The sequence below is a fragment of the Hordeum vulgare genome, chromosome 6H (assembly GCF_904849725.1).
Source record: "Hordeum vulgare subsp. vulgare chromosome 6H, MorexV3_pseudomolecules_assembly, whole genome shotgun sequence".
In the NCBI taxonomy this organism is placed as follows: domain Eukaryota; kingdom Viridiplantae; phylum Streptophyta; class Magnoliopsida; order Poales; family Poaceae; genus Hordeum; species Hordeum vulgare.
In genome coordinates, this window is record NC_058523.1 from 416,855,875 (window position 1) to 417,000,053 (window position 144,179).

Genomic DNA, 144,179 nt, shown 5'->3' on the forward strand with positions numbered 1-144,179 from the left:
AATAAATATTAAGCAAACATGAGTACAAGAGTACTCAGCAAGACTTTAGGATAACTATCTACTCATGCAATGTATCAATAAGGAATTGTGGGGTTTCATGCGGAAAGCCAACATTTGACTCGTGGCAAGACAACTTGCATTTTAAAATAATTTTTGACAACTTGATTTCTCGCACACGAGTCCACTAACACCACAACAATACTCCATCGTGGAATCATTCCGTCTCCATACGGAAATGCCGTCCACGACACTCACGCTTATCTTGACAATTTTATGAGCAGCCATTAAGTTATCTATGAACAACATATGTCTCCAAGTAGTCCATATCCGCGGACGCGGCTATTCGAATAGATCATAACCCTACAGGGGTGTACTTCTTCACACACGCTCTTGCCACTTATCGCCATGTGCACGTCATGCACCTCGGCAACCTTCAAGCGGAAGCCCAGCGAGGGAGTCGGCCACGACCATTAACCACGCTAATACTTAGTCCAGGTCTATCGCCTATCTGAGGGTAACCCGCACAGAAGTCCGGCCGAGGTTTCTGCCACGGCACCAAACAATGTGCGCAGGGTTCCCAAGCCCACCATCCGAGTGCCACTTGGTACACCATGCCACTGCCTACCGCATCACAGCCCACCGCTCAGGTCAGCGCTATGCACGGCCTCCAGCATGACTATAAACACCAGAAACTACTTGCAACTCCTGGACCGAGTACTAAGCGATTAATAAGTCGAGAGGGTCAATTAAGTATCCCAACGTGTGGTAGTATCTAGTCTTGGATTCCATACACGAAACTCAGTTCCTAAGGACGGTTTCATTGAAACAACCCGCCATGTACTCCTACATAGCCTTTCACCGGTACCTTTACCAAATCAGGTTCAACACACAACCTTTACTTACTGAACACATTCTCACAATTCTGTTCATCTCCCAGATGACAGACCATACACAACTCTAAGCATAGCATGCATAGCAGGATAACGCACATCATGGCTCAAGCATCTACCAGGTATGCTAGGTTGCTAGGTTCAGCTATTTACTGTGACAAAGACAGGTCATGCAAAGGAAGTGGGTTCAACTAACATGGCAAAAGCATTTGAAGCATTTGATCCTAATGCAATAAGTAAGTGCAGGAGCGAGAACATGAGATTTCTCGGGATGATCAAAATGGTTGCTTGCCTTGTTGCTTAGAACATGGACAATATCCGTCAGTCGGATATTCGGTGGAATCCGGAGGAGCGGAGCCTACCGATAGAAATGACATCAATCAATAACAATCATATGCAACAAAATGATGCATGAGCATGTCATGAAGATGCAAGGTGGTATGCTAATGTAGCTATCATTTATTAAGTATGAAGTTGATTTGAATCAGATTCAAATATCACTTCAAACGAGGTATTCTCGAATACCATTTTAATTGATTCGACCTGATGCTCAGATCAACTTATTTTTAACATGGATGGAATGATATGTTAAATTGCTGTTTGTGATAGAACAATGTTTGATCATAGCATTTGAAGTGGAATTCAAATGATTTTCAAATTCCAACTCCAAAGCATTTATTAAATTTAACCTATTCATTATTCTACATGTTTGGTCGAGTAACATTTTCAAACATGTTTGAAAATGACATATTCAGATTCCTTGGATTTTTCTGATACTTTTTCATATATAAATTATTTTCATTGGAGTTACAGATTAATTTCTATGATTTTTAGAAGTTTTGGGCATTTTCGGGAATTCTTTTAAATCAGAAAAACTAATTATTGGGTCAGGCCCACGTCAGCATGGCGTTAGCCGTCGGCTGACCTGGTCAGGTCAAACCCGACAGGGGGGACCCACTAGTCAGCCTCATAGGGATAATCCCGCGCTGACCAGCCCCTGATTGCATTTGACTGGCGACTTTGGCCCACTGGTTAGTGACTGCTTAGCGTTTTAAACGTGGATCATCGAGGCCAGGTCATCCCCTGCCGGAGACTGACCGTCGGCGACCAGATCCGCGGCGGATCTTTGCTGGAGAGTCGCCAGAGATGGCTGTGGTGCTCGGGATCGAGGGCCGAGAGCACTGGAAGGATCCCCAGGCTCGGCCTCATCCAGTACTGGCCTCAGGGAGGACTGGGGAGGACCGGAGGTCACCGGCGACGAGCTGAGGCAACGGCCGAAACTCAGGCTCGTCAGTTTAGTGGTAGGGTGCACGAAACCGAGGGGAAGAAGAGGGGAAACGAGCGCAAGATCATGGGGAGTGCAGTGGAGGGCTTAGACGGCTCGGGGAGGCGCTGTGGACGACGAATCCAACGAAGATCGCCGGCGGCCGAAGGTTGAAGACGACGGTGCCGTGGGCGTTGCAGGGCTCAGGGGACCTTCTTCTTGGGCAGGGATGACCATCTTGTCGAGGCGGAGTGAATGGAGCACTCGGGGAAATGAACCTGTGTCCAGAGGCTCGAGCAGCTCGAGCTCGAGCTCGTGTCAATGGCGGCAGTGGGGAACGAAGCAACCGAGAGGAGAGGGGAGAATGGATCGCGAGGATGGATAGGGTCGTGCTCGGGGAGGTTATCCCCGCCTTGCCAGCACACCGGGACGTCCAGGCAGGTAGGGAGCTGCGTGGAGGCACCGGGCGTCGCGGCGGCCACCTCTTGCTGCCTACTCGCGAGGAGGAAGACGACACACGGGAGCTGGGCTTGGGCCAGGTAAGCGACAGGTAAGTGTTTTGCTATTTTTTCTTGTTTTGTTTTCTGGTTTGCTAATTATTTTGATTTGCTATTTATTTCAGCTCCAAAATAGTTTATAAAAATATTTTGAACACACCAGAATAATAGTTGGAATATTTCCAACCATTCCTGAAGTTTTCAATATTTTTGAAAACTTAAAGTTTTTGAATTCAAATTTAAACTTGAATTCAGTGGCTTTTTGCATTTAAATAAAAGGCCAAATGTGTTTTGAAAATAGTTTTCTTCACTGGTTATTTATTTTCATGAATTATCAGAAAATTTGAACTTTTCTTGAGGCCATTTTGGGTTCATTGATTTCAAAAAGTTTGGAATTTCCTTTAAATTGAGAAGTGGCTAGTGTTTTTGAGTTTTGCTTCACCACTTGCTTTGATGTTGTTGCAATTTTCTTGGATGCAATGCAAAGAAGCTATGAGCACACTGCTATACTTTGGAATGGGTTCCAGGGATGTGACAACTCACCCCCACTCAAAAGAATCTCGTCCCGAGATTTAGAAGTCGTGGGGAATAACGCGGGATACTCAAGTCGGAGACGATCCTCTCTTTCCCATGTTGCCTCCTTTTCAGAATGATTTGACCATTGAACTTTAAGAAACTTGAGGTTTTGACGTCGAGTGGTACGCTCAGCTTGATCAAGAATACGCACAGGGTATTCTCGGTATGAAAGGTTATCTTGGAGATGAAGCGTTTCATGGTGCACTTCACGGATAGGATCCGAAAAGCAACGCCTGAGTTGCGAGACGTGGAAGACATCATGAACCTTGGAAAGATGCGGAGGAAGTTCCAACTGGTAGGCAACTTCTCCTCGTTTGGCAAGAATGCGAAAAGGACCAATGTAACGAGGAGCCAACTTGCCCTTGATACCGAATCGATGGGTACCCTTCAAAGGTGTAACCCGAAGGTAAGCCTTCTCGTCAACTTCCAAGGTCACAGCCTTATGATGACGATCATATTGGCTCTTTTGACGAGACTGGGCTGTTTTCAACTTTTCATGAATTATGCGAACCTGCTCTTCTGCATCCTGGATCATATCCGGGCCAAAGAGTTGCCTCTCTCCGGTTTCTGACCAATTAAGACGTGTTCGACATCTTCGTCCATAGAGAACTTCAAAAGGGGCTTTGCCCAAGCTTGATTGATAACTATTGTTATAAGCAAATTCGGCGAATGGAAGGCACTTCTCCCAATTCATACCGAATGATATAACACAAGCTCGGAGCATATCTTCTAGGACTTGATTCACTCTTTCTACTTGACCACTTGATTGAGGATGGAAAGCAGTGCTAAAAGATAAGTGAGTCCCCATAGCATTCTGAAAACTTTCCCAGAAGCGATAAGTAAAGATACTTCCATGGTCTGAGTTAATCTCCAAGGGAACACCATGAAGAGACACTATTCGAGAGACATATAACTCTGCTAGCTGGCTAGCTGTTATACTCTCACGAACTGGAAGAAAATGAGCTACTTTGGAGAGACGGTCAATGGCCACAAAGATAGCATTATTTCCTTTCTTGGTCTTGGGAAATCCGGTAATGAAATCCATACTGACTTTATCCCATTTCCATTCAGGAATAGCTAACGGTCGAAGGGTGCCAGCAGGCCTTTCATGTTCTGCCTTAACTCGACGACAAACGTCGCAGTTAGCAACGAACTCAGCAACTTCTCTCTTCATCCTAGTCCACCAAAACCTCTGGCGTAGGTCCCGATACATCTTAGTACTACCAGGATGAATGGTGAGAGGAGAATCATGAGCCTCCTTAAGGATCAATTGCCGCAGACGTTTGCTCTTAGGAACCACTAAACGGTTCTGAAAGAACACAACACCTTTCTCATTGATGGAGAAATCCCTAGCGTTTCCGCTAGCAACATTCTCCTTGATCCGGGATATACCCTTATCATAAGCCTGCACGGCTATGATTTGATCCCTAAGAGTAGGCTTCGCCACCAGGGTAGAAAGAAATCCTTGAGGAACAATATGAAGATTTAACTTCCGAAATTCCTCATAGAGATGTGCTTGACCTCATTGTAGCATCAAGTTGTTACAATAAGACTTACGACTTAGTGCATCAACCATAACATTGGCCTTCCCCGGGGTGTAAGTTATCCCTAAGTCATAATCCGTGATCAACTCAACCCACCGTCTTTGCCTGAGATTCAAATCCGGCTCCGTGAAGATATATTTCAGACTTTGGTGATCGGTGAATATTTCGCAACGATTACCAAGAAGGTAATGTCGCCAGGTTTTAAGTGCATGGACTACAGATGCAAGCTCAAGATCATGTGTGGGATAATTATCCTCATGTGGACACAACTGTCGAGATGCGTATGCAATCACATGACAATCTTGCATGAGAATGCAACCTAATCCTTGTCGCGAGGCGCCGCAATAGATAACAATTTACCTTAGAAAAATCTGGTGGTAGCAACACATGTGCGGAAGTCAGGCGTCTTTTCAGTTCCTGAAAACTATGCTCACACTGTGCTTTCCACTCGAACTTTTTATCCTTCTTGAGGAGTTCAGTTAGAGGCTTTTCAACCTTGGAGAAGTTCTCGACAAAGTGGCGACAATAGCTCGCTAGACCAAGAAAACTCCTAACTTGCTTAACCGATTCAGGTTGAGTCCAATCAAGGATAGCTCGAACTCTCTCGAGATTGACAGCAATACCCTTACCAGAGATTACGTGACCTAGATAGGTCACTTCTGGTAACCAAAATCCACATTTTGAAAACTTGGCATAAAGGCGATGCTCTCGAAGTTTCATCAATACCAGCCTTAGATGCTCAGTATGTTCTTGTTCGTTCTTCGAGTAGATGATAATATCATCGAGGTATACCACGACAAATTTATCCAAATACTCCATGAAGATTGAATTCATCAAGCGAGAGAAGGTGGCTAGGGCATTGGTTAAACCGAAGGACATGATGGTGTACTCGTATTGGCCACAACGAGTAACAAAAGCCGTTTTTGGAATGTCCATGTTCTCGATCTTGATTTGATGGTATCCCAACCTCAAATCCATTTTTGAGAAGACTGAGGATCCACCGAGCTGATCATACAGATCGTTGATCCTGGGGAGCGGATACTTGTTCTTTATGGTGACTAGATTAACTAGTCGGTAATCTACAACCATCCGATCCGTTCCGTCTTTCTTCTTGACGAAGAGGACGGGACAAGCCCAGGGAGAAGAGCTAGGACAAATGAAACCTTTATTCAAGGCCTCATCTAGTTGCTTCTTAACTTCGGCTAGCTCCAGGGGTGCCATCTTATATGGTCTTCTGGCTATTGGAACAGTTCCCAGAACAAGATCTATCACAAACTCTACATCTCTGTCAGGTGGAATTCCTAGCAGTTCCTGTGGGAAAACAACCGGAAAGTCACGAACTACTGGAATGTCTTCAAGTTCCAGAAGAGGGTTGGCATTGAGGGAATAGAGTTAGCATTTGGCAACTCGAGTAGAGACATTGACTATCTCACCCGAGGGATGGGTAAGCTGAACATTTCTAGAATGAGTATCAATCTTGGCATAGTGAGCTGACATCCAATCCATACCCAAGATTATATTAATATCCGAAGATTTCAGGGCTATCAAAGAGGCTAGAAAAACTAGCCTGTCTACTAGAATTTCATTGTCATAGGTTATCCTAGAGGTTTGCCACTTACTACCAGGAGTTTGGACAACCAATGGAATTGGCATATCACAGAAAGACATGTTATGCAACTGTGCATAACTTTCTGAAATGAAGGAATGAGAAGACCCAGTGTCAAAAACAACCGACGCTGGGTGATGATTAACAAGGAGCGTACCCAGTATGACGTCGGGATCCTCTGCAGCTTCTTCTGCTGAGACATAGTTCACACGGCCACGTGCAGGCGTTGGCTTCACATAGTAAGCTTTGCCCGACTTGCCTTGCCCGACGGACTTTCCGGGTTGCTTGGCACCCACATTCTGAGGACACTCACGGGAATAGTGCCCTGGTTCTCCACACTTGTAACATATCACTTGGTTGGCACGTGGTGCAGCATTACTAGCTGGACCACCATAGGTTTTTGCTGGAGGGTTGGTCTGATTCATCTGAGGCGCCACATAGGATGGCCTCGGAGTGTATCTTGGCAGCAAAGAACTGTTTGGAACCCACAGCCTGCATTTTGGAAACGCGGAACCGGATGACGAGCCAAAATCACGGGAGTGCTTCTTTGTGGCTTCGTAGTCGGTATGACCAGTCTCGGCACTGATCGCCTTGTTGACTAGGGCTTGGAAGCTTGTACATTCGTGGAGGCGCAAATCACGACGAAGCTCAGGGCTCACACCCTTACGGAATCTTGCTTGGTTCTTAGCATCAGTAGACACCTCCTCTGTTGCATCGCGGGCGAGGTTACCGAACTCGCGGCTATAGGCATCCACGGTCAACTTTCCCTGAGTGAATACACATAACTCTTCTCTCTTTCTGTCCATCAGGCCCTTTGGAATATGGTGCAGACGGAAGGCCGCACTAAAGTCTGCCCATGTGGCTGCTGGTTCAGCAGGACGCATAGCTTCAAAGTTCTCCCACCACAGATTGGCGGGTCCTTCCAGAAAATACGCCGCAAAGGTCACCTTGTCGGCCTCAGAAACATTCGCAGAGCGAATCTTACGTGAAATATTGCACAACCAATCATCAGCGTCGAGGGGATCGACGGAGTGATGGAGCTTTGGAGGGTTCAGCTTCAGAAAGTCATTGAGGGACACTACAACATTCCTAGGCTGACAAGCCCTATTTTGCTCAATACGCTCTAACAGTCGGTTGGTCTCCCTTTTGTTTCTCTCTGCCTCAAGCATAACTTCCGCCAGAGGGTGAGGCAGTTCTTCCTGCGACGCTTGACTACCCTCGCCTTGCTCATGAGCAGGGGCACGGTTCAACCTGGTGAACACCATCCTGACGAACAAACTCACAGCTGAGACCAATATCATCATCAATGCTAGCTATGGCTTAAGAATGCACTGAACACATAGAATGCGGAAATGAATATCCGAACAGCATGGTAACAAGCAACTGCTATATATACACCATGGTTCATACACACCATTACATAGTTTAGTACAACCTTAACCGAAGAACAAACTACTCAAAACATGAAACTACTCATCAGAGGCTTACAAGCTTCCTATACATTATTTATCTATGCCTCCGAAATTCATTTCAAGACACAAGCATACTTCACAAGTCACACAGGACTGTGAAAGTACAGCTACTACCAAACTATCCTTCCACTCACGGTTCAGGAATCCACATAGAACATCTCATAAAGATTGCCCCCATGGCCTGGAAGCTCAACCTGCGGATCAGGAAATACTCTGGCCTGAGATCCCTGGGATCCGTAAGGACACAGATGTGGCCTTGGTCCCCTGACTGGTGGTAGTAGGGGTCCCCGAAGAGGGGTGACTCCTCCTATAGCGGGCTGGTCAACATGAGCCAGAAGATGGGTTCTAACAGGGTTCAGCATCTCCATATCTCCGTACCCCATCTGGACTACCGGTGCCAGCTGTGTCAAAGCCGTCCATAGACGGGCACGTGTAGCATAAAGCTCCATGCAGAGGGCACGAGCATCCGTGTCTCTATTCTCTAGCATCTCAGCAGTGGACTGCAGCAGCGGATCCTCCATAGAGGAATCAAAATAGACCCCCCTGAGGTATCCCTCTTCACCTGGCTGAGAGGCAGGAACATAGCACAACTCTGAATTCTGCAGCAGTGCATGTCTAGCCCTCATAATGGTCAGCATTGAATAGGCAGCATCTTGTACTGCCATGTCAATAGTGACTCCCAATCCATAAGACCAATGGATTGGCTCCTCAGCTCCAGGGTAATCTGGAAATACCCTAACAGTGCAGATATACTGGCTCTGGTTGAAGTCTCGGTACTGTTCCTCCACTGTGTACTCTGGGTACCAGCGGTAACCACACACCGACATCACCCTGACTAGCATGGCCGCATGACCCGGCACATCAATGCACCTAGTCAGACAAACCACCTGACGAGAAGGACGGCCAGACATCTAAAAATAGAGAGTAATGCAAAAGCAATAGAGCTCTAAATGCAAAATTGGGCAGCATAACGACTGTAAATGCTCAAAAGGAATTTTGAGACAACCCATAAAATGGAATAGCGTAACCACTCAACTATCAAGTTCAATTTTCTGATCATCAAACTTACTTCCTTTTGCTAGGGATTAAAGGAACCCCAAGATGACTCTCGACCCGTTGACCAATAATCTACCGATCAGAAACACGAGCCTAAAAGAAGATGAGTAACCTAGTCCTTAATCCCCGCTGAAAAGACGAGGATGACCAGGATAGTATAACTTGAGAAGAGAACAAGAGTCTTACGTTCCCTTCCACAAACAATTCGTTTATATATAACGAAAAGCAGTTCTAGACTCAACTTCGACCAGTTTGGCTTAGTAGTCCTACAATCAGTCAGGCTCTGATACCAACGCTGTCGGGACCCCGATCCTAAGTCATAGGAATCCAACCTGTAACACATCGCATATCTTTGCGGTCTCACACACGGTTATCCCCACGGCTACAGCCTTACCTTAGCCGGGACCATTTGCGCCTATTGACTCGCGTATGCAATTGTGTCGCTAGCAATCCAGTGACATAGAACCCGGATCGACATGTCTAGTCATAAACCAAAGCGGCAGTTCCGCACAGGGACAAGAATACATGACCCAACAAAGCAGGTGTCGGTCACCAGCGAATGTAGACAAGTCGTACCAAGCTACAGGTACTCCATTACATCGCATGACATTTCCCCAAAGGGACAGACACAACAGCTAAGAAGGATACATGCCGGTCAACCAATGTGTCCGGAGCAGTAGCGAACTACCATGGCTCATTGGATCACAAAGGGGCATTTCCTTGTAAGGAATGCTACTAAAGCCTACTGCTAGGTAAATGAACCCCATACATATCAAGTACGACACACGTAGGAATGGCATACCGATATGTATAAATACATCGATGGCATCACAACATAACCATAAACATACAAGCTTTATTTAAAAAGGCTCGGAAGAGCCTCACACATAATATTACACAGTAGGGGTCTCACGACCCATCATAACAGTCATTCAAGTTACAAGCCAGCGGAAGTAGATAAACTGTCTGAGTATAGACAGATGAAACTAGAAGGCACATGGCCTGACTATACTACAGACCCAACCTAGGGCCAGATCGAAGCAGGGATACCAGCTACTCGTCATCGTCGATGTCTAGGAAGAACCCTCCATTAGGGTCATTAACAACCTCTGCAATAAATATTAAGCAAACATGAGTACAAGAGTACTCAGCAAGACTTTAGGATAACTATCTACTCATGCAATGTATCAATAAGGAATTGTGGGGTTTCATGCGGAAAGCCAGCATTTGACTCGTGGCTAGACAACTTGCTTTTAAAATAATTCTTGACAACTTGATTTCTCGCACACGATTTCACTAACACCACAACAATACTCCATCGTGGAATCACGCTTATCTTGACAATTTTATGAGTAGCCATTAAAGTTATCTATGAACAACATATGTCTCCAAGTAGTCCATATCCGCGGACGCGGCTATTCAAATAGATCATAACCCTGCAGGTGTGTACTTCTTCACACACGCTCTCGCCACTTATCGCCATGTGCACGTCATGAACCTCGGCAACCTTCAAGCGGAAGCCCAGCGAGGGAGTCGGCTACGACCGTTAACCACGCTAATACTTAGTCCAGGTCTATCGCCTATCTAAGGGTAACCCGCACGGATGTCCGGCCGAGGTTTCTGCCACGGCCCCAAACGATGTGCGCAGGGTTCCCAAGCCCACCATCCAGGTGCCACTTGGTACACCGTGCCACTGCCTACCTCATCACAGCCCACCTCTCAGGTCAGCGCTATGCACGACCTCTAGCATGACTATAAACACGAGAAACAACTTGCCACTCTGGGACCGAGTACTAAGCGATTAATAAGTCGAGAGGGTCAATTAAGTATCCCAACGTGTGGTAGTATCTAGTCTTGGATTCCATACACGAAACTCAGTTCCTAAGGACGGTTCCAATGAAACAACCCGCCATGTACTCCTACATAGCCTTTCACCGGTACCTTTACCAAATCAGGTTCAACACACAACCTTTACTTACTGAACACATTCTCACAATTCTGTTCATCTCCCAGATGACAGACCATACACAACTCTAAGCATAGCATGCATAGAAGGATAAGGCACATCATGGCTCAAGCATCTACCAGGTATGCTAGGTTGCAAGGTTCAGCTATTTACTGTGACAAAGACATGTCATGCAAAGGAAGTGGGTTCAACTAACGTGGCAAAAGCATTTGAAGCATTTGATCCTAATGCAATAAGTAAGTGCAGGAGCGAGAACATGGGATTTATCGGGATGATCAAAATGGTTGCTTGTCTCGTTGCTTAGAAGAGGGACAATATCCGTCAGTCGGATATTCGGTGGAATCCGGAGGAGTGGAGCCTACCGATAGAAATGACATCAATCAATAACAATCATATGCAACAAAATGATGCATGAGCATGGCATGAAGATGCAAGGTGGTATGCTAATGTAGCTATCATTTATTAAGTTTGAAGTTGATTTGAATCAGATTCAAATATCACTTCAAACGAGGTATTCTCGAATACCATTTTAATTGATTCGACCTGATGCTCAGATCAACTTATTTTTAACATGCATGGGAATGATATGTTAAATTGATGGTTGTGATTGAACAATGTTTGATCATAGCATTTGAAGTGGAATTCAAATGATTTTCAAATTCCAACTCCAAAGCATTTATTGAATTTATCCTATTCATTATTCTACATGTTTGGTCCAGTAATATTTTCAAAAATGTTTGAAAATGACATATTAAGATTCCTTGGATTTTTCTGATAGTTTTTCATATATAAATTATTTTCATTGGAGTTATAGATTAATTTCTATGATTTTTAGAAATTTTGGGCATTATCTGGAATTCTTTTAAATCGGAAAACTAATTATTGCGTCAGGCCCACGTCAGCATGGTGTCAGCCGTTGGCTGACCTGGTCAGGTCAAACCGGACAGGGGGGACCCACTAGTCAGCCTCACAGGGATAATCCCGCGCTGACCAGCCCCTGATTGCGTTTGACTCGCGACTGTGGCCCACTCGTGAGTGACTGCTTAGCGTTTTAAACGTGGATCAGCAAGGCCAGGTCATCCCCAGCCGGAGAATGACCGGCGGTGACCAGATCCACGGCGGATCTTTGCCGAAGAGTCGTCGGAGATGGCTGTGGTGCTCGGGATCGAGGGCCGAGAGCACTGGAAGGATCCCCAGGCTCGGCCTCATCCAGTACTGGCCTCAGGGAGGACTTGGGAGGGCCGGAGGTCACCGGCGACGAGCTGAGGCGACGACCGAAACTCGGGCTTGTCGGTTTAGTGGCTAGGGTGCACAAGACCGAGGGGAAGAAGAGGGGAAACGAGCGCAAGCTCACGGGGTGTGCAGTGGAGGGCTTAGACGGCTCGGGGAGGTGCTGTGGACGACGAATCCAACGAAGATCGCCGGCGGCCGAAGGTTGAAGATGACGGTACCGTGGGTGTTGCATGGCTCGGGGGACCTTCTTCTTGGGCAGGGATGACTAGCTTGTCGAGGCGAAGCGAATGGAGCACTCGGGCAAAAGAACATGTGGCCAAAGGCTCGGGCAGCTCGAGTTCGAGCTCCTGTCAATGGCGACAGTGGGGAACGAAGCAACCGAGAGGAGAGGGGAGGAATGGATCGCGGGGATGGATAGGATCATGCTCGGGGAGGTTATCCCCGCCTTGCCAGCACACCGGGACGTCCAGGCAGGTAGGGAGCTGCGTGGAGGCGCCGGGCGTCGCGGCGGCCACCTCCTGCTGCCCACTGGCGAGGAGGAAGACGACACATGGGAGCTGGGCCTGGGCCAGGTAAGCGACAGGTAAGTGTTTTGCTATTTTTTTTCTCGTTTTGTTTTCTGATTTGCTAACTATTTTGATTTTCTATTTATTTCAGCTCCAAAATAGTTTATAAAAATATTTTGAACACACCAGAATAATAGTTGGAATATTTCCAACCATTCCTAAAGTTTTCAACATTTTTGAAAACTTAAAGTTTTTGAATTCAAATTTAAACTTGAATTCAGTGGCTTTTTGCATTTAAATAAAATGCCAAATGTGTTTTGAAAGTAGTTTTCTTCACTCGTTATTTGTTTTCATGAATTATCAGAAAAGTTGAACTTTTCTTGAGGCCATTTTGGGTTCATTGATTTTAACAAGTTTGGAATTTCCTTTAAATTGAGAAGTGGCTAGTGTTTTTGAGTTTTGCTTCACCACTTGCTTTGATCTTGTTGCAATTTTCTTGGATGCAATGCAAAGAAGATATGAGCACAATGCTATACTTTGGTTAGGGTTCCAGGGATGTGATATTTCTTTTAATAGAGCAAGATCTCGGCTCCTAAATCACATAAAACAATTTTAACATAATTTCTTTTAATAGAGCAAGGTATTGTGGGTATACCGGATCTCCCAACTTCTTATGTATTCCACCATTAAAAGAGTAGTTAGCAAGCTTAGTAGCAATTTCAGTTTTGAGCATCTTTCGTTTCTTGGAAATAATATACTTGATGTACTTAGCATACACAAGCATTTCCAATATATCAGTCAAGCGAGCACACAAAATGATGGGTCTAATCATTTCAGCAAAGCGTACAAAATCGTCATAGTCCCTACTTTTGGAATGGTTTTCAGGGAATGGCATGGGTTTTTTAACCCATGGTTCTCTTTCCCTTCCATGTTTTCTAACAACAAAGTCTCTCTTACCATAACATTTATTTTTAGGAGGTGGGTTCTCAAGACTCTGAGGAGGTTCTATCTCGACATCATTATTAGGTTCCTTATTACTACATGGTGGATCTTATTCATCAACATGGTTATTATTGTTATCATTATCATTAAGTTCATGTTCACTACCTGATTGTGCCTCCGCATCGAAAATAGAAACATCATATGATTCTCAGCAGGTTTTTCGCGATATCATGTTCACTAGGGGCATGCAAAGTCCTATCATTTTTTTCTTTTTATTCTTAGTGGGACTAGGTGTATTATCATTAATTTTCTGAGAATCTTGTTCTATCCTTTTAGGGTGACCTTCAGGGTAAAGAGGTTCCCGACTCATTCTACCGCCTCTGGTCATGACTCTAAGAACATGATAATTAATATTATCCATTTCACCTAGCAACTCATTTTGTGACTTAGCTACTTGATATAGTTGGGTGTGAACCATAGAGGCATGTTTACCTAGACCTTGCACATCATTAGCACTTGTAAACATCAAGTCACTTAAGTGATTTATCATCATGGCATTAATTTTCAACTGATTATTAACATAGTTATTGAAGTGCTCTTGCTTAACAATGTAACTATCAAATTCATCCATGCATTGATCGGGAGTCTTAGGATAAGGTAAATCATTTTTGGTGAAGGAACGGAGAGAGTTTACCTCTACTACCTGGGTCGAGGTATCAAGTCCATGTATTTCTTCAATCAATGGCAATTTCGTAACAACCTCAATTTTGATACCTTTCTCTTTCATAGATCTTTTTGCCTCTTGCATATCTTCAGGGCTAAGGAATAAAATACCTCTCTTCTGTTGAATAGGTTCCGGTGGTGGTTCAGGGAGTGTCCAATCATCAACATTTTGCAATATATTATTTAACAATTCTTCTGCTTATACAACGGTTCTTTCCCTGAAAACACAACCAGCATACCTATGGAGGAAATCCCTAGAAGCATCTGTTAGTCCATTATAAAAGATATCAAGAATTTCATTCTTCTCAAGAGGAAAATCAAGCAAAGCTCTTAGTAGCTTGAGAAGCCTCCCCCAATCATGAGGGAGATTCTCTTCTTTAATTTATACAAAGTTAAATATTTCCTGTAAAGCAAGTTGTTTCTTATGAGGAGAAAAATATTTTTACAGAAGTAATAAAACATATCTTGGGGACTCTGCATACAACCAGGAGCAAGAGAAAGGAACCATTCCTTAGCCTCGCCTTTTAGAAAGAAAGGAATAATGCTTAAGGATATAATAGCAGCGTATCTTTTCATCACTGGTAAAAAGGCAACAATATCATTCAGTTTCATAAGGTGTTCAACCAAAGTTTCATTTTCATAGCCATGGAAACGATCAGACTCTACTATAGGAATTAGTTCAGGGTCTATAGCAATTCATAGTCTTTATCTATGAAAAATATAGGAGAAGTGGCAAATTTAGGATCTTGTTTCATTTTCTCCCTCATAGATTTTTCTTTTAGTTTGCATAGTAATCTCTTCACATCATCTCTATTTTCACAAGCAAGAAAACCCCTAGCTACCTCACCATCCATAAGATAACCTTCAGGTACATAAGCCAATTCATATCTATTAGGAGGATCAGGTGTAATATGTGATTCAAAGTTTTCATCAGTTTCAGCATTTTCAAGTTTGCTAGCTCTAGCAATATGAGCATCAAGTAATTCCGTTAGTGGCATAATTCCAGTTTCAACATGTGTAGAACTAGTATCATTATTAATTTTAGAAGTAGCATCATCAAGTTCATGTGGCATATGAGGATGATCAACATGTGGTGGCGTAACAAGTTGATTCAAAACAGTATATGAATCAAAAGCAGAGCTAGATGGTAGTTCCTTACCTCCTCTCGTGCGGGAGGGGACGATCTTAGTTTGAATATATTTCAAGTTACTCATAGTGGCAGTTGGATATCCTCAAGTCAACACAATAAATAGAGCTATGATGCTAGGAAACGGCGTCAGAAAAAGATCTTGATAACCCACAAGTATAGGGGATGGCGACAGTCTTCAGTGGTAGTATTTCACCCTAATTTATTGATTTGACACAAGGGGAGCCCAATAATATTTATTTTTCTTGATAGTTAAGTTGTCAATTCAACCGCACTTGGGACATAATTGTGGAGCAATTATTTAGTAGCACGACAAATGGTAGTAGTAACAATAACAATGATAGCAGCAAATTTGGTAACAATAGTAATAGTAGCAATTGAGAAGCACGTGTGTGAGTAGCAGCAACATTAGGAGCTTAGCAAGATTCAGTATATGTAGAGCGTAGGCATGTGGATCGGTGATGGATAATGATTTAGATGATATTGATCATGTAAGAGTTACACACTAGGGCGACATAGAACTAGCTCCAATTCATCAACATAATGTAGGCATGTATTCTGTAGATAGTCATACGTGCTTGCGATAAGAACTTGCAGAACATCTTTTGTCCTACCCTCCTGTGGAAATGGGGTCCTATTGGAAACTAAGTTATATTAAGGCCTACTTTTAATAGAGAACCAGAACAAAGCATTAACACATGGTGAATACATGAACGCCTGAAACTACGGTAATCACTGGAAAGAATCCCAATTATTATCAACTTGGGGTATGCGGATCAAGACACGTAATAGGTAACTACAACTTGCAAGATATGATCCAAATGACTCTTATATTGATGAAAAGATAATAGTTTTGGATATGAAATCATGGAACTTGGGTCCTAGTGACAAGCATTAAGCATAGAAAAGTCATAGTAACATCAATCTCAGAACATAGTGGATGCTAGGGATCAAACCCTATCAAACTTAACTCTATTACATGATCTATCTCATCCAATCCCACCACCGTCCAGCAGACTTGCAAGGGGTGAAGGGTTCGTGATGACGATGGCGACGAATACCACTCTACGGAATCCCAAATGGGCTCCAGATCAGCCCTCCAGAGGAAGAACAAGAGGTGGCGGCAGCTCCGTCTCATGAAATGCGATGAAAACTTATCTCTGATTTTTTCTCCGAAGATGTGATTTTATAGGACTGGAATTAGGGTCGGAGGATCCACGTGAACCCCATAAGTTATGATGGCGCGACCTCGGGGGCGCTTCCTATTGTCTTGTACCCCCCTGGTAGCATTTCTTTGGCAGCTCTTTGCTCCATAATTCATCATAAATCCCAGAAATAATTGACAAAAAGTTTTGTTTGATTCTAAGAACTTTTATTTCTACAGAAAAATAACACCAAGGTAGTTCTACTAAAAACAACGTATCTACTAAATACAGTCCGGGTTAGTTTCATTCAAAACATGCAAATTAGAGGTCAAAATGAGAGCAAAAGTGATCGGAAAGGAGATACGTTGGAGACGTATCAACTTGCTAGAAAAATCTATGTGAGTCACGTATATCTTTTGAGCTTAGTGCTTAGTCTCGCTGATGCATTGGTTTCCCTCCAAGCTTAAAGGGTGATGTAGCACATCGATGGAAAGTATTTCCCTTAGTTAAGAAACCAAGTTATCAATCCAGTAGAAAGATCGACAAGACTATGTAAGAACCACCTGCACACAAATAGCAAATCCTCGCAACCCAACGCGTGGAGGGGTGATACATCTCCGTTGTATCTACTTTTCTGAACTCTTTTGCCCTTGTTTTGGACTCTAACTTGCATGATTTGAATGGAACTAACCCGGACTAACGCTGTTTTCAGCAGAATTGCCATGGTGTTGTTTTTGTGCAGAAATAAAAGTTCACGAAATGACCTGAAAATTTACGGAGAATTTTTCTGGAATTAATGAAAAATACGTTCGCAAAGATCCACTGGAGGAGGTGAGCCAGTGGGCCACAAGTCTAGGGCCACGTCGTGAGGGCTTGAGGGGCCCACGAGTCTCCACCGCCTCCAAACTCAGATCTATATATTCCGTTTCGCCCGGAAAAAAATCAGGGAGAAGGATTCATCGCGTTTTACGATACGCAGGCGGCGCCACCTCCTGTTCTTCATCTGGAGGGCAGATCTGGAGTCCCTTCTGTGCTCCGGAGAGGGGAATCGTCGCCATCGTCATCATCAACCTTCCTCCATCGCCAATTCCATGATGCTCTTCACCGTTCGTGAGTAATTTCATCGTAGGCTTGCTAGACGGTGATGAGTTGGATGAGATCTATCATGTAATCGAGTTAGTTTTGACGGGGATTGATCCCTAGTATCCACTATGTTCTGAGATTAATGTTGCTAATACTTTGCCTTGCTTAATTCTTGTCACTAGGGCCGAGTGCCATGATTTCAGATCTGAACCTATTATGTTGTCACCAATATATGTGTGTTTTAGATCCTATCTTGCAAGTTGTAGTCATCTACTATGTGTTATGACCCGGCAACCCCGGAGTGACAATAGCCGGAACCACTCCCGGAGATGACCGTAGTATGAGGAGTTCATGTATTCACCACGTGTTAATGCTTTGGTCCAGTTCTTTATTAAAAGGAGAACCTTAATATCCCGTAGTTTCCATTAGGACCCCGCTGCCACGGGAGGGATCGACAATAGATGTCATGCAAGTTCTTTTCCCTAAGCATGTATGACTACATACGGAATACATGCCTACATTAGATTGACGAACGGGAGCTAGTTACATATCTCTCCATGTTATAGTTGTTACATGATGAATTACATCATGCATAATCATCCCTCACCGATCCAATGCCTTCGAGTGTTTTACTTCTGGTCCTTGCTACTGCTGTAACTCTGCTACTACTGTTGTTACTTGCTGCTGCTGTCACTACTACTATTCCTTTCTACTGCTGTCACTACTGCTGTTACTTGTTACTTTGGTGTTACCTGCTGCAAGATTTTTCTGGCGCCATTGATACAACAAGTCAGGGATAGTCTGCCGTCAACAGACCCTTTTCTGGCACCATTGCTATCATACCACTTTGCTACTGATACTTTGCTTGCAGACACTAATCTTTCAGGTGTGGTTGAATTGACAACTCAGCTGCTAATACTTGAGAATATTCTTTAGTTTCCCCTTGAGTCGAATCAATATATTTGGGTTGAATAGTCTACCCTCAAAAACTGTTGCGATCCCCTACACTTGTGGGTTAGCAAGACTATTTTCTAGCGCCGTTAGCGGGAAGGCACAACTATATTCTCTAAGTCACTTGGGATTGACGTCTGCTGATCACTATGAGGAATCCGAAAGATCCAAGAATTGAAATCTTGCCCTCAACTACGAGGACAGGTAAGGAACTGCCATCTAGCTCTGCACTTGATTCACCTTCAGTTTTGAGTAAGTTTGCGACACCGCCTCCTACTAGAAATCTTGATATGTCGCCTGTGTTTGATGATGCTACTTCTGCTGCCCATGATGCTTATGATGATGCTATGCTTGATACTGCTTTGCCTGATGATGCTATGCTTGATACTACTTTGCCTGATGATGCTATGCTTGATACTGCTTTGCCTGATGATGCTATGCTTGATATTGCTTCCTCACTAGGTGCATTCCTTGATGCACAAATTGCTAGAGTTGCTACTAGATGTGATGATAATTCTGAAACTGCTGATAATATTGGAGTAGAACCTGCTACTATGCCTGAATTGCCTGTTATGCCTGAGCGTTATGTTATGGAGGGAGAGATAGCTGAGGATTTTCTTGCGTGTAAGGATAGCTATGATGTTGAGAAATTACTGCTCAAGTGGAAAGAAAAATCTGTGAATGCTAGGATGGAATACGACCTGAAGTTTGCTACTTCGCCTATCTTTGTGACCGATAAGGATTATGAACTCTCTGTCGACCCTGAGTTAATCACTCTGGTTGAATTTGATCCTTTTCACGGTTATGAGTCTGAAATGGTCATAGCCCATCTTACCAAATTGCACGATATAGCCACCCTATTCACTAGTGAGGAAAAGATCCGCCACTACTCTAACCTGAAGCTGTTTCCTTTCTCGCTAAAGGATGATGCTAAGAGTTGGTTCATTTCTCTTGCTCCTGGTTGTGTGCGTAGCCCCCAGGATATGGTCTACTACTTCTTTGAAAAATATTTCCCTGCCCATAAGAAGCAAGCTGCCTTGTAGGAAATATACAACTTTGCTCAAGCTGAAGAAGAGAGTCTCCGACAAGCTTGGGGGATGCTCATCCAGCTACTGAATGCTTTGCCTGATCACCCTCTTGAGAAGAATGAAAAACTTGATATCTTCTATAATGGACTTACCGATGCTTCTAGAGACCACCTAGATAGTTGTGCTGCTTGTGTTTTTAGGGAACGAACTGTAGAACAAGCTGAGATTCTATTGAATAACATCTTGTGCAATGAGAACGCTTGGACTATTCCCGAACCACCTCCTAAGCCAACTCCGAAGAAAATAGGTATTCTGTTCCTCAGTCCTAAAGATATGCAAGAAGCCAAGAAATCTATGCAAGAGAAAGGCATTAAATCTGAAGATGTCAAAAATCTACCACCTATCGAAGCGATCCATGATCTCGATAACCCGATACAGGTAGTAGAAGTAAATTCTTTGTGTATGTTTGAAGAGAGTGATATTCCTTTTGATAAACCTGCTAGCTTATGCCTGGATGAATTTGATAACTTTGTTGCCAAACAACAGAGTTTCAATGATTATGTTAGCAGACAATTGGAAGAGAATGCTCGTATGCTTAGTCATTTAAGTGCTTGTGTGGACAGAAATGTCAACGATCTTAAGGTCTTGAGTAAACATGCCTCTATGGTTACTACTCAGGTAGAACAAGTACTTAAAGCTTAGAATGACTTGCTCAATGAGTTGAATGACAATTCCGTTAGATTCGTTACTAGAGGCGGTAGAATGACCCATGAACCTTTGTATCATGAGGGTCGTCCGAAGAGAATTGAACAAGATTCTCAAGGAGTTAGCACTGATGCACCTGGTCATCCTAGAAAGAAGATGAAAGATGATAGGGATGTGCACGCTAGCAACCCTGTTGCTGCTACACCTGAGAGTTCAAATGATGCCTCTGTTTCTGATGCTGAAACACAATCTGGCGATGAACATGAGCCTAATGATAATATCAATAGTGATGTTCATGTTGATGCTCAACCTAGCAATGAAAAGGATGTGGAGATTGAACCTGTTGATCTTGATAACCCACAAACTAACACTAGGAGATGTGATAAGAATGACTTCACTTCTAGGAAGCATGGTAAAGAAAGGGAACCATCGGTTCAGAGACCTATGCCCTTTCCTCCCAAACCATCCAAGAAAAAGGATGATGAGGATTTTGAGCGATTTTTTGAAATGATCAGACCTGTCTTTCTGCAAATGCGTTTGACAGCTATGCTCAAAATGTCTCCGTATGCTAAGTACATGAAGGATATTGTGACTAATAAGAGGAGGATACCTGAGGTTGAGATTTCCACCATGCTTGCTAATTATACCTTCAAGGGTGGAACTCCTAAGAAACTAGGTGATCCCGGTGTGCCCACTATACCTTGCTGCATTAAAGGTAACTACGTTAGAACTGCTTCATGCGACCTTGCAGCCGGTGTTAGTGTTATGCCTCTCTCTCTTTATCGTAGACTTGAACGGGATAAGTTGACACCTACTGAAATCTCTCTGCAAATGGCCGACAAATCAACTGCTTTCCCTATCGGCATTTGCAAGGATGTGCATGTTGTGGTTGCCAATGTCACTATCTTAACAGACTTTGTTATCTTGGATATTCCTAAGGACGTTGCCATGGCGGTCATCCTTGGAAGACCCTTTTTAAACATTGCAGGGGCTGTTATGGATTGCAACAAAGGCAATGTCACTTTCCATGTCAACGGTAATGAGCATACGGTGCACTTTCCGAAGAAACAATATCGAGTACATTGCATCAATGCTATCAAAAAAAATTCATCGATACTTATTGGGATCTTTGAATGCCCTATACCTCGTGTCAAGATGAAGTATGATTTTCTTGTTGGGGAGATACATATCCCCATTTAGGTGACCTAGTGACTATTCGAAAAATTCTCCGTTCTTTTTTGCGATTCGAAAAGTTTTGTCAAGGAGGCTTGATCAACCTCACTGACGGATTTCTTTCGATGACCATGAGATGGATGAATCGAGGAGTCACAAACCTGTGTTCCAATCTTTCACCTTCGGTTGCTTAGAAGAAAAATGATAGATTTATATTAGTTTTCCCTGTTTTCTGTTTTACCGTTCGGTAGAAAAGTACGCCGAAAATAAAAGTTCTCCGAACGTCCTGAAAATCAAGTATGATTTTTTCTGGAATTTTTGAAAAATTGTGAGACAAAAAGCTTGTCTGGGGCTGCAAAAGTGGGCCACAAGCCCTTGGGGCGCGGGCACCCCTGGCCATGCCACCCAGGCTTGTGGGGCCCACGTGCAACCCCTCCACTCATTCTTGCTCTCATCTGGTTCTCCTACCTCCAGGAAAAATCGTTTCGCAGCTCAAACCCGTGTTCTTGCTCCTCTTGCTGGGATTTTCGATCTCTTTGCTCAAATCACCATTCCCCGAACTGTTTTGGGGAAATTGCTCCTTGGTAAGTGACTCCTCCATTGGTCCAATTAGTTTTTTCTCTAGTTCCTTATACTCCACGTATTTTTGCTGCCTTGGTGACCATGTTCTTGAGCTTTGCATGCTGATTTTAGCTGGTCCCAAGTAGTTTTGATGCGTAATATGGCCTCTAGGCACTTGTGGGAGTAGTTGCTATGAGTTTTGTTGAGCCTTGTTCACCTTTCCTTAGAATCACTAAAAATTTCAGAAATTTTCAGAGATAGAAAAGGGAAAAGATGAGGAGTTTCTTAAGAGGATCTTCAAGCCGTGACCCCAAGGATGATGGGAGTGAGAAGAAGCCCAAGTATCTGGTCCGTCGAGTCGCGGATGTTCGAGCGTGTGAGTGGCCAAGCGACGTCTTCTTACGCGCATCTGGAATTTATGAGGACTTTTATCACTTGGTGGAAAAGCAGGCCTTACCGCCTTCGTTGAAGATAAGTGTCCGTAATACCTTCTCCTCACAAATATCTTCGTACAAAGCTTTAACTTCTATCCGAGGAATAATCCTCCTATGGTTGAGTTCAAACTTTATGATATCCCCTTGCGCATGTCACTCCAAGATTTTTGCAATGTTTGCAAATTACCTCACGTTGGGGATATTCATGAACCTCGTCCACGGGACTTGGAAGCTTTCATCGATACAATTGCTGTAGGAGAGGAGAGAGGAGTGTCTTGCGCTAGAGCTGCTAGCATTCATTTTCCCGTGCTTCGGTAGTTCTCACTTTTTGTGGGAAAATGTTTGATTGGCCATGGGAAAGCTGGGTCACTTAGTTCCCCAGATATTGGGGTCTTGCTAGAAGCCCTTTATAATGATAAAACTTATAGCTTGGGCACCATAGTAGCTCAACGGTTGAACACGAACCGTTCTAAGGGCATTGTCTATGGAGGTATCTATGCTACTCGTTTTGCTAGACACTTTGAGATACCTATTAGACTGGAGGAGGAAGAAGAGATTCTTCTTCCCGAGAGATATCTAGATTACGATAGCATGGTTCGCCATGACTTTCTTGATAGAGATATAAATAGAAGGATGATTTATAACCTGGTATTTACTCAGGGTACTCGTGAGACTATTACTTTGCCTGCTCCTTCTTTGTTCAATCTTCATGTAGGCAGGAACATTATTATGCCCTCGGACATCTACGCATATTGGGGCCTAGCCCAATCACATGTGCCCGTGCCCGAGCCACTAGTCGAGTACCAGACGCCAGTTTACCAGTGGGAGCCAGAGGAGCTCACACAGCAATGTCATCCTCAGTCCACTCCGGAGTATCCCGGAGCTGGTTATTTCCATCCTCGGGAGTAGACCAACTTAGGCCAAAATCCTAAGCTTGCGGGAGTACGTGTTTCTCACCGACTCTATATTCTTGCTTATGCTTTCACTTTGTTTGTCGGTGTTCACACTTTGCCAATGTATCATCCATGCTAGTTTATTTTTGTTTTTCTCGTTCTTCCTTTCGTGTGTCTGTCTAGTTTGAGAAAACCCAAAAAGATTTTCTTTTTCTTCTTTTGCTTGTTGGGAGCTTTCCATGTAAATAGTTTTCTTTTTCTTTGGGTCAAGGTAGAAGATATTGGTTACACTGTTTAGTGGATCTCGCATGCATACCTGTTTAGCTGTCAAAGAGCCATATTACTTTGTCTTCTCCTTTGTGTTTACCTGCAGAATCCAGCTTTAGTCCAATGCGCGAGCACGCCTATTATTGTTCACATCGTTCGGTCGTGCAAGTGAAAGGCAATAATGACGATATATGATGAAATGACTAAGCCTGGAAAAGCTCGTATGAACTCGATCTATTTTGTTTTTGTAAATATGACTAGCTTATCGTGCCTGATTCAGCTTTATTGTGAGAGAAACATGTTTGCAATGACAACTTAGAGATCATAGTTGCTTATGCCATGCTTATTTATCTAGGAGCTTATAATGGTTTGTCTTGGATGCCCACATGAATTTTGAGATGACTGTCTAGTAGTATGATAGGATTGTATCCTCCTTTGAATGATTCAAGTGGCTTGACTTGGCGCATGTTCACGCATGTAGTTGAAACAAAATCAACAGAGCCTCTATGATATTGATGTTCATGGTGATTTATATGCTACTCGTGCTTGCACTGAATGTTAGTTAATCTCAATGCATTTTGATGACTGTTGTCACTCTCTAGTTGGTCGCTTCCCAGTATTTTGCCAGCCTTCACTTGTACTAAGCTAGAATACTGCTTGTGCATCCACCCCCATAAACCCAAAGTTGTTCCATATGAGTCCACCATACCTACCTATATGCGGTATCTACCTGCCGTTCCAAGTAAATTTGCATGTGCCACTCTCTAAACCTTCAAGAAATAATCTGTTTTGCATGCCCGAACCGCTCATGTGGTGACAGGGGGCTAACAGTATTTTCCATGATAGGCGTGTTATCCTCGATATGTGTTTATTCACTATCATTCACGAGAAAGGGGCCAGTAATTGGAATTCCCAGTTCCATGCTCAAATCGAAAAGATAATTGCAAACAAAACTCCCCCAGGAATGATGTTGGTATGGACGGTACCCGATGATTCGGCTAGCCGTGGAGTGTGATTGATTGGTGGTGCGGGAGTCAAAACTTTACTTTTCTATTTGGGAACCGCCTATAGCATGTGTAGCATGGAAGATGTTGAGAACTCTTAGTCATTGCGTTCACAATGAGAGCAAGCCACCCAAAATTATTATCTCTGTTTTAAAAGCTTGAGCTCTGGCACCTCTGCAAGTAAATGCTTCCCTCTGCGAAGGGCCTGTCTATTTATGTTCCTGTTGAGTCATCCTCCTCTTATAAAAGCACCAATTAGAGAGCACCTCTGTCGTTTTTATGCTTTGCTTTTAACTGTGTTGAGTATGATTGTGACTGGATCTTCTTTGCCATGAATTACAATGTTTAGTCAGCCCTTGGTCTTTGAAGGTGCTCTGCATTTATGTTTTGCGGTCTCAGAAAGAGCTAGTGATATACCACCTGTTCGTACTGCTTCATGTTGTTTTGATTGAAGTGTTGACGTTTGAGACTTATTATTATTTTCTCGCTAGTTGATTATGTCATTGATATGAGTTTACTGTGAGACCTAGATGTCATTTGCTTATGTGGTTTTCTTGTGATCTTGCTGAAATTCTGGTTGTGAGTTAGACATAGTTGTAACAACAAGATCAAAGAGAGTTCGTCAAAGTTTTTCTTTTGTCTCTTTCAGTTTGTCAACTGAATTGCTTGAGGACAATCAAGGCTTTAAGCTTGGGGGAGTTGATACGTCTCCATTGTATCTACTTTTCCGAACTCTTTAGCCCTTGTTTTGGACTCTAAATTGCATGATTTGAATGGAACTAACCCGGACTAACTCTGTTTTCAGCAGAATTGCCATGGTGTTTTTTTTGTGCAGAAATAAAAGTTCTCGGAATGACCTGAAAATTTATGGAGAAGTTTTATGGAATTAATGAAAAATACATGCGCAAAGATCCACCAGAGGAGGTGAGCGAGTGGGCTAAAAGCGCAGGGGCCGCGGCCACCCCCCTGGTCGTGCCGTGAGGGCTTGTGGGGCCGACGAGGCTCCACCGCCTCCAAACTCAGCTCTATATATCCCGTTTCGCTCGGAAATAATCAGGGAGAAGGATTCATCGCATTTTACGATATGGAGGCGCCGCCACCTCTTGTTCTTCATATGAAGGGAAATCGTCGCCATCGTCATCATGAACCTTCCTCCATCGCCAATTCCATGATGCTCTTCACCGTTCGTGAGTAATCTCATCATAGACTTGCTGGATGGTGATGAGTTGGATGAGATCTATCATGTAATCGAGTTAGTTTTGACGGGGATTGATCCCTAGTATCCACTATGTTCTAAGATTGATGTTGCTACTACTTTGCCATGCTTAATGCTTGTCACTAGGGCCCGAGTGCCATGATTTCAGATCTGAACCTATTATGTTGTCGCCAATATATGTGTGTTTTAGATCCTATCTTGCAAGTTGTAGTCACCTACTATGTGTTATGACCCGGCAACCCCGGAGTGACAATAGCCGGAACCACTCCCGGAGATGACCATAGTATGAGGAGTTCATGTATTCACCATGTGTTAATGCGTTGGTTCGGTTCTTTATTAAAAGGAGAACCTTAATATGCCGTAGTTTCCATTAGGACCCCACTCCCACGGGAGGGATGGACAATAGATGTCATGCAAGTTGTTTTCCCTAAGCACGTATGACTACGTACGGAATACATGCCTACATTAGATTGACGAACGGGAGCTAGTTACATATCTCTCCGTGTTATAGCTGTTACATGATGAATTGCATCCGGCATAATCATCCATCACCGATGCTATGCCTACGAGTCTTTTACTACTGGTCCTTGCTACTGATGTTACTCTGCTGCTACTGCTTTTACTTGCTGCTGCTGTCACTACTACTGTTCCTTGCTACTGTTGTCACTACTGCTGTTACTTGTTACTTTGTTGTTACCTGCTGCAAGATTTTTCTGGTCTGCCGTCAACAGACCCTTTTCTGGCACCATTTCTATCATACCACTTTGCTACTTATACTTTGCTTGCAGACACTAATCTTTCACGTGTGGTTGAATTGACAACTCAGCTGCTAATAATTGAGAATATTCTTTCACTTCCCCTTGAGTCGAATCAATAAATTTGGGTTGAATACTCTACCCTTGAAAACTGTTGCGATCCCCTACACTTGTGGGTTATCAAGGGGTTGTCAATCCCTCGTGGGTAAAGTAAAGATAGATTGAAAGATGCAAATAAAACTAATAGCAAATAGCATGCAACAAGGTATGTTTGGGTTTCTGATAATATAGATTTGAAAACAAAAGAGCAAATAAACTAGAAACGCAAACAACAAAGTGGAGATTGCAAATAGATGACGTGATAGACAAATTACTGTTGGGTAATTGATAGAAGAGCAAATAATTATGATGATATTCAAGAGAATGATCATGTATATATGCATCATGTCCAACACAAGTAGACTGACTCTGCCCGCATCTACTTCTATTACTCCACCCATCGATCGCTATCCAGCATGCATCTAGTGTATTGAGTTCATGGAAAACGGAGTAATGCCTTAAGAACGATGGCATTAGACAAGATCTATTCTTGTAGGAATAGAGCCCATCCTTTTATCCTTGATAAGAACGGTACATGCGTGTCATGTCTCTTTCTATCAGTGAGATTGAGAACCGCAAGATCGAACCCATCACAAAGCACCTCTTCCCATTGCAAGATAAATGATCAAGTTGGCCACACAAAAACAAAATATCACAGAAGAAATACGAGTCTATAATAATCAAGCATGAATATGTTTTCATAGATCTTATCATAAACTCACAATTCATCAGATCCAAACAACACACCACAAAAGAAAGAGTTACATCATATGGATTTCCAAGAGACCATTCTATTAAGAAGAAAATGAGAGAGAAATCCATCTAGCTACTGCCTACAGACCCGTAGGTCTAATATGAACTACGCACACCTCATCGGAGGGGCGCCAATGAGGATGGTGAACCCCACCATGATTGTATTCCTCTGTGGAACATGCTCTAGATTGGATTTCATGGTTGTGGAACTTTGTGACATCCCTGGATTAGGCTACAGTAACCCCTTTGATCAAGCTATAGTAAACATATGCAAATGGTGTCACGTCACCGGGATTACTATTGGTAATCTCACGTAGCTTCAAACCGATTCAAATTCAAATTTAAAATAAAATCAAAACAAGAAAAGTTTTCGAATCTTAAAATAAAAATGTCGGAGGAGTTATACAAATTCCCTAATAAATTATAAAAGTGAATCGAGCATTTGTGAAATTATTTAAAACACTTATATAATTAAAACAGAAACTATAAAAAATAAGTAACTAATAAAAAACCAAAGTCCTCGCCCAACTAGGCCAAAGTGGCCCAGCCGGACACACCCCCATTCGGCCCACCCACCTAGGGGTATAAGACCCCCAGGGGGGAACCCTAGCGCCGGCCTTCCTCCTAGTTCCGTGTCGCGCCGCCAAGCAACGAGGGGAACGATTCCCCTCGTCACCCCCACCTACCCACGTCGCCGACCAACTCTCGTCGTGTTCCCCTCCCCTCGCGACACACCCCCTGCTCCTCACACGAGTGCCACAGCCCCCCAAATCCCTTCGGCCCTGACTTCCACCCCAGCCGACCGAGCCTCACCAGATCGCCCCTGGACCGTGGTACTCCTCCCTGCCTCCCACAACGCCGCCCACACCGTGCCACATCGCTGCACCCCACCGCCTCGGGCTCCCGTCGACGACCGAACCTCCGGCGGTTCCCCTCCGGCCACCTCGCCGGCTCCCTTCTCCACCTCGACACCGACACCGCCCCACGCCACCAAAACCGTCTGCCCCCTCGTCATCTTCTCCACCAGAGTCCCCGTCCTCCTCCTCAATGGCTCCATCGAGCCTCGCCAACCCCCCTACAACGTGGGTGAGAACACCGCCTCTCCCTCTCCTTCACCCTCCGGTTCCGTTCCGATGCTCATCGCCTCGTTCTGGCATTGTTGATCTCCTGTTAGGAGGGGAGGTGGAGGTTGTGTGTGTCTGTGTGTTGAAACAGAGAGGAACAAAGAGATGAGCAGAGAGTTAACACAGAGGAATAAAAGAAAAGATAGAAAATGGATATATTAGATGTATGTATGTATGTATGTATGTATGTATGTATGTATGTATGTATGCAGGTATGTAGAAGAAAAAAATACATTATGCATATGTATAGGTATATGTGTGAATGATGTGTGTTGTGTATGTGTGTGCGTTAGACCGTTGGGTCACTCCCATGTGGGGCCAACCCCCCCACTCCCACTGATAGGGAGGCCCCACACGACCCACTCTTAAAAATAAAAAATAAAAAAATAAAATAAATATAGATATATGTTTTTATTAAATAAATAAATAAATAGATATATTATATAATTAATAAGTTAATTAAGTAAATAGATTAATTAGTAATCTGTTACTTAGATAATTGAATTATCCTATTAGAGTATGACACGTGGGTCCCCCACTAAATTAATTTGATTAATTAATATTTAACCTTAATTAATAAACTGTTTTAATGACACGTAGGACCCACTGGTCAGTTTGACGAGTCAACTGCTCATGTCAGCATGACATCATGGTGATGTCATAATAGCATTTAATAATTAATTAAATCTGTTTTTAATTCCTAAAAATTAATAAACCTTTAAAAATTAATATTAAATAAACCATAAGTCACATCAAAATATTTTCAACATGAAAGTTGATCAGCAATACGAGACGAACCAGGATACGCGGTCCATTCGTCTCTCAAGCGTCCCTAGCATAGCAAACATGGAACTTTTCCATCGTTTTTCATCTGTCTGGTAGTAGCCAGAGACTCGGGAAATATCATCTGATATTTTCCCGACCCGTCTATGACGGATGTTGCTGCGTTAGCTCATGCCTAGCCTGCATATTGCCTTGTCATGCTTAGTGTTGCACCTGTCACTGTTATTTATTTTTCCTCCCTCCTCTTCTTACCGGTAGACCCCGAGACTGACGCTGCTGTCGGGCACATGTACCCTCCCGACGACCAGCCCTTTGTCGTAGAGAAACAAGGCAAGCAAACCCCCCTTGATCATCCCTATATCGCCTATTCTTTCTTCCTCATGCTTGCATTAGAATTTTGCTACTGTTGTAGTTAGCTCCTATATCTGATGCATAGCCTAATTTTGATGAACTGCTACTTTCAGTACTGTACCTTTAAACTGTTTAGTATAGGAGGGGCAGTCATCCCGTCTGACCCCATAGTCCAGTTGCCCCGCTTTGTCTTCAAGTCTCGATCCCTGATCGACGAGCCAGACCTTGTACAGCACTTACACCCCCTTAGTTGTGCGATGCTACATAGATACTATCGGGTACCGAGGGTGACACGTCGCGAAGTACTCGTGATGATATCTCTATAGTACAGCTAGTCGGTCCTGGTTATTGAGGGTGATTCCTCTTTCACCATTCCCGACGATGCCTCTGTTGTGCAATCCCTCAAGTGTGGGACCCGCGAGGGTGATTCCTCTAGGTCCACCTTGACGGATACATCGTTCGGAATCCAACGACGGTGATACCTCGGATTTCCCCTAATGTTTCTACCACACAGTTACTTGACCATGTTACTGGGATCTTTGACGAATAGATGTTAGGCGGGTGGACTCCAGCGTGTTTGTGTCGATGGCTTAATTAAAATGATAATGGATTTGGGTATTTGATCTGGGTTGGTCGGAGACCTTTTCACACTAACCGGCTACGCGGGAAGAATTATGGGTACTCGACATCGCGGTATCAGCCGAAGCTCTTCAGATGTCAGCGATGGAGCGGCACGCGCCCGAGTGGTCCCGAGGTGCATTGCTCTTGTATTAAGGGGTGCTAGGACTTACATCGGCCCCGCCCACGCATCGTGCAGGAGCGCGGAGGGCAAGTGGGCCCACGACCCCTTTGTGCTTAGGAGTTAGATCGGCGGGCTGGCCTCTCTGTTGAGCTTAGGTGGGGCTGGGACGTGTCGCAATTCCGAGGCGGGCATGACCCAGAAAAGTGTGTCCCGCCAAAGTGTTATCGAGCGTGACGGGAAACTTGCTGCACCCCTGCAGGGATGAAAATTAACTATTCGGATAGCCGTGTCCACGATTACAGGACGACTTGGAGTTGTGCCCTGATCTTATACAACTACAATTGTTACTTAACTGGAATTCGTTGCTCCGGGATTGCTTCCTCGCAGGAGTCTAGAGAGGATCTCTGGGCGTGACCTCATATTAATATTGTTGCAACAATATGACTTTTAATTGTGTTGCCTTGTTCTACTCTCGTCTATTGCTGCAAGACCCTTGAAGATGCTAGTCTTCGATAGGACTAGGCCTTCTCTCTCTCTATTCTCGCATTGCTGTATCAGTCCACATTTAAACCCCTTCTTTGATACTGATGCAAACTTAGCATAGTTCTGATATAAGTCTTGCGAGTACATAGGATGAGTACTCACCGTTACTTTGCTCCCCCTTGCCCCCTTGATCCGTTGCTGCCACCAGGTGATGGAGCCCAGGAGATGGAGTATCCTGCCGACGACTAATGCTACCCCGACGGTGCCTACTACTATGTGGAGGTCGCTGAAGACCAGGAGAAGTTAGGAGGTTCCCTGTCAGGACGACTAGCCTCATTCGATTGTTGTATCTTTTGTGCTAGCCTTCTCTAAGGCACCCTATGTTTATGTCTGTACTCAGATATTGTTGCTTCCGCTGACTCGTGTGTTTATCGAGCTTCGGATTCTACCCCTTGAGCCCCCTGGCTTGTAATATGAAGCTTGTATTGTTTTATTTGTGTCTAGAGTTGTGTTGTGATATCTTCCCGTGAGTCCTTGAGTTTGATCGTACGTATTTGCGTGTATGATTAGCGTACGATTAAATCGAGGGCGCCACAAACTTTCGGCGGCCGAAACAATTTTTTGTCGACTCCCTAGGGTTTTCTAAATATTGGGGTGTTTATAGAGCTCAAAGGCGATGGAGGAGGTGCTTGAGGGCCCCATTTGACACGAGGCCGCACCAAGGGCCTCTCGCGTGCCCTGGTGTCTAGTACCCCCTAGGCCTCATTTGCTGCTCATTCTTGGCTCCCAAGTTTCCTTCCGGTCCTAAAAAATCTCCACAAAGTTTCATGACAATTGGACCTCATCTGATATTGATTTTATGCGAAGGAAAAAACAGCAAAAAAACAGCAACTAGCACTAGGCACCATGTCAATGGGTTAGTCCTAAAAAATGATATAAAGTTGCTATAAAATGATCATAAAACATCCAAGAATGACAATATAACTGCATGGAACAATCAAAAACTATATATAGGTTGGGGACGTATCAGCATCCCCAAGCTTAATTCATGCTCGTCCTCGAGTAGGTAAATGATGAAAAAGGAATTTTCGATGTGGAATGTTGCCTCACATATTCATCATATTCTTTTTATGTTCGGCATGGTCATATGGACTTGTAGATGATGCAAAGTAATAGTCTATAATTTGACATGCAAATTTCAATACTCAAGCATATCAACAAGTAACCAAGTCTTTCAAAATATCAACACCAAAGAACGTTATCCCTAGCCCATCATGCTCTATCATTGATCCATTCATGCAACACACTCAAATATTAACTACATCCAGTTCTCAAGTATGATAATGGTGTTCCTTAGTTGGTCCTTTATAAGAGGAGATGGACACTCAAATTCAAAATAAAAATTGTATAAAGTAAATAGATAGGCCCTTCGCAAAGGGAAGCAGGGATTTGTAGAGGTGCGAGAGCTCAAAGCAAAAAACTTAGAGATATTTTTTTAGGGTGGCATGCTTTTCCTGTCAATGAGAATGAATAATATTTTCCAATATCCTCCATGCTAAACAAATTATAGGCGGTTCCCAAACTGAAAATAATTTTATTCCTTTTCCCACCATTATTTCACATTCCACGGCTAGTCATATCCACAGGTACCGTCCATACCATCACTCCCAAGGAATTTATTATTTGACAACATATTTTTTTGGGACTGGGCATCCCTATTATCACCATACTCTCATGCAATGATAAGTGAATAAACATTCATATTGAGAATAACATATTTAACATGGAAGATACCGGCCACCCCTCGTCACTTCATGAGCGATACACGTAGACAAAACAAAATTTTATTTTGAACATTAGAGTTGGAACTTGAAAATTTACTTGGAACAACGCTGAAATACCACATATAAGTAGGTATGGTGGACTCATTTGGTCCAACTTTGGATTTAGTACTTGGATGCACAAGCAGTATTCCCGCTTAATACAAGTGAAGGCTAGCAAATAGTTTGAGAAGCGCCCAACCAAGGAACAAAAATCATCATAAGTGAACAATAAACATAACTAACACTGAATAATGCAACACAAGTAGGATGTAATTTGATAGCATAATTGTTGACTTCATGTGCATGCATAGGGAATTACAAACTTTAACACCAATATTCTTACTAGAGCATAATTAATCATAAGCATAACTCACATATTACTATCTTCATATCGCAAAACTATTGCAAAGAATCAAGCTTAATACCCAATGATCTTCATGAAAGTTTTTATTATATCTTTCCTGGACATTCATTTAAATAAATTGCAAGAGCAAATAACAAGCTCTCAAACAAATATAAGTGAAGAATGAGAGCATATGTTTCTTTAAAATTTTCAACTCTCAAAATTATATAATTGAAGCAAGAGAGGATTTTTTCAAAATTTCAGCAACTCTAAGAATAATCTAAGTGAAGCATGAGAGAAAATTTCTTCAAAATAACAGCACCACCATGCTCAAAAATATATAAGTGAAGTACTTGAGAAATTCCATGGCTCAGAAAATTGAAGTGCAGCACAAAGAGCAATTCTAACAAATCATAGTATAATTTAGCTCTCTCAAATGGGTGTGTTCAGCAAGGTTTATTATGAAAAACTAACTAGCAAAGAAATCAAAGACACAAATGATACAAGATGATCCAAGCAAAAATCATCATATGTGACGAATAAAAATATAGCTCCAAGTAAGACTACCGATGGTATTTAGAAGAAAGAGGGGATGCCTTCCGGGGCATCCCCAAGCTTAGCTGCTTGGTACTCCTTAGATATTGCCTTGGAGTGCCATGGGGAATCCCCAAGCTTAAGATTTTATCACTCCTTATTCCTTCATCCATCGTGATCTCACTCAAATATTGAAAACTTTAATCACACAAAACTCAACAAATTTTTCGTGAGATCCGTTAGTATAAGAAAACCAAACTTTACTATAGGTACGGTTTAAAACCTATTCTATTTTTTTTGCATTATACCTACTATATTATAACTTTACCATGGCTTATTCCCCCCGATACAAGGCATAGAATCATCAAAAGAAGCACATAACGCAAAGAAAACAGAATCTGTTAAAAACATGACAGTTTGTAAAGATTCGAATTTTACTCATACTTCTATAACTCCAAAAATTATGAAAAATTAGGACAACGTAGGGAATTTGTATATCAATATTCTGTAAAAATCTAGAGACATTTTACGTTTCTATGAGTTTTAGGAATTGTTTCTACTGGATGCAAAAGTTTCTGTTTTTGAGCAGGATTAAAGCAATTAACACCCCACATGATCCCAAAGGCTTTACTTGCCACAAACACTAAATAAAACACATAAAACACAAGTATAATAGTATAATAATTGTGAAAACACTCAAGAATAGAAATAAAAAGTGAAAATAAATTTTATTCATTGGGTTGCCTCCCAACAAGCTCTTTTTTATAGCCATTAAGATAGGCTTGACATTTTATTGATGCTCACATGAAAGAGAGTAGTTGAAACACAAAGAGAGCATCATGTAGCATAATACAAACACATTTAAGTCTAACATAGTTCCCATTCATAGTCATCTCATAATCAAACAAATTATAAAGGCAAGAAATATCTAATATATGCATGGAAGAGAAAAGAAACAATAACAATCTGAGCTTGAAGAGAGATAATTTAGTAACATGAATATTTCTATAACCATATTTTCCTCTCTTATAATAATTACATGTAGGATCATATTCTAATTCAACAATATACCTATCACATAAAATATTCTCTTCATGATCCACATGCATAAAAGTCTTATAATCTTCCAAGGTAGTGGGATTAACATTAACTAAAACCATTACCTCTCCAAACCCACTTTTATTGAAAAATTCACGGGATAGACAATTCTCCAAAATAGTGGGATCATTATTACCTAAAGTTGACACTATTCCAAACCCACTTTCAATACTATTGCAAACGTTATTATCAATATCATATTCAACATGAGGATTAAATAAATTTTCAGGGTAATAAGAAGCATCATGCCAGTCATGATCATTAGAATGAGTAGTGGAGATGACAAAGTTGACATACCTGATCTTGTAGTTTGCATATTATTAGCACAATTTACATTAACAAAATTTATGATAACATCATTGCAATCATGATTTTCATTCAAGGAGATAACATGAATCACTTTATAAATTTTTTGTTTTAACACTTCATCACAATTTTCAGATTCATGATTTTGAAGAAAAACTTCACATAAATAAATAAGAGCAGTTGAGTCACTGGCAATTGGTTCAACATAATTAGATCTTTTGAAACTATTAGCAAGTGGATGATGATCCATATGTCTATACTTTTACTGTTTATTTTTCTGTTTTTGAGTGTTGTCATGAAGGAAATGGAATCAAGCAATCAAGAAGAAGGCAAAGGAAAGAAGGCAGATAAAAAGGCAAATTTTTGTGAAGTGGGGGAGAGGAAAACAAGAGGCAAATAGATGAGAGTTGTGTGTTGGAACCTGATAGATCTTGACTTAATCTTCCCCTGCAACAGCGCCAGAAATCTTGCTTAGTCTCTCTGATGCGTTGGTTTCCCTCCAAGCTTAAGGTGTGACGTAGCAAAGCGACGAAAAGTATTTCCCTCAGTTAAGGAACCAAGCTATCGATCCAGTAGGAAGATCCACAATACTATGTAAGAAACACTTGCACACAAATGGAAAATCCTTGCAACCCAATGCGTGGAGGGGTTGTCAATGCCTCATGGGTAAACTAAGGATAGATTGATCGATGCAAATAAGAGTGTACAAGGCACCAAGGTATTTTTGGGTTTTTTGATAATATAGATATGAAAACAAAAGAGAAAATAAACTAAAATCTCAAATAGAAAAATACAGATTGCAAATAGATGATGTGAACTAGACCCGGGGGGCGTAGGTTTCACTAGTGGCTTCTCTCGAGAAAATAGAAAAAGGTGGGTAGACAAATTACTGTTGGGAAATTGATAGAACAACAAATAATTACGACAATATTCAAGACAATGATCATGTATATACGCATCATGTCCAAGACAAGTACACCAAATTCTGCCTGCATCCACTTCTATTACTTCACACATCCACCGCTATCTACCATGCATCTAGTGTATTGATTTCATGGAGACACGGAGTAATGCCTTAAGAACGATGACATGATGTAGACAAGATCTACTCATGTAGGAATAGACCCCATCGTTTTATTCTTGATAGCAATGATACATGCATGTCATGTCTCTTTCTGTCATTCAGACTGAGCACCGCAAGATCGAACCCATCACAATCATGAAGAAGACAAAAACCAAATACCGGAAAAGAAATACGAGGATATAATAATCAAGCATGAATATGTTTTCATCGATCTGTTCATAAACTCATAATTCATCGAAACCCAACAAGCACACGGCAAAATAAATACTTACATCATATGGGTCTCAAAGAGACCATTGTATTGAGAAACAAAACGAGAGAGAAATGCATCTAGCTACTGCCTACGGACCCGTAGGTGTGATATGAACTACTCACGCATCATCGGAGGAGAACTAATGAGGATGGTGAACCCCTCCATGATTGTGTCCCTCTCCGGAATGGGCTCTAGATTGGATTTCGTGGTTTTGGAACTTGCGGCGGCTCAAACAATTTTTCGTTGACTCCCATAGGGTTTTGTGAATATTGCGGTATTTATAGATCTCAGAGGTGGTGGAGGAGTTGCCCGAGGGCCCCACTAGACACCAAGTCGCTAGGGGCCTCTCGCGCGCCCTGCTGTCTAGTGGCCCCCATGGGCCTCATCTGCTGCTCATTGTTGGCACCCAAGTTTCCTTATGGTCCAAACAAATCTCCGTAAAGTTTCGTGGCAATCGGACCTCATCTGATATGGATTTTCTGCGATGAAAAGATAGCAAAAAACAACAAATGGCACTAGGCACTATGTCAATAGGTTAGTCCCAAAAAGTGATATAAAGTTGCTTTAAAATGATCATGAAACATCCAATAATGATAATATAATAGCATGGAACAATCGAAAATTATAGATACGTTGGAGATGTATCACTTAGAAGCTACATCACTTATATATTTTTGAGCATGGTGGCATATAGTTTTTATACAAATATTTGAACTCTCATTCTTCACTTATATTGGTTTAAGAGTTAATGAATAGTAACAATAATTTGCATGGGTCATAAGACTAGTCCAAAAATAATAGGTATTCAATGAGTGATAATCAAAACCATAATTTAGCACACAAAGAGAAATTATGGGTTAATGATATTGATGTGTTAATATGAAAAAGGTGTGAGTGCATCATTGTTGATTTGTAGAAGTATCGGTATTAAGAGGTGTTAATTTCTTGTTTGTGTGTATATTAAAAAGTCAAGGTGGGGATGTGTGAGCATTTCTATTCCTTGTTAAAATCCTAGTATTGTTTCGGGTCGGAGGCCCGGGATGCTAGACTCCTCCCAGCCTCCTCCCTCGGGGCATGTGAGTAGTGATTTGATTTGTGTTAAACTAATAAAACATTGCAATAAGTATATGAGTTCTTCATGACTAATTTGAAACCATGGACATACGCAATCTCACCTCCTCATATTTTGCTAGCCTCTTCGGTACCGTGCATTGTCCATTCGCAACTCGAGGATTGGTGCAAACTTTGTTGGCGCGGCCAAACACCATGGCATGATACACTCTGTCACACATAAGATTTCTGATATCTTCCTCAAAAAAGCCGCCATACCTACCTATTGTGGCATTTCCATAGCCATTCTGAGATATATTGCCATGCAAATTCCACCATTACATCATATGACTAGTTCGTTCATCATCATATTGATTTGCATGATCATATAGAATTGACACAGTATTTGTGGAAAGCCACCATTCTTCATATTTCTAATACATGTCATGCTAGATCATTGCACATCATGTTAGACTACCACAGACATTCATATTGAGTGATATTGCTTCATAGTTCTTCATATCGAGTTTTCATTGAGATGTAAGTAAATAAAAGTGTGATGATCATCATTATTAGAACATTGTCCTAGTAAGGAAATAAAAATGGGGGAGGCGAAATGAGCCCATCATAATAAAAACAAATGAGATAAAAAGAGAGAAGGGACTTTGCTACTATCCTTTACCACACTTGTGCCTCAAAGTGGCACCTTGTTCTTCATATAGAGAGTCTCATGTTTTGTCCCTTTATATGATAGTGGGAATCACTTTTTCGTTATTATAAACTTGGCTTGTATATTCCTATGATGGGATTCCTCAAATGCTCGAGTTCTTCATCAGAAAGCAAGTTGGATGCACACCCTACTTAGCTTCAGTTGAGATTTCATACACTTATAGCTCTAGTGCATCAATTGCATGTCAATCCCTACTCCTTGCATTGACATCTACCGATCGGCATCTCCAGAGCCAATCGATATGCCTAGTTGATGTGATAATATCTTATGCATGTTTTACCCATTTAATATCTACCAGTGTATTCTATTCCACCTTTATGATATGTCCATGGTTAATTCTCATGTATTGCATGAAGAATAAAAAGTTGATGAACATTGAAAAGGTTCGATCCAATTTCCTGACTTGGACACTGTGGTGCTTGAATTTGTACTAATGTGGTGAATATGGAGTCGTGCCTTGCTAATATGATATGATGAATAGGGGTCAACATTATTTCAGGGTTGTATAGTTTGAAAGATTGATTATTTTGTTGCTTGTGCTTATAAATATTACTATGTTGATGTTTGTTGGGATTATTCATGCAAATTATTTGAGTAACCTCTGATTGTTATGATTCTTAATTGCATGATCATCATAGCTTCATAAATCTCTCCAATCTATTGAATTGCTTTGGCCAAGTAGATTGATAGTTCTTAAGTGAGAGGGGTGTGATGTAGTGGGTTCAACCTGACGGGTTTCTATTTCCTAGTGACAGAAGAGGACAAGAGACGTTTATGACCCACAAGTATCGGGGGTCAATCGTAGTCTTTTATATAAGTTAGAGTGTCAAACCTAACAAGAGCGGAAGGAAACTAATAGCGGTTTTTAGCAAGGTAATTTCTGCAAGCACTCAAATAGTGATAACAAGTTGTTTGATAGCAAGGTAACTGTAACAAGTGACAAGTGGCAGTAGTAAAAATTGGTGCAACAAGGTAGCCCAATACTTTTGCGGCAAAGGACAAGCCAAAACAGGTTCTTATAATATGCCAAGCATTCTTGATGGCACACAGGAATTTCATTTAGTCACTTTCATCATGTTGGGTTAATTCGTGTTCGGTATTTTTATAATTTGATATGTGGGTGGACCGGTGCTTAGGTGATCTTCTTACTTGAACAAAACTCCTACTTATGATTAACCCTCCTGCAAGCATCCGCAACTACAAGAAAAGTATGAAGAATAAGTTCTAACCATAGCATTAAACATAGGGATCCAAATCAGCCCCTTACGAAGTAGTGCATAGACTGGGGTTTAAGTTTCTGCCAGTCTCGCAACCCACCCTCTAATTACTAATCCACAATGCATTAACTTAGGCCTAATGTCACATCCCTGACACCTTAATCAAGTTAGTTTTGTGCTCATGTTTTCTTTGCATTGCATCTAGAAAACTTTCAACAAGAACAAAGCAAGTGGTGAAGGAAAATTCTAAAACCCTAGCCACTTCTCAAAATAAAGGAAAATTCAAACTAGTTAAAATCAATGAACCCAAAATGGCCTCAAGAAAAGTTCAATCTTTCTGATAATTCTTGGAAACAAATAAGCAATAAAGGAAACAATTTATTTTATACTCTTGGCATTTTAAATAAATGCAAAAGCTACTGGTTTCAAGTTTTAAATTTGAAATCAGAAACTTTAAGCTTTCAAAAATGTTGAAAACTTTAGGAATGGTTGGAAATATTCCAACCAATATTCTGGGGTGTTCAACATAGTTTTTACAAACTATTTGGGAGCTGAAATAAATAGTAAATCAATGAAATAGCAAAACAGAAACAAAACAGAAAAAAAGAGAAAAGAACTACGTGTCGCTCACCTCAGCCCAGCCCAGTAGCGCTGTCGTCTTCCTCCTCGCCAGTAGGAGCAGGAGGTGGCCGCCGCGTCGCCGCGCGCCTCCACGCAGCTCCGTGCCTGCCTGGCCGCCGCTTCACGCTGGCAAGCACGGGGATAACCTCCCCGAGCTCGTAGCTATCCATTCCCGTGCTCATTCTTCCCCCTCTCTTCTCGGTTCTCCCGATCCCCTCTGCCGCCATTGACAGGAGCTCGAGCTCTAGCTGGCCGTGCCCCTAGCCATAGGATCTTCCTTCTGAGTGTGCCGTTAGCTCCGCCTCGACGAACTGGTCCTCCCTGAAGAAGCCGAAGCCTCCCCGAGCCCTACAATGCCCACGGCACCGTCGTCTTCGACCTTGGGCCGCCGGCGAGCTCTGCTCGATTCGTCGCCCTCAGTGCTTCCCTGAGCCGTCTAAGCCCTCCTATGCACTCCTCGTGAGCTTGCGCATCTTTCCCCTAAGATTTCCCCGTCAATCCCATCCTCTAGGCCTAGTTCCATCGGAGCCCGACGAGGACCGCCGCTGCAGCTCGTCCCCGGTAGCCCTTCGGTGAAGAGTTGGTCCGTCTGAGGCCACCAGCAGCCTCAGGACAACACGTAGATGCTTTAGGAGCCCAGCCCCGCGCGTTTTGACCCTGTAATCGATGGCTTCGACGATGGCCGAACTTGGTCACCGCCAAGCTCATCGCCGGCGTTGATTCCGGCCACCCCAGCCCCTGGGGTTTGTCCCATCGTGCGCGCCGTCGAGTGGCCGTTCTCCCCGTGGTCTCTGCCGTGAGTTTGGTCGTCGGAGGCGAGTTTCCGATGCCTTCCACCGTACTAGTGGTCGCCGGAGGCTCCCCGCCGGCGAGGACGACCTCGCCGCCGGTGGATCTCAGCTGGCCCGAGCCACTGACGTGTGGGGCCAGCCTCCGGATAATCTGGAATAGTAAAATTAAAACCAAATAATTTAATAAGTCACTGACATGTGGGTCCAGTGAGATTAATTAGCTAATTAAGATTAATTCCAATCTAAAACTAACCAGAGACACTAACCAGTGGGTAACACTGGTCAGGTTTGACCTGAACAGGTCAGTTGACCTGCTGATGTCAGGCTGACGCAATAAAAGGGTTTTTCAGTATAAAAATAGTTCCGGAAATATTTCAAACTTCTAGAATTCATAGAAATTAATCTGTAGCTCCAATGAAAATAATTTATATATGAAAAAGTATCAGAAAAATTCAAGGAATCTGAATATGTCATTTTCAAACATGTTTGAAAATGTTACAGAACCCAAACATGTAGATTAATGAATAAGTTAATTCTTATAAATACTTTATAAACAGAATTTGGAAAATATTTAAATTTCACTATAAATGACATGATCAAACACTGTCCTAATTACGAACCAGCAACCTAACATGTCATCCCATGCATGTTAAAAGCAAGTTGCTCTGAGCATCAGGTCGAATCAATTAAAATGGTATCCGAGAATACCTCGTTTGAAGTGGTATTTGAATTTGATTCAAATCAACTTCAAACCTAATACATGTTATCTATAATAGTTTACCATCTTGCATTCTCATGCCATGCTCATGCATCATCTTGATTGCATATGTTTGATATTGGTTGTTGTCATTCCTTTCGGTAGGCTCCGCCCCCCGGATTCCACCGAATATCCGTCTGACGGATATTGTCACTCCTCTGAGCAACAAGGCAAGCAACCATTTTGATCATCCCGATAAATCCCATGTTCTTGCTCCTGCACTTACTTATTGCATTAGGATCAAATGCTTTGCCACGTTAGTTGAACCCACTTCCTTTACATGACCTATCCTTGGCACAGTAAATAGCTAAACCTTGCAACCTAGCATACCTGGTAGTTTGCTTGAGCCATGATGTGCCGTATCCTGCTATGCACGCTATGCTTAGAGTTGTGTATGGTCTGTCATCTGGGAGATGAACAGAATTGAGAGAATGTGTTCGGAAAGCAAAGGTTGCGTGTTGAACCTGATTTGGTAAAGGTACCTGTGAAAGGCTGTGTAGGAGTACATGGCGGGTTGTTTCATTGGAACCGTACTTAGGAACCGAGTTCCGTGTATGTAATCCAAGACCAGATACTACCACACGTTGGGATACTTAATTGACCCTCTCGACTTATTAATCGCTTAGTATTCGGTCCAGGAGTTGCAAGTAGTTTCTCGTGTTTATAGTCATGCTGGAGGCCGTGCATAGCGCTGACCTGAGAGGTGGGCTGTGATGCGGTAGGCAGTGGCACGGTGTACCAAGTGGCACCCGGATGGTGGGCTTGGGAACCCTGCGCACATCGTGAGGCCGTGGCGGAAACTTTGGCTAAACTTTCATACGGGTTACTCTCAGATAGGCGATAAACCTGGACTAGGTACTAGTGTGGTTAACGGTCGTGGCCGACTCCCTCGCTGGGCTTCCGCTTGAAGGTCGCCGAGGTGCATGATGTGCACATGGAGATAAGTGGCGAGAGCGTGTGTGACGAAGTACACCCCTGCAGGGTTATGATCTATTCGAATAGCCGCGTCCGCGGATATGGACTACTTGGAGACATATGTTGTTCATAGATAACTTAAATGGCTACTCATAAAATTGTCAAGATAAGCGTGAGTGTCGTGGACGGCATTTCTGTATGGAGACGGAATGATTCCACGATGGTGTATTGTTGTGGTGTTAGTGGACTCGTGTGCGAGAAATCAAGTTGTCAAAATTATTTAATAATGCAAGTTGTCGAGCCACAAGTCATATGCTGGCTTTCCGCATGAAACCCCACCATACCTTGTTGATACATTGCATGAGTAGTTAGTTATCCTAAAGTCTTGCTGAGTACCTCCGTGCTCATGTTTGTATAATAAATGTTGCAGAGGTTGCTAATGACCCTAATGGTGGGTTCTTCATAGACATCGACGACGACGAGTAGCTGGTATCCCAACTACGATCTGGCCCTAGGTTGGGTCTATAGTATAGTCAGGCCATGTGCCTTCTAGTTGCACCTGTCTGTACTCAGACAGTTTTAAACACTTCCGCTGGCTTGTAACTGAATGACTGCTATTATGGGTCGTGAGACCCTTACTGTGTAATATTATGTGTGTGGCTCTTCCGAGCCTCTTAAATAAAGCTTGTATGTTTATGGTTATGTTTTGATGCCATCGATGTATCTATACATATCGGTATGCCATGCATACGTGTGTCATACTTGATATGTATGGGGTTCGATTACCTAGCCGTGAACTTTAGTAGCACTCCTTACAGGGAAATGCCCCTTTGTGATCCAACGAGCCATGGTAGCTCGCTACTGCTCCGGACACATTGGTTGACCGGCATGTGTCCTTCTTAGCTGCTGTGTCTGTTCCCTTTGGGGAAATGTCACGTGATGTAATGGAGTCCTTGTAGCTTGCTACGACTCGTCTACATTTGCTGGTGACCGACACCTGCTTTGTTGGGTCATGTATGCCTGTCCCTGTGTGGTACTGCCACTTTGGTTTATGACTAGACTTGTCGATCCGGGTTCTTTGACATTGGAATGCTAGCGACACAATTGCATACGTGAGTCAAAAGACGCAAATGGTCCCGGCTAAGGTAAGGCTGCAGCCGTGGGGTTAACCGTGCGTGAGACCGCAAAGGGATGGGATGTGTTACAGGCTGGATTCCTATGGCTTAGGATCGGGGTCCCGACAGCGTTGGTATCAGAGCCTGACTGACTGTGGGATTACTAAGCCAAACTGGTCGAAGTTGAGTCTAGAATTGCTTTATTTATATATAAGGGAATTGTTTGTGGAAGGGAACGTAAGACTCTTGTTCTCTCCTCAAGTTATTCTATTCCGGTCATCCTCGTCTTATCTGCGGGAATTAAGGACCAGGTTACTCATCTTCTTCTAGGATCGTGTTTCTGATCGGTAGATTATAGGACTACGGGTCAAGAGATATTTGGGTTTCTTTAATTCCTAGGAAAAAGGAAGTAAGCTTGATGATTAGAGAATTGAACTTGATAGCTGAGTGGTTACACTATTCTATTTTGGGTTGTCTCAAAATTTGTTTTTGAGCATTTACAGCCGTTATGCTGCCCAATTTTGCATTCGGAGCTCTAATGCTTTTGCATTACTCTCTATTTACAGATGCCTGGCCGTCCTTCTCGTCAGGTGGTATGTCTGACCAGGTGCATTGATGTGCCGGGTCATACGGCCATGTTGGTCAGGGTGATGTCGGTGTGCGGTTACCGCTGGTACCCCGAGTACACAGTGGAGGAACAGTACCGAGACTTCAACCAGAGCCAGTACATCTGCACTGTTAGGGTATTTCCAGACTACCCTGGAGCTGAGGAGCCAATCCATTGGTCCTATGGGTTGGGAGTCACTGTTGACATGGCAGTACAAGATGCTGCCTATTCAATGCTGACCATTATGAGGGCGAGTCATGCACTGCTGCAGAATTCAGAATTCTGCTATGTTCCGGCCTCTCAGCCTGGTGAAGAGGGATATCTCAGCGGAGTCTATTTTGATTCTTCTATGGAGGATCCACTACTGCAGTCCACTATTGAGATGCTAGAGAACAGAGACAGGGATGCTCGTGCTCTCCGCATGGAGCTTTATGCTACCCGTGCCCGTCTATGGACGGCTTTGATGCAGCTGGCACCGGTAGTCCAGACAGGGTACGGAGATATGGATATGATGAACCCTGTTAGGACCCATCTTCCGGCCCACGTTGACTGGCCAGCTATAGGAGGAGTCACCCCTCTTCGGGGACCCCTATTACCACCAGTCAGGGGACCAAGGCCACATCCGTGTCCTTATGGATCCCAGGGATCTCAGGCCAGAGTGTTTCCTGATCCGCAGGTTGAGCTTCCAGGTCATGGAGGTAATCTCTATGAGATGTTCTATGCGGATGCCTGAGCTGTGAGCGGAAGGATAGTATGGTAGTAGCCGTACGTTCACAGTCCTGCGTGACTTGTGAAGTATGCCTGTGATGTGAAATGAATTCAGGAGGCCTATTTAATAATGTATAGGAAGCTTGTAAGCCTCTGATGAGTTGTTTCATAATTTCAGTAGTTTGCTCTTCGGTTAAGGTTGTACTGAACTATGTAAGGGTGTGTATGAACCATGGTGTATATATAGCAGTTGCTTGTTACCATGTTGTTCGGATATTCATTTCCGCATTCCGTGTGTTCAGTACATTCTTAATCCATAGCTAGTATTGATATGATATTGGTCTAAGCTGTGAGTTTGTTTGTCAGGATGGTGTTCACCAGGTTGAACCGTGCCCATGCTCATGAGCAAGGCGAGGGTAGTCAAGCATCGCAGGAACACCTTCCTCACCCGCCCTCTCTGGCGGAAGTTATGCTAGAGGCAGAGAGAAACAAAAGAGAGACCAACCGACTGTTAGAGCGTATTGAGTAGAATACGGCTCGTCAGCCTAGGAATGTTGCCGTGTCCCTCAACGACTTTGTGAAGTTGAACCCTCCAAAGTTTCATCACTCCGTCGATCCTCTCGACGCTGATGACTGGCTGTGCAGCATGTCACGCAAGATTCGCTCTGTGAATGTTTCTGAGGCCGACAAGGTGACCTTTGCGGCGTATTTCCTGGAAGGACCCGCCAATCTGTGGTGGGAGAACTTTGAAGCTATGCGTCCTGCTGAACCAGCAGCCACATGGGCAGACTTCAGTGCAGCCTTTCGTCTGCACCATATTCTAGAGAGCCTGATGGACAGAAAGAGAGAGGAGTTTTGTACTTTCACTCAGGGCAAGTTGACCGTGGATGCCTATAGCCGCGAGTTCAGTAACCTCGCCCGCTATGCAACAGAAGAGGTGTCTACTGACGCCAAGAAGCAAGCAAGATTCCGTAAGGGTCTGAGCCCTGAGCTTCGTCGTGATCTGCGCCTCCACGAGTGTGCAAGCTTTCAAGCCCTGGTCAACAAGGCAATCAGTGCCGAGACTGGTCATACTGACTTTGAAGCCACAAGGAAGCACTCCCATAACTTTGGCGCGTCTTCTGGTTCCGCGTCTCCCAAACGCAGGCTGTGGGTTCCGAACAGTTCTCTTCCGCCAAGATACACTCCGAGGCCATCCTACGTGGCGCCTCAGACGAATCAGACCAACCCTCCAGCAAAGACTTATGGTGGTCCAGGTAGCAATGCTGCACCACGTGCCAACCAAGTGATATGCTACAAGTGTGGAGAACCAGGGAACTACTCCCGTGAGTGTCCTCAAAATGTGGGTGCCAAGCAACCCGGAAAGTCCGTCGGGCAAGGCAAGTCGGGCAAAGCTTACTATGTGAAGCCAACTCCTGCACGTGGCCGTGTGAACTATGTGTCAGCAAAAGAAGCTGCAGAGGATCCCGACGTCATACTGGGTACGCTTCTTGTTAATCATCACCCAACGTCTGTTCTCTTTGACACTGGGTCTTCTCATTCCTTCATTTCAGAAAGTTATGCACAGTTGCATAACATGTATTTTTGTGATATGCCAATTCCATTGGTTGTCCAAACTCCTGGTAGTAAATGGCAAACCTCTAGGATAACCTATGACAATGAAATTCTAGTAGACATGCTAGTTTTTCTAGCCTCATTGATAGCCTTGAAATATTCGGATATTAATATAATCTTGGGTATGGACTGGATGTCAGCTCACTATGCCAAGATTGATACTTATTCTAGAAAGGTACAGCTTACCCATCCCTCGGGTGAGATAGTAACTGTCTCCACTCGAGTTGACAAATGCCAACTCTATTCCTTAAATGCCAACCCTCTTCCGGAACTTGAAGACATTCCGGTAGTTCGTGACTTCCCAGATGTTTTTCCGGAGGAACTGCCAGGAATTCCACCTGACAGAGATGTAGAGTTTGTGATAGATCTTGTTCCGGGAACTGTTCCAATAGCCAGAAGACCATATAAGATGGCACCCCTGGAGCTAGCCGAACTTAAGAAGCAACTAGATGAGGCCTTGAATAAAGGTTTCATTCGTCCTAGCTCCTCTCCTTGGGCTTGCCCCGTCCTCTTCGTCAAGAAGAAAGACGGAACGGATCAGATGGTTGTAGATTACCGACCAGTTAATCTGGTCACCATAAAGAACAAGTATCCGCTCCCCAGGATCAACGATCTGTATGATCAGCTCGCTAGATCCTCAGTCTTCTCCAAAATGGATTTGAGGTTGGGATACCATCAAATCAAGATCAAGAACGGGGACATTCCAAAAACGGCTTTTGTTACTCGTTATGGCCAATACGAGGACACCGTCATGTCCTTCGGTTTAACCAATGCCCCAGTCACCTTCTCTCGTCTGATGAATTCAATCTTCATGGAGTATTTGGATAAATTCGTCGTGGTATACCTCGATGATATTCTCATCTACTCGAAGAACGAACAAGAACATGCCGAGCATCTAAGGCTGGTATTGATGAAACTTCGAGAGCATCGCCTTTATGCCAAGTTTACAAAATGTGAATTTTGGTTACCAGAAGTGACCTATCTAGGTCACGTAATCTCTGGTAAGGGTATTGCTATCAATCCTGAGAGAGTTCAAGCTGTCCTTGATTGGACTCAACCTGAATCGGTTAAGCAAGTTAGGAGTTTTCTTGGTCTAGCGAGCTATTGTCGCCGCTTTGTCGAGAATTTCTCCAAGGTTGCAAAGCCTCTAACTGAACTCCTCAAGAAGGATAAAAAGTTCGAGTGGACACCACAGTGAGAGCATAGTTTTCAGGAACTGAAAAGACGCCTGACTTCCGCACCTGTGTTGCTACCACCAGATTTTTCTAAGGACTTTGTTATCTATTGCGACGCCTCGCGACAAGGATTAGGTTGCATTCTCATGCAAGATCGTCATGTGATTACGTCTTAGGGATAACTTACACCCCGGAGAAGGCCAATGTTATGGCCGATGCACTAAGTCCTAAATCTTATTGTAACAATTTGATGCTACAACAAGGTCAACCACATCTCTATGAGGACTTTCGGAAGTTGAATCTTCATATTGGTCCTCAAGGATTCCTTTCTACCATGTTGGCGAAGCCTACTCTTAGGGATCAAATCATAGCTGTGCAGGCTTATGATAAGGGTATATCCCGGATCAAGGAGAATATTGCTAGCGGCAACGCTAGGGATTTCTCTATCAATGAGAAAGGTGTTGTGTTCTTTGAGAACTGTTTAGTGGTTCCTAAGAGCAAACGTCTGCGGCAATTGATCCTTAAGGAGGCTCATGACTCTCCTCTCACCATTCATCCCGGTAGTACTAAGATGTATCCGGACCTACGCCAGAGGTTCTGGTGGACTAGGATGAAGAGACAAATTGCTGAGTTCGTTGCTAACTGCTACGTTTGTCGTCGAGTTAAGACAGAACATCAAAGGCCTGCTGGCACCCTTCAACCCCTAGCTATTCCTGAATGGAAATGGGATGAAGTTAGTATGGATTTCATTACCGGATTTCCCAAGACCAAGAAAGGAAATAATGCTATCTTTGTGGTCATTGACCGTCTTTCCAAAGTGGCTCATTTTCTTCCCGTTCGTGAGAGTATCACAGCTAGCCAGCTAGCAGAGTTATATATCTCTCGAATAGTGTCTCTTCATGGTGTTCCCCTGGAGATTAACTCGGACCGTGGGAGTATCTTTACTTCCCGCTTCTGGGAAAGTTTTCAGAATGCCATGGGGACTCACCTATCTTTTAGCACTGCTTTCCATCCACAATCAAGTGGTCAAGTAGAAAGAGTGAATCAAATCCTAGAAGATATGCTCCGAGCTTGTGTTATATCGTTCGATATGAATTGGGAGAAGTGCCTTCCATTCGCCGAATTCGCTTATAACAATAGTTATCAATCAAGCTTGGGCAAAGCTCCTTTTGAAGTTCTCTATGGACGAAGATGTCGAACACCTCTTAATTGGCCAGAAACCGGAGAGAGGCAACTCTTTGGCCCGGATATGATCCAGGATGCAGAAGAGCAGGTTCGCATTATTCGTGAAAAGTTGAAAACAGGCCAGTCTCGTCAAAAGAGCCAATATGATCGTCATCATAAGGCTGTGACCTTTGAAGTTGACGAGAAGGCTTACCTTTGGGTTACACCTTTGAAGGGTACCCATCGATTCGGTATCAAGGGCAAGTTGGCTCCTCGTTACATTGGTCCTTTTCGCATTCTTGCCAACCGAGGAGAAGTTGCCTACCAGTTGGAACTTCCTCCGCATATTTCCAAGGTTCATGATGTCTTCCACGTCTCGCAACTCAGGCGTTGCTTTTCGGATCCTATCCGTGAAGTGGACCATGAAACGCTTGATCTCCAAGATAACCTTTCATACCAAGAATACCCCGTGCGTATTCTTGATCAAGCTGAGCGTACCACTCGACGTCGAAACCTTAAGTTTCTTAAAGTTCAATGGTCAAATCATTCTGAAAAGGAGGCAACTTGGGAAAGAGAGGATTGTCTCCGACTTGAGTATCCTGCGTTATTTCCGACGACTTCTGAATCTCGGGACAAGATTCTTTTGAGTGGGAGTGAGTTGTCACATCCCTGACACCTTAATCAAGTTAGCTTTGTGCTCATGTTTTCTTTGCATTGCATCTAGAAGATTGTCAACAAGAACAAAGCAAGTGGTGAAGGAAAATTCTAAAACCCTAGCCACTTCTCAAAATAAAGGAAAATTCAAACTAGTTAAAATCAATGAACCCAAAATGGCCTCAAGAAAAGTTCAATCTTTCTGATTCTTGGAAAAAAATAAGCAATAAAGGAAACCATTTATTTTATACTCTTGGCATTTTAAATAAATGCAAAAGCTACTGGTTTCAAGTTTTAAATTTGAAATCAGAAACTTTAAGCTTTCAAAAATGTTGAAAACTTTAGCAATGGTTGGAAATATTCCAACCAATATTCTGGGGTGTTCAACATAGTTTTTACAAACTATTTGGGAGCTGATATAAATAGTAAGTCCATGAAATAGCAAAATAGAAAAAAAGAGAAAAGAACTACCTGTCGCTCACCTGAGCCCGGCCCAGTAGCGCTGCCGTCTTCCTCCTCGCCAGTAGGAGCAGGAGGTGGCCGCCGCGTCGCCGCGCGCCTCCACGCAGCTCCCTGCCTGCCTGGCCGCCGCTTCGCGCTGGCAAGCACGGGGATAACCTCCCCGAGCCCGTAGCTATCCATTCCCGTGCTCATTCTTCCCCCTCTCCTCTCGGTTCTCCCGATCCCCTCTGCCGCCATTGACAGGAGCACGAGCTCGAGCCGCCCGTGCCCTAGCCATAGGATCTTCCTTCTCAGTGTGCCGTTAGCTCCGCCTCGACGAACTGGTCCTCCTTGCAGAAGCCGAAGCCTCCCCGAGCCCTACAACGCCCACGGCATCGTCGTCTTCAACCTTCGGCCGCCGGCGAGTTCTGCTCGATTCGTCGCCCTCAGTGCTTCCCCGAGCCGTCTAAGCCCTCCTCTGCACTCCTCGTGAGCTTGCGCATCTTTCCCCTAAGATTTCCCCGTCAATCCCCTCCTCTAGGCCTAGTTCCATCGGAGCCCGACGAGGACCGCCGCTGCAGCTCGTCGCCGGTGGCCCTCTGGTGAAGAGTTGGTCCGTCTGAGGCCACCAGCAGCCTCAGGACAACACGTAGATGCTTTAGGAGCCCAGCCCCGCGCGTTTTGACCCTGTAATCGATGGCTTCGACGATGGCCGAACTTGGTCGCCGCCAAGCTCGTCGCCGGCGTTGATTCCGGCCACCCCAGCCCCTGGGGTTTGTCCCATCGTGCGCGCCGTCGAGTGGCCGTTCTCCCAGTGGTCTCTGCCGTGAGTTTGGTCGTCGGAGGCGAGTTTCCGATGCCTTCCACCGTACTAGTGGTCGCCGGAGGCTCCCCGCCGGCGAGGACGACCTCGCCATCGGTGGATCTCAACTGGCCTGAGCCACTAACGTGTGGGGCCAGCCTCTGGATAATCTCGAATAGTAAAAATAAAACCAAATAATTTAATAAGTCACTGACATGTGGGTCCAGTGAGATTAATTAGCTAATTAAGATTGATTCTAATCTAAAACTGACCACAGACACTGACCAGTGGGTCCAACTGGTCAGGTTTGACCTGAACAGGTCAGTTGACCTGCTGATGTCAGGCTGACGCAATAAAAAGGTTTTCCAGTATAAAAACAATTCTAGAAATGTTTAAAACTTCTAAAATTCATAGAAATTAATCTGTAACTCCAATGAAAATAATTTCTATATGAAAAAGTATCAGAAAAATTCAAGGAATCTGAATATGTCATTTTCAAACATGTTTGAAAATGTTACAGAACCCAAACATGTAGATTAATGAATAAGTTAATTCTTATAAATACTTTATAAACAGAATTTGGAAAATATTTAAATTTCACTATGAATGACATGATCAAACACTGTCCTAATTACAAACCAGCAACCTAACATGTCATCCCATGCATGTTAAAAGCAAGTTGATCTAAGCATCAGGTCGAATCAATTAAAATGGTATCCGAGAATACCTCGTTTGAAGTGGTATTTGAATTTGATTCAAATCAACTTCAAACCTAATACATGTTGTCTATAATAGTTTACCATCTTGCATTCTCATGCCATGCTCATGCATCATCTTGATTGCATATGTTTGATATTGGTTGTTGTCATTCCTTTCGGTAGGCTCCGCTCCCCCGGATTCCACCGAATATCCGTCTGACGGATATTGTCACTCCTCTGAGCAACAAGGCAAGCAACCATTTTGATCATCCCGATAAATCCCATGTTCTTGCTCCTGCACTTACTTATTGCATTAGGATCAAATGCTTCAAATGCTTTGCCACGTTAGTTGAACCCACTTCCTTTGCATGACCTATCCTTGTCACAGTAAATAGCTAAACCTTGCAACCTAGCATACCTGGTAGTTTGCTTGAGCCATGATGTGCCGTATCCTGCTATGCATGCTATGCTTAGAGTTGTGTATGGTCTGTCATCTGGGAGATGAACAGAATTGAGAGAATGTGTTCGGAAAGCAAAGGTTGCGTGTTGAACCTGATTTGGTAAAGGTACAGGTGAAAGGCTGTGTAGGAGTACATGGCGGGTTGTTTCATTGGAACCGTCCTTAGGAACTGAGTTACGTGTATGTAATCCAAGACCAGATACTACCACACGTTGGGAAACTTAATTGACCCTCTCGACTTATTAATCGCTTAGTATTCGGTCTAGGAGTTGCAAGTTGTTTCTGGTGTTTATAGTCATGCTGGAGGCCGTGCATAGCGCTGACCTGAGAGGTGGGCTGTGATGCGGTAGGCAGTGGCACGGTGTACCAAGTGGCACCCGGATGGTGGGCTTGGGAACCCTGCGCACATCGTTTGAGGCCGTGGCGGAAACCTCGGCCGGACTTCCGTACAGGTTACTCTCAGATAGGCGATAAACCTGGACTAGGTACTAGTGTGGTTAACGGTCGTGGCCGACTCCCTCGCTGGGCTTCCGCTTGAAGGTTGCCGAGGTGCATGACGTGCACATGGCGATAAGTGGCGAGAGCGTGTGTGACGAAGTACACCCCTGCAGGGTTATGATCTATTCGCATAGCTGCGTCCACGGATATGGACTACTTGGAGACATATGTTGTTCATAGATAACTTAAATGGCTACTCATAAAATTGTCAAGATAAGCGTGAGTGTCGTGGAGGGCATTTCCGTATGGAGACGGAATGATTCCACGATGGTGTATTGTTGTGGTGTTAGTGGACTCGTGTGCGAGAAATCAAGTTGTCAAAATTATTTAAAAATGCAAGTTGTCTAGCCACGTGTCAAATGCTGGCTTTCCGCATGAAACCCCACCATACCTTGTTGATACATTGCATGAGTTGTTAGTTATCCTAAAGTCTTGCTGAGTACCTCCGTACTCATGTTTTTATAATAAATGTTGCAGAGGTTGCTAATGACCCTAATGGTGGGTTCTTCATAGACATCGACGACGACGAGTAGCTGGTGTCCCAGCTACGATCTGGCCCTAGGTTTGGTCTGTAGTATAGTCAGGCCATGTGCCTTCTAGTTGCACCTGTCTGTACTCATACAGTTTTAAACACTTACGCTGGCTTGTAACTGAATGACTGCTATTATGGGTCGTGAGACCCTTACTGTGTAATATTATGTGTGTGGCTCTTCCGAGCCTCTTAAATAAAGCTTGTATGTTTATGGTTATGTTGTGATGCCATCGATGTATCTATACATATCGGTATGCCATGCGTACGTGTGTCATACTTGATATGGATGGGGTTCGATTACCTAGCCGTGAACTTTAGTAGCACTCCTTACAGGGAAATGCCCCTTTGTGATCCGACGAGCCATGGTAGCTCGCTACTGCTCCGGACACATTGGTTGACCGGCATGTGTCCTTCTTAGCTGTTGTGTCTGTCCCCTTTGGGGAAATGTCACGCGATGTAATGGAGTCCTTGTAGCTTGCTACGACTTGTCTACATTCGCTGGTGACCGACACCTGCTTTGTTGGGTCATGTATGCCTGTTCCTGTGCGGTACTGCCACTTTGGTTTATGACTAGACTTGTCGATCCGGGTTCTTTGACATTGGAATGCTAGCGACACAATTGCATACGTGAGTCAAAAGACGCAAACGGTCCCGGCTAAGGTAAGGCTGCAGCCGTGGGGTTAACCGTGTGTGAGACCGCAAAGGGATGGGATGTGTTACGAGCTGGATTCCTATGGCTTAGGATCGGGGTCCCGACACCTAAAGTATGGTGCAGTGTTATGTAGTCGACATTTACATAACACCACTAAGGAAGTCACAATATTCATATCATCAAAATATCGAACGAATATCAACTTCACATGACTACATGCAACATGATTTCTCCCTTGGCCTCAAGAACAAGAGTAACTACTCACAAGTGATAAACATGTCCATAATCAAAGAGGTATTGTATATCATAATGAATCTGAACATATAATCTTCCACAAAATACACCATAAAGCATCAACTACAATATGTAATTAACACTACTAGACACACCCCAGGTACCAATCCGAGGTTCCAGTACAAGATTGAGTACAAGACATGAACTAGGGTTTTGATAGAAGATGGTGTTGGTGAATATATTGATGGAGATTGGCCTCACCAAGATGAGAGGGTTGTTCTCCTTAAATTTTTAGAGCGAAGGAGAATTTATACCAGAAGATGAGCGCCAATGGTGGGCCAGGTGAACCACTAGACATCAGGATGCACCAGGGGTGCCTGGCGCACCCTGGTGTCTAGTGGGCGCATGGTGCCCCCCTACGGTACTTATTTGCTCCAGTATTTTTTATTTATTATAAAATAAATCTTCATAAATTTTCAGCCAAATTGGAGATGTGCAGAATAGGTATCTCTAACGTAGCTTTTTCCCGTCCAGAATTCCATCTTCTAGTATTCCCCCACTTGATGTCAACCTTGCATATTATGAGAGAAATGGTATTAGAATTACTCCACCAAGTGGAAAAATGCATAAAAACACTATAAACAATAGTAAGAAAACATGATGCAAAATGGATGTATCAACTCCCCCAAGCTTAGACCTTGCTTGTTCTCAAGCAAAAGCCGATAACGGACATCATGACCACGTGCTTTGAGAGAGAGAGAGAGGTGTCGATAAAAACAAAATATGGTCATAGAACCATCATGCTCATTATTATAACAGCAAGTAAAACTTTATAAAATACTTTATCTCAGCATTTTCATCATATAACTTTTATCATAAAGGCTTCTCATAAACAAGTAGCAATTCATCACAAGATTGAAGTATGCAACATGAACTTTATAGAAAACTAATAAACTATGTTCTCACTCAACTTTGCAACACATTTCATCATATTTTCAGGAAGGGTCACATATCAGAGCTTTTAAGAAAGTCTACATACTCAACAATCATTTAGTCTTCTATGATTGCTACCACTCACCGCATACATATAAGCTAAAGATTTCGACCGAACACATAGAAAGACAGTGGCTTATAGTATTGCCGCCCAAAGTATCACCTCAAGGGTGATGTCAACAATAATAACTCATGGACACCCACATTCAGCTGAAAGTATATGTTTAGATGTTTGCCCACTAAATGATGCTTGCGAAAGAGAATATAAAGTAAGTAGAGGAAAATACTTGGACTCTTGCATAAAAGTAAATACATAAAGGTAAAGGATAGGCCCTTCGTACAGGGAAGGATATGTTGTCATGCACTTTTTGGTTGTATGCTAAATCTCTTATTGCAAAGGAACGTTATGTTATATTGCTCCTTTTGATGGCAACGCTTATTATGTAGTTCATCGCTTTTATTATCGACATCACAAGTTTGTACAATGCTTAATTTTCCTTACCCAGAATGATCAAACATGTTTAGAAGCAATTTTTATTGCTTTATGCACCTATGACAACTTACTTGAAGGATCTTACTCAATCCATAGGTACGTATGGTGGACTCCTGAAACATGGGTTTGGGTTTAAGGTTTTGGATGCACAAGTAGTATCTCTACTTAATGTGGAGTTTTGGCTAGCAAAGGTATTGGGCAGGCATCACATGTGGGAGGATCAATAACAATATAACTTCTATGTGAATGTGAACAAGCATAAATCACTATGTTCTCTTGCTAGTCGAATCTCAACAATTTTGGCATATTATAATTAATGGGGGCTCACAATCACAAAATATGTCAAGAATAGTGTATTTGCATGTAAATATTATCTTCCCTTATTAATTCTTTCAAGTGTTGCATCACCGACCAATGCTATGTTTGTCAACCTTCAACAAATTTTACCACTTATAATTTTCCTTATGTGATGTCACTACTTACTATAAGATTGGCATATGACCATTTTCATTGTTTTCCTTTATTTTGACTGCAGCAAGAAAGTAGAGAAGAAAAACTCAAGCTAAACTTTATTATATAACTCCCACTCGATTACATAGATAGATAGATAGATCACGAAACTAGCACTCAAAAGAAAAAGGATCGAACTAAACTTTTATTTGACTAGATCAAAAATTAACTAAATATCAAACTAGGATGGATAAAGATAAATAAGAGTGATGGTGATACGATACCGGGGCGCCTCCCCCAAGCTTGGCACAAGCGAAGGGCAGTACCCATACCCGTGTACTCAAGTCTCCTTTGGCGGTGAAGATGGATGTGGTGGTGTAGATGATGAGGTAGCATGAAACTTTTCCTCCGGCTCCCATGGCAGTGGCTCACCATTATAAGAAGAGCCATGAGTCTCCGGAGTCCTCTAACTGGCAACTAAACACATACCTTTAACCTTTCTTCATACTCAAAGATTTGGTTTTGATGATTGAAGACTTGGCCTTGGAGAAGACTAATTTAATTGTTGAGTGTGAAGACGATATCCTCCAAGGGCGTGCCATCCACCTTTAGATCATGGGTGCATTCCGTGATCATGGTGTGGTTTGCACCGAGTCCACCCTCCAGCATGACTTGACACCTGAAGACCTCCTGCTCCACCGCCTTGAGCCTAGATTCCATGGTTCCCATCTTCTTCAGCCCTTGAACATCCCAAATGTGGAGCATCCCATCACGCATATCAATGGTTTGAGGGTGCTTCATCACCTCTAGTAAGTACGGTTGATGACCTTCTCGAAGAACTTTGTGACAGCCCGAGACCGATGGTCCAGAAGATTCCCCCTTTTATTGTGTTGCTGACGTGTGATTATTTTTATTTGTCACATCATCATCGCATCATGTGCACCATCCGCATTGCATCAGCACTCCGTTGTTGACCGTTTTTAAAAAAATGGATCCGTTATTAGCTACCGGTTCTCGTCGATGCCTGTTTTGAGCCCGACCACACTCGCACGCGCCCGCGACATCATCAAAACCTTGATTTTAAAAGTTTGTATAAAATATTCTCGGATTGAGTCGAAATTTGGCGTGCGGTCTTATTTTAATATAGGTAGGCGCCTGACAATTTTCGTCGCAATCGGAGTTCGTATGCTACCCAAACGATCGACTCAAGCGGCACCGCATTCAGTTTATCGTCGGACATTTTTCCGTGTTTTTAAAAAAATCACGTTGCCGGGTGCCCGTTTTCCCTGTCACCTCCGCCTAGCCACTCTACACAGCCGACCTAGCCACACTCCGAGACCGAAGCCATCCGATTACGATAGTGCGGTCGAAATCGGCCCTACAAACCCTAAACATAGCTCTTCCCATCTATAAATGGACACCCCACGTCTAGAAATGGCCTTCTCCCACCTTTGCCTCTAAAATTGTGCCCCCAAAACCCTAGCTGCCACCTCCCACCTCCCTCTAGCGCCTCAGCCGTCACCAGGGCCCGCCGAACCCAGATCTGGCTCGCCCGGGCCCGATCCGGGCCAACACCAGCCACCACTGGCTCCTCCTGAGCACGCCCTGCTCCCGAGCGCCGCGCCTGCGTGCCTCGCCGCCGCAGCAACCTTGCCTTGCCGCCTCTGTGACCCCGAGCCCCGTCCCGGCGAACCCCCCTTGCCCGAGCACCGTGCGACCTGCCTCCCTCCTCCTCCCGAAGCAGCCGCCGGGCTCTGCCAAAGCTGCCCTGCCCTACCTCAGCCGCCGCCTCGCCAGTCCCGCTCCGGCGCCAGATCCGGCTACCGCCACCCTCGCCTCCGCCGGATCCAGCCTCTCTGCATCGTCCTAGCTTCGCCTCGCCACCGGCCTCCCTCGTCTGCGCCGCTGTGGTCTCCGCTCGGGAGGGAGACGAGGTCGGGCGTGTGCTTCGCCTCGCCCGGGTGGGCCGCGCCCCGCGTTGGGCTGTGCCTTCGCCTTGTCCCGCGTTGGGCTACGCCTTCGCCTCGCCCCGGCCTAGCAGGAGCAGCAGCCGCCTGGCCCAGGCCTCGCCTCGGCCTCCTCTCCATGTCCATCCCAGCTCTAGATCCGGCCCGAGGCCGCGAGGTGAGCACCAGCCTCTAAACCCCGCCCTTTGCACAATATAGCTGCATTGTGCATGGTTATTTCGGCCTGTGTAGTTTATTCAGGTTTTTGCGAATTATATTTCAGGAAAATAGCTGATTTTTCAAATGCCCGTAGATAATTAACCGTGCGTCGGATCGCGATGATTTAAATATGTAACTTGATCAGTTTTTCGCGTAGAACATTATTTTGTAACTTGCATGCATATTTGAAGTGGTTTGACCTGCCGTTTGACTATATTTGCATGCTGTCCTAATAGGTAATGGTTGCGTAGATATTTTTGTGCGCGTCCGGATTGTTCGAATCCCATAGATAAACTTTTCATGTTGTTGCAACCCCTTTGCCATGTATTTTAGAGTAGTTATTTGCATTTTTGCATGTAGGAGCTGTCAATAGTTTGCTATGTCGTGTTTAGGACATATTCTTGCATATATGTGTGTGGTTAGTTTAGTTTTGCAACCCCACATTTATATATCTTTTCGGGGTAGAAAATCCATATAATTTAACTATGCATTTAGTTTTTCCATCTGAGGAAGTTAGCATGCATGATATTTTGCCATGTTGCCCTCTTGTTTATTTTATGGAATTTATACCGCGCGTGATATGCATGAGTTGTGAACTAGAGATATTCTCTTCGATATGTAGGCTAGCCTCTGGTAATTTTTGTTGCAATAGAAATCCATGTGTAGGTGTCGTTTGCTTGTTGCCAACATGCTAGAAAATAGTGCTGATTTGGAGATGCTGATATATTTCTAAGTGTGAAATATGTTATATTTTGTTTCTGTCTTTCCATGAGTTTTGCTAGTGATCTACAACTCCTTTGGGGTTGGTGCAATGGTGTTATTTGTAGTCCTTAAAATTCTCCAGCATGCTGTAATTTTTCATGACATTCGATGCCCTTTAGCATATAGTTTTGTTGCTGTCAATATGCCTTCAGATCAAAAACTGCACTGTCAATAGTGTTATTTTCACTAAGTCTGAAACTATGTGCGAGATGCCATTTTGTGAATACTTTTCCTAGTGATCTGTGCTGCCATGCTAGATTTTATTAGTAGTATGTTTTTGTGCATATTGCCTCTACTTCCTAATGTTTTGTTCGATCATTTTAGAACTATGTAGCTTGTTGTTTTAGGGTGTAGAAAATGCCATGTTGCTGTTTTGGGCAGATTGTAGATATTTCTTATTTAGCTTGTATGTGTTGAACCGTTGCTCCGTTTTGTTCGTGTCCTATATGAAACTTGCTTTGAATCTCGTGTAGGTTCATATTATGTTGCTTCTCGTATGTTTTGGGATGCTTGTGACTGTCACTGCATACATATTGCAATCATGCCATCATATCTTGCGGTGATCGTATCTTTTGAACCGTGGCTCCGTTTGCAATGATCTCTATATGTAAATGACTAGTTCGACGAGTAGAATCACCTGAACCACTTTTTTGCCGTTTAACAAACATAAAATTTGATTAGGACAAATCTGGACATATTTAGATTTTAACGTGTGGGGTCATTTCGGAGATGCTATACGTCATTTCCGGCCTCATTTAAAATGCATAGTTAGGTACACTAATTACGCTTCACGTCTTTCCATGTTTAACCAACATTTAATATTGCCATGTACCTAATCGGGATAGAACTAAATAATTCGTATGTGGAGTTTCGTCGATATGCAACTCGTTGCATATTGAACTTCACTTAATGTGTAGTGTTTGATTGTGTGAATTGCCATGTCATACCGTGCATAAATGAAACCTCTCATGCATCATTTGTGTTGTGCATCGCATGGTGAATATCATGGGTTGATTCTTGTTTCCGGTTTGCTTCGTCTTGATATATTTCCGCAAGCGTGTCGGAATGTGAGGACCCATTCGACTACATCGGTTCGCCTGCTTCACGGAGTCATTCTTCTTCCAACCGGGATCTCAGGAAAGATGAACATTTCCCTAGATACCATTACTATCATTGCCATGCTAGTTGTTTCATTTCTATCACTATGTCTCGCTGCCTACCACCTATTAAATATCAGCCTCTCCACATTGCCATGAAACCCTTCAACCTGTTCACAACCTAGCAAACCACTGATTGACTATGTTACCGCTTGCTTAACCATGTGTAAGCGTTGCTAGTTGCAGGTGTAGTTGCTTCCATGTGATAACATGGGTTCCTTGTTATATCACCCTATTAATTGCGATTCATTTTAACGCACCTATATACTTGGTAAAAGGCGGAAGGCTCGGCCTTTCTAGCCTGGTGTTTTATTCCACCTTTGCCGCCTTAGTTTTGGCTACCGGTGTTATGTTCCATAAATGAGCGCTCCTAACATGCTTGGGGTTGTTATGGGGATCCCCTAGATTCTTGTTTTGGGATAAAGCTCGTCTGGCAAGGCCCAACATTGGTACTATATTGGCCCATAATAATAATTCAGTTAATACTTAAAAACATAGGGAGTTAGCGCTACCCGAGGAGTAATTTAACATAATACAGGGAGGGGCACTGCTGATGGTGTTGGTCCAAAATAGAGCCACTTGCGGGGCCACCCGAGGTAACTCGGGGGATGTCTATCTGGCCACCGTACGTAGTGCTCATCTGTCGTGTCCTGAGAACGAGATACGTGGCTCCTATCGGGATCGTCGACACGCCGGGCGGCCTTGTTGGACTTGTTTTACCTTTATCGAGAGTCTTGTGCGAGGAATTCCTAGGATGCTTTGAGCTAACTCGAGGTTGAGGTTTTCCAATAGGAACCGGAGAAGATCACGGGTTTCCCTGATCGAGGTCATTCTATCGCAGCGTGAGGTAGTTTGTGATGGACTAGTTGGAGCACCCCTGCAGGATTAAATCTTTCGGAAAGTCATCCCGCCGTTATGTGGCAACGTGGACACTTTGTTTAACATACGGTTCTAGATAACTTGAAGTAATCTTAATTAAAATATGTCAACTGAGTGCGTAACCATGGCTGTCTCTTTCGTGAGCTCCTTCTCCGATGAAGGACACAATGGGGTTATGTCCATCGTAAATAGGGTTATGCTTAGCTCACCCCTTCTTATTCTTGTACTCGTAAGTTAGCCACCTCATATAAATGCTTAGTCGCTTGCTGCAGCCTCACCACTTAACCATACCTCACCCATTAAGCTTTGCTAGTCTTGATACCTTTGGAAATGAGATTGTTGAATCCCCTGTGGCTCACAGATTACTACAACACTAGTTGAAGGTACATGTAAAGCGAGATTAAGACGTGAGTGCGATGATTGTTCATTTGAAGTTTCTTCTTCTTCTTCTTCTTCTTTGATCTAAGATTAAGACGTGAGTGCGATGATCGTGGATAGCAAGGATGGTCGTCATTCTTTTATTGTTTGTTTTCGTCTGTAGTCGGACCCTGCTCTTCTACATGATGTTTATGTATTGTACTGATGTGACTCTGATGTAGCATGTGGTGAGTGTGAGCCAATTCCATATATCTCTTCATTTTCAGTACATGTACTTGTAAAGAAATCCATTCTTGCGAAACGACGAGATGTGTGTCTATCTCTGTCGATGCCCTCGTGCCAAAATAAGGATAGGGTCGCATCTTGGGCGTTACAAACTTGTCCTTGGAGGAGCTTGATGAGGCCATGGTAATCTAGATCTGTCAGAAAAACAACACGAAACAAGAGCAGAGGATTTCTCCGTGGTACTGAGGTGAAATCATCGGGAGATATATATCAGAACTTTAATACAAGGAAATATGTGTTCCACAAGAAAATGGAGCGAGGAAGGTGCACGAGGGGCCCACTAGACATCTGGCCGCGCCAGGTTGCTGACGTGCCCTGGTGTCTAGTGGACACCCGGGTTTCCTTCCCACGTGTTTCTTAGTGTCCTAATTTTTCTAGTATCCGAAACTGCCAGAAAATATTTTTGCGGATTTTTTTGAGTCCATTTACTTACCGTATCACATACCTCTTCCTTTTAAGGGTTTTGAAGTGTTTTGGAAGGTCTCCCTAATGTGCTCCTCCGATGTCATGGTTTGGATAATATATGTTTCAACATTATTTGGGGTACGTAAAATATAATGCTTTATTCTTTGTCCATTGACCACCTTCGAGTTAGTGCCTTTGGGATTATTGATGTTAATAGCTCCAGGCAGATAAAATTCTTCGATGATATGTTGCCCTTCCCATTTGGATAGAATTTTTCCTACGAAGAATCTAAGACGAGAATTGTATAATAGAACATATTCACCAACTTTGAATTCTCGTTTTTGGATTCTTTTGTCATGACATCTTTTAAACTTTTCTTCGAATAGTTTGGCATTTTCGTAAGATTGGGTTCTCCATTCATCTAATGAGCTAATATCAAATAACCTATTTTCACCAGCAAGCTTGAAATTATAGTTGATTTCTTTAATTGCCCAATAAGTTGTATGTTCTAACACAAGAGGTAAATGACATGCTTTTCCATAAACCATTTAATAAGAAGACATACCCATTGGATTTTTACAAGTTGTTTTATAGGACTACAATGCATCATCTAATTTATTAGACCAATTCTTTCGGGACCTATTGACAGTCTTTTGCAATATCAGTTTTATTTCTCTATTGCTTAATTCTACTTGACCACTAGACTGAGGATGATAGGGAAATGCAATTATATGGTTAACATCATATCTAGCAAGCAACTTACAAAAAGCACCATGAATAAAGTGTGAACCACCATCAGTCATTAAGTATCTAGGGACTCCAAAACATGGGAAATAACTTACTTGGGCATCTTAACAGAGGTGTTATGATCAGCTGAAAGCACAATTCCTCCCTAATGTGGTTTTGACAATTGACCACAACATATGCATCATTGGACTAATATGTTTATCCAAGTATATTGAAGAAAAGTTCAATAGATGCATTGGAGAAAGGCTTATGTGGAGATTCCCCTTGATACAAGAAAGGAATAAGATTGGCCCAGGCTTCAAGCTAGAAGACTCTTCATTTTATATTTGTGAGAAATCACTTTTGGGTCCATAGGAAAGCCAATACTATTAAAAGGGGTGAGGTATTAAAACGAACTGGTTGCTCAAGTGCTTAGAGATAGCCACCAAAAATACTTTGTCATTTTCCCACAATCATTCTGTCCAAAGCCACATACAAAAAACAGTGCCACCAATATTCTCAATTCGGCCCTACCGATTTTCATCCCACACAAACCCCTAGCCAAAGCCACCAAATCAGTGCAACCGAAACTGTGTCGGTGCTACCGAGTTTAGGTGACCGACTTTTTGTTGCCTCGATACACAAAATCGGAATTTTCGAGTTTAGATATCAGTGTCACCGAGTTGTTTTATGTGAACGTTAGCCACCTTTTCGATGTCACCGAGTTGTGTATATTGGTTACACCGAGATTCAAAAGTTGCTGCCTTTAGTGCAACTCGTTACCACCGAGTTCATGACTTCGGTGTCACCGAGTTGGTCACTACCTATATATACCCCTCCACCCATCTCTCATTCGTGAGAAAAGCACTCAGAACACACACTTCATAGCCAGATCCATTTTTCTGAGGGAGAGCCACCTACTCATGTGTTGAGATTAAGATATTCCAATCCAATCATTTGAAACTTGATCTATAGCCTGGCCAAGTTGCTTTGCGCCAAATCAACCTCTCCTACCCATGCCTACTCTGTGAGGGAGTGATAGTGTGTTGATGATACTATCTTTAGAAGCACAAGAGCAAGGAGTTCATCGTTCTACCACATCTATTACCTTTTGGAGGGTGGTGCCTCCTAGATTGGTTAGGTGTCGCATGGGAGCCTCCTACTTCGTGTTGTGGAGTTGAACCAAGATGTTTGTAAGAGCAAGAAGATCGCCTACTTCGTGAAGATATACCCTGAGTGAGGCTAGTCCTGTGTGGACAGAAGTCGTGGTGGAATAGACAAGGCCGCTTCTTCGTGGACCCCTTGTGGGTGGAGCCCTCCGTGGACTCTCATAGCTGTTACCCTCCGTGGCTTCAAGTCTCGACTAACATGGATGTAGGATAGTGCCACCAATTGGAACCATGCCAAAAATCGCCGTGTCAACCTCATATGTTTGATCTCCCTGCCTTACTCCTTTACTTTACACTTGCATCTTTTACTTTTCGGTGCTATACTCTTATAACTGCATATGCAGGGTGTACTTGACTTGCCATGATTGCTAAAACTGGGACACAACTAAAATTGGGAAAAGGCTAAGTTTTTTTCTTGTCAACTTGTGTAATCACTGCCCCTCTAGACATACTTTCAATCCTACAAGTGGTATCAGAGCTTTGGTCTCCATTGCATTGGTTTCACAACCTAGGAGAGTATGGCGTCTAGTGAGGTAAGTTATCACCGTAGAGGTCCGTACTTCGATGCCAATAATTTTGCTAGTTGGAAGCATAAGATGAAAATGCATATTCTTGGTTTTAGTCCTTCCGCATGGGATATTATTTGTGTTGGTGTGCAAGGTGATTTATTCGGAGAAGGGCGTGAACCGGATCGTGATGCGACAGCGGATGAAGTAAAGATGTTGCAATTCAACGCACAAGCTTGTGACATCACCTTCAACTGTCTATGCCCTAAAGAATTCAACAAAATCAGCCGCCTTGAGAATGCAAAAGAAATTTGGGATACTTTGATCGATATGCATGAAGGTACTGATTCTGTCACAGAATCCAAGTTGGATGTGCTCCAAAGTTAGCTTGACAAGTTCAAGATGAAGGATTGTGAAGGAGTCGCCGGACTGTACTCTAGGCTAGCTCTCATCACAAATGAGATTGTCGGCTTAAGAAGCGAAGAGATGACCGACAAATTCATCATCAAGAAAATACTTAGAGATGTTGATGGAAAGTATGACACCGTGTGCACATTGATCCAAATGATGCCAAACTACAAAGATCTCAAGCCAACTGAAGTCATTGGTAGGATTGTTGCTCATGAGATGTCACTCAAGGACAAAGATGAGGTGCACAACAAGTCAAGCGGTGCTTACAAAGCTTCAAGTGATGCTCCCTCTACTTCAAAGGACAATCTTGTCACTAATGAAGAGATAAGCCTCATGGTCAGAAAATTCAACAAGTTCTACAAGAGTAGACACAAAGAGATAAGCTCAAGCTCAAGACATGATGAGAAGCATTCGCCCAGTCGTGACCGAAACTGCTACAACTGTGGGAAGCCCGGACACTACTCCAATGAGCGCTCGGCTCCCTACAAACGAAGAGAAGAGTCACCTCGAAGATGAACCTCAAGGGATGAGTCACCTCGCAGAGAGAGAAGGATTAGAGAAGATCATTACGAATGGAGACACTCACGAAGAGGCAGTGAATCAGAGAGGAAGGACAAATACACCAATAGCAGCTCTACAAGAATACATCAAGCTCATGTTGGTGAATAGGTTTCTGGCTCCGACTGTGATAACCAATTCGAGAGAAGCTACCACTCCGACTCTGGCTATAGTCAAGCTGAAGTTGTTGCAGGCATTGCACTCGTTTCCTCCAACTCCTACGACATATTTGATTCACCAAATGAGGGGTTCAAAAATTGCTTCATGGCAAAAGGCCCCAAGGTATCACACGCCGAATATCTTGATTTTGATAGTGATGACGATGACTTGTCAGGTAAAGATGACTTGCTCTTTGATAAAACTAGTGATTGCACTAAAAAGGAACTTGCTAATTATCATGCTAGTCAAGAGAAGTCGAATGACGATGATAAGAAAGAAATTGAACGACTAACTAAAGAAATAAATACTCTTAAGTTAGCTCATGAAACTACTATAGAAGATCATATAGAGCTTGCAAGAACTCATGAGATGCTACGCTTCGAGAAGCTCAACTTGGAGCAAGAGCATGAGTTCCTAAAACCAATCAATGATTATCTTCCAAATACGAGTTATTCTTATCTAGCCAAATGACTACTCTTGTCTAATTTTGTTCCACGAGTTAAACCTAACAACACTAGTAACAAAGGCTAGAAAGTTTCACCATCTGCTAACAACAACATTAAAGATAAATCTAATGACGTTGTTGCTAGTAGCTCTCTTAATTCCACTAATGATTCTCTTAGCCGAGTTACACTTAGTGGCGACGTGTTTTTCGGAAAATAATTTCCATAAAACATGTCTCTGTGTTTACCAGTCCCAGGATTTGCTATTAGCTGGTAGACACTTACTTGATACACAATATCCAAGCAAAATATACAAAATCTGGGTTACAAGACCATGAAGGTCTACTGGGTTGAACAATAGTCTGAGGTTGACGGCGGAAGCGGCTCGAGGAATCTCCAATGCCCATGGGACTCCATTCCCACAGGAACAACTGACCTGGATAAATTCCTATCTCACAAGGGTGCTATCCTTGACTCCTAGGTTCCGGGGTTGACGGCATCGTGCTCCTCTCCGAAGGCAATCTAGCCAAGGCAATAGCCAAGGACAAGCCACTGAGTACTTTGAATGTACTCGCAAACATCAAGAAAACAATTAAGTTAAGCTGGTGAGATGCATTCAATTTCCACTAACAATTAAATCATGCCATTAGAGTTGAATACATGAATGTATTTATGAATATATGCTATGTTTCCACCAATGTTTTATAAACCAGCAAGGATGGTAATACAGAATAAGTAATAATGTGCGTGCCGCAGTCGGGCGTCTGAGTGACACCACATAAAGGGCTTATAAGAAATAATAAGCATGCCACAGTCGGGCGTCTGAGCGACACCACATAAAGGACTTATAAGAAGTAATAAGCATGCCACAGTCGGGCGTCTGAGCGACACCACATAAAGGGCTTATAAGAAATAATAAGCATGCAATAATCAGGCGTTTGAGCGACACCACATAAAGGTCTTATAAGAAATAATAAGCATGACACAGTCGGGCGTCTGAGCGACACCACATAAAGGGCTTATAAGAAATAATAATTAATATTGAATATCTAGGAGGTAGAACTGTCCCATGGATATCCAACAACATAATCATAGGGGTTAGTCTAGAGTAATAATCATAATATGATCCTCTCCCACATCATCATATGATATTCCACATCCATTATTATTATCACCGTTTATACTCCAAAGACCGACTCTAGGACCGACACTTGACTCGTCAAACAACGTCCTTGACTGGGGACACGGTTACTCGGATTGTTTTGACTCTATAGAGGGTGTACTCTTTACCCACAGCTCACGGTTTCTGATAGTCGACAAGACTAATCCCGCGTACGGCATTTTAGAAGCGGACACCCAGAATCAGCACAGACCGATTTTCCTCCACGAAGCCCGCCTTCACCCGGACGACGCTGCCGAGGCAAAACCATAAGACGGGGAGGCTCCGACCTCGACTAGCATGGAATCAAAAATTTATACCACGCGCTCACTGGGAAGGGCCATTCCCTCCCGGTCCCAGACCGGGAACACCCATGCCCCCTAACCAGATGACTGGATTTAGTCCATGGCCATGGGTACCTTGATACCGGCCCGTCTACTTGCTTTGTGACTGATAATAGGTCTACAACTGACTTTACCGAATTCATTATCCAGGAAACTGTGGTAGCACATTATAGAAGTATGACACGGACAAGACTCGATCTAGGTCGATACTGGAGTTAACCAAGTTTTACTGGCACCATCGTGCACATGTCATGACCAGGCCATAATCTATCACGTTCCGTGTGACTAGGTTATTCCACGACCTTTCATAACTAGCACATGCCATCATCATGTTTCACCATTGTTATAATGTGAGTAGCACGTAGGAAGAATGCAATGTATTATTTCATGCAAGATTATTATCAACATAACCTCAATTCACGCAATACAATCATCACACAACTTACGCAAAATTGGGATTCAAGATGCTTGCCTGAGGGGTTTGAGGAGGGTGGTTGTGTACCCCACATCTTGGAGTAGATATCCTCTCTTCAAATCCAATTTTGACAAATATTTGAATTAACACACATATTCAAATAAGAACACAAAAGTTCTTTGAATGATTTTGAAAAAAAATCTTAAAATAAAATAGATGAAATTCTAAACAAGTAGGAAAAACAATCAATTGATTTGGAGTTTCCTATAAAAAGTTAGAGCTATTCTAAGATTCTCTTTAAATCTGTTTTTTAAAATCAAAACAAAAGAAAACATTTCGGGCTATATACACTTTCTAACCGAGGAAGCGTAATCACTGAGACAACTACGAGGAAAATACGCTTTACTAACAGGAAGACGCACGAGGGGGTTTGCGCCTCTCAAGGCTATGGCTCACTCACCGACAGGCGGGGACCGCCTGTCGGGTTCTTCTCCCACCTCCTGCGCGTGCGTGGCTAAACAGAGGCGATCTTCCGGCGAGGCTCACCGGCGGCGTAGGGAACCTCCCATCGCGCTCCGACTATGTACACGCTCGTGGAAGTGAGCCGCATCCATTTTTGGCGGTTAGAGGTGAAAGTGCGTTATATCGACTAGAGGGGGGTGAATAGGAGATTTTTAGAATTTCATCACTGAGGAAATTCATTTTGAGGAAATTCCTCACTAATGACTAACTTACAGCGAAAACAGTAAAGGATCAGAAGTGCAAAGTTTCACAACGACAGTTTTTCGGAGTGAGGAATGTGAAAACAGATTACACTATGAGCAGGCACGCACAATACAGATGAGGATTAACTGACGTGAAGAATTTGGGGTTGAGGAAATTCAGAGAAAGTCTTCAGCAAATTCTTCAAACAGTGGCAGTGAAAGCAATCAACACATAATACGAGGAAAGTAAGGAGTTGAGGAATTAGAACCCGTTTCTCAGTGAAGACAGTCGTTGATGACCCAGTTCCAACTACTGTGACAGTCGTACATATGGTTTGGAGTGGCTTGGTATTGAAACCAAAGGACACACAGTCCCGGGACACACAGTCCCTACCGTGTTCTCCTTGGGCTAAGAACACACAGTCCTCGCCCAACACTCGTGGTAAGTCTTCAGGGAAGACTTCCAAACCCTCACAAACTTGGTCACCCGGTGATCCACAATTGACTGCTGGAAAGCTCTAGACCATGACGCCTAACCGTCTGGAGGATGCACACTCCTCAAAGGTAAAAGGCTTCAGTTCCACATAGGAACAACTTCTTCAGTGATGCTCAATCACTAGGTTTGGTTTGTGGTTTCGGTGTATGGTGTATTTCCTCACTGATGAATTACTCTCGAAGACTCTCAGGAATTGGGTTGCTCTTATGACAAGTGTCAGTTTCTAACGGAGCAGCCAACCAGCTAATGGTTGTGGGGGGTGGCTATTTATAGCCTGGGAGCATCCCGACATGATTTCACACTAATGCCCTTAAATAATATGACCGTTGGAGAGGATAAGACCAATGACTTGGCGTGGCTATCGAAACGGTCGGAACCCTCAACTATGAGAGTCCTCATGTCACTCATATTCCTCACTTGAGGCTTTTGATAGGATTTGGCTTGGGTTGAGCATCATGAGGAAATTCATTCCAAAGTGTAACTTCGACCCCCTTTAACAGTACGGTGTTCCTATTACTCAAATGCGAAGAAAATAAAACAGAAAGAGTAAATCTTCATGCTTCAAATTCTTCAAAGTGATTTTCTTCAGGACACATCGAATTCCTCAATTTGAGTATCTTCATGAGGAATATCAATTTCATCGCAGATTCCTCGCGATTCGTTTCTTTAGCTTCAGACCAATTTCTTCAACCGAAGATATATATTTTTAGGGGTCGATATTCTTCAAATATCTCAAACTCCTCAATGACTTATAGTTCCTGTGTACACTCATAAACACATTAGATACTTAACCTATAAGTCTTCAAACCACCAAAATCACTAAGGGGCGCTGGATGCACTTACAATCTCCCACTTTTTGGTGGTTGATGACAATTAGGTTAAGTCTTCAACAGGTATCAAAAATATGAAGTCTAAATACTCATTTGAGGAATTTGAAATCAAGATTCAGTGAGACTCCCCCTGAAGATGTGCATATTATGAGGATTTTGCTTTTCATAGCAAATGCACATTGATGATTTATATCATGGAGATCTCCCCCTGAGTCTTGTCAATCATGCATACATGTAACATATCATATGAAGAAAATGAAAATGCATGATGACAAATGGTATCTGACGAATTCCAGCATGCGTGCATTAAAACTTGAGGAATAAGCATGCGAAGAAAAACGTTCAAAAGCGTCAGAGTACCATCGGGCTCAAGTTACAACTCGTTCAAAAGATCCAAGAGTTTGTAACTTAAATATAGTTCATAAGCCCCAAAAATATCCCGCTTGAAGACTAACTCTCAAGTTTCTCCCCCTTTGTCATCAAGTGACAAAAAGGGACAAACTGAGGACTAACGCCCGTGAAGACTTCACTTCTTGGCGGTTGAGGAAGAGCCATGATGCTTCTTGGGAGTAGTCTTCTTCCTTGGACCGCTAGCAGTGTCGAGCTGTTCTTCATCAGTTTCAGCAATGTGGAATGAAGAAAAGGAGCTGTCTTCAAGGTCTGGAACTGGAATAGGCCTGAACTTCTTCTTGAGAGGCCACGACCATTCAAAGTCTCGCTCAAAGTCCATTTCTTCAAGCTCAGTCTGAGTCTTCAGATGTGCAATTGTAGCCCAGGTGCGATCAAAAACCTCATGCGGATAGTGATGGTTGAGCTTCACAAAGTTCTGTGTTTTCGTGAGGGTTTTCACAATGGCACCAAACTGGCGTTTGACCCACTTGTGATTGCGATCCACCTTCTGGTGAAGACTGAGGAGGAGCTCTCTTCTATTCATCACTCGAGGAGGAACGGGGCTTGCCGGACGAGTCTCAGTATCATCCCATGAAGAATAAGCTTCTGGCTCTCTAAACTAGCCATCAAGGGGCCTACTGCCTTCTTCGATCACTGATTTGCCTTTCCCTTCAATGGGCTCGGAAGTCTTCTTGTTGACCGAATTAGGAGGCATATAACCAACATGGTTTTGGAAATCAGCATGGAAGTTGATGCCTGTCCTTGTCCTGATGAATCTCATGATCCATGGGGCATATATCTTGTGATCAAAAGGACACATAGTATTGTCGGCCAAAGTCCTCAAGAAGAAATCATGGATGTTGATAGGAATACCATGAATGATGTTTAAGAGGATATTCTTCATGAGGCCTACGACATCTTCTTCATCATCATGACCTTTGATCAGCGCAAGCACACTTCAGAGGATTCTGTAGACAGACCTGGGTGTATACTTGAGCTCGTGGACGAGGAAGGTTGTTCTCGGTGGGTTTCCTTCAGCCAAAGGCTTCATGAGGACTTCGATCATCCCATTGGGCATCTCACGCTCACCATAAAGCTTCACAACCTCATCCGAGGGAATTGGTACAGGCAGTTCACGGAGGAGTTTAGTAGCAGGAGCCTTGTAGTGAGTGTTTTGGGTCACCCAATCAAACACCCAAGTGTTAATGTCTTCACGGTTGCCGGATATGTGAAGAGTGGCATAGAACAGAAGAATTAGCTCGCTGTTCTAGTCAGAGATGTCGGAGCACATTGGTAGTAAACCAGCATCATGGAGTACATTGAGGACTGGCTCTAGGCACGGTATAGCTTCAAGTTCAACGTGAGGAATATGCGTGTGGTGGAATATCTTGTGTCGTCCACATAGCACAAAGGCATAGTAATTCATTTGTGTCCTTGTCTAAAACTTCAGATGCCTCATGTGAGGCTTGTCATAGGGGTTCTCTCCAATGACGTACATGCGTTCTTCAAAGAAATTCTCCTTTTAAAACTTAGGACGCTTGGAGAATGGCTGACGCTGAACTGGCTGAAGGTTTTGCTGAGGAACAGGAGGGGAGACAACAATTGCAGTCTCGGGGTTGAGCACGACGAATGCATTGTCTTGGTCAGGTGCATTTTCCTCAGCATTTTCCTCAGGTTGAGGAATTTCACCAGCTGGTACTTCAGGCTGAGGAGATGGTTCTGGCTGGGCGTCAGGCTCAGGGGCGTGCTCTGGCTGTGCATCAGGCTGAGGGATAGTTTCATCTTGCTCATTTGGAGGAGTTGGGTCACTCTGTTCCTCATCATGCATGAAGATTTTGCTCAGAGCTTTGAATTTCATCAGCTTGAGGATTTTCAGGTTGTTCTTCCTCAGCTGGCTTGGTGGTAGAGTTAGTTTCTTCAGCTGGTGCAGCTGATCCTTGAGCAGTGTCTTTCTGAGGAATGAAGGGCTGAGCACTGTCGTCAATACGAATTTCTTCGTCAGTGTGTTCCTTAGCGGCAGCATCCTTCATTTCGTCATCTGCCCCTTTTGCTTGATCATGAAGGATGACCATTTCATAAGAAGGAGCGACATTTAGGGGCATAGGGTCCAGAGGAGCAGTTTCGTCAAGTGCTTTGAGGCGCTTGGCCTCTGTTTCTTCTTCTGTTGAGGAGGCCTTTCTCTTTTTGGCTTCCTCAATCAAGGGCTGAGAAGTTGGTGCTCGGGGTGCAGCCTTCTTGTTGTAGTCATCAACAGCTTTAGTGGCCAGCTTGATGAAATTTCTCTTGAGGCTCTTACGATCTGACAGCTTGGAGTACTTGTCAGTCAAATGCTTCAGCTCTGCCTGTGTTGATACCAGTGCATCAGGCGTCAAGCTGAGGAGATTTTTCTTGAGGAATTTCTCCTTTTTAAGCTTTGCAACCTTGGCCTGCTTGACCTGCTGTTCTTTCCACTTGGCTTCATTGATGAAAGTGGCCACCATGTGGCTAATGCCAGGGGGAAGTTTCAAATCATCAAGCGGTGTGTTTGGGTTCTCATACCAGATGTTGTTGTAGTCAAGGAGGACCTTGGGGTCCATGGCCAGAGGAATGGCACTGCCTGATGCTTGAGCAACTATTTCCTGCTTGTTTCTGATGATGGCTTGCAGGGTTTGATCATCATATTCATCACTGCCCTCTGATGCAGACGGGACGGTGATGATTTTGCTCGGGCTTGGTAGAGTTGCTCGTTCAGCAGACACCTGAGTCTTCACAGGAGGTGGTGAAGACTTTGTCTCCGAGCTGGTTGCAGCTGGGAGTGAGGAGCTGGAGTTGGCGGTCATAGGCTTCATGACTTGCTTCTATACTGTTTTCTCTTGAGGCTTTGGTGGTGGTCCTGAGGATTTTGGAGATGAAGAGATTGGCACTGAGGATTTTGGCGCTGATGGTTTTGGTGCTGAAGGTTTTTATAACTGATGCTTGAGCAGACTTCTCTTGAGGCTTTGGAGCCCTTGGCTTTGACGACACAGACTGCATTTGAGGAAGTTCTGAACGAGAGGTCTCAGCGGCAGAGCAAGTAGCAGCAGCTTAGGATTCATTGAATTTCCTCGCTGCAGCTTCTGCCTGCTTCTTGAGCTTGGCCAGATGCTTTTCCTTCTCATCTGGATAGTCATCAATGGTCTTGAGGCTTGAGGGATGTGCTACTTGATGATCCTCAAGTGGGGCCCGTTTGCCACGGGACTTCAGAGCAAATTTCTTCGCATACTTGGCAGTCACAAACCTGTATTCTTTCCATTCCTTCGCCCATCGGCGCTCTATCTTCTGCAACGGTATCTTTCTCTTGGCCATTTGTCTCATTTTCATCTGGTGTGCAATAGTCCAAGTAAATATCCTTAGGGATATCCACAGTTGTGTTTTGCTCAAGTTTCTTTCCTCCCTTCTGTTTTCTGTCATCCTACATTTTCTTCAGCTGAGGATTTTGCTGATGAGATTGAACTCTTGAGGATTCCGATGAGACTTGAAGATTTTCTTCCAGAAACGTTGCAGTTAATGTGATGAGAACCGAGAGATTCATCAGTTGACATGTGTGTACCTGTGAACAGAGTATAGTTGCGAGGAAAAGTAGGTTCCGATCACATTCACTTAGCAGAAATATCAACTTGAAGAAATAGCTATAAGTGAATGTTGTTGAGGACTTGAAATCACAGTCTATCTAGTCAAATGAAAGTCATCACGTGTTTTTGAAGATTTTGTAATAAATCGTCAGAATGAAGAACAGCTGTTTTGAAGAAAAACACATTTTGAGGAAATGGAACATTTGAAGAAAATCAACTTGAGGAATTTCACATTGGGCGGTGGCGTGACCCACCATATAAGAATGTTGATTACAAACGCCGCGTACAATTGTCGTAGGGCCCTGAGAATCAATTTCTTCGTTGATATCTTCACATTCAGAATGACATTCTTCATCAGTTGAAGAAAATCGATTCATCATGTGTTGCACATCTAAGTCATAATTTTGCATAAGTGTTAGGATGTGTGCATGTTTTTACAAAACATTTGAAGATTGTAAGATATTTAGCTCACACCGCAACTTGCAAAACCTTTTCTCATCCAAGGTCTTAGTGAAGATATCTGCCAGTTGATCATCAGTCTTCACATGGTCGATGAGGATATTGCCCTTGAGGACATGGTCCCGAAGAAAATGATGACGAATCTAGATGTGCTTGGTCTTCGAGTGCTGTACTGGGTTGTATGCAATCTTGATAGCACTCTCATTGTCATAGTAGAGAGGCACATTCTTCATGTTGATGTCGTAGTCCTTGAGGGTTTGCTTCATCCATAGTAATTGAGCACAACATGAACCAGCAGCAATGTACTCAACTTCGGAAGTGGAGAGTGATACGCAGTTCTGCTTCTTTGAGGACCAGCAAACTAGTGATCTTCCGAGGAAATGGCATGTGCCAGAAGTTGACTTGCGATCCACACGGTCACCAGCATAGTCAGAATCAGAATACCCCACCAGATGAAGATTTGAGCCCTTGAGATACCATAATCCTAGTGTTGGTGTTTGAGCTAAGTATCGAAGAATATGCTTCACAGCCTTATGGTGTGATTCCTTCGGTTTTTCTTGAAAATGTGCACACATGCAAACACTAAGCATTGTATCTGGCCTAGATGCACATAGATACAATAAAGAACCAATCATAGAACGATATACCTGCTGATCGAAATCTTTACCATTTTCATCAGTGCCGAGGTGGCCGTTGGTCGGCATTGGAGTCTTGGCACCTTTGCATTCATGCATGTCGAATTTCCTTAGAACATCCTGGAGGTATTTCTCCTGTGATATGAAGATTACATTGCTTTGTTGACGAATTTGAAGACCTAAGAAGAATTTCAGCTCCCCCATCATGGACATCTGATAATCTTCACTCATCATGTAAGCAAATTCATCACTGTATCGTTTGTCACTACAGCCAAATATGATATCATCGACATATATTTGACACACAAATAGCTCATTATCATAGGATTTAGTGAAAATAGTTGGATCGAGTGAACCAGGTTTGAAGCCTTTCTTCATGAGGAATTCCTTCAATGTATCATACCATGCCCGAGGGGCTTGCTTGAGACCATAAAGAGCCTTTTTGAGTCTGAAGACTTTGTCTGGATTCTTTGGATCCTCAAAACCTGGGGGCTGAGCAACATATACTTCTTCCTCAAGCTTACCATTGAGGAATGCACTTTTCACATCCATTTGATATAAGATGATGTTATGATGATTAGCATAAGCAAGTAGTATTTGAATGGCTTCAAGTCTAGCAAGAGGTGCAAAAGTTTCATCGAAATCTATTCCTTCAACCTCGGTGTAGCCTTGGGCTACAAGTCGTGCCTTGTTCCTCACCACTTGACCGTCCTCATCTTTCTTGTTTCGGAAAATCCACTTGGTGCCGATGATGTTGTGCTTGCAAGGATCTGGTCGTTTGACGAGCTCCCATACGTCATTCAGCTTGAATTGAAGAAGTTCGTCTTGCATAGCTTGGATCCACTCCGGTTCCAGAAAAGCCTCAACAACTTTTGAGGGTTCTGTGATGGATACAAAGGAAAAATGCCCACAAAAGTTAACTAAGTGTGAAGCTTTTGAGCGAGTGAGAGGACCTAGCGCGTTGATGTCGTTGAGGATTTTGTCAAGTTCTACTTCATTTGCAATCCTCGGATGAGCTGGTTGAGGATTTCGTCTGGGCTGAGGAAGTGGTTCAGGTGCAATTTCCTCAGGAGCATCTTCTTGATTTTCATTAGTGATGGGAATTGTTTCTTCACCAATTTCCTCAGTGGGGACAATGTCTTCAGTAGGTTTGAGCTTTATTGCTTTCTCAGGAGACAGTTTATCTGGATCAGAAGGCAATTGCTCTCTTTGCGAGCCATTAGTTTCATCAAACCGCACATCTACAGTCTCAACAACTTTGTTGTGATAGTTGTTGAAGACTCTGTAAGTGTGCGAGTCCTTTCCATAACCGAGCATAAAACCTTCATGTGCCTTAGGTGCAAATTTTGAGCTATGGTGAGGATCTCTAATCCAGCATTTTGCACCGAAGACTTTTAAATAACTTACATTGGGTTTCTTGTCAGTGAGGAGTTCATATGAGGTTTTCTTGAGGAATTTGTGAAGATATACCCTGTTGATGATGTGGCATGCATTGTTGATTGCTTCAAGCCAAAAGCGACGAGGAGTCTGATATTCTTCAAGCATAGTTCTTGCCATTTCAACCAGAGTCATGTTCTTCCTTTCGACGACACCATTCTGCTGAGGAGTATAAGGAGGAGATAATTCGTGAGTAATACCAATTTCATCAAGATAATCATCAAGACTAGTGTTTTTGAACTTGGTTCCATTATCACTCGTGATATGTTTGATCTTGATGCCAAAGTTCGTCGAGGCCCTTGAAGAAAATCGTTTGAAGATTTCCTGCACTTCACTTTTATACACTATGATATGCACCCAAGTATATCTGGAATAATCATCAACTATGACGAAGCCATATAAAGATGCTGCATTGGTTAGTGTGGCATAGTGAGTAGGTCCAAATAGATCCATATGAAGCAATTCGAATGGATGAGTAGTGGTCATGATAGTCTTCGAGGGATGCTTGGATCTGGTCATTTTCCTAGATTCACAAGCACCGCAGAGATGATCCTTGAGGAATTTGACTGATTCGATGCCGATGACATGCTTTTTCTTCGCGAGCGTGTGCAAATTCCTCATGCCTGCATGACCTAGTCTTCGGTGCCACAACCATCCTTCTGAGGTTTTTGCTAGTAAGCAAGTGGCTGGTTGAGGACCTGTAGAGAAATCAACAATGTACAAATCCCCTCTTCTTACACCTTCGAAGACTTTGGATCTGTCAGATTCCATGATGACTACACATCTATATCTACCAAAGGTAACAATCATATCAAGATCACAAAGCATCGAGACTGACATGAGGTTAAAACCAAGGGATTCAACAAGCATCACTTTGTCTATATGCCTATCCTTGGAAATAGCCACTTTGCCAAGTCCCAATACCTTGCTTTTACCTTTGTCAGCATATGTGATTTGCTTCAGAGGTGATGGAGTTAGTGGCATATTCATCAGTAAGCTTTTATCACCAGTCATGTGATGTGTGCAACCACTATCAAGAACCCACTCAGTATTCTTGGGTTTGTCATCCTGCAGATGAATTAGTACAACTTACCATCTCATATGCTTCATATTTGAAGAATATGATATCAATTTCATCAGATAAGTATTTCATCACAACAGAAATATAAGGACGTGTGAAATATTTCTATTTATTCAATCATTAGCTTGCGTCCTATCAAGCATTTCCTCAGGTCTCCAGCAAATTCTTCAGATGATGATTTTCATCTGGAGACCTGACCTGCAGAAGTGATTAGTTCGATTTCTTCACCACCCACATCTGAAGGGGTGGCAAAGCATTCATCATCCTGCGAGCACCATATGAGAAAGGTGGCATTGAAGCCAATGCACTACTCTTAACAGTAGGGGGGTTGAAGTACTCATATGAATATGCAGAGAACTGGTTTGAGGATTTATGAACATAATGATTTGAGGAGTAACGCTCATATTCATATTCCTTGTAGTCTCCCTGCATGTTAGATGCATTAGCACGGGTACGAGCATAGTTTTGACGAGTTGAGGATTTTGATCCTCTTGAAGACTTTGGTCCTCCCGAGGAATTTGATCTGGGGTTCAAATTCTTTAGTGATGGTGTCATGAGGACATTCACCTAAAGATTTTCAACACAGTTTTTGGGAACCCAGATTTTCCTAAAGGGAGGGCCATTCCTGCAGTTAGTTCCAACATATCGAGCAAATACTTCACCAGATTGATTTTTGAATAGTTTATAGTTGGAGTCAAATGACTCATCTGAGGAATAGGATAATTCACATGAAAAGCCAGTTAGATTAGATGGATCAAAAGGAGGCCCAGTAGCAGCAACCCATGAGGTTTTGGAATATAGCTCAGGTTTCCAATAAGATCCATGAGCATTTAATTTCCTCTCAAAGGCAATTCCTTCTTTCCTCGGGTTCCTGTTCAAGATCTGCTTTTTGAGCACATCACAAAGGGTTTGATGTCCTTTGAGGATTTTGTATATGCCTGTCACGTACAATTCCTTCAACCCTGCATTTTCATCAGTAACATTTGTGTTTTCCTCAAGTGAGGAAATAGACACAACAGGTGCAGTTGAAGAATTTGTAGTAATAGTAGCATTTGATGATTCTGGTGAGGAATTAGTAGTTTCGCGTTCAATGCACTTAAGACATGGAGGAATGAATTCAACTTGACTAGGGTTGATCTGTTGAGCCAGTAATGTATCATTTTCCATACGAAGATAATCATGAGACATCCTCAGCTTCTCAAGATCAAGCTTCCTTTGAAGAAATTCATAGGAAAGCTTCTCATGATCAGTGAGGAGTGTATCATAACGATCCTGAAGATTATCAAATCTAGACTGAAGACTTTTCACATCTTCAGTGAGGATTTGGGTAAGGTTCATTTCATCATTCAACAGGTCATCACTTTTATCTAGCAGTTTCTGAAGCTTTTCCAGGGCAGTTTGTTGTTTAGTGGCAATGATCGGAAGTTTACTGTAACTGGGTTTCTTATAATCATCAGGTTCACAGTCACTTGAATCAGAGGAGGAGGCATTATTTGGTACCTTTGAACCTTTTGCCATGAAGCAATAGGTTGGAGCGAAGTCATCAGCATAGTCATCAGTGTGGATGGTGCAATCATTTTCTTCAAGATTGAAGATTGACTTAGTGACGAAAGTGGTTTCCAGTGCAAGACTAGCCTATCCGGATTCTCAGTCTTCATCAGAACCCTCTTCTTCATCACATTCTTCTGATTCTGCCTCAGAGTCCATTTCCTTGCCAATAAGTGCCCGAGCCTTTCTGAAACTAGTCTTCTTATGCGATGAGAGCTTTGAAGATGAGGATTTTGAAGATTTCTTCTTCTTTTTCGAGTCATCAAAACTGTCATCCTTGTATTTCTTCTTCTTTGATTCCTTTCCCCAACGGGGACAATCAGCAATGTAATGACCTGATTTCTTGCACTTGTGGCAAGTTCGTTTCTTGTAGTCCTCGGATGAAGATTCTGATTTCCTCATGTCTCTTCTTGAAGATTTACCGAACTAGCCACGTCGTGTAAATCTCTGGAATTTCCTCACGAGCATTGCAAGCTCCTATCCAAATTCTTCAGGGTCACCAATGTTGTCATCTGTGTCTTCTTCTTCAGATGAGGAAATTGCTCTAGCCTTCAGTGCACGTGGTCTGGAATAGCTTGGTCCATATAGATCTTTCTTTTCTTCTAGCTGGAATTCATGAGTATTTAGCCTTTCGAGTATATCAACTCGATCAAGCATCTTGTAGTCTGGTCTTTCTTGAATCATCAGAACTAAAGTATCAAATGAAGAATCCAAAGATCTCAGCAGTTTCTTCACAACTTCGTGATCAGTGATGTCTCGAGCTCCCAGTGCTTGCAGTTCATTTGATATGTCAGTCAGGCGATCAAAGGTGTCTTGGCAGCTTTCATTGTCATGTCTCTTGAAACGATTGAAGAGATTGCGAAGAATATCAACATGAGAGTCACGCTGGGTTGATACTCCTTCATTTACCTTGCACAGTCTCTCCCAGATCAGTCTCGCAGAGCCCAAAGCACTTACTCTTCCAAACTGGCCTGGGCTCAGATGGCCACAGATGATATTCTTCGCTTGAGAATCGAGTTGCTTGAATTTCTTCACATCAGCAGCAGAGACACTAGCAGAGATGATGGGGACGCCATGTTCCACAATATACCAGAGATCATTATCAATAGCTTGTAGATGCATTTGCATTTTGTTCTTCCAGAAGGGAAAGTTCTTTCCTTCGAAGGTAGGACATGCTGCAGTCACCTTAAACATGCCTGCAGTCGACATAACTAAAACTCCAGGTGGTTACACCAAAATCACACAGAACAAGGGAGTACCTTGCTATGATACCAATTGAAAGTGCGTTATATCGACTAGAGGGGGGTGAATAGGAGGTTTTTAGAATTTCATCACTGGGGAAATTCCTTTTGAGGAAATTCCTCACTGATGACTAACTTACAGCGAAAACAGTAAAGGATCAGAAGTGCAAAGTTTCACAACAGCAGTTTTTCGGAGTGAGGAATGTGAAAACAGATTACACTGTGAGCAGGCACGCAGAATACAGATGAGGATTAACTGACGTGAAGAATTTGGGGTTGAGGAAATTCAGAGAAAGTCTTCAGAAAATTCTTCAAATAGTGGCAGTGAAAGTCATCAACACATAATACGAGGAAAGTAAGGAGTTGAGGAATTAGAACCTGTTTCTCAATGAAGATAGTCGTTGATGACCCAGTTCCAACTGATGTGATAGTCATACATCTGGTTTGGAGCGGCTTGGTATTGAAACCAAAGGACACACAGTCCCGGGACACACAGTCCCTACCGTGTTCTCCTTGGGCAAAGAACACACAGTCCTCGCCCAACACTCGTGGTAAGTCTTCAGGGCAGAGTTCCAAACCCTCACAAACATGGTCACCCGGCGATCCACAATTGACTGCTGGAAAGATCTAGACCATGACGCCTAACCGTCTGGAGGATGCACAGTCCTCAAAGGTAAAAGGCTTCAGTTCCACATAGGAACAACTTCTTGAGTGATGCTCAATCACTAGGTTTGGTTTGTGGTTTCGGTGTATGGTGTATTTCCTCACTGATGAATTACTCTCGAAGACTCTCAGGAATTGGGTTGCTCTTATGACAAGTGTCAGTTTCTAACGGAGCAGCCAACCAGCTAATGGTTGTGGGGGTGGCTCTTTATAGCCTGGGAGCATCCCGACATGATTTGACACTAATGCCCTTAAATAATAAGACTGTTGGAGATGATAAGACCAATGACTTGGCGTGGCTATCGAAACGGTTGGAACCCTCAACTGTGAGAGTCCTCATGTCACTCGTATTCCTTACTTGAGGCTTTTGATAGGATTAGGCTTGGGTTGAGCATCATGAGGAAACTCATTCCGAAGTGTAACTTCGACCCCCTTTAACAGTACGGTGTTCCTATTACTCAAATGCGAAGAAAATAAAACAGAAAGAGTAAATATTCATGCTTCAAATTCTTCAAAGTGATTTTCTTCACGACACACCGAATTCCTCAATTTCAGTATCTTCATGAGGAATATCAATTTCATCGCAGATTCCTCATGATTCATTTCTTCAGCTTCAGACCAATTTCTTCAACCGAAGATATATATTTTTAGGGGTCGATATTCTTCAAATATCTCAAACTCCTCAATGACTTACTGATCCTGTGTACACTCATAAACACATTAGATACTTAACCTATAAGTCTTCAAACCACCAAAATCACTAAGGGGCGCTAGATGCACTTACAAGAGGCGAGACGGAGGTTGGGGCTGGGCGGGGCTTCAGCGATGGCAGAAGTAGCTTCGGCCATCCTGCATCCTTGGCCTCAGGTGGCTCCCGGCCATGCACGACGATGGGAATGGGTTCCCTGGGGTCTGGGTAAGCTATTTGTGGTCTTGGGAGTATGAGAGGGGCTTTGGGCTGCCGGGATCGAGCAGGAGGTTGACGATGGCGCTGTTGTAGTAGAGGAGGCACAGAAGAGGCTCTGGCTAAATCGAGGTGAAGGGGAGGGACCTGAGGTTCTATGGGGGGGTCCTGATGCTCAAGGGGGCTCGAGGCTCTCTTATATAGCCAGCTCAAAGCGGTTCCATGGCAGCTTGTGGATAAGGCTAACGGCGGTAAGCCTGGCAATCGGCAGGGGGCAGCGGGGCGATGATAGAGCTCAGCAGGGGCAGCAGAGCAGCGGGGCAGCAGCAGCTCGTGCGGAAGAGGCGGTCCAGGGGGCAACTAGCGACCGGGGATGGCTTGGGCGGTGCCTGCCACTGCAGCAGTAGAGAAGAGGCCACGCCCGTCGTGCTGCCGCTGCAGGTCCAGCACAGGGGCGACGACCAACTGTCGGGGAGAGGGGGTTGACGCAGCTCTGCATCAGACCAAAAGGGCGAGGAATCGGGGCACGGTGGCTCGGCACAGGCGCGTGCAAAACGTGCGCTCTGGTGCACCCACAGCGTGCACGTAGGGTGCGCGACGCATTGCCAGTCACTCCCAACGACCTCCACAACAGCCCAAACAAAACAGGGTCACGTTATGGATCAAAACCAACCTCCAAGACATCCTAGTTGGGCTCGATCATCAACTCCACAATGCAGATTCAAAGTCATGCCAATTTTGGTCATGCTCCAAAAGTGCTTGATGAAATGCGAGGGGCTCCAAATGATCTTTCATGACCACCCAATTCTCCAGATCAGTGTCTCTCTAAGTGTTAGCAATGGTGGTAGGGTTAGTTTGGGAAATCAAAACTAGCTAATGCAAAATTTTGAAGAACACATTTCTGGAAAGAAACTTGGAGCTATTATCACATGCACTTACTTTCATCCGATGGGGCTCAACTCCTGGGGTTAAGGTTTTGGTAGGGTGCCATACAAGCATGCAAAATAACAAATAAATTGGAGCAAGAAAAACTATGGTTGTAGTGCAAAGCATCAATATGGACCAGAACAAAAAAAGGATGTTATGCTAAATTTTTACAAACCACATAGTGGGATTTTTGCATAAAATGAATCTTATGCTATACTTGACGTCCCAAATTTTTTGTAGAATTTTGAAAGATTATTTCTAGGGATTGTAGTACAAACTCAAATCTGGCCCAGATTAGAAAAGTAGTTAATGTGATCAAAATATCCAAAACAGTTGAGTAGGTTTTTGCATAATTGTGATCCAGGGACATCAAAGGTCATCTGCAAATTTTTATAGAAATTTTAGAAGAAGTGATCACAAGGTTGCAGTGCAAAACAGACCTTTAAAGAAAATATAAATCTGTTTTGAATAAAGGAAATCTTGGTAAAAATATTAAAATAAAATATCCCAATAAGTTACTAGAAGAAAATAAATGTTTTTATGCAAGTATTCATATTCCAACATAAATTATCAAAAACATTTACCTAGGGAAAACATCCTATAAAGGAGAAGGAGTGTTTCAAAGATTAACTAAAAATCTAGAAATTCATATATTAAATAGAATTGACCAAAATAATATTACCATCTAATTTAATAAATAATTCAAAATGATCTCAATTAAGGGCTCAAGTATTAAAAGATCTTTAAAAAGCCCCTTCAAATAAAAAGTTTTTTTTGGAGAGAGGCTTTGAAAAGAGACATGAAGCAATTTATTTTATTTTCCAAAAAATTTATTCTAGGCTATATTTTATTACAGAAAAATATTATTAAAATTTTGGGGTGTGACACAGTTGTGCAAGAAACTGATTTATTGAAAGGGATTATAGAGAGAGGTGTCTTCAAGAGTCTTGCGAGAAGTAACAAATTTGAGGAAAATGTGCGCAAGCAAGGAGGACACTGGAAGAACCAAGGTGTTGGCAACTTCAAAGTCAACAGAAATGTTTGGGAAGAAGGTCCATATCCCACTCCCAAGTTTCATCCTCAAGAGGAGAAGTATGATCCTACTCATACCAAGGGAACAAGCTCACAAGATGGCCTTCTACCACAAGACCTCAAGGGAAAAGGGAAGCTCCAAGAGGAGCTTGACTTATTAGAAGAGGAACCCCAAGGCAAGGTCAAGTGGATTCCCAAGGACACGACTAGCACTACCTCATCTGGTGCTACCACAACTCAAAGGACTCCCATCAGGTTGATATGGATCCCCAAGAGGATGAACTAGAAAGTTCTTGAGGGGTGGTTCCGCCAATGAAATTCACTCTTATTCTTTTTGGCAAAGACTGTATGCAATCAACCTCAACCACATGCATTAGTTCATGGAGTCACACATTCCCTCAAAGGTAAGCAAGGTATGAGGTAATTAATGTATCTTTGGACATCATCCCATATGTATTTCACTCCATGTCCATAGATATTCTTGCATGTGTTCCTTGTGCTTTGGGACTAACCCATGTAGGCGAGAAGAGTAAGAAACAACAAGGATTGCTTCTAACTCAAGATGATCTTCAGCAACATTGAGCATCCACCATTACTTCACCTACTTGAAGTCTTTTACGATGAAAGCCAAGGTTAGTTTATCCCTCTTAGGGGGGATCTCATATCAAGGGGGAGCTTTACTCTAAATCTTGAGTATAAGCATCTCCTAAGGATATGAACACATTAATGCTTTCACTACTGGAATTCATAATTTTGCCGTCTGCTTGGCCTTTGCCGTCTGCTGAGGCATGGTAAAGGTACTCTTTGCCGTCAGCTCTCACAGTGCTCACGGCAAAGTGGTGGCTGATGGCAAAGGTTTATTTTGCTGTCGGCCACCTCTTTGTCGTCCGCTGGCGGACGACAAAGAAGCCCTATGCGGACGACAAAGGCTGGGTAGACAGCAAAGTCCCCCCAAACGGCCAAAACCCCACCCCACCCACTGCTCCCCTTTGACGTATGCGTGGGACCCCTTTGCCATCCGCCTGAGAGCACGGCGGACGGCAAAGGGGACGGTGGCCCACCAACCACACTAACGGCTGCCCCCACCCAATGCCTATCCCACCCCGCCCCTTTGTCGTCTGCCTGGGAGTCCTTTGCCGTGTGCCTGGGAGCACGGGGATGACAAAGGGGCAGCCCACCAACCACACTCACGCCCGCCCCTCCAACCGTCGCTTCCCACGTAGCCCCAGTGCATCTGCTCGAATCCCCCACTCCACCCCGCGCCGCCTGCCGACGTCCCGCTGCTCGAATCCCGCCGTCCGACACCCGCGCCGCCTGCCGACGTCCCTCCGCGCCGACGTCCCTCCGCGTCGACGTCCCTCTGAGCCGACCCGTCGTCCCGCTGCTCCGGCCCAAAAAGATCGCGCCGCGTCGCCCCCTCATCCACCACCGCGCCCTCCTCCACCACCGCGCCCTCCTCCTCCCCACTACCCCCTCCTTCACCACCGTGCCACCCCTACTCCACCACTACCCCTTCCAACCAGCGCACCGCCTCCTCCCCGCGCCCCCTCCTCCTCTACGGTTGTCCTCCCTGCGCCGTCCTCATCGCCTGGCCGCCCCCCTCCCGTGAGTCCCTATTTTTTTCCTTTTTCGTATAATTTGTTAATTAGGTTAGTTAGGTTAGTTGTTAATTACCTACTGTTAATTAGGTTAGTTAGTTTAGTTGTTAGTGGTAATGCCCATTCAAATTTTGGATCTTGTTCGTGTTAGTTCTTAGTTTGTAGGTTAGTTAATTACTAGATTTAGTGGTAGTTTAGTTAGTTGGTACATTCTGTTTAGTTAGTTGCTAGTTTAGTTAGTTGTTATATTTAGTTAGTTAATTAGTAGATTTTTTGTACCCTATGCCCGATAGCAGACAAGTTTCACTACGAAGCTCCCCTACACTTACCCTAGCTAGCTTATGCGCGGCCATATTACCCGAACGACAAATCCAACTGACCTTGAACTCATCAAAAGAATTAAGCATTGTCTTGATATCTTGTACCCAAGGCCCGACAACAGACAAGTTCCTACCTGGATGATTAATATTCACCACCAGTGCCCTGCTATCCAGTTCCAAAGGTGCCCGTTGGATTTTAGGACAAACAGCTACCTATAGTGCCCTTCTGCACGCCAACGCTTCTACCACTTTGGGATCAGCAATGCCTGGGAAGAAATGGCTAACTACGGACAAGAACATCGCATTATGATCCCGGAATACTACGCCACCACCACCGTTTTTTCCTTGCTTCGAGACCGCGCCATCGGAGTTTATTTTTTTACCCATCCATTGACTGGAGGCTCCCATTTCTCGATGGTTTTTGGCTCCGGCTGTGACACCCTTGTCTCGTTCGCTGCTTTCCAATCTGGCAGTTGCACCTTCAAAGAATCTATTATTTCATGTGGCTGCCGCCCCTCCCTTGTGTTGTTTCTGGCGAGCCATAGCCCGTAAGTAGCCTGTAGCATGAGCTCCTTCTCATGGCGAGCAGCGGCACCGAGCATTCAAGCAACCAAGATGAGAGAGCCTTCTGGGAGGTCAAATTAACTAGTGGACTAGCCACCATCACGCCCAGCTCCTCTTCCATCAGTTGCCAGAATGTGACCGAGTGTTGACTAGTGGTAGATTCTGTTAATTAGTAGATTTAGTAGGTAGTTTAGTGGTAGATTCTGTTTTGTTAATTAGTGGTAGGTAGATTCTTTTTTAGTTACTTAGTGGTAGATTCTGTAGGTTAGTTAATTAGTGGCAGGTCAAATTAACCGGTGCACTATGTTGTGGTGTGTGTGCTTCCACCGGACAAAACAATGAAATTTTGAAACATCCATGTGAACCATAATATTCTCAACAACCCCCGACGCCATTCATCCTCGACCCTCGACCCCCTACCCCGACCCCCGACGCCACTGACCCCCAACTCCCGAGCCCCGACACCTCTTCGGCCTCTTGTTGACCGAAAATACCCCAACCCCCGACGCCAGTGACCCTCGACCCCCGACGACACTGACCCACATAGTTATGAGTTAGGTCACATAGTTATTTTAATTATAAAAACATCGTATTTGTGTTGATCGTGTGAATTTCAATGTGCAGTTGTTCGATGACCGCCACGTGCGTTGGACGAGCTCCGCCCTTGCGTTTGTTGGTGAGCACAAATGACTTCTCCTCCTACCCCCTTAATTTGCTCTGTCCCAGTCTTCGTGCCGATGAAACTTCCTAGCTATAGGTTTCTTCAATCATGAGTATGCGTGACCAGTATGCGTCTCCTGTTCGAAAGGGCGACATCTATAAATATGCATTTCTTTGCATATTTATAACCGCCATCCTTTCGAATTGTCCAACATTATCCATGGACAACCTGAGGATGTGTAGATTGGGTTCGTTTTCCCGTATTCTATGCTCTGGATCTGATGCAGAATTTCGTCAGTGCCTCCCAGTTGTTCTCCGGGTACACATCCTCTCTACTTATTGCCGAGACGTGTATCAGGAGAACAGCGGGGAGGTGCTGCCGAAATTCTGCGTCGCATATGGAGCAGAGCATGGGAATACGAACCCAATCTACACATACTCGGGTGGGATTAGGACCTATCTTTACCTATTAACGTGTAGGTTGCATGGACGTAATAAAACTGACAAACTTGATCAGTGTATGAACACAGATGATGAATTATATATTTATTTCTTGTGCCCCCATAGGTAGCTAGGCAACATGACTGATCGTGCTTGGATGTACACTAGTCACCCTAGTTAGAAAGACATGATCCATGAATGGTTAACAAAAACCAGGGGGTTTGTGAGAGCCGCATTTGCAAATGGCCAACAAAAAACATGGTGTCCCTGTCCCAACTGCACAACTGGAAAAAGCAGACAGAGTCTAAAATGGGTAAACACCTGCAGAAGTGGGTTTTTACGCCTAAATAAACGGTGTGGACTTTTCATGGTGAGTCTGACCAACGTGCCAGAGCTGAGGTGATTCGTCGTTGCACCGACGAGCATGGTACCGAGATTGAAGACATGGTGCAAGACTTTGATGATGCTCGGGATTCGGACGATGAGATGGAGGAATCTGCAAAGGCCTTCTATGAAATGTTGGAGTCTTCAAAACGTCCTCTCCACGAGCAGATTAAGCTTTGTCAGCTGGATGCCATCGTGCAAGTAATGGCTCTGAAGGCTCAATTCAACCTAGGTAGAGAATGCTACGCCGTGATGATGACGATATTTGGACGCTTTCTACCCAAAGGCCATGTACTGCCTGCAAACTTGTCCCAGTCAGAGAAAATCCTCTGTGTACTTAAGATGCCCTATGAGAAGATACATGCCTGTGAGAATGGATGTGCCTTATTTAGGCTTGAATATGCGGCCTTGAACTATTGCCCCATTTGCAATTCTTCCAGGTATATTGTGGTAGACAACGGTATGGGTGAGAAGAATCAGACCAAAATCCCCATTAGTGTTCTTCGGTATCTGCCAATCGTACCAATACTTCAACGTCTTTTCATGGTCGAAGAGACGGCCAGACATATGACATGGCACAAATTTGGCAAAAGAACCGAACTAGATGCGGATGGGAACAAGATGCTGGTACACACTTCAGATGGTTTTGCGTGGAGGCACTTCGATGCATTACATAAGGATAAATCGGAAGATCCAAGGCAACCTAGAGTTGCCATCAGCACAGATGGGTTCAATGTGTATGGTATGACGGCAGCACAATACAGTTGTTGGCCTGTATTTGTCCTTCCACTAAATTTGCCACCCGGAGAGATTATGAAAAGAAAGAACATTTTCCTGACATTGATAATTCCAGGGCCCAACTATCCGGGGAAGAATATGAATGTGTACATGCAACCGCTTAAGGATGAGTTGCAAGAAGCCTGGGATAGTGGGATCAAGACCTACGACGCGGCTACCAAAACAAATTTCAAAATGCATGTGTGGTACATGTACTCGACGCATGATTATCCGGCGTTTGCGCTATTCGCTGGCTGGTGTGTGCATGGAAGGTTCCCGTGCACCACATGCAAGGCAGCTCTTCAGTTCCGTTGGCTGCAGGCTGGTCGCAAGTATTCTTGCTTCGACATGCATAGACAATTCCTAGATCCTGACCATAAGTTCAGAAAAGACAAGAAGAATTTCATCAAAGGTAGAGTTGTCAAAAACACTGCACCAACTGCATTGATAGGCCAACAGACCCTTGATCAGTTAAACGCTCTCGAGCCTGATCCTTTGCGTCCAGGATACTTCAAAGGGTATAATACGGAACACACCTAGACTCACAAGTCATGCTTATGGGATCTGCCTTACTTCAAAGACCTCCTTTGCCCACACAACAACGACATGATGCACACTGAAAAGAATATTGTGGAGGCCATTTTTGGTACATTGTTCGGCATAGAGGGGAAGTCAAAAGATAATCCTAAGGCTAGAATCAACCTGGAGGCTCTATGTGATAGACCGTTGCAAAACTTGCGACAACGGAAAGGAAAGCAAAGCATACGAAGCCAAAGGCATGGTTCAATCTTCAAAGGCCAGCTATGAGGGAAATGCTATTGTGGGTGAAAATGCGGTTGATGTTCCCCGATGGGTATGCTGCGAATCTAGCGAGGGGAGCGAGTCTTGAGAAACTAAAAATATTTGGTCTCCAGAGTCATGATTGGCACATATGGATTGAGCGGGTAATGTTGGTGATGTTGCGTGGCTTTGTCCCTGCGGATGAATGGCTAGTACTGGCAGAGCTGAGCTATTTCTTCCGTTCTCTTTGTGCGAAAGAACTATCTCCTGGCGTGCTAGATGAAATGGAAGAGTTGGCGCCGGAGTTGATCTGCAAATTAGAAAAGATCTTTCCATCGTGATTCTTTAATCCAATGCAACATCTGATTTTTCATCTCCCGACCGAGGCAAGAATGGGGGGCCCGTTCAAAATCGATGGTGCTACTCAACTGAGAGGATGCAGAAGACGCTTCGAGCTAAGTGTAAAAATAAACGTAGAATTGAAGCATCGATGGCCGAGGCATTCATTACTGAGGAGGCGGCAAACTTCATGACAGCACACTATGAAGCCAAAAATCATCATTTGCATAACCCGAAGCCTCGGTACAATGATGGCCATCCAAAAAAAGTACGATCCAACCTCAGCCTATTCAAAGGTAAGCTCGCACCATCCGGTGCTTCGAAAGGGAAATCGTTGGATGTCGAAGAATGGCGGTCCATTTCAGACCACCTACCCTCAATGAAGAGGATTACGAACCTCACATTAACCAAGACACATATGAAGGAGAATTCTTCCAAGAAACACGTATGTCCAAGAAACGTTTCAAGAACCGCTCTACTTCACCCTAAAACATTGTAGTAGACAGCGACAGTGAATCCGTCTTAACCCTTGAGCCCGAACAGGAAGAGCTGGAAGAAGAAGAGGTTACTGCTGCGGATGACCTGTCACTTCTTGACCGATTACATAATGGTGGCCTTCCACATGTTCTTCGTGATAGTGATGATGATGATGCATTCATTGATGATAGTGATGATCATGATGCATTTATTGACCTCGAAGCATATATAGACGAGCACGATTGTTATTAGTTCATGTCAGGTATTCAACTATTATACTATATATAAATTTTGAGTTCATGTTAGGTATTCAATTTTTATTAGTCATGTTGGTATTTATGACGATGATACACTTAAATTATATACATTTTATTATTCATGTTGGCATTTATGTTGTACTAATTTCATTTACTCTTTGTCATGACACGTGCTGAAACATGGTGGGGAAGGGTCGAAAGCACTCCGCGGCTCCTTCGTCGGTGGGTGATGGGATGGGTACTTCCATTCCTGCCTCGCCTCTTCGGAGAGTGTTGCTCTCTACTATGCAAGGAGCGCCCCCCATGAGAGGAGGTCGACCCCCCGCGAAGCCGAGAGGTACTAAAGGTACACGTTGTATTCATGTTGGTATTTATGTTGTACTCATGTTGTATGCATATTGGTATTTATATACATTTTATTACTCATGTTGGTATTTATGTTGTACTAAAGGTACACGTGGCCGCGGGAAAGGTAGGGTGGTGGCTGCCACGCCTTTTGAGGTGGAGGCTACACGGTATCCGCCACCTCCCCAAGCTGATTCACCTGAGCACAAGACTTCTAGGGTGGATTCGTCTGAGGTGGAGGCTACATGGTCTCTGGTTCACGAGCCTCGGGTTGACGAGCCCCAGGTCGACGAGCCTTTGACCCACGAGACTCGTGTCCCACAGGCTTCGCTCCAGGCGACTCCGGAGCAAAGCAGGGATGAGGGTACGTCCCCAGAGACCCAGTGGGATACCTGGGCTGAGCCAAGTGGCCATGCTGGTAGCGACGAAGAGCTGGGTGAGGGGGCTACCGTCTACCAGCGTGGTAGTTCGGGGCTCCCGCTCGTGTCGGTGACCCCCGAGCAGAGGTGCTCGATTAGGCCAAATGGGGACAAGTAAGTTAATTTACTCTTATTTAACCTTTTGCCTTCATGTTTTCTCAAATATCTAATGTTTTGGCTTTAACTTTTCATACCGTCGGGGTTGGATTGTTGCAAGGGTGTACGCAAGCCCAACAACGTCCTTGGTGTGCTTTGCCGTAAAAACTTCCTAGGGTTTGTTACGCTGCCCGGTTGGGAGCGAGAGGTAGGAATGACCTGGGAGCACTACTTGGGTGCCCCGACCCCGCCGGAGGTGGATATCGACAGTGTTTTGTGCCGCGCGAGGGCCAACACGGTGATCCGATAGTTCTGGGTAATTTCTCCTTCACACAATTATAAATCAACCATAGCTAGTTATTGTACTAATCGGTGTTGTCTCGTTTGCAGACCTACTACAGGTGTGAGGAGGGATATGAGGAGGACGCGACAAAGGTTATCGAAACTGAATGTCGCCGCCTACTTCAAAACTTTAGGCACGAGGCTCGGGTGCAGGCTATTCGAGACTACTATGCCACGTGGCGTATTAGGAAGGACAAGGCGAAGTGCCGTGATTCTAAGATGGAGAAGGAGCATTACATGAAGGTAATTACATATTATTAAGGCTTTGTATTTAGTTTCCTTGATTTGGTTCTTATGCGCTCAAATTTCTCTTTATTAACTTAGGTGCCCCCGAGATGGTGTGTGGATAAGATGGATTGTTGGGAGGCCTTGGTGGGTCAGCGGTGCTCCGAAACGTGGGAGGCCAGCCACAACAACGCCAAGGAGAGGCGTGGCAAAATGGTTGGTGTGCAACACCATCAAGGGAGCGTCAACTTAATCCAATTTGGCGAGAACTGGGTATGTGGTTTGCTTCATGCCTCATGCAATTCATTCTTCATGCTATCTTGAGCCCTTTACTAATACAATTTTCCTCTCTCTCTCTTTTAGGCGCGTCACAATAAGATGGAGGTGCCACAGATGTACGACCTGTATGCGATGGCCCATACTGCCTCGTATAAGAAGGTCAAGGCATTCTGTGAGTGTGACCTCGAGCATCCATAAAACGTCACCAACATCTCCTACCACCACAAGCTTGTGAAGCACAGAGATCACGGGAAGGCGAGGAAAGGGGAGGACTTTAACCCGAACGAGGGGCCTATTGATCCAGAGCTGGTGATGATAGCTGGCAATGGGAGGCCCCATGGCTCGATCGCCATTGGAGACGGCCTTATACGTTATCCTAGCACTCTCCGGCAGATAAAGGCACGCCAAACGAGCTCCTGTCCGGAGATAACACCTCATCCACGGCCAGTCGAGCTCGCCATCGAGGTTAGTTTAATGGAGTCAACTATCTTTCCGCATTATGTTGTGCGTTGGAACCAATATGATTACAATGCTAACAATGAGTTGTGTTGCAGACTGCTATTCAGAAAGAGAGAGAGGCAATGCACACGGCTATGGCGGAGAAGAATAAGGAGATGAGGGAGCTGGAGGAGAGGACGACTGCATTGGTGGAGGTGGAGAGGGCACGGAATGATGCGTCTAACAGGGCCATATACGAGCTCTTCGTGGTAAGTTTCTTCTTCATGTTATTTCAACTCTTGCATTTTAATGTCCGTTTCATTAATAAATAAAAAGTTTGACTACTCGAAACCAAATGTACAGTCTATGTGCGAGAAGAGCGGCCAAGTCCCTCCGCCGATGCCAGTCATTAACATGGCGGGGACGATGAGTTTCATTTCAGTGCAATGATCTTAAGAGTGTCCTCATGCTAACGACACATTGCAAACGATGTTTGGTGCAGACTATCTCCCGAAACGCATCGCACGACCCTTCTGTAGTGGAGCCTTCTCGAGGTGAAACAAGCCAGAGGCACCGTGCTTCACCGTCGTGATGACGATAATGGTATGTTATTTCTAGTGTTCTAATAAAAATTACATATACTTTGCTAAATTCTCTCCTAAATGACATAATAAGGCTTAGGTAGCTCGAAGATGACCTATTCCCCCTAACTTAGGTATTAAATGACCTATAATTAGCTTAGCTAGATCCAAAAGGGCTGAATAAGCATAGTTTGCTCCGGAATGACCAATTTTACCCAAGTTAGCTCCGAAATGACCTATAGTTAGCTAGGCTTCCACCTAAATGACATAATTAGCTCCAAAAAGGCATTCTTAGCTAATTTAGCCCGAAGAAGGGGACAAGAGGAGAATAAAGAGGAAAAATGAAAGGAAGGAAGAAGAAGAAGAGGATAAGAAGGAGAAGAAGGAGAAGGAGCTCCTCCTTCTCCTTCTTCTTCCTCCGTCTTCCTCCTTCTCCTTCTCATTCTTTTCTTGTTCTTCTCCTCTTCCTTCCCCTTCTCCTCCTCCTCCTCCTCCTTCTTTTACATCTTCTCTTCTTGCTTCTTCTCTTTCTCTTCTTCTACGTAGCATAGACTCATCAAAGAAAGACTAAATTGGCTAATTATCCTAGAAAATGACATAATTAGCTTAGTTGGGTGAAAACATCATAAGAACCTTGGTTAGCTCATTAAAATGACCAATTTAGCTAAAAAATGAAATGATAAGCTCAAAATGGCATAAGAAACTTGGATAGCTCATGAATATTATATACTTAGCTTGGCTTCCACCTAAATGATATAATTAGCCAATTTAGCTCCAATATGGCTTAATAAGCATACTTAGCTCCAAAATGAAATATTTAACCCAAGTGAGCTCCTAAACGACCTATAGTTAGCTAGGCTTCCACCTAAATGACATAATTAGCTTAGTTAGCTCCAAAATGACCTATTTAATAAAAATGACATATAGTTAGCTAAGTTCTCTCCTAAATGACATAATAAGGCTTATGTAGCTGCAAGATGACCTATTCCCCATAACTTAGGTATTAAATGGCCTATAATTAGCTTAGCTAGATCCAAAATGGCTTAATAAGCATAGTTTGCTCATGAATGACACATTTTACCCAAGTTAGCTCCGAAATGACCTATAGTTAGCTAGGCTTCCACCTAAATGACATAATTAGCATAGTTAGCTCCAAAATGGTCTATTTAATAAAACATGACCTATACTTAGCTAATTATCCTCGAAATGACATAAATAGCTCCAAAAAGGCATTTTTAGCTAATTTAGCCCGAAGAAGGGGACAAGAGGAGAAGAAAGAGGAAAAATGAAAGGACGGAAGAAGAAGAAGAGAAGAAGAAGAAGAGAAGAAGAAGGATAAGAAGAAGGAGAAGGAGGAGAAGAAGGAGAAGGAGCTCCTCCTTCTCCTTCTTCTTCCTCCTTCTTCCTCCTTCTCATTCTCCTTCTTCCTTTCTTCTTCTTCTCCTCTTCCTTCTCCTCCTCCTCCTTCTTCTTTTACTTCTTCTTCTCTTCTTGCTTCTTCTCTTTCTCTTCTTCTACGTAGCTTAGACTCATCCAAGAAAGACTAAATTGGCTAATTATCCTACAAAATGACGTAATTAGCTTAGTTGGGTGAAAACATCATAAGAACCTTGGTTAGCTCATTAAACTGACCAATTTAGCTAAAAAATGAAATAATAAGCTCAAAATGGCATAAGAACCTTGGTTAGCCAATGAATATTATATAGTTAGCTTGGCTTCCACCTAAATGATATAATTAGCCAATTTAGCTCCAATATGGCTTAATAAGCATACTTAGCTCCAAAATGACACATTTAACCCAAGTGAGCTCCGAAACGACCTATAGTTAGCTAGGCTTCCACCTAAATGACATAATTAGCTTAGTTAGCTCCAAAATGACCTATTTAATAAAAAATGACCAATAGTTAGCTAAGTTCTCTCCTATATGACATAATAAGGCTTACATAGCTGCAAGATGACCTATTCCCCCTAACTTAGGTATTAAATGGCCTATAATTAGCTTAACTAGATCCAAAATAGCTTAATAAGCATAGTTTGCTCATGAATGACATATTTTACCCAAGTTAGCTCCGAAATGACCTATAGTTAGCTAGGCTTCCACCTAAATGACATAATTAGCTTAGTTAGCTCCAAAATGGTCTATTTAATAAAACGTGACCTATACTTAGCTAATTATCCTCGAAATGACATAATTAGCTCCAAAAAGGCATTCTTAGCTAATTTAGCACGAAGAAGGGGACAAGAGGAGAGGAAAGAGGAAAAATGAAAGGAAGGAAGAAGAAGAAGAAGAGAAGAGGAAGGATAAGAAGAAGGAGAAAGAGGAGAAGAAGGGGAAGGGGCTCCTCCTTCTCCTTCTTCTTCCTCCTTCTTCCTCCTTCTCCTTCTCCTTCTTCTTTTCTTCTTCTCCTCCTCCTCCTCATCTCCTCCTTCTTCTTCTTTTACTTCTTCTTCTCTTCTTTCTTCTTCTCTTCCTCTTCTTCTACGTAGCTTAGACTCATCCAAGAAAGACTAAATTGGATAATTATCCTACAAAATGACATAATTAGCTTAGTTGGGTGAAAACATCATAAGAACCTTGGTTAGCTCATTAAATTGACCAATTTAGCTAAAAAATGAAATAATAAGCTCAAAATGGCATAAGAACATTGGTTAGGTCATGAATATTATATACTTAGCTTGGCTTCCACCTAAATGATATAATTAGCCAATTTAGCTCCAATATGGCTTAATAAGCATAGTTAGCTCCGAAATGACATATTTAACCCAAGTGAGCTCCGAAGCGACCTATAGTTAGCTAGGCTTCCACCTAAATAACATAATTAGCTTATTTAGCTCCAAAATGACCTATTTAATAAAAAATGACCTATAGTTAGCTAAGTTCTCTCCTAAATGACATAATAAGGCTTACGTAGGTGCAAGATGACCTATTCCCCCTAACTTAGGTATTAAATGGCCTATAATTAGCTTAGCTAGATCCAAAATGTCTTAATAAGCATAGTTTGCTCATGAATAACACATTTTACCCAAGGTAGCTCCGAAACGACTAATAGTTAGCTAGGCTTCCACCTAAATGACATAATTAGCTTAGTTAGCTCCAAAATGGTCTATTTAGTAAAACATGACCTATACTTAGCTAATTATTCTCGAAATGACATAATTAGCTCGAAAAAGGCATTCTTAGCTAATTTAGCTCGAAGAAGGGGACAAGAGGAGAAGAAAGAGGAAAAATGAAAGGAAGGAAGAAGAAGAAGAAGAGAAGAAGAAGGATAAGAAGAAGGAGAATGAGGAGAAGAAGGAGAAGGAGCTCCTCCTTCTCCTTCTTCTTCCTCCTTCTTCCGCATTCCCCTTCTCCTTCTTCTTTTCTTCTTCTTTTCTTCTTCTTCTCCTCTGCCTCTCGTTCTCCTCCTCATCCTTCTTGTTTTACTTCTTTTTCTCTTCTTGCTTCTTCTCTTTCTCTTCTTCTACGTAGCTTAGACTCGTCTAAGAAAGACTAAATTGGCTATTTATCCTACAAAATGACATAATTAGCTTAGTTAGGTGAAAACATCATAAGAACCTTGGTTAGCTCATTAAAATGAACAATTTAGCTAAAAAATGAAATAATAAGCTGAAAATGGCATAAGAACCTTGGTTAGCTCATGAATATTATATACTTAGCTTGGCTTCCACCTAAATGATATAATTAGCCAATTTAGCTCCAATATGGCTTAATAAGCATAGTTAGCTCCAAAATGACATATTTAACCCAAGTGAGCTCCGAAACGACCTATAGTTAGCTAGGCTTCCACCTAAAAGACATAATTAGATTATTTAGCGCCAAAATGACCTATTTAATAAAAAATGACCTACAGTTAGCTAAGTTCTCTCCTAACTGACATAATAAGGCTCACGTAGCTGCAATATGACTTATTCCCTCTAACTTAGGTATTAAATGGCCTATAATTAGCTTAGCTAGATCCAAAATGGCTTAATGAGCATAGTTTGCTCCGGAATGACACATTTTACCCAAGTTAGCTCCGAAATGACCTATAGTTAGCTAGGCTTCTACCTAAATGACATAATTAGCTTAGTTAGCTCGAAAATGGTCTATTTAATAAAACATGATCTATACTTAGCTAATTATCCTCGAAATGACATAATTAGCTCCAAAAAGGCATTCTCAGCTAATTTAGCCCGAATAAGGGGACAAGAGGAGAAGAAAGAGGAAAAATGAAAGGAAGGAAGAAGAAGAAGAAGAGAAGAAGAAGGAGAAGGAGGAAGAAGAAGGAGAAGGAGAAGGAGGAGAGAAGCTCCTTCTCCTTCTTCTCCTCCTTCTTCTCCTTCTTCTTGTCCTTCTTCTTTTCTTCTTATTCTCCTCTTCCTTCTCCTTCTCCTCCTCCTTCTCCTCCTCCTCCTCCTTCTTCTTCTTTTTATTCTCCTTCTTCTTCTCTTCTTGCTTCTTCTCTTTCTTCTTCTACGTAGGTTATTTTCCTGAACAAAGACATAATTAGCTAATTATCCTCCAAAATGACATAATTAGCATAGCTATGTAAAAACATCATAAGAACCTTGGTTAGCTCATTAAAATGACTAATTTAGCTCCAAAATGAATTAATAGTTGGCTACAAAATGACATATTTTATCCAAGTTAGCTCTAGAATGACCTATACTTAGCTAAGTTCTCTCCTACATGACATAATAAGACTATGTAGCTCCAAGATGACCTATTCCACCTAACTTACCTATTAAATGGCCTATACTTAGCTAATTTCTGTCTGAAATAACCTATATACTTCTTCATCTAGTATTATTCTTCTAACTTTCTTATTTGTCATTTTGCAGATTACATTCACTTCGCGGGAAGCTTGGATTATATTGATGGAATGCTTGAAGATGATTTCTTGTACCATGGCTTCACGGAAGCTTGTATTGAAACTATTGTAGTATATGGATATATATGAAACTTTGTATGCATGTGGATGAAACTGGTGTAATATATGGTTTGGTACGGATGGAACTTGCATAATATGTATGTACTATGGATGAAAGTTATTTTAATATGGCTATGAGTACGGAAACAAATTTATTTATGTCAAATATATATATATATATATATATATATATCCTGATTGTTGTGAAAAATGATGGATATAATAAGAAATAAAATAAAAAGGGGCTGGTTCCCCCCTTTCTCGTCTGCCCCCACATGGCAAAGGGGGGATGGCAGACGGCAAAGAGGGGAGAGAGAGGGGCTTGGTTCCCCCCTTTGCCGTCTGCCCCCACATGGCAAAGGGTGGATGGCAGACGACAAAGAGGGGAGAGAGAGGGGCGTGGTTCCCCCCTTTTCCGTCTGTCCCCTCATGGCAAAGGGGGGATGGCAGACGGCAAAGAGGGGGAGAGAGAGGGGCTTGGTTCCCCCCTTTGTCGTCTGCCCCCTCATGGCAAAGGGGGGATGGAAGACGACAAAGAGGGGAGAGAGAGGGCCTTGGTTCCCCCCTTTGCCGTCCGCCCCCTCATGGCAAAGGGGGGATGGCAGACGACAATGAGGGGAGAGAGAGGGGCTTGGTTCCCCCCTTTGCCGTAAGCCCCCTCATGGCAAAGGGGGGAGAGCAGACGAGAAAGAGAGGAGGCCTGCCGTTAACACTTAACGGGACCGTTCGTGTATCTGTCGTCCCATTTAATTTGCCGTCTGCCCCCTCATGGCAAAGATTCTTTGCCGTCCGCTTTAAAAAAGCAGACGACAAAGAACCTCTTCACCGGATATTTTTTTTGCCGTCTACTTTGCCGTCTGCTGACCGACGACAAAGCCTTTGCCGTCCGTGGTTCCCCCCTTTGCCATCTGCCATGGCAGACGGCAAATTTCTGAATTTCAGTAGTGTTTATGTAAAAGTGGTAACCCCACTTGTCCTTAATCGATGAGTATGACCTATGATCAAGTATTCTTACTTGGCTCCTAAGTGAATATACTCATATATAGATGACTTTTTCATCGCCAAAGTGCTTGATAGATGCTAGAATGTTTGTGCATGTTCACCATGTTTTATCTATCATCTTATAGTGTGAGCATGTTGGTCTGCATATTTTTTCTCATTCGAGGACATCCAATTGTTGTTATTTGGCTCTTGATTTATCTTTTGCCAATTGGATGGACAAGAATGCCCAGGACACTCCTCTAGCTATCTATGCTTTCTCATCTCAAGTTCTATTCATGCTTCATCACAAAACTTGAACAAGCACTTCTCAATCCCTCTATGTGAAGGAGCACTCGGAGTTCCGTATCGTCAAAGGCTGGCTTCCAAAACCCCTTTGTGAATCTATGTGAAACCAGTCCCACAAAATCGGTTCCACCGAATTACAAAGCTTATCAGAATTTTCCATCTCAGTACCACCGAAATCACTAACTCGGTTACACTGAGTTTCCCTGTTAGCTGACAGTAGAGGAACTGGGTGACACCGATTTTGTCATCTTGGTGACACTGACAAGGATGGGTATATTGTTGGAAATATGACCTAGAGGCAATAATAAATTGATTATTATTATATTTCCTTGTTCATGATAATTATCTATTATTCATGCTATAATTGTATTAATCGGGAACCATAATACATGTGTGAATACATAGAACACAACATGTCCCTAGTGAGCCTCTAGTTGTCTAGCTCATTGATCAATATATGGTCATGGTTTCCTGATCATGGACATTGGATGTCATTGATAACGGGATCACATCATTAGGAGATTAATGTGATGGACAAGACCCAATCCTAAGCATAGCACAAGATGATGTAGTTCGTCTGCTAAAGCTTTTCTAATGTCAAGTATCATTGACTTAGACCATGAGATTGTGCAACTCCCGGATACCGTAGGAGTGCTTTGGGTGTATCAAATGTCACAACGTAACTGGGTGATTATAAAGGTGCACTATAGGTATCTCCGGAAGTGTCTATTGGGTTGTATGAATCGAGACTGGGATTTGTCACTCCGTGTGACGGAGAGGTATCTCTGGGCCCACTCGGTAATGCATCATCGTAATGAGCTCAATGTGACTAAGGAGTTAGCAACGGGATGATGTGTTATGAAACGAGTTAAGAGACTTACCAGTAACGAGATTGAACAAGGTATAGGGATACCGACGACCGAATCTCGGGGAAGTGTCATACCAGTAGACAAAGGGAATTGCATACGGGATTGAGAATCCTCGAAATCGTGGTTCATCCAATGAGATCATCATGGAAAATGTGGGAGCCAACATGGATATCCAGACCCCACTAATGGTTATTCGCCCGAGAGATGTCTCGGTCATGACTGCATGTTTCCCGAACCCGTAGGGTCTACACACTTAAAGTTTGGTGACACTAGAGTTGTTATGGGAATTGTATATGTGGTTACCGAAGGTTGTTCAGAGTCCCGGATGATATCCCGGACATCACGATGAGTTCCTGAATAGTCCGGAGGTAAAGATTTATATATGGGAGGTCCAGTTTCGGTCGCCGGAATAGTTTTGGGGTTTATCGGTATTGTACTGGGACCACCGGAAGGGTACCGGAGGTCCATCGGGAGGGTCCACCTCTACCGGAGGGCCACATGGGCTAAAAGGGGAGAGGAACCAGCCCCTGGTGGGCTGGTGCGCCAAGGGGAGGAGGCCCAAGGTGCAAGGGAAGGGGCCCAAGGTAAAACCCTAGGGGCTGCCTTGGGTGGCAATCCACCTAAGGCGCCTCCACCTCCTCCTCTAGGGCTGCCGCACCACCTCCTAGGGTTTCCCTAGGGGTGGTGCACCCCCTCTCCCTCCCTCCTATATATATACAAGGTTTTGGGGCTGCTACACATGATTTCATCACCACATGGTGCAGCCCTACCCCCACCTCTTTCTCCTCCTCCGCAGTGCTTGGCGAAGCCCTGTCGAAGAGCCACATACTCCATCGCCACCATGCCGTCGTGCTGCCGGAGTTCTCCCTCAACTTCTACTCCCTCCGTGCTGGATCAAGAAGGAGGAGACGTCCCCGGGCTGTATCTGTGTTGAACGTGGAGACACCGTATGTTCGGTGTTCGGATCGGATCTTCCACGATTTGAATCACCGCGAGTACGACTCCATCGACCACGTTCATAGTATCGCTTCGGCTATGCGATCTTCAATGGTATGAACATGATCTACCACTTTGCTCGTTGCTGGTCTCTCCTAGATAGATCCTCGTGTGATGTAGGTAAATTTTTTAAATTACTACATTCCCCAACATATATAACCTGGAGGACAGGGTTTTTGAAATCAGTCTCTCAAAACCCTTCGTCCCCAAACCCTAATCTGCCTCCAAGGACCCCTGGTCGTCGCCATTGCATCCACGAGCACCTCTGTCCCTGGGATTCACCGCCGTCGATAGAATCAGCACCACCGTCGCCACCGTAGTCGGACCGCGGCCAACTTAGGGTACGACTCCGCTCCTCTTTTGCGCTCCCAAATCCAATCTATGCGCAATAGTTTCTTGTTATAAAATCCTCCATGTTCAAAGTTCTTATATCCACTAGAACATTCTCATAGAGTAGAGATTGATGAAATTTTGGATCTGATTTCCTATAGCATGCACCTCGGTGACACCGAGTTTGTGAAATCGGTTCCACCGATTTCGTGTTTAGGGTTTCTCAGAACTATCTCGGTGAACCGAGTAGATCTTTTCGGTGACACCGAAAAGGCTGCAAAGTCTGTGTTACTCGATCGGACAATCTCGGTAACTCCGAAATGACAAACCCGATTTCACTGAATTGCATTCTGCAGTAATCACACCCAGAGTTTCTGAAATCAAACTTTGAAAAATTAGCTGTGTTTTGTGATGCTCAACCCTTCTGCTCTTCTATATCTATTTCACAGGGTTGTTGTTTGCTGGTTTGTTGGTGTTTTGCTGGTCATCTGTCAATATGTCTGATTCAGAGGACAGCCAGAACAACTTCAGGGAAAATAGCCCTGAGATGGACTCACGCACAAGTCCTGGGAGGACAGAATCTGACACTGGTTCTTATAGCTCCCATGGCTTGCCCAAGGCAGCCACCAGGTAGAGATAGAAGCTTAGTTTGGATGAACTGGATTTAGATTTTGTGCCATAGGAAGCTTCAGCACCTCAGAAACTGAAAGAAAAAACTCATGTCAAGAAGACTGGAAGGAAAGAGTATGCTAACCCTACTGATGTTAGAGCCCTAGAGTCTGCAATACAAGGGACTGCTACTGAGAAACCTGCTAAGAAGCCAGGTGTGAAGAGAGCCAGGAAGAGGGTGATCCATGTTACTGGAAGAACTACTTCCATGTATGAGGACCTAGATGTTGCTGGTGAAGAATAAGAAATCCCAGCTGATGCCCCTCCTCCACCTCCTCAGATGAAGAAGCTCATGGCTGATGCCATGCCCAAGAAAACTGCTCCAAATCCTGCTTCTAAGGCTAAAAAGGTTGTAGATGCCAAGAGGACTACAAAGGATATTCCTGCATCTACGAAGGAAAAAGGCCCTGCTTCCAGTGCCTTTGCTGAAGAGGAAGAAGAAGAGGATGCACCCATCCTCAGAAAGCTCAAACCTCATTTTCCACTACACAATCCTGTTGGAATTATGCCCTAGAGGCAATAATAAATATAGTTATTATTATAATTCCTGTATCAAGATAATCGTTTATTATCCATGCTATAATTGTATTGAATGAAGACTTATATACATGTGTGGATACATAGACAAAACACTGTCCCTAGCAAGCCTCTAGTTGGCTAGCCAGTTGATCAAAGATAGTCAGGGTCTTCTGATTATGAACAAGGTGTTGTTGCTTGATAACTGGATCACGTCATTAGGAGAATCACGTGATGGACTAGACCCAAACTAATAGACGTAGCATACTGATCGTGTCATTTTGTTGCTACTGTTTTCTGCGTGTCAAGTATTTGTTCCTATGACCATGAGATCATATAACTCACTGACACCGGAGGAATGCTTTGTGTGTATCAAACGTCGCAACGTAACTGGGTGACTATAAAGATGCTCTACAGGTATCTCTGAAGGTGTTCGTTGAGTTAGTATGGATCGAGACTGGGATTTGTCACTCCGTGTGACGGAGAGGTATCTCGGGGCCCACTCGGTAATACAACATCACACACAAGCCTTGCAAGCAATGTGACTTAGTGTAAGTTGCGGGATCTTATATTACGGAACGAGTAAAGAGACTTGCCGGTAAACGAGATTGAAATAGGTATGCGGATACTGACGATCGAATCTTGGGCAAGTAACATACCGAAGGACAAAGGGAATGACATACGGGATTATATGAATCCTTGGCACTGAGGTTCAAACGATAAGATCTTCGTAGAATATGTGGGATCCAATATGGGCATCCAGGTCCCACTATTGGATATTGACCGAGGAGTCACTCGGGTCATGTCTATATAGTTCTCGAACCCGCAGGGTCTGCACACTTAATGTTCGACGTTGTTTTATGCGTATTTGAGTTATATGGTTGGTTACCGAATGTTGTTCGGAGCCCCTGATGAGGTCACAGACGTCACGAGGGTTTCCGTAATGGTCCGGAAATGAAGATTGATATATAGGATGACCTCATTTGATTACCGGATGGTTTTCGGAGTTACCGGGAATGTACCGGGAATGACGAATGGGTTCCGGGTGTTCACCGGGGGGGCAACCCACCCCGGGGAAGCCCATAGGCCTTGGGGGTGGCGCACCAGCCCTTAGTGGGCTGGTGGGACAGCCCAAGAGGGCCCTATGCACCATAGGAAGAAAATCAAAGAGAAAAGAAAAAAAGAGGAGGTGGGAAAAAGGGGAAGGACTCCTCCTTCCAAACCTAGTTGGATTCGGTTTGGAAGGGGAGGACTCCCCCCCTTGGATCGGCCGACCCCCTTGAGGGTCCTTGGACCCCAAGGCAAGGCTCCCCCTCTTCCCCCTATATATACGGAGGTTTTAGGGCTGATTTGAGACAACTTTGCCACGGCAGCCTGACCACATATCTCCACGGTTTTGCCTCTAGATCGCGTTTCTGCGGAGCTCGGGCGGAGCCCTGCTGAGATTAGATCACCACCAACCTCCGGAGCGCCGTCATGCTGCCGGAGAACTCATCTACCTCTCCGTCTCTCTTGCTGGATCAATAAGGCTGAGATCATCGTCGAGCTGTACGTGTGCTGAATGCGGAGGTGCCGTCCGTTCGGCACTAGATCGTGGGACTGATCGCGGGACGGTTCGCGGGGCGGATCGAGGGACGTGAGGACGTTCCACTACATCAACCGCGTTCACTAACGCTTCTGCTGTGTGATCTACAAGGGTACGTAGATCGAATATCCCCTCTCATAGATGGACATCACCATGATAGGTCTTCGTGCGCGTAGGAAATTTTTTGTTTCCCATGCGACGTTCCCCAACAGTGGCATCATTAGCCAGGTTCATGTGTAGATGTCTTCTCGAGTAGAACACAAAAGTTTTTGTGGGCGGTGATGTGCGTTTTGCTGCCCTCCTTAGTCTTTTCTTGATTCCCCGGTATTGTTGGATTGAAGCGGCTTGGACCGACATTACTCGTACGCTTATGAGAGACTGGTTTCATCGCTACGAGTAACCCCGTTGCTCAAAGATGACTGGCAAGTGTCAGTTTCTCCAACTTTAGTTGAATCGGATTTGACCGAGGAGGTCCTTGTATAAGGTTAAATAGAAATTCATATATCTCCGTTGTGGTGTTTGCGTAAGTAAGATGCGATCCTACTAGATACCCATGGTCACCACGTAAAACATGCAACAACAAAATTAGAGGACGTCTAACTTGTTTTTGCAGGGTATGCTTGTGATGTGACATGGAAAACAATGTGATGTGATATATTGGATGTATGAGATGATCATGTTGTAATAGATAATATCGACTTGCACGTCGATGGTACGGCAACCGGCAGTAGCCATAGGGTTGTCTTTAAACTAACGTTTGTGCTTGCAGATGCGTTTACTATTTTGCTAGGATGTAGCTTTAGTAGTAATAGCATGAGTAGCACGACAACCCCGATGGCGACACGTTGATGGAGATCATGGTGTGGCGCCGGTGACAAGAAGATCGTGCCGGTGCTTTGGTGATGGAGATCAAGGAGCACGTGATGATGGCCATATCATGTCACTTATGAATTGCATGTGATGTTAATCCTTTTATGCACCTTATTTTGCTTAGAACGACGGTAGCATTATGAGGTGATCTCTCACTAAAATTTCAAGACGAAATTGTGTTCTCCCCGACTGTGCACCGTTGCTACAGTTCGTCATTTCGAGACACCACGTGATGATCGGGTGTGATAGACTCAACGTTCACATACAACGGGTGCAAAATAGTTGCGCACGCGGAACACTCGGGTTAAGCTTGACGAGCCTAGCATGTGCAGACATGGCCTCGGAACACATGAGACCGAAAGGTCGATCATGAATCATATATATGATATGATTAGCATAGCGATGCTTACCACTGAAACTATACTCAACTCACGTGATGATCGGACTTGAGCTAGTGTAAGTGGATCATGAACCACTCAAATGACTAGAGAGATGTACTTTTTGAGTGGGAGTTTAGCGAGTAATTTGATTAAGTTAAACTCTAATTATCTTGAACATAGTCTAAGTCCACTTTGAATATAATTGTGTTGTAGATCATGGCTCACGCGATAGTCACCCTGAATTTTAATACGTTCCTAGAGAAAGCTAAGTTGAAAGATGATGGAAGCAACTTCGTAGACTGGGCTCGTAATCTTAAGCTAATCTTACAAGCTGGGAAGAAGGATTATGTCCTTAATGCTGCGCTAGGAGATGAACCACCCGCTACGGCTGACCAGGATGTTAAGAACGCTTGGTTAACACGTAAGGAGGACTACTCAGTAGTTCAATGTGCAGTCTTGTATGGCTTAGAACCGGGACTTCAACGTCGCTTTGAGCGTCATGGAGCATTTGAGATGTTCCAGGAGTTGAAGTTCATCTTTCAGAAGAACGCCCGGATCGAGAGGTATGAGACCTCCGATAAATTCTATGCTTGCAAGATGGAGGAGAACTCGTCTGTTAGTGAACATGTGCTCAAAATGTGTGGGTACTCAAACCGTCTAGCTGAGCTGGGGATTGAACTCCCGCAAGAGGCTATCACTGACAGAATCCTTCAATCACTTCCGCCAAGCTATAAAGGCTTTGTGTTGAACTACAACATGCAAGGGTGAACAAGTCACCCGGCGAGTTGTTTGCGATGCTGAAAGTCGCAGAGTCTGAACTCCGTAAAGAGCATCAAGTGTTGATGGTGAATAAGACCACTAGTTTCAAGAGAAACGGCGAAGGCAAGAAGGGTAATTCAAAGAAGAGCGGCAAGCCTGTTGCCAATCCGACGAAGAAACCCAAAGCTGGACCTAAGCCTGAAACAGAGTGTTACTATTGCAAGGGTATGGGTCACTGGAAGCGTGCAAGTGACTTGTTGGAAATCATACATACCGATGTGTGCGGTCCGATGAGCGTAGAGGCACGCGGCAGATATCGTTATTTTCTCACCTTCACTGACGATTTGAGTAGATATGGTTATGTCTACTTAATGAAGCACAAGTCTGAAACATTTGAAAAGTTCAAGCAATTTCAGAATGAAGTTGAAAATCATCGTAGCAAGAAGATCAAGTTCCTACGGTCTGATCGTGGGGGTGAATATCTGAGTTTCGAGTTTGGTGCTCACGTAAGACAATGTGGAATTGTTTCAAAGTTGACACCGCCTGGAAGACCACAGCGTAATGGTGTGTCCGAGCGTCGTAATCGTACTTTATTAGAGATGGTGCGATCTATGATGTCTCTTACCGATTTGCCGTTATCGTTTTGGGGTTATGCATTAGACACAGCTGCATTCACTTTAAATAGGGCACCATCCAAATCCGTTGAGACGACACCATACGAACTGTGGTATGGCAAAAGGCCAAAGTTGTCATTTCTTAAAGTTTGGGGATGTGATGCTTATGTCAAAAAGCTTCAGCCTGAAAAGCTGGAACCCAAAGCGGAAAAGTGCATCTTCATAGGTTACCCAAAAGAGACAGTTGGGTACACCTTCTATCTCAAAACCGAGGGCAACGTGTTTGTTGCTAAAAACGGAGCTTTTCTCGAGGAGTTTCTCTCGAGAGAATTGAGTGGGAGGAAGATAGAACTTGATGAGGTTGTCAAACCTCTCATCCCTCTAGATGGTGACGCAGGGCAAGGGGAAACCTCTGTCATTGCGACGCCGGTTGAGGAGGAAGTTAATGATGATGATCAAGAAACTCCGGTTCAAGTTCCTGTCGAACCACGCAGGTCGACGAGACCACGTGCTGCTCCAGAGTGGTACGGTAATCCCGTCATGTTAATCATGTTGTTAGACAACAATGAACCTGCAAATTATGAAGAAGCAATGGTGGGCCCAGATTCCAACAAATGGCTAGAGGCCATGAAGTCCGAGATAGGATCCATGTATGAGAACAAAGTATGGACTTTGGAAGTACTACCTGAGGGCCGCAAGGCTATTCAGAACAAATGGATCTTTAAGAAGAAGACGGACGCTGACGGCAATGTGACCGTTTATAAAGCTCGACTTGTGGCAAAGGGTTTTTCACAAGTTCAAGGAGTTGACTACGATGAGACATTCTCACCCGTAGAGATGCTTAAGTCCGTCAGAATCATGTTAGCAATAACTGCATTTTTCGATTATGAAATCTGGCAGATGGATGTCAAAACGGCGTTCCTTAACAGTTTCCTTAAGGAAGAGTTGTATATGATGCAACCCGAAGGTTTTGTCGATCCCAAGAATGCTAACAAGGTGTGCAAGCTCCAGCGATCCATTTATGGGCTGGTGCAAGCATCTCGGAGTTGGAACAAACGCTTTGATGAGGTGATCAAAGAATTTGGGTTTATACAAGTGGTTGGAGAATCTTGTATTTACAAGAAAGTGAGTGGGAGCTCTGTGGCGTTTCTAATATTATATGTGGATGACATATTGCTGATTGGAAACAACGTAGAGTTTTTGGAGAGCATAAAGGATTACTTGAATAAAAGTTTCTCTATGAAGGACCTAGGAGAAGCTGCTTACATTCTAGGCATTAAGATCTACAGGGATAGATCGAAACGCCTGATAGGACTTTCACAAAGCACATACCTTGATAAAGTTTTGAAGAGGTTTAAAATGGAACAGTCCAAGTGTAACATCCCAATCTATACTTATACTAATTATAGACTCTCTAGAAATTCCCACGTTAATCAGATTTTATGGACCGTTAATTACGTGGGACCGAATTATAACGGTGTAGATTAGTCCATATAATCCATGGCCATCTAACCATCAACCAGGCAATGAAAAAAAAAGAGACTCATCCATGGCTCCACGTCTCTGCACCCATGTATTATAACGTTGTAGAGTAGTCCAGTTAATCCATGGCCATCTAACCATCAAACAGGCAATGAAAAAAAGATAGACTCATCCATGGCTCCACGTCTCTCCACCCATGTATTATAACGCTATAGATTAGTTCATGTAATCCACGGCCATCTAACCATCAATCAGCCAATGCAAAAAAAAAACATCAAAAAGAGAGACTCCTCCATGACTCCACGTCTCTCAAGCCATGTCTATCCGCACCTTTCCTACTACCTATCTTCCTCATCCTCCATCTTGCTTCATCTTTTTTTTGGGACATCGATGACATTGGTGATCCACCCAAGTTTGAGTAAAAGAATTGGGTACAATCAGATCCATCATCTAATGCAGCCTGTGATCCTGTTCCTCTCCAATCTAAAAATCTCGATTCAGATCCATCCTCTCTTGCAGCCTGTGATCCTGTTCCTCTTCAATTTAGAAATCTCCATTCTAATCAGTTTTCAAGTTCTTGCATAGAGTAATATAACATCTATTTCCAATTCAGTAGATGAATTTGTCACCGCATAATTTAGAAATCTCCATTCTAATTAGTTTTCAAGTTCTTGCATAGAGTAATATAACATCTATTTGAATTTGTCACCGCATAGTTGATGCAGCAGAGGAGCTGTACCAATGACTGATTGAGGCATGCACATGTCTACTGCAGGACTCTCTGCCTAAATTTCGTAGAAGAAAAACTTATCCCTAAGAGGCCCGCCGTCACGACGGCATGCTATTGTTTCCTTCTGTTTGCCGCCTCTCCCGACCAGATCATCATCGAGCGTCCCCTACGGACGCTCTTGATTCCATCCATGCTGGAATCGATCAAAAAAACAGGGGTATGATCCGGTCCATCCTCGCCTGCAGACTAGCTCAAACTTATATACATATAATCACATATCATTAATTTGTACCACTACCACCACAATTTGAAGCAATCAACACATCGTTTTTTGCGTGCGTATCAGTTCTGTTCTCGAACGAATGGATCCAGAAAGGTATCAACTGGATGATGTGTACATGAGTGTACTAGCTCCAGGACGTCAACTTGCTTCATCGCCGTCGTAAGCACTCGAGCCGGCGCTGTCTTGCACCAACAGTCCACATGATTCTGTTCCTCTCCAATAATTGAAATCTGGAATCTTATTAGATTTCAAATTCTTGACATGCAGAAATTAATAAAGCGCCTACTTTTAGGTAGCTAATGATTTTATCTAACAAAGGTTGATATAGAGAAGTAACCATACCATCCAATTTTTGAGACAGATTGGACGCCCATCATAGTCTACAACTTTGCTCAACACTGTTTGATTTTCTCGCTGCATCCACTTGGCAAGTAACTCACAACCCTTGAATCTCCTGCTCATAATTTTACTGCATTTCAGTGGACTATGCATTAGTTTTTCTTTACCTTGAGAATGTTAACTTGGGTTTCAATTTAAATGGCAGTCTAATTTTTTTATCTCATTCATGTGTTTACCTTTTCTTAAAGTTGTGACCAGAAAATTCAGCAAATTTAACTCGTAGTGGATTGAATCAAGTGTGAGGCCGCTATCTAATATCTTCTTTGGAGGTCTCATATGAAAGGAGGCGTCTTTGTCTTCCAAGATCGAGAATGGAGTTCCATGAAGCAATAGTAAGATATCAATCAAGTCTCACTTTTTTTGTTTTTCCATTTACTATTTTCATTACACCATATCGTATATTATATTTATTAATTGGAAGCATCATATAAGGCTCAATGTTAATCCTAGAAAACTACTTACAATTAACAATTAGATCTTAATTACATGACTGGAATTAAATGATATACGGAATTATATTTGCATGCTTAGCAGTCCATATACGTTAAGGTCTCTTGAACTGATGGATCCAGAAGTGTCCAGGCATGTTACGTGAGGAAAGTATAATCTAAGACATCCTACCAAGAAATTTACAAATAATAATTAGATGTTAATTTTATGACTAGAATTAAATGATATATGGAAGTATATTGTATCATGCTTAGTAGTCAATATACATTCCGAATTCTTGATCAAATCGGCCCTAAAGTGTCCACGCATGTTTATATGTGATGAGACGTGTTAAGTCAGAGTCTCATACCAACTAACAAGCTACATATCTTTTTCCAGGAATCGTTGTACTAATTCATTTACCCATGCATGCATGGTTGCCACTGCTAGCAATATATCACAGGTAAATGCATGTTTGTTCTCTATATTCAAAATCTGCGTACATTACCTAGGTGTGTGTACATCTAGGTATGACGGATAATTATTCTCTTACTCCCAAAAAAGAACTAATTGTTCTCTTCCAAAAAAAAGGTACACAATGGTAATGCGTGCAACCTGCATACAATATCAATCCTGGCAATAAATCACATTTATAATATTTTGTATTTTCTCAAATTTGTATATCTTATGCGTTTACTGTTATCAAAAAATATAACGAAATTAGCGCAGCAAAATTCTAAATCTATTTGTAAAATATATGTATGACGAAACCCAGATTTTAAGATAATTATAAACTTCTAAAGGAGTGCAAGTGCATCCGAAAATCATGGATTTGAATGTGTACATTTTCATTTGGGAAATAAATATGTGCATTTTAAGTACAGTAAACAAAATATGAAATGAATATGCACAAAACAATATGAGGCGGTGTAATCAACATACATATTTGTTTATATACTAATCAAAAGAAGGAATGTGCTCACGCCCAAAAAAATACAGCATAGGTGTCACTAGATAAAGCTGTAGGTCATAGCTGAACCGGTCAAAAAAAGGTCTGCCACTACTTTTGTTGATTGCTTAGTTGAGTTGTCGGAATGATATTCTAAACTCAACTAGATTTCAAAACTATGACAAATGTAACACCTAAAATAGATTAAGGAGGTTTCAATATACAAAAATTTAAGACTAGCCATGAAAGTGTGACTTGATAGAGAGCATTCCAACTATTATTGTGGCACAAAGATTAACGCAAAACTACCATAAATATAAAGATCGTGCTAGACCCACTATGCTGTACGTATATACATATCAAAATGGAATTGCATTCACATGTATTCTTCTACGCTATGACTAGCCCGTGTGGATGCACGAGTTGACGACTAGTTTTCCTAATTGAGAATGTTTTACATTGTAGCTAAGCATCTATGCATATTGATTGAAATAAAGTTGCATTTGAATTTTTTCGACTTTTGCTTTTGCATTTCTATTTTTCTTTACACGAGAAATGACCCTCCAAAAATGTGAAGCATCTCTGAAATAATTGGAGTCAAGAAAGCCAAGGTTTTATCGAGAAAATGTTTGCAAAAAGAAAATAAAGCATTTAGGAGAATTTCTGAAAAAAACATTTTTAAAAGTTTTTATTTTTACCTTGGAAAAATGTTAATCGAGTGGAGGATATTTTTCTGATTTTTTTGGCATATAATACCCCATATTAATTATTTTATTTGTTTCCTTTTTTTTCCTTTTAGTTTCTGTTTTATTAAAAAGGCTAAATAGGAAAGTTAGTTTTTTTTTAGAAACAGCGCCTAGGCGCATTATACCTGTGGGCCGAATCCCTTAAGGCCCGGGATCCTGATCCCCTTTCGGATCGGGTGGCCGACCCCAGCGCCCCTCTCTCCCTCTCCCTGCCAGGTGGGCCCCCCTGGGCGACCGACCCCCCTGCCGGCCACCCCCTTCCTCTCGTCCCTCTCTTTCCTTCCCTGGGGCCGAGCCCCTTCCTTCCATGGCAGCCGCGATCCCCACCCGGGATCTCCCTGCCCCTTCCCTCCCGAGGCCCCCTCTCCCCCTATATATACCCCCCCTGCCGCCTCGCCCCATTCCCCACCTCGCCCCGCCGTTCCGCCGCCCCAAGCCCCCCCCTGCTGCACTCGCCGGAGTTGGCCACCACCACTGAAGCTTCGGCCACCCACTGCTCGCCTCCGCCCCACGCCGCACCTCCCCGACGCCACCAGCAGCACGCCGGCGATCCCCTCCGCCGCCCAGACGTCTCCCCCACCTCGGCCGACCGCCGGAACCCCTTCCCCGCCACCACCTCTTCTCCTCGGACTCGCCGGAGTAGAGCAGCCACGGTGAGCACCCCCATCCCTCCACCACCGTTAGATCAAAACCGACGCGCTAGATTAGTTCCTAGATACCCTTTCGGCCTTCTAAACAAAACCGAACCGGTTTTTATTTACTTAACTATTTAGCCAGAGAGTTCTTGTTAGGCTTCGGCCGTTTTCTCACACACCCGCAGCACCCCCCCCCCCGCAGCAAATCAGTGAGCGCCACGTGTACCCCCTGTCTGTTAGCAATTGTTTTCTTTTACTGTTTAGTTCCAAAAACAGAAAAGTTTCAGTTTTGTTTTGACCATAGATTTGATCCCGAAGTGCAATGAGGTTGATTCGTTTTCCAGTAGATCCCATGTTTTCAGTAGTTTTTAAAAACATATAATTTGTCTATGTTTGAAATTTTAAAATTTGAATTAGATCAGATTTAGTTTAAACCTTGTTTTTCTTATTCCAGGAGTTTAAAAAATGATTTTGAGTTGATTCTTTTTGCTACTGCTTCCTAGTGATTATATATTACTGTGGTAGAAGTTTAATTTTTTTTTAATATTTTTACTTGGGTTTTTAACAGAAACAAGTTTCTGCCTTAGTGACGTGTGTTGAATTCTTTCACTTAGGCCATAGCAAATTTTTACTTGTGATGTTATTTTTACTTGTTGTTTGATTGTAGTGCTTATGGTGTGTATTTGTTTGTATCGGTAGATCACCCGGAGTGCGAAGCTTGTTACTTAGAAGCGCTCGATCAAGACAACTATCATCAAGGCAAGTCATTTTGATCATACTATCACATATGTTTTATGCATCGTAGTTCTACCATCCTATGCCCAATTGCATGCTGCTTAGGTACTTGGAAATTTTAGTAAATGTTGTAGTATCATGTGGTAGGCACACAACAACCCCGATACTTGGCCCCGGGACGACAAATGTCATATTGCTATGCTTGAATAGACGGGATTTCGGTTGAGTGCATAACACGAGTAATGCAAGGTTGATTAAATAATCAAGACCGGTTAAGACAAGATTTTTAAGACCTCGGACGCAATGCAACTCTGGGTGAAGGACGGTTGATCGGCTCCCTGCAGAACCCACTGGATGACCCGGAATGCTGGAGAGGCCATGACATCCTGCGGAAAGATTCACCCAGGCTCGAAGAGATGAACGGAGACTTCAAGACCCAAGGCTTACCTGCACAGCCACAAGTCATTATGGTCTCTGGCTTGGTTGGACAACGCGGCGACTCTGGACAGGCGGTGCTAGCAGATGTAGAAGAACGGTAGGAATGGATGGGCACCGACAGGGATTCAGAGGGACCCGTTGAAAGACCATGTTTTGATCATCCGGTCTTCAAACACCCTGAAGTGCGAGGACATACACGGAGGCGATCAAATCTTGTGGGGAACGTGTGCAAAACTCTGCAGAGTGCCCAACCTAATCGATTAGCCGTGTCCACGGTCATGGACAAGATGAGCCGAAGGCATTGAAATTCCCCTGAACTCTCGACAAAACTTAATAATGATGTGGGTATTAGCAACAACTCGGGTACGAGAATTGGTTGGCGGAACCATCTCGTTAACAACAAACAATGTAGTAATATTTTGCTTTCAGCCCCTCTTGTCGTAGGATAAAATTGGCTTTATGCAAAACTTATAGCCCCACCTGCCAAATATGCATGTAGAGATAGTTGATTATTATTTTTACCCCTCTCTTTGATGACTTGCCGGCATATTCCATATGCTGACCAACACGGCTGCAACATATCATGTTGCAGAGTACTTTTCTGACCAGGAGTGAGGCTACGATCTACGCTCAGCGACATGCCCTGGAGTCGGATGGACTCGTCTACCTGATGCTTCCGCTAGTCTTCGTTAGATATCTCATGAAATGGCCTTCAGCCACTTTATTGTAATCCTTTATTGTAATAAAGTACTCATTATGAGATTTTGATTAATAAAGCTGTGGGATTGAACTCTTGAGTCGTTTTGAGTCGGGTCGCTACAGAAATGGTATCAGAGCACACGCTGACCGTAGGAGGTAACCTCTAGGAATGGAAAAGCCTTAGGAAGAAAACTATTTTCTTATGTCTATAAATCTTCTATTTCCTCTTCTGATCATTTTTGACTTCTCTCCGATTTTCCAATGTTTTAGATGGCCACCTTCATCCCCGTTAAGTTCACGGAGTTTTGCCAGCCCGACGGCACTATGCCTTTCGGAAAGGAGCTGGTACAGATCACCAAGGACTTGAGGATTGCTCTGCCGACTATCACAGGGAAGCCGACTTTGTCTTACCCGGAGGATTCACGCTAAAGGATCGAGGTGCACGTTCTCGGAAGGACATTCGAGCCGCGCACTGAGCCGGTGGATTTCAAGTTCGTCGCGTCCAACTGGATTGTCGGAAGGGACATGGCGGTCCATTGTGCACTCGGACGTATCAAGGAAGTGTACAAAGGCTGCCGTATTTCACCACACCTATTCATGGTATCCCGAAGAAGAGAAGACGGAGAAATCATCTCAAGCAAGACCAAGGACGCTCTCCTGTCTTATGCCCAGACCTTGGAGAAGCACAGCGGGACTCTGGAGCATCGTGTGATCAAGGACGCCAGGAAGATCAAGCAACTGTCGCTCCGTGAACTCAAACTCGAAGAAGCAGCCCGGGAAGCCCACTATGAGCACGAACTGGAGGTGAAGGACTTTCTGGAGAGGATCGAGAAGCTGAAGACTCGAGTTGCATACCTGGAGGAGGAACTGGACATGGGCGAGAACCTTCATCCCGAAGGAGACGTAGCCCCCTTGATCAGTAATGACGAGGACTATGAAGAAAGCTCCACCGAAGGACCCATCACCATGCTTTTCTGAGGAGGACACTTAGACTAGACCACAAAATTTATTTTATCGTTAAACGCTTAGGCCGATGTTTAGGACTATCGAATTTTGTATCCCTGTGTGAATCTTTGTGATGGTATTGAATAAAATGTGTGGTGTGATAGTTGTTTGTTGCATTTCATATGGGTAGTGTAATTACTCTTAGACCATTGTTCTATGCTAATCTCACCCCTCTACAAACATTAGATGCCTCCGAGACGTGCCCCTACCTCCAACTTTCCGCCGGAACTCACCTAGTTGATTCGGCAACAGAACACCCTGATGCAGCTGATCATCCAGAACCAAAACAATAACAACAACCATCAGCCACCCAGGCCGACAATCTCACCCGTTTCCTGAGGTTGAACCCTCCAACTTACTCCAGCAGCATTGAGCCCATTGTGGCAGATGATTGGCTCTGCAAGATGGAGCGTGAACTTATCACTGCTGGTTGTACTGAAGCTGAGAAGGTGCGCTTTGCCGCGCATCAACTTGAAGGCCCTACAGCTGCATGGTGGGAGAACTACACCACCACATACCCCATCGCTGGAGTCACTTGGGAGCAGTTCAAGCAAGCCTTCTGTACCGCACATGTCTCAGCTGGTGCAATGAGTCTAAAGAAGCGTGAGTTTCGCAACTTACGCCAGGGGAATCACTCTGTGGCTCAGTATGTCGATGAATTCAGCATGCTCACCCGTTATGCACCTGGAGATGTGGCCGATGATGCGGCCAAGCAGGAAAAGTTCTTGGAGGGACTCAATGATGAGCTGAGCATTCAGCTGACTATAGCCACCTTCAACAACTACCAGGAGCTGGTTGATAAGGCCCTCATCTTGGAGGGGAAACACCAGCATATGGAGAACCGCAAGCGGAAGTATGGGAATGGAAAGTTCAACTCCGACACTCAGTAGAAGCCTCGCTACACCCCCTATTCAGGGAATACCGGGACTAGATCCGGTAAGTTTGGAGGACACATCCAGCATAACCACCCAGTGCACAACCATGGAGGCCACAACCATGGAGGAAATGGGAACCACCGCAACAACAACAACGTCAAGAATGGCGGTACTGGCACTCAGCAGCATTCAGCTCCAGCTCAGAAGGATCTGAATCACATCACCTGCTTCAAGTGTCAGAAGAAGGGACACTATGCCACTGAATGTCCCCAGAACAAGCAGGGAAATGCAAATGGCAACGGCAACTCTGCAGCAAAGAATCCCGATCCTTTTCCTCGAGCTCAGGTGAATCACATTGATGTTGAAGAGGTCTATGATCACCCCGATACTGTGGTTGGTATGTTTTTGCTAAATTCACGTCCAGTATTGGTACTTTTTGATTCTGGTGCAACGCATTCATTCATATCAAGGGCAGTTGTGGAAAAATATAGTTTGCCAACTAGAACCCTCAGCCAGCCTATTAAGGTCAGTTCCCGAGGAGGCATGATGACAACCGGGATAGGATGCCATGCTTTGAGTCTCAACATCGGGAACCATAATTTTCCCACCGATCTCATCGTATTAGAGTCCCAGGGATTGGATGTAATCCTAGGCATGGATTGGTTGGCCAAGTATGAAGGGAATATTGATTGTGCCCTTAAGTCTATTTTGCTCACCACCCCCGAGCAGAAGTGGATTAAGTACGTGTCTCAGCGCCCAACACGGAGTAAGCGAGTAAACTCTCTCACGGGATTAGTCCAGGAGGAAGTACCGATTGTACAAGAGTACCCAGATGTATTTCCGGAGGAATTGCCGGGCATGCCACCTGATAGAGAGATTGAGTTCTTGATTGAGCTATTACCCGGAACAACCCCGATATCCAAGAGACCCTATCGGATGCCCGCAAATGACTTGGTAGAAATCAAGAAACAAATTAAGGAGTTGTTGGACAAAGGGTATATTCGCCCAAGTTCTTCACCTTGGGGAGCCCCAGTGCTCTTGGTTGAAAAGAAGGATAAGTCCTTGAGAATGGTTGTCGATTATCGTGCATTGAACGAGGTGACCATCAAGAACAAGTACGCCTTGCCGATGATCAATGATCTGTTTGATCAGTTAGTTGGAGCCCGAATATTCTCCAAGATCGATCTTCGATCCGGGTATCATCAGTTGAAGATTCGTGAACAACATATACCCAAGACAGCCTTCACCACTCGGTACGGCTTGTATGAGTACACGGTCATGTCATTTGGACTGACTAATGCTCCGGCATATTTTATGAATTTGATGAACAAGGTATTTATGGAATACTTGGACAAGTTTGTCGTGGTGTTCATCGATGACATAGTGATATTCTCCAAGAACGAAGAGGAACACAAGGAACATCTGCGTCTAGTTCTGGAGAAACTTCGAGAGCATAAGCTATATGCGAAGTTTAGCAAATGTGAGCTTTGGTTGAAGGAATTCGGATTCCTCGGACACGTCATCTCAGGAGAAGGAATAGCAGTGGACCCTGCCAAGGTCGCTGCAGTCACCGAATGGGTAGCACCCACGTCAGTCAAGGAGATCCGCAGTTTCCTCGGACTTGCCGGATATTACCGGAGGTTCATTGAGAATTTCTCAAAGATCGCCAAGCCCATGACAGAGTTGTTGAAGAAGGAGTCCAAGTATGTTTGGACTGAGGAATGTGAAACCAGTTTTCAAGAGTTGAAGAAACGTCTGGTTACAGCCACAGTGCTGATATTGCCGAACATTCATAAGGATTCCCAGGTTTACTGTGACGCTTCTCGTCAACGACTCGGCGGAGTGCTCATGCAAGAAGGTAAAGTTGTAGCCTATGCATCCAGACAGCTCAGACCCCATGAGTTGAATTATGCCACGCATGACTTGGAACTAGCAGCCGTAGTGCACGCTCTCAAGACCTGGAGACATTTCCTGATCGGAAATAGTTGTGATGTTTACACTAATCACAAGAGCCTGAAATATATCTTCACGCAGAAGGAGTTGAACCTCAGACAGAGGCGACGGCTAGAGTTGATCAAGGACTACGACATGAAATTGCATTATCACCCAGGCATGGCAAATGTTGTAGCCGATGCTTTGAGCCGCAAGAGTTATGTGAACACACTCATAGCAGGAGGATTACCCCAGGAGTTAGCCGATGACCTCCGAGAGCTCAAATTGGAAATAGTTCCAAGAGGATTTGTTGCCACACTGGAAATTCAGTCCACTTTGACACAAAAGATCCGCGAAGCACAGAAATCAGACAAGGAGATAGCTGAGATTAAGCAGAAAATGAAAGACGGGAAGGCTAAAGGTTTTCGTGAGGATGAACATGGAACTTTATGGTTTGAGGATCGCATCTATGTGTCCAATGATCCCGAACTCAGGAAGTTGATACTTCAGGAGGCCCATGATTCCCCGTACTCGATACACCCCGGCAACACCAAGATGTATCTGGATCTGAAAGAAAGTTTCTGGTGGACAGGAATGAAGAAAGACATTGCCGAGTTCGTAGCAATATGCGATGTTTGTCAGTGAGTAAAAGCCGGGCATCAGAAGCCAGCAGGTTTGCTCCAACCTCTGCCGATACCCGAGTGGAAATGGGAAAAGCTTGGTATGGACTTCATCACAGGATTACCCAGGACCCGTTCTGGCTATGATTCTATTTGGGTTGTGGTCGATCGTTTGACCAAGGTAGCTCATTTCATTCCTGTGAAGACTACTTACATGAGTGCCAAGCTGGCCAAGATATATATGACCAGGATCGTATGTCTGCACGGAGTACCGAATAGCATTGTGTCAGATAGAGGGACTCAGTTCACATCAAAATTTTGGCACCAACTGCATGAAACCTTGGAAACGAGATTGGAGTTCAGTACAGCTTTTCACCCACAGACAGATGGACAGACCGAGAGAGTCAATCAGATTCTGGAGGACATGTTGAGAGCTTGCGCACTAGACTATGGGTCTAGTTGGGATGACAATTTATCTTATGCCGAGTTCTCATACAACAACAGCTACCAGACCAGTCTGAAGATGGCCCCTTTCGAAGCTCTATACGGAAGGAGGTGCAGAACACCGTTGATGTGGGATGGAGTTGGAGACCGACAACTTTTTGGTCCCGACCTTATCTGAGATTCTAAAGAGAAGGTCAAGCTTATTCGTGACTGACTCAAGATAGCTCAGTCCAGGCAGAAGAGTTATGCTGACAGCAAACGCAAAGCAGTAACGTACGAAGTGGGAGACCGAGCATATCTTCGGGTGTCTCAACTTCGAGGAATCAAGAGATTTGGTGTGAAAGGAAAGTTAGCACCCCGATTCATTGGCCCCTACAAAATTCTTGAACGTAGAAGCGAAGTTGCATATAAACTGGAACTGCCGGAAGGATTGTCCGGAGTTCATGATGTCTTCCATGTTTCCCAGTTGAAGAAATGCCACGCTGAGATGGCCGATGTTCCCTTGAAAGATACAGTGCCCCTAGAGGCCATACAGCTTGACAGTGATCTGACGTATGAGGAGAAACCCGTCAGGATTCTCGAGACTGCCAACAGAGTTACCCGCAGCAAGATCATTAGGTTCTGCAAGGTGTTGTGGAGCCACCACACCGAGGAAGAAGCCACATGGGAACGAGAAGAGGATCTTCGTCGAGACCACCCGCACCTATTTTCTAGCCAACCCGAATCTCGAGGGCGAGATTCATCTTAAGGTGGGTAGGTTTGTAACATCCCAATTTTCCTAACTGGGAATGTTTTACATTGTAGCTAAGCATCTATGCATATTGATTGAAATAAAGTTGCATTTGAATTCTTTCGACTTTTGCTTTTGCATTTCTATTTTTCTTCACACGAGACATGCCGGGAAATGTTCTCTTGCACGCAAGAGAGAGCGGAGGAAAATGACCCTCCAAAAATGTGAGGCATCTCTGAAATAATTGGAGTCAAGAAAGCCAAGGTTTTATCGCGAAAATATTTGCAAAAAGATAATAAAGCATTTAGGGGAATTTCTGAAAAAAAACATTTTTTCAAAGTTTTTATTTTTGCCTTGGAAAAATGTTAATCGAGTAGAGGATATTTTTCTGTTTTTTTGGTATATAATACCCCATATTAACTATTTTATTTGTTTCCTTTTTCCCTTTTAGTTTCAGTTTTATTAAAAAGGCTAAATAGGAAAGTTAGTTTTTTTAGAAACAACGCCTGGGCGCATTATACCTGTGGGCCGAATCCCTTAAGGCCCGGGATCCTGATCCCCTTTCGGATCGGGTGGCCGACCCCAGCGCCCCTCTCTCCCTCTCCCTGCCAGGTGGGCCACCCTGGCCGACCGAGCCCCCCCTGCCGGCCACCCCCTTCCTCTCGTCCCTCTCTTTCCTTCCTTGGGGCCGAGCCCCTTCCTTCCATGGCAGCCCCGATCCCCACCCAGGATCTCCCTGCCCCTTCCCTCCCGAGGCCCCCTCTCCCCCTATATATACCCCCCTGCCGCCTCGCCCCGTTCCCCACCTCGCCCCGCCGTTCTGCCGCCCAAGCCCCCCCTGTTGCACTCGCCGGAGTTGGCCACCACCATCGAAGTTTCGGCCACCCACTGCTCGCCTCCGCCCCACGCCGCACCTCCCCGACGCCACGAGCAGCACGCCGGCGATCCCCTCCGCCGCCCGGACGTCTCCCCCACCTCGGCCGACCGCCGGAACCCCTTCCCCGCCACCGCCTCTTCTCCTCGGACTCGCCGGAGTAGAGCAGCCAAGGTGAGCACCCCCATCCCTCCACCACCGTTAGATCAAAACCGACGCGCTAGATTAGTTCCTAGATACCCTTTCGGCCTTCTAAACAAAACCGAACCGGTTTTTATTTACTTAACTATTTAGCCTGAGAGTTCTTGTTAGGCTTCGGCCGTTTTCTCACACACCCGCAGCACCCCCCCCCCCCCCCGCAGCAAATCAGTGAGCGCCACGTGTACCCCCTGTCTGTTAGCAATTGTTTTCTTTTTCTGTTTAGTTCCAAAAACAGAAATGTTTCAGTTTTGTTTTGACCAGAGCTTTTGATCCCGAAGTCCAATGAGGTTGATTCTTTTTCCAGTAGATCCCAAATATTTTGTAGTTTGTAAAAACATATAATTTGTCTATGTTTGAAATTTTCAAATTTGAATTAGATCAGATTTAGTTTAAACCTTGTTTTTCTTATTCCAGGAGTTTAAAAAATGATTTTGAGTTGATTCTTTTTGCTACTGCTTCCTAGTGATTATATCTTACTGTGGTAGAAGTTTCAATTTTTTTTTATATTTTTACTTGGGTTTTTAACAGAAACAAGTTTCTGCCTTAGTGTTGTGTGTTGAATTCTTTCACTTAGGCCATAGGAAATTTTTACTTGTGATGTTATTTTTACTTGTTGTTTGATTGTAGTGCTTATGGTGTGTATTTGTTTGTATCGGTAGATCACCCGGAGTGCGAAGCTTGTTACTTAGAAGCGCTCGATCAAGACAACTATCATCAAGGCAAGTCATTTTGATCATACTATCACCTATGTTTTATGCATCGTAGTTCTACCATCCTATGCCCAATTGCATGCTGCTTAGGTACTTGGAAATTTTAGTAAAGGTTGTAGTATCATGTGGTAGGCACACAACAACCCCGATACTTGGCCCCGGGACGACAAATTTCATATTGCTGTGCCTGAGTAGACGGGATTTCGGTTGAGTGCATAACACGAGCGATGCAAGGTTGATTAAATAATCAAGACCGGTTAAGACAAGATTTTCAAGACCTCGGACGCAATGCAACTCTGGGTGAAGGACGGTTGATCGGCTCCCTGCAGAACCCAGTGGATGACCCGGGATGCTGGAGAGGCCATGACATCCTGCGGAAAGCTTCACCTAGGCTCGAAGAGACGAACGGAGACTTCAAGACCGAAGGCTTACCTGCATAGCCACAAGTCATTATGGGCTCTGACTTGGTTGGACAACGCGGCGACTCTGGACAGGCGGTGCTAGCAGATGTAGAAGAACGGTAGGAATGGATGGGCACCGACAGGGATTCAGAGGGACCCGTTGAAAGACCATGTTTTGATCATCCGGTCTTCAAACACCCTGAAGTGCGAGGATATACACGGAGGCGATCAAATCTTGTGGGGAACGTGTGCAAAACTCTGAAGAGTGCCCAACCTAATCGATTAGCCGTGTCCACGGTCATGGATAAGTTGAGCCGAAGGCATTGAAATTCCCCTGAACTCTCGACACAACTTAATAATGGTGTGGGTATTAGCAACAACTCGGGTACGAGAATTGGTTGGCGGAACCATCTCGTTAACAACAAACAATGTAGTAATATTTTGCTTTCAGCCCCTCTTGTTGTAGGATAAAATTGTCTTTATGCAAAACTTATATCCCCACCTGCCAAATATGCATGTAAAGATAGTTGATTATTATTTTTACCCCTCTCTTTGATCACTTGCCGGCATATTCCATATGCTGACCTACACGGCTGCAACGTATCATGTTGCAGAGTACTTTTCCGACCAGGAGTGAGGCTACGATCTACGCTCAGCGACATGCCCTGGAGTCGGATGGACTCGTCTACATGATGCTTCCGCTAGTCTTCGTTAGATATCTCATGAGATGGCCTTCAACCACTTTATTGTAATCCTTTATTGTAATAAAGTACTCATTATGAGATTTTGATTAATAAAGCTGTGTGATTGAACTCTTGATATATACATTGATGTACTGAGTGTGTACCAGCATGATCTTGGGATGGTACGGAAACTCCAGAGGCTTGACTCGTTTTGAGTCGGGTCGCTACACCAAGAAAGGGTTCTTGCCAGTTTTACAAGGTAGGAGATTGAGTAAGACTCAGTGCCCAGCAACTGATGAGGATAGAGAGCATATGAGCACCGTCGCCTATGCTTCAGCCATAGGTTCTATCATGTATGCAATGATGTGCACTAGACCGGACGTTAGCTAGGCCATAAGTATGGCAGGCAGGTTCCAGAGTAATCCAGGAGTGGATCACTGGACGACGATCAAGAATATCCTGAAGTACCTGAAAAGGACTAAGGAGATGTTTCTCGTGTATGGAGGTGACGAAGAGCTCGCCGTAAAGGGTTACGTCGATGCAAGCTTTGACACAGATCCGGATGACTCTAAGTCGCAGACCAGATACGTATTTATTCTTAATGGGGGTGCGGTAAGCTGGTGCAGTTCCAAGAAAAGCGTCATAACAGATTCTACATGTGAAGCGGAGTACATGGCTGCCTCGGAGGTGGCTAAGGAGGGTGTCTGGATGAAGCAGTTCATGACGGATCTTGGAGTAGTGCCAAGCGCACTGAATCCAATAACCTTCTTCTATGACAACATGGGTGCCATTGCCCTAGCAAAGGAACCACGGTTTCACAAGAAGTCCAGACACATACAACGACGCTTCAACCTCATCCGCGACTACGTCGAAGGGGAGGACGTAAATATATGCAAAGTGCACACGGATCTGAATGTAGCAGACCCGCTGACTAAACCTCTTCCACGGGCAAAGCATGATCAACACCAGAACTGTATGGGTGTTAGATTTATTACAATGTGATTCGCATGATTATGTGAGGGCTAGATTATTGACTCTAGTGCAAGTGGGAGACTGTTGGAATTATGCCCTAGAGGCAATAATAAATATAGTTATTATTATAATTCCTGCATTAAGATAATCGTTTATTATCCATGCTATAATTGTATTGAATGAAGACTTATATACATGTGTGGATACATAGACAAAACACTGTCCCTAGCAAGCCTCTAGTTGGCTAGCCAGTTGATCAAAGATAGTCAGGGTCTTCTGATTATGAACAAGGTGTTGTTGCTTGATAACTGGATCACGTCATTAGGAGAATCACGCGATGGACTAGACCCAAACTAATAGACGTGATATATTGATCGTGTCATTTTGTTGCTACTGTTTTCTGCGTGTCAAGTATTTGTTCCTATGACTATGAGATCATATAACTCACTGACACCGGAGGACTGCTTTGTGTGTATCAAACGTCGCAACGTAACTGGGTGACTATAAAGATGCTCTACAGGTATCTCTGAAGGTGTTCGTTGAATTAGTATGGATCGAGACTGTGATTTGTCACTCCGTGTGACGGAGAAGTATCTCGGGGCTCACTCGGTAATACAAAATCACACACAAGCCTTGCAAGCAATGTGACTTAGTGTAAGTTGCGGGATCTTGTATTACGGAACGAGTAAAGAGACTTGCCGGTAAACGAGATTGAAATAGGTATGCGGGTACTAACGATCGAATCTCGGGCAAGTAACATACCGAAGGACAAAGGGAATGACATACGGGAATATATGAATCCTTGGCACTGAGGTTCAAACGATAAGATCTTCGTAGAATATGTGGGATCCAATATGGGCATCCAGGTCCCGCTATTGGATATTGACCGAGGAGTCACTCGGGTCATGTCTACATAGTTCTCGAACCCGCAGGTTCTGCACACTTAAGGTTCGACGTTGTTTTATGCGTATTTGAGTTATATGGTTGGTTACCGAATTTTGTTCGGAGTCCCGGATGAGATCACGGACGTCACGAGGGTTTCCATAATGGTCCGGAAACGAAGATTGATATATAGGATGACCTCATTTGATTACCGGAAGGTTTTCGGAGTTACCGGGAATGACGAATGGGTTCAGGGTGTTCACCGGGAGGGCAACCCACCCCGGGGAAGCCCATAGGCCTTGGGGGTGGCGCACCAGCCCTTAGTGGGCTGGTGGGACAGCCCAAGAAGGCCCTATGCGCCATAGGAAGAAAATCAAAGAGAAAAGAAAAGAAAAAAGAGGAGGTGGGAAAAAGGGGAAGGACTCCTCCTTCCAAACCTTGTTGGATTCGGTTTGGAAGGGGAGGACTCCCCCCCTTGGCTCGGCCGACCCCCTTGAGGGTCCTTGGACCCCAAGGCAAGGCTCCCCCTCTTACCCCTATATATACGGAGGTTTTAGTGCTGATTTGAGACAACTTTGCCACGGCAGCCCGACCACATATCTCCACGGTTTTGCCTCTAGATCGCGTTCCTGCGGAGCTCGGGCAGAGCCCTGCTGAGATTAGATCACCACCAACCTCCGGAGCGCCGTCAGGCTGCCGGAGAACTCATCTACCTCTCCGTCTCTCTTGCTGGATCAAGAAAGCCGAGACCATCGTCGAGCTGTACGTGTGCTGAATGCGGAGGTGTCGTCCGTTCGGCACTAGATCATGGGACTGATCGCGGGACGGTTCGCGGGGCGGATCGAGGGACGTGAGGACGTTCCACTACATCAACCGCGTTCACGAACGCTTCTGCTGTGCGATCTACAAGGGTACGTAGATCGAATATCCCCTCTCGTAGATGGACATCACCATGATAGGTCTTTGTGCGCGTAGGAATTTTTTTGTTTCCCATGCGACGTTCCCCAACAAATGCTACTCATCTAGTAGCTGACGATATGAAGAAGTAGAAAGATGGAGGATTGACGAAATGGAGAGCTGCAGATCCATATGCCATAAGGAGAAGAACTAATGTGATCCTAGATTCCACACTAAGGAACAAGAAGATTTTTATCAGACAGTTCTATTTGACAAAAGTCTAGTTGTAAGTGACATGAGATATGTTGACTGGGCTTATATCAAAGCTAATGAACACGACTTTCCCCATGTGCAAGATAATTTCAAGTGTGTGGACATTGAAGACTTTGTTGGGAGAGACATGGCATCATGGAATGATGATCTTATCATGCAATTTTATTCCACTGCTCACTTCTATGCTGATGGTTCTATAGTCGGGATGACTGATGGACACAAGTCTGAAGCCATTGTTGATGATTGGGCTAGGATCATTGGTGCCCCTAAGCAAAAACAAAGTGATGTTGATGTATACTCTGAGCTGAAGATGAATTACAATTCCATGGCCAACATGTAGAAGCCAATTCCTCACGAGTTCTTGGCAACTCACAAGCTTGGCTCAGTGTACTTCTTGCAAGCAGGGATACCTACAACCAATACAATTCTAAGATACACCTTCATGCCTAAATCAGGTGATGAGAAAATGGTTAGGGCTCACTCCATCAACATGTTGCACCATTTGGACTCTCACACTAGATTCAAAGTGATGGACTTGATAGTAGAGACTATCAGGAGGACTATTGCTGATCAGAAAAGATCTTGTGGATATGCCCCGAACATTCAGATGCTTATCAATGCCAAGCTAGGAAAGCATGCATATCCACTTGATCGTCCCCATTTACCCCTTCAGCCAGAATTTGAAGACAATGAAGTGCTAATGCATGTCAATGATCCCAACTCAGCTACAGCTAGAATGGCAGCAGAGGCAGCAGAAGCCGAGGCTGCAAGAAATGTGCCACCACAAGTTCCACAGCTGAAAACTCCAGCTAAGAAAATGGCATTTCTAGTAAGCTCTCCCCAAGGAATGGAGAAGAATATATCATAGATTCTACTAAACAAAAAGAGCTTAGAGAGAATCATGGAAACAAAGTTCCATGATTTGGATGTCAAAGTGACAGAGCTGGCTACAAATGTAGAAAGCTTAAACATGAAGTTGATAGAGTGAGGACACCCAGTTCTACCAGTGATGATGAAGATTTTCCTCCTCGCACTACCACTCAGTTCACCACCAGGCCTAGGTCAGCTATTGTGCTAGTTTAGGAGACAAGACAGACTTCATCAGCTCAGGCATCTGCTCCGGCACTAGCTCCAACTCAAGCACCTCCAGTAGCAACTCCTCCAGCTATAGGAACCTTAGCAAAAGCCTTCGTGGATGCTCTTCTGTCCACTCCATCAACTACACAGAGAGACGATTAGCTCTATAAATTTGAACTTTTTGGTAACTTGTTGCCAAAGGGGGAGAAATGTATAGATCAGAGGGCTTCGAGTGACACAGCTTTTGACTTTATTTTCTCTCATTTTGGTTGTACAAAAATTTGGACTTTGGATGAATTTATACTTGTTCCTGTGTTTGATCATACACTTTGCTTGGTTGATGCTACATTATTGTATTTAAGATATCTATGTGATGATCATTCACTTATCTTTTTAGTGCCTTGTGCATTACTATTCATTCTTATCATGTATGGGCACCACCAAGATGTATGTGAGATGGAAGAGTGACCCATGATCCTAATTGATTATGCATTCGCATTCAAACTCAAAATATAAATAATGCACAAATTTAGGGGGGGGGGGCTCTTTCTTTTCACATACTTCTCAAAGCGTCAATGCTAATCATTGATTATATCTTTTGTCGAAGCTTTGATCTATATGTTGTCGTCAATTAGCAAAAAGGGGGAGATTGAAAGCACAGTTGCTCCCTAAGGTGGTTTTGATAATTCATCACAACATATGCATCATTGGACTAATATGTTTATCCAAGTAAATTTCAGAAAAGTTCAAAACATGCATTAGCTAAAGGCTTATGTGGAGATGCCCCTTGATGCAAGAAAGGAATAAGATTGGCACAAGCTTCAAGCTAGAAGATTGTTCAGTTTATATTTGTGAGAAATCACTTTTGAGTCCATAGTAAAGACAATACTATTAAAAGTGGGTGAGATATTAAAATGAACTGGTTGCTCAAGTGCTTAGAGATATCCACCAAAAAGACTCATTTTCCCACATACTCATTTTTTCCAAAGCCACATACACAAAATCGGTGACACCAATATCCTCAATTCGGCCCTACCGATTTTCATCCCACACAGAACCCTAGCCAAAGCAACCAAATTGGTGCAACCGAAACTGTGTCGGTGCTACCGAGTTTAGGTGACCAACTTTCTATTGCCTCGGTACACAAAATCGGAATTTCTGAGTTTGGGTATCGGTGTCACCGAGTTGTGTCATCTGACCGTTAGACACCTTTTCGGTGTCACCGAGTTGTGTATAGCGGTTCCATCGAAATTCAAAAGTTGTCGCCTTTAGTGCAAGTCGGTAGCACCGAGTTCATGACTTCGGTGTCACTGAGTTGGTCACTTTAGGTGTAATGGTTGGATTTTGGGGACTGCCTATATATGCCCCTCCGCCAATCTCTCATTTCTGGGAGAAGCACTCAGAATACACACTTCGTTGCCAGATCCATTTTTCTGATAGAGAGCCACCTACTCATGTGTTGAGATCCAGATATTCCAATGCAGTCATTTGAAACTTGATCTCTAGCCTCCCCAAGTTGGTTTCCACCAAATCAACCTCTCCTACCCATGCCTATTCTATGAGAGAGTGATTGTGTGTGGACGAGACTATCTTTAGAAGCACAAGAGCAAGTGCTACCTCTTGAGCTTGCGTTGGTTTTTTCCCTTGTAGAGGAAAGGGTGATGCAGCATAGTAGGAGTAAGTATTTCCCTCAGTTTGAGAACCAAGGTATCAATCCAGTAGGAGTATCAAGGACGAAGCACCAATGTACAAAGGAGTATCAAGGACGAAGCACCAATGCGCAAAAACAGCAAACTTGCACCCAACGCTACAAAGGGGTTGTCAATCCCTTCAAGATTGATTGCAAGGTGAGATCTGAAGGCGGAAAGTGCAACAAAGTAAAAGTGTAAGGCTGAAAATATGATGTGAAGTAGACCCGGAGGCCATAGTGTTCACTAGAGGCTTCTCTCAAGATAGCAAATATTACTGTGGGTGAACGAATTACAATCGAGCAATTGATACAACCGCGCAAAGTCATGACGATATCTAAGGCAATGATCATACATATAGGCATCATGTCCGAGACAAGTAGACCGATACTTTCTGCATCTACTACTATTACTCCACACATGGACCGCTCTCCAACATGCATCTATTATATTGAGTTCATGACGGACAGAGTAACGCCTTAAGCAAGATGACATGATGTAGAGGGATAAATTCATGCAATAAATATAAACCCCATCTTTTTACCCTTGATGGCAACAACACGATGCGTGCCTTGCTACCCCTTCTGTCACTGGGTGAGGTCACCGCACGGTATGAACCCAAAACCAAGCACTTATCCCATTGCAAGAATCATAGATCAAGTTAGCCAAATAAAACCCACAACTCGAAAAGAATTACAAGGATATGAAATCATGCATATAAGCGATCAGAAGACACTCAAATAAAATTCATAGATAATCAGATCATAAATCCACAATTCATCGGATCTCGACAAACACACCGCAAAAAGAAGATTACATCAGATAGATCTCCATGAAGATCATGGAGAACTTTGTATTGAAGATCCAAGAGAGAGAAGAAGCCATCTAGCTACTAGGTATCGACCCGAAGGTCTATGGTGAACTACTCACACATCATCGGAGAGGCAATGTTGTTGATGAAGAAGCCCTCTGTATCCGAATCCCCCCGCTGACAGGGCACCAGAACGTGCCCCAGATGGGATCTTGCGGAGATAGAAGCTTAAGGCGGCGGAAAAGTATTTTCGTGGATCTCTCTCGTGGTTTTGGATTTTTCGGGGTTTTATAGGCGGAAGAAGTAGGGCAGACGAGCCACAGGGGGCCCACAAGCCTGCTAGGCGCGCCCCCTGGCCGCGCCTAGGGGCTTGTGGCCTCCCCTCGTGGCCTCTGCCTTGGTTCTCACGCTCCCTACGTATCTTCTGTTCCGGAAAAAATCTTTTCGGAGGTTTTATTCCGTTTGGACTTCGTTCAATATTCTCCTATGAAAAGGGTCAAAAACACGGAAAAACAGGAACTGGCACTTGGCACCGAGTTAATATGTTAGTCCCAAAAAAGATATAAAAGGCATACAAAACATCCAAAGTTTGACAAGATAATAGCATGGAACCATAAAAAATTAGAGATACGTTGGAGACGTATGAGATATGAGTTCATCGTTTGACAACATCTATTACCTTTTGGAGGGAGGTGCCTCCTATATTGGTTAGGTGTCGCTTGGGAGCCACCTACTTCATGTTGTGCAGTTGAACCAAGATGTTTGTAAGGGCAAGAAAATCGCCTACTTCGTGAAGATCTACCCTCAGTGAGGCTAGTCCTGTGTGGACGGAAGCCATGGTGGAATAGACAAGGCCGCTTCTTCGTGGACCACTTGTCAGTGGAGCCCTCCGTGGACTCTCGTAGCCGTTACCCTCCGTGGATTGAAGTCTCCACTAACATGGACATACGATAGCACCACTTATCAGAACCATGCCAAAAATCGCCGTGTCAACCACATGCATTTGATCTCCCTGCCTTACTCCTTTACTTTACACTTGCATGTTTTACTTTCCGCTGCTATACTCTTATAATTACATGTGTAGGGTCTACTTGACTTGCAATAGTTGCTAAAACTGGCGCACAACTAAAATTGGGGAAAGGCAAAGTTTTTATGTTTTCAATTACTCTAATCGCCCCCCCCTCTAGACATACTTTTGATCCTACATCAGCACTATTGGTTGGAATAGCTTCTACACATTAAATGACATAATCAAGGGCAACGAAAATATGTGTATACCTATTAGAGGAAGGAAAAGGTCGCATATAATCAAATCCCCAAACATCAAATGGTTCAATAATAAGTGAATAATTCGCAGGCATTTCCTGACGTCTACCTATATTACCAAATCTTTGTCATTCAACACAAGAGATGACAAACTTACGGGCATCTCTGAAAAGAGTAGGCCAATAAAATCGAGACAGTAATACCTTGTGTGCAGTTCTGTCTCCCAGATGGTGTCCTCCATAAGCCTCAGAGTGACACTTCTAAAGGATTTGTTCCTTTTCATGCTCAGGTATAGAACGTCTAATAATACCATCTACTCCCTCGTTATAAAGATGTGGGTTAACCCAAAAGTAATATCTTAAATCAAAGAAGAATTTTTTTCTTTTGTTTATAGGTGAAACTAGGTGGTATGTATTTAGCAATAATGTAATTATCATAGTGAGGAAACCACAATGTATGATGATAAACATTGACCACAACTAGTTGTTCATCAGGAAAACTATCATCAATAGGTAGTGGGGCATCAAGAACATTTTCTAACCTAGACAAGTTATCAGCTACTAGGTTCTCAGGTCCTTTGCTATCAATGATATGCAAATGAAATTCTTGTGGCAAGAGAACCCACCTAATAAGTCCAGGCTTAGCATTGTTCTTTTCCATAAGATATTTAATAATAGCATGATCCGTGTGAACAATTACTTTAGAATCAACAATGTAAGATCGCAATTTATCACAAGCAAATACAACTGCTAAGAATTGTTTTTGACTTGTAGCATAATTTCTTTGGGCATTGTCTAGAATTTTACTAGCATAATGGATAACATTCAATTTCTTATCAACTCTTTGTCCTAGAAAACCACCAACAACATAATCAGTAGCATCACACATACATTCAAAAGGCAAGTTCAATCAGGCGGTTGAACGATAGGTGCAGAAGTTAAGGTTTCCTTAAGTGTTTTGAAGGCTTCTACACAATCATCACTAAAATGAAAGGAACATCCTTTTGTACTAAATTAGTAAGAGGAATAGAAATTTTAGAGAAGTCTTTAATAAACCTCCTATAGAAACCACCATGACCAAGGAAACTACGGATACCTTTAATGTCTTTAGGACATGTCATCTTCTCAATTGTATCAACTTTAGCCTTATCCACCTCAATATCCCATTCGTAAATTTTATGTCCCAAGACAATACCTTCATTCACCATAAAGTGACACTTCTCCCAATTCAATACAAGGTTGGTTTTCTCACATCTCTGCAAAACTCGACCAAGGTTTCTTAAGCAATCATCAAAAGAAGTTCCATAAAAGGAAAAAAGCATCCATGAAGACTTCAAAATTTTTGTCACAAAAATCAGAGAATATAGCAGTCATGCATCTTTCAAAGGTAGCAGGTGAATTTCATAATCCAAAAGGAATACGTCTATAAGCAAAGGTTCAAAAGGACAAGTAAAGGAGGTTTTGTCTTGATCAGGTTGTGACACACGTATTTGAGAGAAACGAGAATAGCCATCTAGAAAGCAAAAATGTGTGTGCTTCAATAATCTTTCTAGCATTTAGTCTATGAACGATAATGGATAATGATATTTTCTAGTAGATTTGTTGAATTTTATCAAATAAATTACCATTCTATAGCTAGTCACAATTCTTTGTGGAATGAGTTCATTTTTATCATTAGGGACAACAGTAATACCTCCTTTCTTAGGAACACAATGAACATGACTTACCCATCTACTATCATCTATGGGACAAATTATACCTCCTTCCATAAGCTTTAATATTTCATTTCTCACCACTTATTTCATTTTGGGATTCAGTCTTCATTGGTGATCAACAACAGGTTCAGCATCTCGTTCCATATTAATCTTGTGCTGATAGAGAGTGGGACTAATGCCCTTAAGATCATCAAGAGTATACCCAATAGCAGCTCGGTGCTTCCTTAAATTTTTTAATAATCTATCTTCTTCATGCTCTATAAGGTTAGCACTGATAATAACAAGATATATCTTCTTTTCATCGAGATAAGCATATTTCCAAGTGTCGGGTAATTGGTATAATTGAAACACAGGATCTCCCTTGGGTGGAGGAGGACCTCCTAGAGTTTCCACAAGCAAGTTGTATTTAAGGGTGGGTTTTTTCTCAAAGAACATATTGTTTATTTCATTTCTTTAATGCATATGCATATCATTTTCATGGTCTAGCAAATACTATTCTAATGGATCCATAGGAGGAATGGCAATAGAAGCAAGACCAATTACTTCATCTTTACTTGGCAATTATTTGTCATGGGGTAGCTTACTAAACTTGGAGAAATGGAACTCATGAGACATACCACCAAAATTAACAGTGATGATTTCCTTTTTGCAATCTATTTTAGCATTGACAGTGTTCAAGAAGGGTCTACCAAATATTATGGGTTGAAAATTATCTTGTGGTGAGCGAAGTACTAGAAAATTAGTAGTGTATTTTACTTTTCCACACAAGACTTCAGCATCTCTAACAATCCCAAGTGGTGTGATGGTATCTCTATTAGCAAGTTTAATAGTAACATATATGTCTTCTATCTTAGCGGGTGCTATCTCATGCATAATTTATTGATATAAGGTAAAAGGGATGGCACTAAAACTAGCACCCGTATCACATAGACCATGTTAGCAATGATCTCCTATTTTGACTGAAATACAGGCATGCAAACAAAAGATCTATTCTTATCTTTAGTATCAGGTTTAGCAATTCTAGCAGCTTCATTACAAAAATGAATAACATGCCCATCAATATTGTGTACCAAGATATCTCTAACCATAGCAGTATAGATTCTACATTTATTTGCTTAAAGGGTTTGGTTGTTCTAACATAACTTTTGTTAACCACAATTGAAGCTTTAGCATGTTCCTTTATCCTAAGAGGGAAAGGTGGTGTCTAAATATAAGCAGTAGGCACAACTAGGTCAACATTATAAATAATAGTTTTAGCTTCAACTATAGTTGGTTCTTCAATTTTTTCTTTAATAGGTGAATGGTATTTAAACCATTTCAGTTTAGGGAGATCAACATGAGGAACAAAGTTTTCACAAATTGAGGCTACCATCTTAGAGTCAAGTCCATACTTAGTGCTAAAACCATTGAAAGAATCAGTATTCATAGAAGATTTAATACAATCAAACTTAGGTTTTATACCTAACTCTTTACCTTCTAGATCTCCCAATCTTCAGAGTTGCGTTTCATTCTTTATAGAAGATTCCACCTGCATTCACTAGTCTTCTTCATAAAAGAACTAGAGCAAGAAGTATCGAGCATGGTTTGATCATTACGAGAAAGTCGAACATAAAAATTATGAATAATAATTGCTCTCGAGAGCTCACGATTGGGGCATGAATATAAAATTGAATTCAGCCTCCCCCAAGCTAGAGCGATATTTTCTCCTTCATGGGGCCAAAAATTATTAGTAAAATTCCGATCACGAAAAAAAGCTGCATAGGATAAGTTTTTTGGTGAAACTCCAATTGCAATCAATTCTAGTTCCAAATTATCATATCATCACATAGGCTATACCATTTCAATTCTTTTCCCCCTAAACATAAAGGGAAACCCTTGTTCTTGACTTCATCTCCGGATAAACCTGCAAGCTTAAATAATCCACAAACTTCATCCACATATATTAGGTACATATCAGGATGTTTTGTTCCATCTCCCACATAAGGATTAGCTAGAAATTTCTCTATCATACCCGAAGGAATTTCATAGTAAACATTTTCAGTAGGTTCTGTATGTTGAGGGACAACTCTTGGTATTTCCGGTCGAGGTGAAGATATCCCGAACAAGCCCCTCAAAGGACCACTTTCTATAGTGACAAGTAACAGGAAATTTCATCACGTAATATAAATTTTCCCTTAGCAAATTCCGCTTATCAAAGGCACTTCACTTCCTGGCAATGGCACCAGAAAAGAGTCTTGATGACCCACAAGTATAGGGGGTCAATCGTAGTCCTTTTGATAAGTAAGAGTGTCGAACCCAACAAGGAGCGGAAGGAAATTACAAGTGGTTCTCAGCAAGGTAATTTCTGCAAGCAGTGAAATAGCGGTAACAAGTTGTTTCATAGCAAGGTAATTGTAATAAGTGACAAGTAGCAATAGTAACAATAGTTGCAGCAAGGTATCCCAATACTTTTGTGGCAAAGGACAGGCCAAAACAGGTTCTTATAATAGGCAAAGTGGTCTTGAGGGCACACGAGATTTCATCTAGTCACTTTCGTCATGTTGGGTTAACCCACCTGCAAGCATCCGCAACTATGAGAAAAGTATTAAGAATAAATTCTAACCATAGCATTAAACATAGGGATCCAAATCAGCCCCTTACGAAGTAGTGCATAAACTGGGGTTTAAGTTTCTGTCACTCTCCCAACCCACCCTCTAATTACTACTCCACAATGCAATCCCTTATGCCTAAAATATGGTGAAGTGTTATATAGTGTACGTTCACATAAGACCACTAAGGAAATCACAACATTCGTATCATCAGAATATCAAACGAATATCAACTTCACATGACTACTTGCAACATCATTTCTCCCGTGGTCTGAAGAACAAAGGTAAATACTCACAATTGATAAACATGTTCATGACCAGAGAGGTAATATATAGCATAATGAATCTAAAAATATGATCTTCCACCAAATAAACCATAAAGCATCAACTACAAGATGTAATTAACACTACTAGACACACCCTAGGTACCAATCCGAGGTTCCGGTACAAGACTGAGTACAAGAGATGAACTAGGGTTCTGATAGGAGATGGTGTTGGTGAAGATGTTGATGGAGATTGGCCTCCCCAAGATGAGAGTGTTGTTGGTGATGATGATGACCTCGATTTCCCCTCCAAGAAGGAAGTTCCTCTAGCGGAATCGCGTCACCAGAGGGAAAAAGTGCTCCTACCAAAGTTTCACCTCGAGACGGCGATGCTTTGTCCCGAAAGTCTTCTACTTATTTTTTTTAGGGCGAAGGAGAATTTATACGAGAAGATGAGCGCCAGAGGTGGGCCAGGTGACCCACCTGACATCAGGTCGTGCCAGGGGTGCCTAGCTTGCCCGGGTGTCTAGTGGTCGTCTGGTGGCCCCCCTCTGGTACTTCTTCGCTCGAGTATTTTTATTTATTATAAAATAAATCTACATAAATTTTCATCCCAATTAGAGATTTGCAGAATAGGTATGTCTAATGTAGCTTTTTCAGGTTCAGAATTCCATCTGTTGGTATTCTCCCACTTGATGTAAACCTTGCATATTATGCGAGAACGTGCATTAGAATTACTCCACCAAGTGGCAAAATGAATAGAAATACTATAAATAACAGTAAGAAAACTTGACACAAAATGGACGTATCATGTCTATTTATGTTGCTGCTACTAAGGATAAAACGATGGGGTTTCTTCATATTGATTGAGTTTACTTTGTCTACATCGTGTCATCGTTCTCCAAGCATTACTATGTTTTTCACGAAGTTAATACATACAGAGGAAAGCATATAAGCGCTCTTGAAGTGGAGTAATAGTAGTAGGTGCAGGAAGGACTCATCCTATTTGTTTATAGACGTGATACCCATATACACATGATCATTGTCGTGAATATCGCATAACTATCCACTTTTCTGTCAATTGTACAACAGTAATTTGTTTGCCCACCGTATGTTGCTTTCATGAGAGAAGCCACTAGGGAACACTACGCCCCCTGGTCTATTCACTTATGTATTTACAAAACTTATCTTTACCTTGCTGCCATTATTTGTCCAGTATTTTATTTTGCAAGTTACAATTATCAACATACCTCATTTGCTTGCAAATAACGAGATCAAGGGGATTGACAACCCTCTTGCCCGCGTTGGGTGCAAGTAGTTTGCTCTTTTGTGTGCTTTCGCTGAAGATGTTGACGATTGTTATTCCTATTGGTTCGATACACCTTGGTTTCTTAACTAAGGGAAATACTTACCCGTATTGTGCTGCAATTACCCGTTCCTCTTCACGAAAAACCCAACATAGATCACAAATATCATCCGAAGGTACCATTTTCTCAACCCGGTGCTCACTTGGATCAACAATTTCTTTTTCAGCAAACACAAATTGCAGGCAATTCAAAGCGAAGGCCCATAGTAGCACTACAGAGCTTTAGAGTAGACTTCCCAATGAGCTGGCATCCATAAAGGCGAGAACTCAAGAACAGTTAAGACCCACAACCTCTCATACACAAGCCGGTGAATTCAAAGGACCGCTCGACCCGGCCGGCCCGTATTATGAGAAAACCCCATCATCTGACGGGTCGAGTGGTACTCTATTGTCGGCTTTCAACATTAATCGTGGGTAAGTGTATTTGAAAATTTTGCACCACTTTGAATGATATTTCTTTTGTTATCTAACTTTGTAACTGCTCGTGCATGTAGTGTTAAGGACATCTTGAAGAGTCGGGATGGCTTGTCATCCTTTGCTAGGATAGACATTGACATCGCACCTCAAAATACCTCCACAAATATTCCCGAGCCTCAATATGCCTCAATAGTTGACGATGAGCCGGCATTCCAAAATGAACCAGCGGTGCTAGATGAACCGGAAATTCTGGCACACACCTCTGCTCCCATAGAATCAACGCAGATGCCAGCTCCTCCACCGATTTTAGAAATTGTGCGGGAAGAATCGGCCACCCTAACCGATGTGGACAATGATCCGCTAGTGAGTTCCACTACTTTGGCTAAAATTATAGCCAAGGAAGAGTCACCCATGAAAGATAAGGTTAAAGCCAGCTTACGATATCCATCATATGAAGACTTGGATGTAAGCTCTCTTCATCAAAGTTATTTGACCTGGCTTTATGATAGTCGGGACATGGAACTTATGATGAACACTACTTTGAAGAGGAAGTATAAGGTAAATTTATGATGTCTTGTTTACCTATGATTTTCTTATAGTCGTATGTATGTAGCTCCCGAGTCTCAGGTAGGAAACTAAAACTATTATGCTAGAGAATTGCTTCGAAATGAAATCATTGTGTAGTCTATTGCATGCTGAATTAGTACTCCCTGAGGGTCGTCTCGTGAAATTGCAGTGGCGGGGCGGGTCCCATAATCTTTGTGAGATTGAATATGCATTAACCCCAAAGTGTCGGCACAAAAGCTAGCTTTTGATCTGGGACTTCAACTGTAACTTGAGTAGAAGTAATTCATGTAGCCTGATGACCCACAAGTGTAGGGGATTTATCGTGGTCCTTTCGATAAGTAAGAGTGTCGAACCCAACGAGGATCAGAAGGAAATGACAAGTGGTTCTCATCAAGGTCTTCTCTGCAAGCACTGAAATTATCAGTAACAGATAGTTGCAGGATAAGATAATTCATAATGGGTAACAAGTAACAATAGTAACAAAGGTGCAGCAAGATGGGCCAATCCCTTTTGTAGCAAGGGACAAGCCTGGATGAACTCTTATATAAGGTAAAGCAGTCCCGAGGACACATGGGAATTTCAGTCAAGCTAGTTTTCATCTTGTTCATATGATTCACGTTCGCTACTTTGATAGTTTGATATGTGGGTGGACCGGTGCTTGGGTGTTGTACTTACTTGGACATACATCCAACTTATGATTAATCCCTCTCGCAAGCATCCGCAACTACGAAAGAAGAATTAAGACAAATTCTAACCATAGCATTAAACTGGTGGGTCCAAATCAGCCCCTTGCGAAGCAACGCATAAACTAGGGTTTAAGCTTGTCTCACTCTAGCAACCCATCATCTACTTATTACTTCCCAATGCCTTCCTCTAGGCCCAAATAATGGTGAAGTTTCATGTAGTTGACATTCACATAACACCACTAGAGGAAAGACAACATACAACACATCAAAATATCGAACGAATACCAAATTCACATGACTACTTATAGCAAGACTTATCCCATGTCCTGAGGAACAAATGTAACTACTCACAAAGCATAATTATGTTCATGATCAGATAGGTATTGAATAGCATTAAGGATCTAAACATATGATCTTCCACCAAGTAATCCAACTAGCATCAACTACAAGGAGTAATTAACACTACTGGCAACCTTACAAGTACCAATCGGAGTCGCGAGACGAAGATTGGGTACAAGAGATGAACTAGGGTTTGGAGATGAGATGGTGCTAATCAAGATGTTGATGGAGATGAGTCCCCTCCTATGAGAGGAGTGTTGGTCATGATGATGACGACAATTTCCCCTTCCGGGAGGGAAGTTTCCCCGGCAGGACGGCCCTACCGGAGCTCTAGATTGGTTCTGCTCAAGTTCCGCCTCGGGGCGGCGGCGTTTCTTCCCGACAACTCTCTCTTGAGTTTTTATGGGACGAAGCCCTCTATATAGCAGAAGATGGGAGCTGGAGGGGTAACAGTGGGCCCACGAGGCCCCCAGGCGCGCCCAGGGGGGTGGGGCGTGCCTGGCAGGCTCGTGACCTCCTGGTGGCTCCCCTACTGTATTTCTTCCGCCCAGTATTTTTTATATATTCCAAAATAATTCCTTGCTGATTTTCTTGGCTTTTTGAGTTGTGCAGAATTGGTATCTCAAACTTGCTCCTTTTCCAGCCCAGAATTCCAGCTGCCGGCATTCTCCCTCTTCATGTAAACCTTATGAAATAAGATAGAAAAAGCATAAGTATTGTACCATAATGTGTAATAACAGCCCATAATGCAATAAATATAAATATAAAAGCATGATACAAAATGGACGTATCAACTCCCCCAAGCTTAGACCTCGCTTGTCCTCAAGCGGAAGCCGAGATCAATAAATATTCCCACATGTTTAGAGATAGAGGTGTCGATAAAATAAAATACAGACATGCAGGCAGCATGATGATATTTAGAACAACAATATCGTCATATAATCTCTTATGCTAAAGTGACAATTCCTTCACAATGTAAAGTATGGATCAAGAACCTCATTGAGAATTAACAACGAATAGTCTTTAGTCATTGAAGCAATTGCAATTTATCATAACATCGGAAAGAGTCAAATAAGAGCTTGTAAAGCAAATCCACATACTCTATCATCTTTTAGTCTTCTACAATTGCTAAAACTCATGCGGTACTCATGAGATCAAAGTTTCAGTTGGAAACAGAGAAAGATTGGGGCTTATAGTTTTGCCTCCCAACTATTTACCTCAAGGGTAATGTCAACCATAATAATTCATGACTACTTACTTCCAAGTTGATATATGAATATAGATCTTTCCCTAACACATGACGCTTGCCAAAATAATGGCGAAATAAGGAATTGGTGTTGATCACCATGACTATTTTGAAGATGAAAAGTAAAGGTACAAGATAGGCCCTTCGCAGAGGGAAGCAGAGGTTGTCATGCGCTTTTGAGGTTTGGATGTGTGATCTCTTAGTGTGAAGGAACGTCACTTTATATTGCCTCCTATGATAAAGAACTTTATTATGCAGTCTGTCGCTTTTATGTCTTCCTCATCACAGGTTCGTACAAAGCTTATTTTCCACACACTAATAGATCATACATATTTAGGGAGCAATTTGTATTGCTTGCACCGATGACAACTTACTTGAGGGATCTTATTCAATCCATAGGTAGGTATGGTGGACTGTCATGGCAAAACTCGGTTGAGGGTTTATGGATGCACAAGTAGTATCTCTACTTAGTGCGGAAGTTTTGGCTGATATGAGGTGGAAGCAAGCGTCACATGCTAAGGGATCTCTAGTCATATAACATTGTTCGGAACCAAGCAAACATAATTCATTATGTTGTCTTCCTTGTCCAACATCTACTTCTTAGCATGTAATAGTTTGATGAGTGTTCACAATCATAGACGGTGTCAAAGATGATATATTTATATGTGAACCTCTCTTTCTTTATTACTTCCTATTAATTGCAACGATGACCAAGGTCTACGTTTGTCCACCCACAACAAGTTTCAATCAACATTCTTTTTATATGTGCAGCCACCACTTCCCATAGGATCATCACATGATCTTTCATGCTTTTGTTCTATTATTATTCTTTTCTTTATATCATGGCATGAAGCAAAGCCCTTAACTAAAATACTCTTTATTATATAACTCACGAACTCGATTACATTGGGGGTAACACAAAGCAAAACTCAAGACTAGATCATACTAAGAACTTTATTCTAATAGATAAAGATATTACCAAAAAGGATCGAACTAAGATAAAGGTAAAGGCAAAAGATGTGATAGTGATACGATACCGGGGCAACTCCCCCAAGCTTGGCACAAGCCAAGGGGAGTGCCCATACCCATGTGTTTAATTGTCTTCCGGTCATCTTGGGCCCCTCAACATCACGGATGTGCAGCACCCCCTCATGCATCTCGATACATTGAGGGTGTTGCAGCACCTCCGCGAGGTAGGGATTGATGACCTTCTCGAAGAACTTTTCCTTTGGAACTTTTGGGGACGCCATAGCGATCTGTATCTCTCTGTACAGGAGCTCGATACGAGGGTCAGACCTTTCAGGAGATTATATAATGAATTTTTACCGACCATAAAGAGTATTCCACAAGAAAACGGAGTCCGGGAGACACACGAGGTGCTCACGAGTCCCCCAGGCATGCCCAGGGGGGTGGGGCACGCCTGGCAAGCTTGTCACCTCCTCGTGCGCTTCCCGGACTACTTTAAAATTTTCCATGTTTCTAAATATTCCAAAATGGAGAAAAATTGCTATTGGAAAAGTTTTGGAGTTGGTTTACTTACCGTATCACATACCTCTTCGTTTTTGGAGTCTGAAACAAGCTGGTAAATATCCCTTATGTACTGCTCCAGAGTTATGGTATTAATAATATTGCTTTCAACATTTATGGGAGTACGTGAGGTATAATGCTTGATTCTTTGCCCATTTACAACTCTCGAAAAATTACCTTCCGCGTTGTTGATTTTTATGGCACCGGAATGATATACTTCCTCAACAATGTAAGGTCCTTCCCATTTAGAGAGAAGTTTGCCTGCAAAAAATCTTAAACGAGAATTGTATAGCAAGACATAATCACCTACATTGAACTCACGTTTTTGTATCCTTTTATCATACCACTTCTTAACTTTTTCTTTAAACAACTTGGCATTTTCATATGCGTGAGTTCTCCATTCATCAAGTGAGCTAATATCAAATAATCTCTTCTCACCAGCAAGTTTGAAATCAAAGTTGAGCTCTTTGATTGCCCAATAAGCCTTATGCTCTAGCTCAAGAGGTAAATGACATGCTTTACCGTAAACCATTTTATATGGAGACATGCCCATGGGATTTTTATAAGCAGTTCTATAAGCCCACAGTGCATCATCAAGTTTCTTAGACCAATTCTTTGTAGACCTATTAACAGCCTTTTGCAAAATTAATTTAATTTCTCTATTAGTTAACTCTACTTGACCATTAGACTCAGGATGATAAGGAGATGCAATTCTATGGTTGACATCATACTTAGCAAGCATTTTATGGAAAGCACCATGAATAAAATGTGAACCACCATCAGTCATTAAATATCTAGGGACTCCAAATGTAGGGAAAATGAGTTCTTTAAGAATCTTAATAGAGGTGTTATGATCAGCACTACTAGTTGGAATAGCTTCTACCCACTTAGTAACGTAATCAACAACAACTAGAATATGAGTATACCTGTTGGACTTTGGAAAATGTCCCATATAATCAAAACCCCAAACATCAAATGGTTCAATAACAAGTGAATAATTCATAGGCATTTCCTGAAATTTACTGATATTACCTATTCTTTGACATTCATCACAAGACAAGACAAACTTACGAGCATCCTTGAAGAGAGTAGGCCAATAAAAACCGGATTGCAATACCTTGTGTGCAGTTCTATCTCCTGCATGGTGTCCTCCGTAAGCCTCAGAGTGACACTTCTATAGGATTTGTCCCTGTTCATGCTCAGGTACACAACATCTAATAACACCATCTACTCCTTCTTTATAAAGGTGAGGATCATCCCAAAAGTAATGTCTCAAATCATAAAAGAACTTTTTCTTTTGTTTGTATGTGAAACTAGGTGGTATATATTTAGCAACAATATAATTAGCATAATCAGCATACCATGGTGTACTACGTGAAGCATTGATGACATTCAATTGTTCATCAGGAAAGCTATCATCAATAGGTTGTGGGTCATCAAGAACATTCTCTAACCTAGACAAGTTATCTGCTACGGGGTTCTCAGCACCCTTCCTGTCAGCAATATGCAAATCAAATTCTTGTAGCAAGAGAACCCATCTAATAAGTCTAGGTTTAGCATCTTTATTTTCCATGAGATATTTAATAGCAGCATCATTAGTGTGAATAGTAACTTTGGAAGCAACAATATAAGATCTGAACTTATCACATGCAAACACAACTGCTAAAAATTCTTTTTCAGTAGTAGCATAGTTTGTTTGGGCACTGTCTAGAGTTTTACTAGTACAATGAATAACATTTAATTTCTTATCAACTCTTTGTCCTAGAAGAGCACCAACAGCATAATCACTAGCATCACACATAATTTCAAAAGGTAGGTTCCAATCAGGTGGTTGAACAATAGGTGCAGTTATCAAGGCCTTCTTAAGTATTTCAAATGCTTCTTCACAATCATCATAAAAAACAAATGGAATATCTTTTTGCAAGAGATTGGTGAGAGTCCTAGAAATCTTAGAGAAGTCTTCAAAACCTTCTATAGAAACCAGCACGACCAAGGAAACTTCTTATACCTTTAATGTCTGTAGGACATGTCATTTTCTCGATCGCATCAACTTTAGCCTTATCGACTTCAATACCTCTTTCAGAAATTTTATGTCCCAAGACAATGCCTTCATTAACCATAAAGTGGCACTTCTCCTGATTCAAGTCAAGGTTAGTATCTTTACATCTCTCCAAAACTCGATCAAGGTTGCTCTAGCAATCATCAAAACAAGATCCGTAAACGGAGAAATCATCCATGAAAACCTCAACAATCTTTTCACAGAAGTCTGAGAATATAGCCATCATACATCTTTTAAAGGTAGGAGGTGCATTACATAAACCAAAAGGCATGCGTCTATAAGAAAAGGTACCGAAAGGGCAAGTAAAAGTGGTTTTCTCCTGATCAGATTGTGCAACAGGTATTTGGGAGAAACCAGAATAACCATCTAGAAAGCAAAAGTGTGTATGTTTAGACAATCTTTCTAGCATTTGATCAATAAAATGTAAAGGGTTATGATGTTTCTTAGGAGCTTTATTTAATTTCCTAAAATCAATAACCATCCTATAGCCAGTAACAATTCTTTATGGGATCAATTCATCTTTATCATTAGATACAACGGTAATACCTCCCTTCGTAGGGACACAATGCACCGCACTTACCCAATCACTATGAGAAACAGGATAAATAATACCTACTTCCAGGAGCTTTAGTATTTTATTTTCTTACCACCTCTTTCATCTTAGGATTTAATCTTCGTTGGTGATTGGCAACTGGTTTGGAATCAGGATCAGTTTTAATTTTATGCTGGCATAAAGTGGGACTAATGCCCTTAAGATCATCAAGAGTATATCCAATAGCAGCACGGTGCTTC